Genomic DNA, 144,179 nt, shown 5'->3' with positions numbered 1-144,179 from the left:
GCCATTCCTCATCAGCATCCATCACAGCCTTAGCACACAGGTGCTGTGCTCCAGGACACATTCCTTGTCAGCAACCAAGACAAAGCCCAGGAAGTGTCAGGAGCCAATCAGGTAGCAGCGAGCATCGGCCAGCCTGATGTGCGGCGGTGAGAGGCGGGCTGTGATTGGTCGGTGTGGGCTCTCACCTGCACACAGTGATGAGGTTCTTCCTCTCCACCCCGGCATTCCTGGAGGAGTTCTTCTTCCTGGACAGGCTGAGCGCTGCCATCTCCGCCTTTGTCTCCGGATAGTGATGACTCCGGGCGGCCGATCTCCATCCACACCCTCCTCCCCTCCCCCCCACTATCCTCCTCCCCCTCCCCTCCTCCCGGCTGATCTCACTCCGGTCCCCGGCCCATCACCGGCTCTACACTGAGGGGGCGGGGCACCGATCACACCCGGGAGACACCGAGCCGCGGCTGGATGGAGGAGAGCGGACTGAGCTGAAGTCACAGCCTGCCGGCCTCCTCCTCCGCCACCGGAATCCGGCCTGTACTGGGGGCAGCAGGAGAGACACATGGAGGGTGTACAGGGAGAGGGACACATGGAGGGTGTACGGGGAGAGAGATACATGGAGAGTGTACGGGGAGAGAGATACATGGAGGGTGTACGGGGAGAGGGACACATGGAGGGTGTGCAGGGAGAGAGATACATGGAGGGTGTACAGGGAGAGGGACACATGGAGGGTGTACAGGGAGAGAGATACATGGAGGGTGTACAGGGAGAGACACATGGAGGGTGTACCGGGAGAGAGAGACACACACAAATGGAGGGTGTACATGGAGAGAGAGATACATGGAGGGTGTACAGGGAAAGAGATACATGGAGGGTGTACAGGGAGAGAGAGACACACACGGGGGTGTACAGGGAGAGAGATGCATGGAGGGTGTACAGGAAGAGACACACCGCACACACAAGGAGGATGTACAGGGAGAGAGAGAGACACACAGAGTGTACAGGGAGAGATACATGGAGGGTGTACAGAGAGAGAGACACTGAGACTGTACAGGGAGAGATACATGGAGGGTGTACAGGGAGAGGGATACATGGAGGATGTACAGAGAGAGAGATACATGGAGGGTGTACAGGGAGAGAGGCACACACGTGGAGGGTGTACAGGGAGAGAGATGCATGGAGGGTGTACCGGGAGAGAGAGACACATGCAGGGTGTACAGAGAGAGAGACATATGGAGGGTGTACAGAGAGAGAGAGAGAGAGACATGGAGGGTGTACAGGGAAGTAGAAACATGGAGTGTGTACAGGGAGAGAGACACGCTTGGATGATGTACTGGCAGAGAGACACGCTTGGATGATGTACTGGGAGAGAGACACATGGAGATTGTTCAGGCAGAGAGAGGCATGGAGGGTGTACAGGCAGAGAGACATACATGAGGGTGTGCACAGAGAGACATGGAGGGTGTACAGGGAGAGAGACGCATGGAGGGTGTAAAGGGAGAGAGACACATAGAGGGTGTACAGGGAGAGAAAGAGAGACACACACATATGGAGGGTGTACAGAAAGAGAGATGCATGGAGGGTGCACAGGGAGAGATGCATAGAGGGAGTACAGGGAGGGACAGGGAGAGACACTTGGATGGTGTACTGGGAGAGTGATGCGTGGAGGTTGTACAGGGAAAAATACATGGAGGGTGTACAGGGAGAGAGGGACATACACATGGAGGGTGTACAGGGAGAGAGGGACATGAAGGGTGTACAGGGAGAGGGAGATGTCCACATGGAGGGTGTACAGGGAGAGAGAGACATCCGCATGGAGGGTGTACAGGGAGAGAGACATCCGCATGGCGGGTGTACAGAGAACAGAGTGCACCATCATCTGCTGTGAAAAGGCTGCATGCTGTTCAGAAGATCAACTGTATACTGGGAGCTGTGCTGTCTCCATATCACTCCATCACCTGTCCAGGAGTATAAGGACCTAATATCATAAATGGTTAGCACTTCCACCTGGCAGTACTAGGGTTGTCAGTTCAAATCCCAACCACGGCACCACCTACCTGGAGTTTGCATGTTCTCCCTGTGCCTGCGTGGGTTTCCTCCGGGTACTCCGGTTTCCTCCCACACTTTAAAGATATGCTGGTAGGTTCATTGGCTCCTGTCTAAATTGGCCCTAGTATGTGTATGTATGAATGTGAGTTAGGGACCTTAGATTGTACACCCCTTGAGGGTTAGGGACTGATGTGAATGTACAATATATATGTAAAGTGCTGCGTAAATTGACAGCGCTATATAAGTACCTGAAATAAATAAATAAGATATATCTGGTTTGTAATGGGGGGGGGGGGGGGAGAGACTGACGCAGGATATGGAGGATCCCCTGTGGCTGAAGGTACATAGAGCTGCTGCTGAGGAGCTGTCCAGCATTTTGTGGCTGAACTACATAGATGGCTCTATCACACCTCACATTACATGGAAATGCTCTAATTTTTTTCGTAATCCCTGCACATTTCAGGCTACAGAAGAGTGTATTCTCTCGCAGCTGATGGAGCCGATGATGGAGGTGCCTCTACGGCTGCATTCACACCCGAGCGTTTTGTAGTGCGAAGCTCAAAGCTCCAAAACGATCGGGGAAAAAAAATCAATATTACTCTATGGAGATGGTTCACATCTCCACTCCAAGTCCTCTGAAGCAGAACGCTTGACGCTAAAAAAAAGTTTTGGAGCTACTTTCGTAGCTCAAATTGGGCAGGTTTGCACATTTTTTGGCGCGTTTTTATTCCCATAGAAAAAATAGAAATGCGCAATTGGCGAGGTTTTATGTGTTTTTTCTACTCCAATGAAAAATGTAAAAAAAAAGTAATATGAATAAATGTAAAATAAATCAAATATATAAATAAAATCATGATAAATCATAAATAAATGATAATTAACCAACCTTAAAAAAATTAAATTAGTATTATTAGTATTATTAATAACAATAATAAAAATACCAAAACAAAAAATACAATATTATAATAATAAAAATAAATTATTCTTTTATTACTTCTTTAGGTTTTAGGGGGTTAAAGTTATGGGTTAATTATTATTCATTTATTATTACAAGTATTTATGATTATTTTAATATTTGTATTTTTGTTTTACATTTATTCATGTATTAGTATTATTATTATTCTTCATATTATCACCCTAACCGTAACAAAATAAATATGAAAAAGAAAATAATAAGATACCATAAATAAAATACTATAAATAAATAATAGGAAATAATAAAATACAAAGCCCAACCCAAGCCTTAACCCCTAATCCTAAACCTAACCTAACCTTAACTTTAACCCCTTACCCTAACAGAAAAAGAAAATAATAATAATAATAGAAAAACTAAAATCTGATGGAAAAACTAAAAAAAACACAGAAAAACCTAGCAAAAAATGATGCAATAGATGATATTTTTCTGTACTGACTAATAAAAAACACCAAAGCTCAAAAACGGCTAAAAATGCTGTATAAAAAATGTGTAAAACCCACGGTAAAATTGCGGTTAAATATGCACGAAAAAATCACGCTGAAAACCGCTACGCTCAGATGTGAATGGAGCCTAAGCCTACATGCTTCTTGAAAAGATAGCTGCACTTTAATAAATTGCTTGTGTGCTAGATTGGTACTTCAACCCTTTGTTTTGAACCAGAGCAAAGGAAAAGATGGAGCCTGCTCACATTTTCTAACTGTCCCTGTGTGATTAAATACATTGCCTTTGTCACCAGAGCCACTTGACATTGCCTCCAGGTAGTTCAGAAGCAGCCAAGTGCAATCGATGGCCAAGGCAAGAGTATACATCCACCCTTACTGAGCTTATATCAACGGTCCCTAAAGTCCTTAGCCTCCTCGGCGGTATGATTCTTTCCGATTTTTTGTGCTGAAAGCGGTACCATTTTTTTGAATGGAAATATGTAATTTTTTATTGTACGCTGTAATTTTTAGGAATAACTCACTGAAATCTGTCTGAACAAGAGTCTAGTAAACATTCCAGATATGATAAAACTTGAAACACGAAATCATAAATTATAATTTAATAAATAATCATAAAAAATAATAATAAATTTAATTCAATAATATAATCAAACCAAAAACACTGAAATTTGAAATACAGAGGCAAATTCGCACATCGCTGAGCAAAGTTGCAAAATTGTTTTCAGTGTCTGATGACAAATTTCCCCACGAATCATTATCACTCAATTCTGCAAGTGGTTCTGATTTACTATCGCTGTTCTAAAACCGCTTTTGACGTAAAGGGACGCTTTTTGGACGCCATGGACTTTTCTAAGTTTCCAGGCAGAAAGAACATTCAAAATGCAGGCAGGGCACAGGACAGAGCACTCGGGACAAAATGTATGTGAAATGCATTGAAACAGCAATGACAGCAAAAATGACATTTTTAAAAAATTTCAAATTTCCCGTCACAGAGACCGGAACACAGAAGCCGGATGCCGGCATCGGCCGGAGGAGATGGCCGGGGACGCTGCAGGGGACACATCGCGGGAGCGCAGGACAAGGTAAGTGCTGCAGGGACCCCCTGAGCAACGCCGCATGGTAAGCCCGAGTGTAGCTTGGGGTTACCGCTCTTGGTACTCAAATTTTACCCCGAGCTACACTCGGGAACACCGCTAAGGAGGTTAAAGTGATATTAAATTCTGGTTTTAAAAAATGTTATTCAATTGTTCCTAGCAAATAAAAAAAGTAATTTCTATGGATTTCAGCCCCCTCCATATTTGCAAATTCCTTTTTTTTTTCCTGCTATGATCCAACTTTCTGTCAGAGGATGGCTATGTTCATTCTTCGTGGTCCCACTGTAAGTAGATTCATAGCCCCCCTCTCTTGCTCACTCTCAAGGCCAGTTCACACCAGAACATGGTGCATAAAAGGCGTGTTCAAAACACACTGCCTTTGCGATCTTCTGAGGTTGCCAATGCACTGTTCATGGCACCACAAATGTGGATCCCAAATGCAGTGTGTTTGCGAGCACCAAACTGCATGGTACCACAGTGCCTTTGGGTCCTGGCAGAGCCCGCTGACACATCTGTGCACTGGCAGGTGGTTTATGGCACAGACAGCAAAAGACTCCGGATACTCCAGTTTCCTTCCACCCTCCAAAGACATGCTGGTAGGTGAATTGGCTCCTGTCTAAATTGGCCCTAGTATGTGTATGTATGAATGTGAGTTAGGGACCTTAGATTGTACGCTCCTTGAGGGTTAGGGACTGATGTGAATGTACAATATATATATGTAAAGTGCTGCGTAAATTGACGGCTCTATATAAGTACCTGAAATAAATAAGATATATCTGGTTTGTAATCCGGGGGGGGGGGGGGGGAGAGACTGACACAGGATATGGAGGATCCCCTGTGGCTGAAGGTACATAGTGCTGCTGCTGAGGAGCTGTCCAGCATTGTGTGGCTGAACTACATAGATGGCTCTATCACACCTCACATTACATGGAAATGCTCTCTCATTTTTCTCGTAATCCCTTGTTATACTTTAAAACCCAAATCTGATGCCGGCCATAGACGGGTCGAAAATCAGCCGATTTTTCAGCTGAAAAAAGTCGGCCGATTTTCGCACTGTTAGTGGGTTATTTGGTCGGCCGTTTTTCGGGTTTTTTTGCACAGTTTTTTTATCGGTCATGTTGGAAAATTCACGGCCAATTTGGATGATTGGCCGATTTTCCCGGCACTGATGGGAGAAGAAGAAGATACAGGTGTCACTGAATGGCAGCTCCGTTCTTCTTCTGCTATTATATTTTATATGAAAAAGTCTTGCGGCTGCAACAAATGTATCCAAATAAAAACAAAATGTATTTGTATTGCTGTCACATTGTATGGTGTGCTCCCCTGTCTCTGTCAAACTGGTTTCTTGTCCCATTCTTTTGTGGGCATTGGTGGCAGCATCGACAACGGCATCGACCGATTTTCCCCCGTCTATGGCCTGTATTAGACCCAAGGCTTAATGTATCCTCCTTTCCCCCCATACTGTACCCTCCTAACCACAGTACTGTATCCTCCTTCCCCCGTACTGTACCCTCCTGCCCCATGTACTGTGTCCACTTACCCTCCCCCCGTACTGTACCCTCCTAACCGCTGTACTGTATCCTCCTTCCCCCCCCGTACTGTACCATCCTGCCCCATGTACTGTGTCCACTTACCCTCCCCCCCGTACTGTACCCTCCTAACCGCTATACTGTATCTTCCTTCCCCCCATGCTGTACCCTCCTAACCGCTGTACTGTATCCTCCACCCCCCCCCCCGTACTGTACCCTCCTTACCGCTGTACTGTATCCTTCTTCCCCCCCATACTGTACCCTCCTAACCACAGTACTGTATCCTCCTTCCCCCGTACTGTACCCTCCTGCCCCCTGTACTGTGTCCACTTACCCTCCCCCGTACTGTACCCTCCTAACTGCTGTAATGTATCCTCCTCCCCCCCCATACTGTACCTTCCTGCCCCATGTACTGTGTCCACTTACCCTCCCCCTGTACTGTACCCTCCTAACCGCTGTACTGTATCCTCCTTCACCCCGTACTGTACCCTCCTAACCGCTGTACTGTATCCTCCTTCCCCCCCATGTACTGTACCCTCCTAACCGCTGTACTGTACTGCTGTACTGTACTCTCCTAACCACTTTATTGTATCCTTCTCCCCCCCCCTCGTACTGTACCCTCCTAACCACTGTACTGTATCTTTCTCCCCCCTGATTGGTAAGATGCAGTATATAAAATTTTTGGTTGTGGGTTTAATACCATTTTAATAGTAAATCAACATTTTAAATCATCATACAAATATATATTTTAACTCAACTCTTCATAGTTTTTGTGCAAAAACATGCTGTGGTCTATTGGGGTGGGGGGGGGACACTCCAGCCTGTGCCTATTATTTGTAATTATTTGTATATGCTTAGAGATGGGGAGGTGAAGCCTCCATCAATCAACATGTATTATTCCACTCTCAGTGTAGAGCTGTTTAGTGGGCATGGAGGAGGAGAGAGAACGTGGACTGTCATTTACCTGCAGTGTACTGTATACACCCACATGTGTGACTCTATAGTCATGTGGGCTGCACAGAAAGGAAAAAAGAAGGAACAGCTTAGAAGGGAACTGTAGATGGAGCATGCTTAGCAGATGTGACAACGGCTGGTCTGCACAATCCCAGGCTGCAGGGGGGACACAGACAAGGAGGGAGCGAACAGCAGAATAGACCAGTTTTTTTTATTATTACAGAAAACAAATGCCATAGTGCCAGAGTTTGAACATCATGTAATAATACAGCACGTTCTGACAGGTTTTAATGATGTGGATTTAATGACACTTTACCTACTAGCTGCCCACTTGCAGTAGTTTTACTGCCAGTGGGTGGCAGCTGCAAGCTCAGTGACATACCCGTACGTCACTCAGCACATGTGCTCCGGCACGCCCCAGACGCAGCGGCGCAACCCTGTGACCACTGTGTTCAGTGGACACAGCGAGTAATGGCGCTCAGTACCCAGCCTCTGTGAGCAGGCGGGTTATCATGCGATTGCTATGACCAATCATAGCGATCACATAATAACATGTAAGCTAACTGGCGTGAATTGCTTTCATTCAAGACATTTTGCTAACACTTGAGATGCTGTGATTGGTCACAACAAGTGATCACTTGTGACCAATCACAGCACCACAATAGTAAACACTAAGTGATTGATTTACTAAAGGTACAGTATATGTACTGTGCACTGCAAGTGCAGTTGCCTCAGATCCGAGGGGAAGCTCTGAAATGAGGGGAAGCTCTGCTGATTTCTTTCATCCGAACATGTGCAAGCAAAAATGCTGTTTTTTTTTATTTTCCTTTCATTTTCCCCTCAGATCTAGGACAACTGCACTTTCAGTGCACCTCCAAGTGCACTTTCAGTGCAAGGCCTCTTAAATCAACCCTGTAGTCATGAATGAAACCCATTCATGACAGTTCAAATGATTGCTTATAACAGTGATCATCACTGTTATAAGCAATCACAGTGTAAAAAAAAAAAAAGATCACCTCCACAGAGTAGTACAGTGTCACTGTCGTGACACTGAACTACTCTGATGACAGTATGTAAAATAAATGGTAAACAAATGATAAAAAAAATAAGAAATTGTAAAAAAAAAATAAATGTTTAATCATTTAAAATTGAATAAAAAAAACAACTTAAAGTATTTTTCTTTTTAGGTACTGTCACTGGTCAGTATCCCTGATCACCACCACACCAGTCATAGTCACGGTTCCTCCATCACAATCCTCTGCAGCCTTGCTTTTCCTGAACGGTTTTTGCACATTTTTCTTAGAGCAAGTATCAGAGAATGCTACAAAACAGGTCTGCTTCAAACAAACTTTAGTGCAAATCCCATCCTGGAGCCCCCAATTATTTTGCTTGTATCTTCCTTCAGCCCACAGTTATTTTGCTTGTATCTTTTTGGTTACTTGTTGTAAAGCAAGGAAACAGAAAACCCTGAAGTATGTTAATGTGCTTTTACTAAACAACAATGCCATATATATATATGCCATACTACTTACAACTGTAGGAAAACAATACAAGACATAGTGGGGGAGATTTACTAAAACTGCAGCTCTGTATGGAAACGAATCAGCCTCCAGGTTTTGTGATCAAAGCCTAATTGAACAAGCTAATGTTTGAAGCTGATTGGCTTACCAATACTGGATACTGAGTACATCGGTTTTAGTAAATGTCCCCCACAGAGTACTACAAATATCCATATAACACACATGCACATTCTAGTTAACTTTCATAGCAAATGAGCATTGACAATGGACTGTATGATATAGGGATATACACTAAAAAAAATCACTTATCTTGGGTTATAATGGCTTCATGATCTCCATATGCAAACAGGACTCTAGTCTACTTAAGTGATTGAATGAAACTGGGTTTTCTCATAGTGTAGATTTAGTGTCATCTCCAGGAGAAAGCACCTCTGACAGAATCTTCTTTGGTCTTTATGGAGCCCTAACTTTCAGCTTATGCTGGTTGCCTTTTATTTAGGAAGTTTCGGTAGCCGTTCCCACATTCCCTTTGCCTCTTCTTTACTACATCAGTTTCTCTGAGAGATGTGTTTTCTAGATCACATTCTAGATGGCACATGCCTTAGGTCAAATATGTCAAAAGATCAAGCTATTGTTTACTTTTATTGGTGTAGCCTGGGTGCAGTGTTTGACCAGAGGTCCTCTAAAACATTGGGAGCAGCTGAAAATGTGTACATTGCCCGTCTAATCATTTACATTTGACCCAACATACAACAATAGTATCTATTTTCCCATTGTATTAGAGGATAGCATGTACAAACATTGTTCCAGAGGCATTTGTCTGAGAAATGTTTACGCAAGAAAACTGATGTTTATTCCTTAAAAACAGATTTTTATATGTAACCGAACCTATACTGTACTATACTATATATCTGATGTAACACAATCTTCCTCACCTTTACACTTAACCCCCACCCCCATAGTGCTTAACCACTTCCAGTTCGGCCCATGTACATAAATGGCTGGATGGGAGCAGTGCAGGAGCTGGTGGCCATTTATAAACATCCTCCCACATCCATTGCCTGTGCGTGCTCCCTGGGAGGACACAGCGGAACACTGTGTGAGGTCACGATCATGTGATCACTGATTGGCCAATCAATGATCACATAAATAGTAGTAAGCAAGATGTCACTCCTGACATCATTGCTTACTACGTGTGAAATCTGTGAATGATCACAGAGGTCACATGGTACAATGCTATTCACAACAGCCTTGTACCATGTGACAAGCTGTGACCAATCACAGCTCTCACAGTATTTATCAATGGCTGCAAGAATGCAGCCAGAGAGAAGGCGAAAGGAATGCTTTTACAGCCTTTATGGGTGTAAAAGCAATCAGTGTAAAAAACCCCCCCCCAAAAAAAATCTTCATCACCCCCCACAAGTAGTACAGTGTCACTATGGTGACACTGTACTGCTAGGGTGACAATATGTTAAAAAAAAAATAAAACATAAATAATATAAAAAGTAAAAAAAATATAAAAACTATTTTTGAAAAATTATAATTTTTGGTTATAAACTAATTTGGGTTTTTTTTATTTTTGCTAAAAAGATAGCTGAATACATTTTGGCCAAGATTTATGAAGAAACATTATTTATTTGCAAAATGTTATAAGAAAAACACTTTTTTTTCCAAAAAGGTTGGACTTTTTCATTTATATAGCAAAAAAATAAAAATCCCAGTGGTGAATAAATACCACCAAAATAAAGTTTTATCTGTCTCAAAAAAAATGCTAAAAAAATCATATGGGTATAGTGTTGCATGACCGCGCAATTGTCATTCAAAGTGTGATAGCACTGAAAGCTGAAAGTTGGCCTGGACAGGAAGGGGGTGAAAGTGTCCGGACTTGAAGTGGTTAGTTCCTCCCATATAACTCCCTGTAACCCTTTTACTAACCCTCCCTGTAACCTTAACACTAACCTACCCTGTAACCCCAATACTTAGAACTAACCATTGTACTAACCCTTCCTGTAACCTAACCCTTCCATTTTTTCCAGAGTATTTTCAAACAGTGCATGTTGTACAGTAATCTATAAAGATGTAGATTACTCCGGTGACAAAGAACAGTACAATATAACAACGTAATGTACAGTATCAGCTTGTTTGCACCTGCATTGGTCTGTAGAAAGCAATCCGCAGTAGATAGCTTTTCACAGAGCGGCTCAGATGTGACTGACAGGCTTTCAGGAGGGAATACTGTGGGCTGAAGGAAGGAAAATCATTTGATTCCCTTATCTATGCTAAACAGGTTAGATGGAGGAATCTCCAGTGCTGGCTCTTTAATTCAAGCAGCCACAGCTCCCATGGCTTCCTGAATACCCGAACAGTGACTGCATGTAATAGGATGCAGTCACTGCTCATCGGGTAATTTTTCATCTGGTTCAGGTAGCAAGACACAGGTTCTTTCAGAGCCACCACAGCTCGAATATCATCTGATTCAGCAGATATCATCTAAAGTCAAAGCCATCTATGGCCAGCATTAGTTGTTCATTTGTAACAAATACAGAATAAGATAGCAATAAAAGTGAGCGCTCTTGTGGGTAAGCAGCTGGACACTCAAGGAAACCAAATAAAGCCTTGTGGAAAACGCATAGAAATATGTGCAGCTCTAATCAATGAATTAAGGTGCAAAATGTTCCAAATAACTAAAAAATTTAATAGCAGTTACTAAATAAATATATATATAAATAGTACTAGGATCATGTAATAAAAAAGTCCCGTATTCTATCCAAACTTATTGACAGTCTATGTAGTGTTCCCCTTTAAATCAGCAGTGATGTTCCAAGCAATATAGAGAGATTGTGCACTCACCAGATGCACAATGTAAATGTGCATTAAGAAAAATCCACAGAAGCCTCCTTTACGTCACGGCGTGGAGGGGCCAGGACGCCATGACGTTAAGCCGCCGGAGCCACGTGGAGGCCTGGCAGCCATCTTTAATTCTGGACGGTCAGTCCGATGCACAACGCTTGACAGGCATCACTGATGGGCACTGAAAGGCAGCACTGATACATGGCACTGATATATGGCACTGATAGGCGGCACTGACTGGCACTAATAGGCGGCACTGACTGGCACTGATAGGCGGCACTGACAGGCACTGATAGGCGGCACTGATGTGCATTGATAGGCAGCACTGACTGGCACTGATAGGCGGCACTGACTGGCACTGATAGGTGGCACTGATTGGCATTGATAGGTGGCACTGACTGGCACTGATGGGTGACACTGAAAGGCATCTCAGATGGGCACTGATATGTGGCATTGATATGAACTGGTAGGCACTGATATGTGGCACTGATGTGGCACTGGCACGAGGCACTGATGAGCACTGACATAAGGCACTGATGGACACTGACAGGTAGCACTGCTGGGGCTACACTGATCATCAGGGCACACTGATCATCACTGACCGCCCTATAGCATAAATCACGGGTGCGCAAAACCACATATATATATATATATATATATATATATATATATATATATATATATATATATATATATATATACGTGATTCACACTCCTGTGGTTTTCACACCCCTCCCAGATGGCGTCAGATTGCCCGTCAGTACACCAGTCATCACATTTAACCCCTTGATTGCCAGGAACACGTTCATACACAATAAACCTCCATTGCTTGTATAGTGTCTGAATGGATCAATATCTTTGATCAGATCAGCACTATACCAGCGTTCATATTAGTATAGTGTCCCAGCGTTAGTGGGGTCAGCCCCAGCACCTGCGTTTAGCCCCTACGCTTACCCCCCCTTCTCCCCCAGCAAGTGCAGTGCCAGTAGGTCACTGTCACTTGATACATTGCACACAAAACCTCAGTGTTCGCAGAATCAGGCCTGATCTCTGTTAGCACTTGCCAGTATATTTTGATGACTCTCATATGCAGCAGAGTGCCAGTACTAGTGCCACACTACCTTTTAGTGAACCGGCGAGTACCAGTGGCCTAGTACATTCTGGTCTTTCACATACCAGCACTGCAGTATCACCTAGAGATGTGGTGAGTCCCATAAGTGCAGTCCACTAATTCTGTAGCACCTGTACTTCCCCCATTCACTGCCCAACCTGGAATTCAGGTGGAAACAGCAGTTTTAACTACTCCCCTTGATTTTTTGGAGCTGTTTTTCACGGAAGATCTGTATGCATTGATTGTGGATCAAAGCAATTTATAGAAGAAGAGCCGAGCTGCCGGCCTGGTATTCTAACATGGCGACGGGTAGGGTGGGAGGCATGGTCAATATTTGCTCCATAAGACGCACAGATCCCCCCAATACAGTATATACATTTTAGTTTTTTTCTTATTCTTTTCAAAATGTGTTTCAGATTTCTTTATCATTATAATGTTATTTCCTTCCCAAGAAAAGTGAGAGCAAATTATGAAGAAAAGTAATACTGACTTGAACCCGAATGAGTACAGATCACTACATGTACGCTACACTGGCGAGTGATTAAATATACAGAGGCCTTAATGGGAAAATGAAAGGACGCTTCTATCTGGTAAATGGAATTGACATCTCAGAAACTGCAAAATAATTTACTTGTAAGAATAAATAAACGAATGATAAATGATCATGTTTGGAATACCGAAAGCAATTTTATCAAATCAAACACTAACAAGGAAACTGATTACGCGACTGCATACAAGACTAATTTATCGGTTTTCGGAAGTGCAAAGCAGGGAACATTCTGCTCCATAGACTTCCTTGTCTTCTGCGAGCTTGAAAGATCTTTTGATTGTTTCCAAACTTTTCAAATCATGGCTTGGGATTTGGCCAGATGAAAAGTGGAGTCGTTGGTTCTATCTGAACCCATGTGTTTCTCAGAATATTCCTAGGTAGCATACACTAGACCAAGGTTTCTCAACCAGGATTCCATGGAACACTAGAGTTCCTCCAGAGGTTGCTAGAGGTTCCTTGAGCAATGTGAGATTCCTGCCTTTCAGATAAGTTCCCACTGACACCTTTGAACTTTCTAGCTATCACTAGGGGGGTTACTCTTCCCAATGACCATATGTGTAGGGACCCAGTGACCATCACACTAATGTATAAGTTGTAGATATAGTCATTTTTAGCAGGGGTTCCAAGAGACCAAAAAGTTATTTCAAAGGTTGCATATAGAAAAGGTTAAGAAAGTCTGCTGTAGAGGGTGGTTGCTCTTTAATGCATAATAATACAAATACATTTGAGATCCAATGAGAGCAAAGCTTGTAAACATTATTTAGTCTCTTTTCGTATGTTAAAGTAAGACTTTGGCTCCATTCACACTTGTACGAGTTGTCATGTGAATTTGGACATGACAAGTCACAGCCTATAGCACCCATTCAGATCAGCACTACTTAAAGTTGCAGCAGTTTTTTTTTCAAAGGTGCCTTCACTACTTTGATGTGATTTATGCTGCGACTTAGATCCAGAGAGTTTAAAGTTGGATCAAAGTCCCACTCCAAAGTTGCACACTTTCACCATTACACAAGTGTGAATGAAGCCTAAAGGCAAATCCTTTTTTTCATTTTAGAAAACCCCAGTAAATATTTATACTGTGTATTCCATTGGGCAGATTTCCCTTCACTTCCTGTCCCACAGTCAAAACAGGAAGCGAGAGGAAATATCTTCAAAGTATGGTAATACCTGGTTGTCACCAGAGTTCAGGAGTTTCCAGTAATGATTCCTGTCATTAGCATAATTAACCACTTCATTACTGGGCACTTTCACCCCCTTCCTGCCCAGGCCAATTTTCAGCTTTCAGAGCTGTCGCACTTTGAATGACAATTGCATGGTCATGCAAAACTGTATCCACATGAAATTTGTATAATTTTTTTGAGACAAATAGAGCTTTCTTTTGGTGGTATTTAACTATCACTGGGTTTTTAAATTTTTTTGCTAAACAAATCAAAAAAGACCAAGATATGAAAAAAAAAAAATGTTTCTTAGTTTCTGTTATTACATTTTGCAAATAAGTAATTTTTCTTCTTCACAGATGGGCAATGATGAGGCTACACTGATGGGCACTGAAGAGGCTAATGAATGTGTACTTATGAGGCTGCACTGATGAGGCGGTACTATTGGGCACTGATGAGACTGCACTGATGGGGACTGATGAGGCTGCACTGATGGGCACTGGTGAGACTGCGCTGATGTGCACTTATGAGGCGGCACTGATAGGCAGCACTGATGGGCACTAATAGGAAGCACCGATGGGCACCAATAGGTGGCACTGATGGGGCTGCACTGATTAGCAGTGTAAATGAGCCCTGTCAGCTTTGCCGGTTATCGGCTTTCCTTCCCCACACAATGAAAGCACATGAGGAAAGGAATGCCAATAACTGGCAAGTTTGTTTACATGTTATCAGCTGTGATTGGACACTTTACCTTGACCTGTGATCAGCTGTGTCTTCAGGGGGCGCGCGGGAGGTGTTTTCTGGGAGTAAGGCCATGGACACCCTCCCAGAACTAGAGAGCCGTGCTGTAGCTGGTTTTCAGCTATGGCACGGTATTGAGGTGGTTAAATGCTGTCTGTGATACTCCTTCATTTGCAAACCGTTACATTTTCAGGACAAGCTTTTAGAGCCTTCTGACTTCTTCTAAGGTCCAAGCAGTCCTGCCTGGCCCTAGGATTGCCCCCAGTTCTCCCTGGCCCTAGGGTTGCCCCCAGTCCTGCCTGGTCCTAGGGTTGCCCCCAGTCCTGCCTGGCCCTAGGGTTGCTACCTCATCCCTTTAAACCTGAACACATATTAATTATACAGGTTCTCTGGCTGATTAAGGCATTAAGTAAAATCACTTGGTGCCTTATCTGCATTAAGGCAAGGTTCACATATGTGCGGGTGGTGCCGTACCACCCACACAGAAGAATGCAGACCCGCGGGCGGGTGCCATTAATTCTAATGGCACACCGCCCGCACTGGAAATTGCAACCGCACTGGGAACCTCGGTTCCCATGCAGGATGCGTTTTCAGAAGAAGTGCAGGGACTTCTTCCCTGCATGTCCCGGGAGTCTGTTCAAATGAATGGGCTCTCGTGCCTGCGCAAAACGCAGCCTGCAGGAACGCGACTATGTGAACCAGGGGTAAGGCTATGTTCACACCTTTGCAGGTTGCGTTTGAGCCACTTCTGCACTGCATTTTGTGTTGCATTTTGCATCTGCGTTTTTGCCATGTTTTTGAGGTGTTTTTTCATTTGTTTAATTTTTCTTGTTGCTAGGCAGATTTAAAATGCAAAACACAGCAAAAACACAATACATACTTTCCTGCAGCATTTCCATTGAGGTATCTAAAACCAAAAACGCAACTTTTTGCGTTAAAAAAAAGTCCCTGACCCTTTCCAAAAAATGTATCGGGTGAAAACACGGAGGTGTGAACCTATCCCATAGGAAATCCTGTTAAATGGACTGTACTGTGTTTCTGCAAAACGCTGCAGAAAACACACAAAGACATGCTGGTCGGTTAAATGGATCCTGTCTAAATTGTCCCTAGTATGTGTATGTATGAATGTGAGTTAGGGACCTTAGATTGTACGCCTCTTGAGGGTTAGGGACTGATGTGAATGTACAATATATATGTAAAAGTGCTCCGTAAATTGACAGCACTATATAAGTACCTGAAATAAATAATAAGTAAATAAATAGGTTTGAACCTAGGGTTAATTAGCCTCAGAACCTGTGTAAATAATATGTGTTTGGGTTTAAAGGGATGAGGTGGCAACCCTACCTGGCCCCTAGAAGAAGGGAGTACCAGGTACAAATTTCCCCAGTCACACTCCAGAATCGATGGAAAGTAGAGACTGTTATAGCCGTAAAGGGAGGGCTAACCCCATTTCATTGCCCATGGTTTTGGAATGGGATTGTAGCCATGCTTGGTGTGTCCCTAGCCTGAATTTAAGGCAGGTTCACACTTCCCTGCTGTTCTTTGGGCAAAGCGCAGCTAATCTGCGGTTTTCATGCAGGTTAGCAGCACATTCCCCATAGACTTCTATTATGTTCTGCGATTTTGGTGTGCTTTCGGAAGATGCACTAAAACTCCTTCATGTAGATGTTCACATAGTTCATTGTTACCAGTTATTTACTGGCAGAACTATTTACTGTAGATGCAGACTTTCTGTTTCTGCAATCCTGTCATTATCTCCCAATCTCGTGTAATTTCTGTGTAGTGTTCACATTAATCAGAAAATATGTAAGCACTAGAAGTTTAAATGGTTTCATTATTGTAACCTTTAAAAAAGCACGTTCAAACCTTTTAGGCTTGATTTCCTCAATCAGTACAAGTTGTCTTAAACGCTACTCTAAATACAGCTGTTCAGAAAACATATTTTGTAAGATAGCATGATGCCAGACATACACGTTCATGTATTTTTTATGTCTTGTGTTGAAATGCAGACTAATATTGTGCACCAGTATGCTGACACCTTGTGGTGGTTTCTGACCACTACAACTTGTTAACAAATATGATTTTAGTATCCTCTGTCTCTCTCTCCTGTTTAGTGCTAGTTGGTGTAGACCTAGCTAGACCCTCCCCACTTCTTCCATGTTCCCTCAGTCAGTATTGGGTATTCACTGAGACAGTGTTAATGAAAGTCATTGTCTTTTTACACTTCAAACTAGAAAAACATCCTCTGTGTGGCAATTAGCTGAAGTAAAATTGTGTTGGATTCTACAGCTGTGTATTATTGAGTTAAGCTGCCTGTGGGTGGTGCTAGGTGCTAAATCAGCAGGTGACACTGTCTGGACAGATGGGTTTAAAGCGGTAGTAAACCTAAAAAAGAATAAAAGAAAGATGATTTTTTTTTTCCCCTGCAAGGCAATTTCATAATGTGCAAGTATGCATCTCATGAAAGAATTACCTGAGAACGAAGTCCTCCAGTGGAACGCTATCACTGCTACAGAGGCTTCCATTTTCACCCGGTCTTCTTTCCAAATTCCCGGGCTGTGGCCACTTGAATGGCAGTGATGTCACTCTCGCACATGCGCGTGGGAGTTACGGCACGGTATGCCATTCCTTCAGAGCACATGTGCTGGTGATGTCACCGGCCGCTGCTCACTTGAATATCCCCAAAACAGTGCACAATTAGGAGATATTCATTTTAGCTACAAGTAAGTTTTATTAAAAGCTTACCTGTACGCAAAAGTATAAAAATTGAGTTTACTACCACTTTAAGTGGGTATGCATTTGAAACAGAACACATATAAACTTCATAAAGCTGCCCATACACAGCTATAGTTTTTTTCATTCAGCAACAGCAGCTTTCCATTGATGTTGTTTCCGAGATGTGCCCAAGTGATACATTGGAAGGAGAACAGAGACGTGCTTAGGTTTTGTTAATTCCATAGATTATGTCAGGTTTTGCCCGGGGGCACGTGGTGTTTGTAACTAGAAAGATTTAATTTTATTTATAGAGCTAAATTTGATTTGTAAAATGATTTTTTACAAATGCGGCATTAGAGAATGACTCAACACACGTTTCCTGTGCAGCGTATGTGTACATTTCACAGCTTCTAAATATAACTCCATCTTAGAGTAAGTGTCTGCCGTAAAGTAACTCACACATATGCTCCGTGGGAACATCCCTCTAAAGCTGAACTCCAGACTCATGTAACAAAGCACCTATTCATTTAGCTATATATGGAGTAATACAAATCATTAAAGTGTTACTAAACCCACAACAGTAAAATCAGTCTGTATATGCAGTAAAGCATGATTGTTAGGGCCATCTTTAACGAGGCTGCCCTGGGCCCAGTCATTTCTGTGGGGCTCAAAGCAGCTCCACCCTCAACAGTGATCTCCTCCCCACCTTTCTACCCTCAACAACAACCTCCTCCCCGCCTCTCCACCCTCAACAATAACCCCCCTCCTTGCCTCTCCACCCTCAACAGTAACCACCCTCCTGGCCTCTCCACCCTCAACAATAACCCCCCTCCTTGCCTCTACACTCTCAACAATAACCCCCCTCCCTGCCGCTCCACCCTCAACAATAACCCGCCTCTCCACCTTCAATGATAACCCACCTCCCTGCCTCTCCACCCTCAACGATAACCCTCCTCCCCACCCTCAACAATAACCTCCCTCCCCACCTCTGTACCCTCATTGATAACCCTCCTCCCCGCCTCTCCACATTTAAGGATAACCCCCTCCCTGCCTTTCCACCCTCAACAATAACCCCATTCCCTACATTTCCACCCTCAACGTTAACCCGCCTCTCCACCCTCAACAACAACCCCATTCCCTGCCTCTCCACCTTCAACAATAACACCCCTCCCCACCTCTCCACCCTCAACAATAACCTGCCTCTACACCCTCAATGATAACCCCCCTCTCTGCCTCTCCACCCTCAACAATAACCCCCCTCCCCGGTTCTCCACCCTCAACAATAACCCCCTTCCCCACCCCCAACAATAGCCCCCCTGCCTTCCTCAGCACCCCTTCCCCGCCTCTCCACCCTTAAGGATAACCCCCTCCCTGCCTCTTCACCCTCAACGACAACCCCATTCCCTGCCTCTCTACCCTCAATAATAGCCCCATTCCCTGCCTTTCCACCCTCAACAATAACCCTCAGCAATAACCTGTACCTGTGTTTACACTTACACAGGTACAGGAAGTGATGAAATCTTCTCTCTTTGGGCACATTCCGTCCTAGAGAGAGAAGAATCAAGACACAGTGAGTACAAACACACTTAGTTGGAGCACTTGAGAACACATTTAACCCCTTGATTGCCCCCCCCCCAGTTAACCCCTTCACTGCCCTGTTACCAGTGTTATTAGTACAGCGTACAGATTTTTTGATGATCACTGTATTAGTGTGGCTGGCGACTTCAGGTAGTGTTAGCGTCAGCGCCCCTCTCAGATAGCGTCAGATTGCCCGTCAGTACACCAGTAATCACATTTAACCCCTTGATTGCCACATACACAATAAACCTCCATTGCTAGTATAGTGTCTGAACAGATCATTATCTTTGATCAGATCAGAACTATACCAGTGTTCACAATAGTATAGTGTCCCCAAAAATGCAGCATTAGTGGGATCAACCCCGTCATCTGCCAACACCTGCATTTAGCCCCTACGCTTACCCCCCCTCTCCCCCAGCAAGTGCAGTGTCAGTAGGTCACTATCACTTGATACATTGCACACAAAACCGCAGTGTTCGCAGAATCAGGCCTGATCTCTGTTAGCACTTGCCGGTAAAATTTTTTTGTAGCGGTTCAAGCAGTCCCTGACAGCCAGGTGCTCTTTTTCCCATAAGTCGCACTAGGTACCTGTAAGTTTAGTAGCCAAAATGTCAACGGATAGGTACTCTAGTGAAGAGGCCTACAGGATTCTGAGCATCTCAGGTGAGAGTGAAGGGGAAGACTCACTGAAACAATCAGCCTCAGAATACGAACCTGTAGACAACAGCGTCACCCTGACAGATAGCTCAGGCGAAAAGAGGTCCCTACTAAGATCAGGCATACCCGACCCCGTTCCCAGGTTGCTGAGATGTTACAATCGCATGATGACTCTCATATGCGGCAGAGTACCAGTACTAGTGCCGCTCTACCTTTTGGTGAACTGGCGAGCACCAGCGGCTTAGTACATCCTGGTCTTTCACATACCAGCACTGCAGTATCACTTGGTGACGTGGCGAGTCCCATAAGTGCAGTACAAGCTTGTGCAGTGGCGAGCACAAGTAGTATCCCACAGCCACCAAGAATTCTCACACAGGCCTGTAGAGCCCCAAGTATCCTTCCGGGTGTGCTTGCAAATCCCGATTGGCAACCCACAAATTCTGCAGCACCCATGCTTTCCCCATTCACTGCCCAACCCGGAATTCTGGTGGAAAGAGCAAATTTAACTACTCCTCTTGATTTTTTGGAGCTGTTTTTCACGGAAGATCTGTATGCATTGATTGTGGATCAAAGCAATTTATATGCACAGCAGTTTATAGCCGCCAACCCAGATTCAAACCTTGCCAGTCCATTCGCATGGAAACCCATTACGGTTTCCGACTTTACATTTTTTTTGGGCCTAACCCTCAACATGGGCATTACTAAAAAAATGAATTGCAGTTGTATTAGTCCACAGACCTGATTCATCATATGCCCGTGTTCTCTGCTGCCATGGCCAGGCATAGATATGAAAGCATTATGCATTTTATGCATTTCAACGACAACACACTCTGTCATCCTCGGGGTGACCCTGAATTTAACCGGCTCCACAAAATTCGGCCCCTCGTAAATCACCTTAACCAAAAATTTGCAGATGTCTATACTCCCCAGCAAAACATCTGCATTGATGAGTCCCTCATTAATTTTTCTGGCTGCCTTGCATTCAAACGATTTCTTCCCAGCAAGCGTGCTAGATATGGGGTCAAGATGTATAAGACCTGTGAGAGGGCAACAGGCTATACATATAATTTTCCTATTTACGAGGGAAAAGATAGTCATGTGGAGCCCCCTGGATGCCCAGACTACATGGGGAGCAGTGGCAAGATAGTTTGGGACTTGGTGTCATCCTTTTTCCATATGGCGTACCACTTATACATGGACAATTTTTATTGACGTGTGCCACTATTTAGACATTTGTACAATCTTGGAATTGGCGCGTGCGACCTAATTGCCAGGGCAATTGACAAATGGGATGTTTTCGTCCTGTCTTCCGTTCACACAGACACGACCATCCAAATTGCCACGGTAGCTGGTGTTATTGAGTAGCCCTTCTGTTTCCATGACTATAACCTTAACATGGGAGGGGTGGACTTCAACAACCAGATGATAAAGCTGTACTTAGTTTCACGAAAAGCCAGACGCTGGTACAAAAAAGTGTCTGTTTATTTATTTCAATTGGTTTTATATAATGCTTTTGTGCTTTACAAAGCAACTGGACGAAGTGGATCCTTCCTAAAATTCCAGGAAGAGATAATCATGGCCCTTTTGTATCCAGAAGGTGCTGTGGCCTTAACCCCCAACAACGATGCAGTTAGCCGGCTGCATGAGAGGCATTTTCCCAAAGCCATTCCTGGTACCCCAACCCAAAGGACACCCCAAAAAAGATGTGTCTGTAGCAAACATGGAATTAGTCGTGACACTCACTTTTTTTTGTCCCTTCTGCCCTGGTCAACCTGGTGCCTGCCTCAAGGACTGCTTCCATCGCTACCATACACTAGTGGAGTATTAGTATGAGGTACAGCACGGCACACTTCAGGGCACATATTTGCACAGGGTCTCGAAAGATTTTAGGTAGTCAGGAAATTGGCTATCGCATTTTGAGAGACCCTACAATCTGGTTTAAAAAGTTAAAGTTAAAAAAAAAGTTAAAAAACCCCATAAAAATAAAAATTTACAAATCAAAAAAAAAATTACAAATTTTACAAACCAAAAATAGTTGTAGTTTTTTTTGTTGTTGTCGTCATTGTTACTGTTCTACTGTTACGATTTTACTGTTTTATTGTTAACATTGCTGTTTTCTTTGCAGGAATGCCATTCAGCTGCAGCACCCACCAGTTTATTCTGACAGCAACAGGCACTTGCTCTCAGAATATACATAAGTCAGTGTGGGCAGCTCTGTTGGATGAGATTTTTCATCCGCAGTTAAAAAAGAGCATATATGCCAAAGCAAGCGGGCCTGGGGTGCCCAGTGGGTGGATGGCCCCTATGCTTCGGCATGTATATTTTATAAAATTTTTTGCACATATTTCAATAAAAAAGTTGTTTTATTGAGTTACTGTTTTATTGTTAACCATTGCTGTTTTCTTTGCAGGAATGCCATTCAGTTGCAGCACCAACGTGTGAATTCTGAGAGCAACAGGGTCTTGCTCTCAAAATATACATAAGTAGGTGTGTGCAGTGCTGTTGGATGAGATTTTTCATCCGCAGTTAAAAAAAGAGCATATATGCTGAAGAATGGGGGCCTGGGGTGTCCAGTGGGTGGATGGCCCCTATGCTTCAGTATATATTTAAAAAAAAAAATTTGGCAGAGATTTCTTCATCCACATCGACCGATGTGAACAGAGGAATCTGTTAGGTTCTTTTTTTTTTTGTTCAGCCCACGGGCTGAATGACAAAAAACAACATTTCATGTGTGCCCACCGTTAGAAGTGGGTGGATGCAGGGCAGTATATTCTAATGGTGGGCATACCACACACTTTTTCTGGCACCATTTCAACTGATAATTGTTGCAATGCAATTGCAATGCTGTACCCAAATGAAATTTATGAAATTTACGTCCTTTTTCACACAAATAGAGTTTTCTTACGGTGGTATTTAATCACCAGTGCGCTTTGTGTTTTTGGCGCTATAAAAAAAAGTTTTGAAAAAAAATTGTTTTTAAAAAAAAACAATATTTTCTGATTTCTGTCATAAAAAATATAAAAAAAACCCTAAAATTTCATCATAAATTTAGTCCAAAATTTATTCTGCTACGTGTCTTTGTTTAACAAAAAATCCCAATAAGTGTATATTGATAGCTTTGTGTGAAAGTTAAAGCATCTACAAATTATGGTATAGATCAGGGGTGGGCAACTGTGGCCCTCCAGCTGTTGGTGAACTGCAAGTCTCATCATGCCTCTGCCTTTGGGAGTCATGCTTGTAACTGTCAGTTTTGCAATGCCTCATGAGACTTGTAGTTCTACAACAGCTGGAGGGCTACAGTTGCCCACCCCTGGTATAGATAATGGAATTTACACAGCTTTTACTTTCTGACTGCCCATCTTGAGGTGCTAAAATACCAGGACAGTACAAACACCCCCAAATGACCCTTTTTTGGAAAGTAGACACCCTAAGCTATCTGCTGAGAGACATATTGGCCCTGATTCACTAAGATGTGAGTGTAATAGCAGAGACTGACCATTCAGGCAGACTCCGGTCAATCAATCAGTCGTCTGACCAGCGTCTAGCAAGCTCATTGACGAGCGTCTATTGACTACTTTGCTATCACTGGCACATTTTTAGGTGCAATACCGGATATGTTCGCTAGATGGCGCACAAGCGCGGGCTCTATTGACATTGGCGTTCTTATGATGGCAAAAGAATTCTTAGAATGTAATAAATAGTACACCTGTATTAGAATTTTCTATTTTCTTCTATTTCTTTTCTTGCTGTGTCTCCAAAATGATCAGGAAACTAATGCATTTACTAATGAATGTCATACATTCTGTACTCAAATGTTAAACATTTTCACACTTATATCTCAAATAATTTATATACTTCTAATTTCCCAATATAATTATATATCTTCATTCTCTTTAATCACGTAACTATTCTATGGTAAAGACAAGTGCAGCGCTATAAATGCATGTGATCAATAATGAACGCATGTAAAAACCAAAAAGTGCAAAGAATTGCAACAATGATGTAATATTGTAAATGGTGCTAAAATAAGTTCATAGAATCATTCCTGAATAATGGAATGTCCTTCATGTCAGAGTACCAACTCAGAGAGTGCTATGAATGGCACGTGTGGTCTCTCCGTGACGGACAGTAGTGCATGAACTTGTGAAAGGTAAACCACCCTTGGGACTGGTCTACACTCACCAGAACAAAAGTATTAATGTGCATGGGTTATACACATCACACATCTGGGGGTGCAGCGGTATGCTGGCAGTTATGGGTTAGTCATCCAGCTCCATCCATCCATCCATCCATCAGGGTGGGTGCCCAAATGGTCCTGGGGAGGAATTAGCTCAGCCACAGGAGCCAGAAAGGTGCTCAATAGTGTAGTACACTGTCACAGGGGTGGATGACCTTTCACGAGTTCATGCACTACTGTTCGTGGTTATATTTATCTTGTGTAATACCATTTTACTAGTCTATATCATTTGACCAGCGCTCGCTTTATCATTTTCAAACAATGGAACTATTCTACATTATAACTCAAACTGTGTCTCCCACAGTGGTTTAGTGGTTAGAGCTCAGAACTTACAGCACTTGGGTCATGGGTTCTAATCCCAGTCATGGCTACATCCTAAAAAATGGAGATCAATTTTCTGGGTTGTGTCAGTGCCAGGAATATTGATCAAACAATTATGATTTTGCCTAATGACTAGAAAGTGGATGAATGTACTCTTCTGCCAATTAGGAAATGTGCAAGTTTCATGCCGTGTATATTTCATTGTAACATTTTTCTCTTTTAAATCTGTCTCCTTATACAACTTGACCCCCTCCCCCACCCCGTCATCACCTGTCCCATATGCAAATCTATGGATCACCGCCCCACTCTTTAACTATCTATTTACTGATCAAGTGAATGTGTCTCATTTTCTATCAGCTACAGCTCAGATCTCACATTATTATACAATTGCTGATTGTATCTCACCACTAGTCTGATTGAATTCACAATTCCTGGTCAGTCCCGTTCCCTGACCTCTAATAAACTTTAGGGCCAGTTCACACTACATGTGTTTCAGTTGCTTTTTCGGCATCACAAACGCACAGAAAGAAGGTTATATGGTTGTCAATGTCATAGTTCACATCAGCGCTTGCATTTTCAGTGCATTGCAGGTGCTGTAAACAAAGTTGACCACGCTGCATTGTTTCTGCACAGAACTGTACTGGAACACATTGAAACATCCTTGAATGTACTAAAACGCACATGTCCCTAACTACATTGAATACAAAGAAAATAGAAAAAAATAAGTGGAAGGGATATAAAAATGCAATGTAAACATGTCCAAAACGCATTCAGAATGTACTGGAACACACTAAACATGCATGCCAAAAGGGCATGAAAAAAACCCATCAGGAACACATCTAGACTGTTTCTATAGTGTGAACCAGCCCTTAGGACTTGTTCACACCAGACGCATGCAAGAACACACATTTTCCAGCACAGCAAAGAAATGCAATGCCCTATGTAGATGTGCGCAGGTACCATGATGAAAACGTTGTTGCACCTACACACGTCTATTAAAAACAGCCCCATTCACAGCCACAAATACGCATGGCACCACACTACTGTGCGGTTAGGTGCGACACACTTGGAAAATAACATAAAAATAAGCCAACATGGCTAAAACATATCTTGAAAATATGGGGACTCTGATATCCGGAGACAGTCCGTTCACCAACGAGAAGCAATTCTGCACCCCTAAAACCAACATAGAGGAAAGGGATGGTCAAATTGCTGTGCTGCTTCCAAACCACCTCTGGCATGCCAGGGTCATTATGCAGGTCCTCGATGCCAGTTCTTGCCTGCGGCCACAAAATATCCACTGGCCACAAGTGAAGGTGAGTGGAGGACGTGAAGGTGGATTTCTACCAGCTTCAACCGCAAGCAGTACCACTCCTGAAAAATGAGAGCAAATAATCATTGACACGTCATCATGACAGTCAATTCTCAGTGCAGGCTATCTAGAGTGTCTTTCCTTTTTAACCATTTCAAGAGTTCAAGGAAACATTCTTGGAGCATCTACTGTGTTTGGAAAGGCCAAAGGTCCCCCCCTCCCCCAGGCACACTAATGCTTATGCAGGCCATAGACGGGGAGAAAAACGGCCGATTTTTCTTTTAAAAAATGAAAAATTGGTTGTTCAAGCGGCCGACGTTACCAGCAATGGTAAAAAAAAAAAAAATCGGCCGATTTTCATCCCGTCTACAGCCGGCAAAAAGTGTCTCTGCAGAGAGCTCCGCTATTTCTTTGACAGTTCCTTGACATTTACAGCGGTTGCAACAATGTATCTATTTGTATCCATTTAGGATACAGATGTTTTTATTCGGAAACAAATAGATACAATGTTGCAACCGCTGTAAATGTCAAGGAACTGTCAAAGAAATAGCGGAGCTCTCTGCAGGGACACTTTTTGCCATACTGGAATTCCTCTCATTTTTCATTTTTCATCCTTCTTCTTCATCATCCTCTTCTTCTTCTTCTTCATCATCCTCTTCTTCTTCATCATCATCATCCTCTTCTTCATCATCATCCTCTTCTTCTTCTTCTTCATCATCATCCTCTTCTTCATCATCATCCTCTTCTTCTTCTTCTTCTTCATCATCATCATCCTCTTCTTCATCATCATCCTCCTCTTCTTCATCATCATCCTCTTCTTCTTCTTCTTCTTCTTCATCATCATCATCCTCTTCATCATCATCATCCTCTTCTTCTTCATCATCCTCTTCTTCTTCTTCTTCTTCTTCATCATCATCCTCTTCTTCATCATCATCCTCTTCTTCATCATCATCATCCTCTTCTTCTTCATCATCATCATCATCATCATCATCCTCTTCTTCTTCTTCTTCATCCTCTTCTTCTTCTTCATCATCATCATCCTCTTCTTCTTCTTCTTCATCATCATCATCCTCTTCTTCTTCTTCTTCTTCTTCTTCTTCATCATCATCCTCTTCTTCTTCTTCATCATCCTCTTCTTCTTCTTCATCATCCTCATCCTCTTCTTCTTCTTCTTCATCCTCATCCTCTTCTTCTTCTTCTTCATCATCATCCTCTTCTTCTTCTTCATCATCATCCTCTTCTTCTTCTTCTTCATCATCATCCTCTTCTTCTTCTTCTTCTTCTTCTTCATCATCATCCTCTTCTTCTTCTTCTTCTTCATCATCCTCCTCTTCTTCTTCTTCTTCTTCTTCATCATCCTCCTCTTCTTCTTCTTCTTCATCATCATCCTCTTCTTCTTCATCATCATCCTCTTCTTCTTCATCATCATCCTCTTCTTCTTCTTCTTCATCATCCTCTTCTTCTTCTTCTTCATCTTCATCATCCTCTTCATCTTCATCATCCTCTTCATCTTCATCATCCTCTTCATCATCCTCTTCTTCTTCATCATCATCATCCTCTTCATCATCATCATCCTCTTCATCCTCTTCTTCTTCTTCTTCATCATCATCCTCTTCTTCTTCTTCTTCAGCAGCATCATCCTCTTCTTCTTCTTCATCATCATCCTCTTCTTCTTCTTCTTCATCATCATCCTCTTCTTCTTCTTCTTCATCATCATCCTCTTCTTCTTCTGCTTCTTCATCATCATCATCATCCTCTTCTTCTTCTTCATCATCATCCTCTTCTTCTTCTTCTTCATCATCCTCTTCTTCTTCTTCATCATCATCATCATCATCCTCTTCTTCTTCATCCTCTTCTTCATCATCTTCATCCTCTTCTTCATCATCATCATCCTCTTCTTCTTCATCCTCATCATCCTCTTCTTCATCCTCTTCTTCTTTTTCTTCTTTTTGTCTTCCTCTTGCAGGTCACTGCTCATGTGCAGATTTTTTATCAGTAAAAAATCGGCCAATTTGCCCATCATTGCCGCGAAAATCGGCCGATCGGCAAATTCGGCTGTTTTTTTTTCCAACTTTACCGAAAAAAAAATCTGCCAAAATACCGAAAAACGGCCGAACAAATAGCCCACTAACGATCCGAAAATCGGCCGATTTTATTTTCGGCCGAAAAATCGGACAATTTTCGACCCATCTATGGCCTGCATAAGATATGGTGTGGCCCTAGGGTCAATGTGTGTTTAGAATACTTCCAAAATGCACATACAAAAACACTCCATCCAAATGCATGTTGCATTTCTATAGCATGTTAAACAGAAAAAAAATGCACTTACATAATGTTAACATACGCAAGTAAAAGTAGACAAAATCCACATCCTTTTATTCTGGCTTCACATACATGCATTGTGGTCTAACACCGCACTCCTGGGCAAATCACATGCAATTTGTGTGCGTTGCAATTAGAGACAAACATTTTGCACACCTCAAATTGCACCGCATCCGGGCCAAAAATGTGCAGGACCCTTTTTCAGGGTATGCACATGTATTGTACTGTCCAAGGCATTGCACACTAACGCATTGCACACTAAAAATGTCAAATGCGTTAGTGTGTACAGTGCATGAGTGTAAAATGCTTTAGTGTGTACAGTGCATGAGTGTAAAATGCTTTAGTGCACACTGCAGTGTACAACGCATTGCACACTGTAATACACTGTAATACCGTGTACACCCACACATTGTAGACTGTAATGCACTGTACTCTGTCATGCAGGATGGAGCAACGCATTGCACACTGTGATACCGTGTACACCCACACATTGTAGACTGTGATGCACTGTACACTGTCATGCAGGATGGAGCTACGCATTGCACACTGTGATACGCTGTCCACTGTCATGCAGAATCCAGCAACGCATTGCACACTGTAATACCATGTACACCAACACATTGTAGAATGTAATGCATTATACGCAGTATACATGTCCAGATATTCAAAGATTAGCCATGAAGGCCTAGCTGGTTACCTATTTGGCGACCGCAGATAGCCGAATAATGCTACACTGCATCCAGGCAGCTCTGGGAGGGTGTCATATGACATCCTGGCAGAACGCGCTCTCCGTGATTGCTGTGTCCTAAGGACACAGCTGATCACGTGATGTGGTAAAGGCCAATCACAGCGGCTTTTTACCATGTGATCAGCCATGTCCAGTGACACGCTGATCACCGGGAAATGCATTTGCCGGGTCTTGGCTGCACTTTCATCACGCTATCAGAATGTGTGGAAAGTACTGCCGAGAACCAGCAGTTATCAAAGCAGGGGTCGGCCCCGATGATCAGTGCCCACCAGTGCCACCCAACAGTTACGCCCACCTGTGGCCAGCAGTGCCGCCCACCAGTGCTGCCTCATCAACGCACATCAGTGTTGCTAAATTACCAGTTTACCAAATGTTATAATATAAACAGACTTTTATTCATTATGAGCTATTTTGTGGTTTATCGAGCAAAAAGTAAAACACACAGCAGCAAGTCAATACCACCCAAAGAAAGCTCTATTTGTCTGAAAAAACTGATATAAATTTAAGATGGGTACAATGTGGCATGACCGCACAATTGTCATTCAAAGGGTAACAGTGCAGAAAGATGAAAATTGGCCAGGACAGGAAGGGGGTAGGAGTACCCAGTAGGCAAGTGGTTAATATCATTGACCCATCAATACCCAGGAGCTAATGTACAGATAAGTAGCATGTGCACCAAGTGAGATTCTGCTAGGCCCCACCCACAAAATTGCAATTACCTGTCCCTCACATGTTATAAACATATTTGCAATGGTCACAGTTACTGTACATATAAGGATCATCTCCTCAGTTGAGAGCTGTGCTCGCGCCATGTCCAAATGCCAATAAGGTTATCAAAATTTTCAACCAACACAAAACCTCCAACCACTTGTCATCCACTTACACTCCCCACAACCACTTCCGGGTGCGCACGCACGTGATGACGGACTTCCAGGATCGCCGTTCATGCGCCATGCGGACACCTGTTTGGTGCTTATTTGTTTGCAATCGCGCATTTTTATGGGCGGCTATGATAGCTTTCGCAAATGTGTGTTTCTTATTGATTTGTTTTTTTTAACCTTGGCTAATATTTGTTGCCAAAGGCCAAAAATCAACAAAGTGTGGACTATTTTATTACTGTAAATCGAATTGTAGAAAACCTGTAGCTGGCTGCACAGTGAATGTGACATTCATTAGTACATAACAATATTGTGGTGCAAGTGGGTTTTTTTTTTTGGTTTTGAAAAAGCCAGTTTGCACCCACTTGCATATTCACGCTCTTACAAGCTACATTTGAGCAGATTATACAAGTATACAAAGTAACTATTAAGGTTGTTCATATATTGAACATAAAATAAACACAAAAACATCGGTCAAATATTTATTGATCAAATATATCTTCATTTATTTGGTCAGCAGGAACAAGTAGGTACAGTCAATATCTTGGTGAGTCACAAAAATAGGATTGATGTGGCAAAAATAAAACACTCCTGCTCATAAGAGCTTACAATCTAAAGATACTTCTAGTGAACTGTGTGTGCTCAGGTTATAGCAGGAAACAAAGGGGAAGATGAATCAAGTAACATTTTCATGCACATAGGATTTACTTACACAATCACTTAGTATGAAGATCCATTCACAAAAAAAAGTCTTCAGATCAAAATATCAAGAAAACAAAGCATGTGAAAAAAAACCCTCCCACCTCTACAAATCCCCTCCCACCTCTACAAACCCCCTACACATACATTTGTCAGCAGGTTTGTCAGAAAAATGCATTGGAGTCTAAATAAGCAAGCAAAATTAAAACAAGAGCAGATTTTAAACAAAATGATTGACATGTGTGAGGCTTTCAATGCAAAGAGAAAAAACACAATCATTGTGCAATAACACACAAACACTTTACAAGGCCAAAAATATGCAAACATTTCCAGCCCACTTCCAAACACAGCCTGAGTGGTGTCTGGGGCAATTCAGCACAAAATCTCTTCCTCCCCCAAACCACTACAAGCAAGGACTTAGTCACAAACCTCCCGGCCTAGTAACAGGCCAAATCACTCCCTACTGCACATCTTTATATAAGCTAGGTTGTATTTGGAGCGTGCCAAACAAGGCCCCACACCCAATGAAGCCTCACCCACCACTGACCTTAATTTGGTCAGTGAAAGTGTTTTCACCTGATGAATCCGCTTCCTACCTGCATTAACCCTTGGTATACAGGCCCCACAAATCAGAAAGATATATACAGTGAAATGTACGTGTGCAGCATACAACAGAACATTGAGCAGGGATGTGAAAGGGAACCCCAATTGGAACCGTTATTGCTACTATGGTCACAATTCCCTCCAGATTCTCGCATGAGTTAAGACAGTCACATGACCACATCTTGTATGCAATACTGAAAATGACAAATCGATTTGACTAGTATGGTGAATTTCCCATCAATTGGCAAAAAACTCCAGAAATCAAACATCACCAAACATGACACTCTGGGCAAAGCTGATTTACAAATCCTGCGACTTACAGTAAAGTTGACCATTTTAATGCAATTTTGAAGACATCTGACACAGATCTCTATGCAAATTGCCACTAAAGTAGTACATGTACTACTATAGAAATCAGTGTTTGAAACGCACCCATGTTGTCGCTCTAATAGCAGACAATAGGGTGCAACTTTGCAGACGATTTACAACTTGCATGTTGTGCAAATCACATGCCAAGTCCCACTCAATGTGCACGCTATTGGAGCGTTCATATTGTTGTGGTTCAAACTTGGTTGGAGCCGCAAGTAATAATAGAGTAATGAATACACTACTTTTCATGCAATTTGCTGAGAGATCGGTGTCGATTGTCTTGCAAATTGCACTTGAAATCACCATGTACCCTAACTTTGAAATCATGCAACTTCTATGCAAGTCACATGATGTGACTGTGGTGTCAATAACACCACTTAGAAATCTGCTTTAATGTGACCGGGTAGCCCCCAGTAACATTGTTTGCGATTGCCATGCAATTGGCATTACAGGCGACTTGCAAATCGTAGACCAAGTCGCACCCTATTGGCCACTGTAGGCTCTGTTCACATCCAATTGGATTGTGAACTCGTGCAACTTCACTGTAAGTTGGGCAATTGCCGCATCGGATTAGATGTGACAGTGGTGTTGGCCCCCAGTAACATTGGGTGCAATTTGCCATGCAAAGAGCAAGCTGCTGGCCATGCCAATAACATGACAAGTCACATCCAGGGTGTGCAATTTCAGGTGCGATTTGTGAATTGACATGGTACCTGATATTGGATATAATGAATGTGAATGTGAGTGTATTAACGTACGCCATTTGTTGCAGTGAGAGTTCAAAGGTATTTGAAGATTTTGGCCATTTATTAGCAATTTAACATCTAGACTCAAATAGAAATCGCAATGCTACATACAATTGAAAACACAACTAGTTAGTAATTCTCTAGAAAACACAGTAAAATTGGCAACTTAAACAGTAATTTTCAATTGCATATAGTGTGAACGAAGCAGGAAAATTAACAAAGGAAATAAATCTTTGAAGGCGTGCGGTCTGCTTTGCATTTGGTGGAAAAATCCATACCAGTATTTGTGACAAGTTTGATGTGTGGATTCACCAACCAAGTCTTTTCTCTCTCGCTCACTCTTCTTTGTCTCACTGGCTCGCTCTTCTCTCTCGCTCACTCTTCTGTATGTCTCTCTTTATCACTCTTCAGTATGTTTTTCTCGCTCACTCTTCTTCATCTCACTGACTCGCTCTTCTCTCTCTCTGTCAGCTCTTTGCTTGCCAAATCCTTCACAAAAGTGGGTTGAGTGTAAACCATCATTATCAAATCTATTAGTGCTCCAGGCTCTTATCTTACCCCATTGTATGACATTCACATAAGGTGCAGCTTTGAAGGTGTTTCAACAGACAAGGCCTCATTCTAATTCACATTTTAGGGATCACTTAGACAGAAAGCAAAGATGTTGCCAGAACATCTATTTGAAGACAGCCACACACGGAGATCATACTACTTCCTTGCCGTGGTTGGGATTCAAACCGACAACCCTAGAGTTGTGAGGCAGTAGTGCTAACCACTAATCCACGGAGCTACATTGCTAATCCAGCCTGTATTTCTGTGCTGTGAATCAATCTTAGGTCCCTGGGCAAGTTCAGTGTAACTACCAGATATCTCCAATGTGACACAAATGTTGTGCTATGTTGCCAATTCACATGTATGATGGTTCTATGTATCCCAATACAAAGGATTGCAATACTAATACAGGCGTACCTCGGTTTACCAATGCCTCAGGGAACGTCATATTTGGGGTACAAATGCCAAACCATTTCAGTTAATTGGTCTGTTTACAAATGTTTGAATAATTTGGTATGGGCATGTGGCCTGGTATGGTTCAGGAGGGGGGGAGGCGCTCGCTTGTCCCCCCCCCCTTTCCTGACCTGCTGGGCTGCATGCTCAGATAAGTATCTGTTATGGATTTTGGGGGGTACCCCATGCTGTTTTTTTATTTAATTTCAGCGTGGAGTTACCCCTTAACATCCATACGAGACCCGAAGGGCTTAGTATGGATGGGAGGGGGGACCCCACGCCGGGTTTTTTACAAATTGTTTATAATTCCCTGCAATACTTTTACATCAACTGTCAGTGGGGAACTCCGCCGACAGCTGAAACATGAGCGCTGCATTGGTTTTCGCTACTAAAATGCTGCATGAGTTGATAACATAACTCATGCGGGATTGTAGCAGCAACAGCCATGTGTTAATGTTTCAACTGTCAGCGGGGTTCCCCACTGACAGCTGAATGTAAAAAAAAAAAAAAAAAGTGTTGGGTCCCCCCTCCCATCCATACCAAGCCCTTCGGATCTGGTATGGATATTAAGGGGGAACTCCACGCTGAAATAAAAAAAAACAGCTTGGGGATCCCCCCAAAATCCATACCAGACCCTTATCCGAGCATGCAGCCCGGCAGGTCAGGAAAGGGGGGGGGGACGAGCGAGCGCCCCCCCTCCTGAACTATACCAGGCCACCTGCCCTCAACATGGGGGGGTGCTTTGGGGAAGGGGGGCTCCCCCCCAAAGCACCTTGTCCCCATGTTAATGGGGACAAGGGCCTCTTCCGTTATTGGGATAATTGGTCAGCCATTTTTTGGGATTTCAGCATATTTTGTTTACCAGTAAAGTTGAAAATTTTTTGTTCCAAATTTACTGATAAAAAAAATGTGCCAAAATACCGAAAAACAGCTGACCAATTAACCCATTAACGGCCCGAAAATCGTTCGATTTTCTTTTCGGCAGAAAAATCGGCCGATTTTAGACCCATCTATGGCCTGCTTTACATGGGTCTAAAATCGTCCGCAAAAAAAATCAGCTGATTTTCAGCCCGTTAGTGGGTTAATTGGTCAGCCATTTTTGGTGATTTTGCAACTTTTTTTAATTGGTAAATTTGGATAAAAATTGGCCGATTTTGCAGATCGGCCAATTTTAGCTGCAATGATCGGCAAATTGGCTGATCTTTTAACAGATAAAAAATCTGCACATGAGCCATGACCTGCAAGAAAAAGAATTAAAAAAAAGAATAAGAAAAAGAAAAATGCAGGCCATAGATGGGGCGAAAACTGACCGTTTTAAAAAAAAAAAAATCGGTTGTTCAATGGGCCGACGTTACCACCAATGGTAAAAAAATTGTTCGATTTTCGCCCCATCTACAGCCTGCAAATATAATAGCGAAGTAATTACTTCTGTCCCTGCAGAGAGCTGCGCTATTATATTTGACATTAAAAAGTATAAAGGTTGCAACATTGTATCTATTTGTATCCGAATAAAAACATCTATATCTGGAATGGATACAAATGGATACAATGTTGCAGTCTCTATACTTTTTAATGTCAAATATAATAGCGGAGCTCTCTGCAGGGACAGAAGGAATGTTTCAGCTGTCATCAGGGTTTCCCACTGACAGCTGAATTTTAAATTATTTCCGTGAATTAAATAAATAATAAAAAAAACAGCGTGGGTCCCCCCTCTCATCCATACCAAGCCCTTCAGGTCTGGTATGGGTATTAAGGGGGAACTCCACGCTGAAATTTAAAAAAAAAACAGCGTGGGTCCCCCTCAATATCCATACCAGACCCTTATCCGAGCATGCAGCCCGGCAGGTCAGGAAAGGGGGGGGACGAGCGAGCGCCCCCCCCCCTCCTGAACCATACCAGGCCACATGCCCTCAACATGGGGGGGTGCTTTGAGGCAGGGGGGGCTCCCCCCCCAAAGCACCTTGTCCCCTTGTTGATGAGGACAAGGGCCTCTTCCCCACAACCCTGGCCGGTGGTTGTGGGGGTCTGCGGGCGGGGGGCTTATCAGAATCTGGAAGCCCCCTTTAACAAGGGGGCCCCCAGATCCCGGCCCCCCCCCTATGTGAACGAGTCTGCGGTACATGGTCCCGCAGACTTATTCACAAAAAAACTAAGTGTGGTGTAAAAAAAACACAGTACAGGGTCTTTGACAAGTCCTTTATTAAAACAATATCCCCCGAAGTAGATCCAACGTCAATCACGGCGGCGGCGGCAGGGACCCGAAAAAAGAAAAAAAAAAAAAGTTCCGCTCCCGTCGGAGGCTTCCAGCCTTGTGAAGAAGAGGCTAGCTGACAGTTCTTATATAGGTATGGGGCGGGGCCAGCCGGGCACATCATCCCCGCCCCTTACCTATTTGAGAAATGTCACCCTGTCTCTCCACTGAGGCTAACTAGCTGAATGCAGGAGACAGTCTGACATTTCTTATATAGCTATGGGGCGGGGCCAGCCGGGAACAGCAAGCATGTGACATGGGGCGGGTCACTCGGATGATGTCCCCGGCTGGCCCCGCCCCATAGCTGTATAAGAAATGTCAGACTGTCTCCTGCATTCAGCTAGTTAGCCTCAGCGGAGAGACAGGGTGACATTTCTCAAATAGGTAAGGGGCGGGGATGATGTGCCCGGCTGGCCCCGCCCCATACCTATATAAGAACTGTCAGCTAGCCTCTTCTTCACAAGGCTGGAAGCCTCCGACGGGAGCGGAACTTTTTTTTTTTTTTCTTTTTTCGGGTCCCTGCCGCCGCCGCCGTGATTGACGTTGGATCTACTTCGGGGGACATTGTTTTAATAAAGGACTTGTCAAAGACCCTGTACTGTGTTTTTTTTACACCACACTTTTTTTTTTTGTGAAGGAGTTTGCGGGAGCATCTACCGCAGACTCCTTCACGTAGGGGGGGGGGGGGCGGGATCTGGGGGCCCCCTTGTTAAAGGGGGCTTCCAGATTCTGATAAGCCCCCCGCCCGCAGACCCCCACAACCACCGGCCAGGGTTGTGGGGAAGAGGCCCTTGTCCTCATCAACATGGGGACAAGGTGCTTTGGGGGGGGGGAGCCCCCCCTGCCTCAAAGCACCCCCCCATGTTGAGGGCATGTGGCCTGGTATGGTTCAGGAGGGGGGGGGGGCGCTCGCTCGTCCCCCCCCTTTCCTGACCTGCCGGGCTGCATGCTCGGATAAGGGTCTGGTGTGGATATTGAGGGGGACCCCACGCTGTTTTTTTTTTTAAATTTCAGCGTGGAGTTCCCCCTTAATATCCATACCAGACCTGAAGGGCTTGGTAAGGATGAGAGGGGGGACCCACGCTGTTTTTTTTTTTTTTTTTTTATTGTGGACCTTTATTTTTACATTCAGCTGTCAAAATAAATATTATCTAGACCTTTGAAATAAGTAAAATCATTACAGAAATAATTATAAAGGATAAGAAACAAAAATAGAATCACTAGAACTAAGGAAATCTAGTTAGATTACATGAAGATATGCCGAGTGCTGTTTATTAAACACAGTAGTCGCGACCGAGTGCCGGCTCTCAGAGGAATCCACAATCAGATTCACTATTAGTCAGTGGCTAAAAAGCAAACGCCCATGGCAGAAGTCTAAAATGTGTTCTGCACATGCTCAGTTGTATCTGCCAAAGACACTGCACGGGCTTCTAGATTTTTACTGTGTCGATTTCCTTGAAAAAAACGATTTTTAACACATTCTTAATTTTTTTTGAAATAGCAGATATTGTTTAAAGTGAAGTCCTGATATTTGGCAAAGCAAATTTCTAAGTGAACATGTCTCTGCAGTGATTTTTCATGGTGTTAGACGTGCTTCTTAGCAAGTCTGTTTTGTGAGTCTGATTTCGGGCGTGTGTCTTTTTGTGAATTAGATTGGGCATCTGCTTATGGGCTCTGCTCAATAGTGAATTAGGTTGCAGGGTAAAAAATGATGGACGCCCATGAAAATTGGGCTTAAGCCCATAAATATGCGCCCACGCCCAATAGTGAATCAGGGCCATTGAGTCCTTGGAAGATTTTTTCTCTACAAGTTTTTTGAAAATTACAAAAACATTTTTTTTTTAAAAAAGTTGTCATTTAAATGATATATTTCTCACACAATCCATGGGTATATGTGGAATTACATCCCAAAATACATTCTGCTACTTCTACCGAGTATGGAGATACCACATGTGTAAGATTTGTTGGGAGCCTAGCCACATACAGGAGCCTGAAATCCAATAACCACTTTGAAAGCCTGAAGGTGCGTAACTTCCTCATATCACTTCCTCACTACCTATCACAGTTTTGGAGGCCCTGAAATGCCAGAATAGCACCAAACCCCCCAAATGACCCCGTTTTGGAAAGTAGACACCCCAAGCAATTTAAAAAGAGGCATGGTGAGTATTTTGCAGATCTCATTTTTTTCTCACAAGGTTTTGAAATATAAAAAAAAGAAAAGAAAAAAAAATATGTTTTTGTTTTTTCTTCATTTTCCAAATACATGTGGCAACAAATGAGATCTGTGATACAAAAATCGGTATCCAAAATTATATCTATAATAAACTGTGATACAATAAACACCCTGTATATTGACACTTAAAGGTCCCACTTTCACCCTTGAAAGTCCAAAATTGTAAATAATAAACCTTTCTAGTGTCAGTGAAAATATTTAAAAAAAAAACTCCAAAACTTATTCATTCAAGTTTTGATCCATAATCACATATATGGTGTTCTTGGAGTGTATCTCCAAGACTGCTGTATACCTCCAAAGGAAAAAAAACTGGATAGTGTATTATCCTCAATATAACAGTGATTAAATTATATTTAAGTATATTTTAATCAAAAAAAACTTTTTATTTAATAAAAACACTTTTTCTGTGCAAACACAAAACCACACAAAAAATTTGAAAAACATGTGAAATAATGAAGCACTCTGTGTACACTTCTATATACACACTACTCTGAACACTCTGTGAACACATCTATGTTGCTGAATTGCATACCCTTACCCTAAGTAAGTAATATAAGAGCCTCCAGAGATAATATTCCAGTGCATCCTCACTTCATCAGAAATTATCCCACAGGATTAACTTCAGATCCCAAGTTATCCATTCCTTCCACTCATGCTTTGATTTATCTCAATGCCATCCAGAGATAGAAAAAATATAGCCATATAGTGTAGTATATTCAGATATAAACAAGATCCAGGCTTTAATCTATGTGCTTACATTCAGAAAAGGTAAAAAACGCATATATTCCCACTTCCCATCCACGTGCAGCTTCCTGTAATGCCAAAATGTAGTGTAACCTCACTTAAGATGGCCACTCCGCCACTTCCGGTTATCGTGCAACGTCAAACGTCACGTCCCTTGATGCGTTTCGTCACTTCCTGACTTCCTCATAATGGGGAATGTAATTATACTGGTAAACAGTCTAATACACATAGGACGATATTCTTTCTATAAAGTATAGTAATAGGTATACACTGCTTATTTTAATGGTGCAAAAGGGAACTCACTACCTCTAAATTCTCATTATACTAACTCTACATTTCTAACATAAATATATATTCTAAAACAAATTATTTTATAAAGAGAAAAAGTTATTTGCAGAGGAAATTACACAAACATTATAAAACCGCCATCTAGTGGTGAAAAATAAATATACCTCTCATATATGATATTAATTAATTCACTCCAATCCCACCAAAATTAAAAACATTAAACCTAGATATTATTAGGTCTTATTAGGTCATAGACCTTATAATTTAAATATCTCAATAATATTTAAAATACACCTAAAATTATATTTAAATCCATACAATAAAATACTAATATATTCTATGTACTAAAATATAATTAAATAATTATTAAAATTATTTATAATTATTTTATATATCTCAAACCTAGATCTTTTTATCTCTAATTTTGAAAATCTCTAAAAAGATCTAAAATCTATATCCCTTCACACTACTCCTAGAGCAAGATTAACTACAATTAAATATTAGAGATAAAACAATTTAAATTTAAATCTACATTTAGACCTTTCGATTTGAGTGTCTCTTATTGAAAAATCCAAAAGGTGTAATTTTTGGAAATATTTTGAGTTTTATTGCCGCCTCTCCAATGTGCTTCAATTTTATCTATACCACAAAATTTAAGTAGCCTAGGATCACAATTATTGTAATCTCTAAAATGTCTAGATAAGCCTTGGTCCTTTTTACCTTTCTTAATATTGGCCATATGCTCGCTGAGTCTTTTATAAAGGGGTCTTGTAGTTCTCTCCACATATTGAAGCTGGCATGGACACTCTAGCAAATATGTCACATGTGTAGTAGAACATGTAATAAATTGATTAATGCTAAACACTTTTCCAGTAGTACAGGAAGTGAAATCTGGTATTATTCTCATATTGACACCAGTTATTCTACATATATTGCAGTTTTTACACGAATAACAACCTTTAAAATTGAACATCTATGGTTTTCTTTTTTTTGGGAGGAGAAATCACACTTTTCACTAATGTATTACGGAAACTCTTAGTTTTTTGATAGATGAATGATGGTTTATCCGGTATTAAGGACCCTAAAAATGTATCCTTTTTAACAATAGGCCAGTATTTTTAAAAAATTGACTCCATATCCTTATACTGAAAACTAAATCGAGAAATAAACGCATAATCAACCTTAATTTCTTTACTTAGTATTAAATCCTGATTTTTCTTAATCTTACCTTCCCTCAAATAGCCCTGACTAATTTTAAATCTGATTTTTTTCCAGTTTTTTCCAGGGTCATAACCTTTTTGTATAAATCTTTCCTTAATAATATGTGATTGCTCAATGTAATCACTTAATCTTGAGCAATTCCTCATAATCCGAGTAAACTGACTCTTGGGTGTACCTTGGATCTATTGGGGATGATGGCAGCTACAGGTCGGAATATACCCATTTCTGTCTGTTTCCCTAAAGTATATCTTAGGGTATAACTTATTCTTATATTTAAAAATATTTAGGTCCAAAAAATTTACCGATTCTGTATCTATATTATAGGTAAACCCCAAATCATATTGGATCTCCTCAATATGTTGTAAAAATATTTTTAAAGAATCTAAATGGCCTTCCCAAATTGTCATAATGTCATCAATTAACCTTCTCCAAAATGTTAAACGTATCCATTCTCTGCCAAAAATTTCTGTATAGTCCCATTTTGATAAGAAAATATTTGTGGTATAGATAAAATTGAAGCACATTGGAGAGGCGGCAATAAAACTCAAAATATTTTGAAAAATTAGACCTTTTAGATTTTTCAATTAGAGACATTCAAACTGAAAGGTCTAAATGTAGATTTAGATTTAAATTGCTTTATCTCTAATATTTAATTGTAGTAGATCTTGATCTAGGAGTAGTGTGAAGGGATATACATTTTAGATGTTTTTAGAGATATACGAAATTAGAGATAATAAGATCTAGGTTTGAGATATATAAATATATATGCTTTTTAAATAATATCGATATATTTAAATTATAAGGTCTATGACCTAATAAGACCTAATAATATCTAGGTTTAATGTTTTTAATTTTGGTGGGATTGGAGTGAATTATTTTTTTTATAATGTTTTATAATGTTTGTGTAATTTCCTCTGTAAATAACTTTTTCTCTTTATAAAATAATTTGTTTTAGAATATATATTTTTGTTTGAAATGTAGAGTTAGTATAATGAGAATTTAGAGGTAGTGAGTTCCCTTTTGCACCATTAAAATAAGCAGTGTATACTTATTACTATACTTTATAGAAAGAATATCGTCCTATGTGTATTAGACTGTTTACCAGTATAATTATGTTCCCTGTATAGTTTGTTAATTGAATTATATATTGAACCATAAGGTATTATGAGGTATATAAAGAATATTGGGAGAGAGAGAACAGGCTGGTTGATAATGGCAATGTGGGATCTGCTTGATCTGAATGGTGGCGGAGGACTCACTGGCAATTAGGCAGATGGAGATAAATATGGTCGCCGGTCCAACGAACACACCCCTTATGAGGAAGTCAGGAAGTGAAGAAACGCGTCAAGGGACGTGACGTTTGATGTTGCAGGATAAACAGAAGTGGAGGAGCGGCCATCTTAAATGAGGTTACACTACATTTTGGCATTCCAGGAAGCTGCTCGTGGATAGGAAGTGGGAATATATGCTTTTTTTACCTTTTATGAATGTAAGAACATAGATTAAAGTCTGGATATATTAACAAATGAGATCTACAAAATACTCACCATGCTTGTTATCAAATTCCTTGGGGTGTCTACATTCCAAAAAGGGGTCATTTGGGGGGGGTTTGGTGCTATCCTGGCATTTCAGGGCCTCTGAAACTGTGATAGGTAGTCAGGAGGTGTAATAAGGAAATAAAGCCCTTTAAAAACCTGAAGGTGCTTATTGGATTTTGGGGTCCTGTACTTGGCTAGACTGCCAAGAAGTCTTTCACATGTGATACCCCCATACTCGGGAGAAGTAGCAGAATGTATTTTGGGGAGTAATTCCACATATACCCATGGCATGTATGAGCAATAAATAAGTGACAATTTTGTGTAAAAAAAAAAACAAAACTTTTTTTTTGTCATTGTCCAAAAACTTGTGGTAAAAAAATTAATTCTTCCATTGATTCAATATGCCTCTCAGCAAATAGTTTGGGGTGTCTGCTTTCCAAAAAGGGGTAGTTTTGGGGGGTGGGGCATTATATAACCAGCATTAGAAGTTTATGCCACACATCACTCACTCTTCTAACCACCTGTAGACCAAGCTGTTATGCCACACATGGCATTGTGCTTTTTTTAGTTATTTTAATTCTTTAAATAATTTTTACACTGTCCCTTTCATTTTTTTTTGTCACGTTTAATGCTATCACAGGGAATGCACAAATACCCTATAACTTCAATGGGTATTGTCATATATTCTTTTTTTAAAAAATATATATTTTTAAAATATATTCTTCAGATTTTTTTTAACATATAAAAAAGTCATTTTAACATACAGTATATTTTTACATATATATGTAAATGCATTCCAAAAATGTAGATTTGTATTTTTAAAGACATACAGTATATTGGAAGTGTCTTTTTAAAAATATTTTTGATATACTTTGCAATAAAAATGCATTTCAACATGCAGTATATATATATATTTATTGAAATATATTTTGAAATATATTGAATATGGCAAAAATTGTAGCATTTCAAATATATGGCAATATATTTGGGAAGAATATTTTTAAAATATATTTCTTCCACAATCAATGCATACAGATCGTCCGTGAAAAAGAGCTCCAAAAAATCAAGGGGAGTAGTTAAATTTGCTCTTTCCACCTGAATTCCGGGTTGGGCAGTGAATGGGTGAAGTACGGGTGCTGCAGAATTTGTGGGTTGCCAATCGGGATTTGCAAGCACATCCGGAAGGATACTAGGGGCTCGACGGGCCTGTGTGCGAATGGGACTGTAGGCAGTATTCTTTATTCTATACAATAAAAGACCACAACTCTTATTGTTTTGGTTCTAACTTGACCGTGGCCGTTTTAATATTGGTTTAAATATCATTTTTTATAATAACACTTTATTTTTACATATTAGCTTACTAATAATTGTAAAACATTTGTACTTCAATTAATCTTACTCAAAAAACCCCTAGCTTAGTCACTACGACTCAAGCTGTACTTATGAACACAACACTTATCAACCATACTCATTAACCATACAACTTTTTTAAATTTACATACTTGCATATTTTACCATCATTAAATATGATACTTACAAATAATTATTGGCCGCGATGAAAAGGGTGGGTGGGGGGTAGCACCACAGAGATGCCTCCCAGGATTCTGTTTTTTCCATTAACGGACCCCCCTTTTATAGCCCTCTCCTCTCTTCAATTCTTCTCCCTATTGGTCACTTTTTTCTTCCAGGAATGTCCAGGTGTAGTGGGGAGCTAAAAAAAACTCCCAATTTCTAGAATTTTCCCCATTATATAATATACCCTGGGGGTGGCGTAAAATTGTCCAGGTGTAGTGGGGGGTTTAAAACTCTCAATTTCTAGAATCTTTCCCATTATATAATATACCCTGGGGGTTGGCTTAAAACTGTCCAGGTGTAGTGGGGGGCTTAAAACTCTTATTTTCTAGAAGCTTCCCCATTATATTAGTATATCATGGGGGAACTTGAAACTTTAATTTTTTTTTTCTCCTCCTTACGCCAGTTGGGGGGACTAAAAACCCTTCTGACCTTCTAGAATGTTCCCCCACTGTATCTATACAGTGGGGGTACTTGAAACCTTATTTCCCTTGCCACAGTCCCATAACAAAAGAGGGGGGCCCTATTAATTCCCCCTTTTCTTTTCCTATTCTGGGTGGCTGCACGACAATACTTGTGCTCGCCACCGCACCAGCTTGTATTGCATTTATGGGACTTGCCACGTCACCAAGTGATACTGCCGTGCTGGTATGTGAAAGACCAGGATGTACTAGGCTGCTGGTACTTGCCAGTTCACCAAAAGTTAGAGCGGCACTAGTACTGGTTATCTGCTGCATATGAGAGTCATCAAAATTTACCAGCAAGTGCTAACAGAGATCAGGCCTGATTCTGCCAACACTGCGGTATTGTGTGCAATGTATCAAGTGACAGTGACCTACTGACACTGCACTTGCTGGGAGAGAAGCTGTGGGGGGGGGGTAAGCGTAGGGGCTAAACACAGGTGCTGGCAGGTGCCGGGGCTGATCCCTCTAACGCTGCGTTTTTGGGGACACTATACTAATGTGAACGCTGGTATAGTGCTGATCTGATCAAAGATATTGATCCATTCAGACACTATACTAGCAATGGAGGTTTATTGTGTATGAGCGTCTTCCTGGCAATCAAGGGGTTAAATGTGATTACTGGTGTACTGGTGCAATCTTACGCTATCTGGGAGGGGCGTGAAAACCACAGGAGCACGAATCACGTATATATATGTGATTTTGCGCACCCGTGCCGCCCTGTAGCAGTATTTCTGCTATTGGGTGGTCAGGTAGCAGTTAAAGAAGCGGTTTGCATTATGGAGCTGCGTTTCTTTAACTGACAATCTGGGAGGGGCGTGAAAATCACAGGAGCGCGAATCACGTATATATATGTGATTTTGCGCACCCCTGCCGCCCTGTAGCAGTATTTCTGCTATTGGGCGGTCAGGTAGCAGTTAAAGAAGCGGTTTGCATTATGGCGCTGCGTTTCTTTAAATGACAATTGCGCGGTCATGCAACGCTGCACCCAAATTAAATTTATGTACTTTTTTCCCCACGAATTGAGCTTTCTTTCAGTGGTATTTGATCACCTGTGCATTTTTTATTTTTTGCGCTATAAAAAAAAAAGACCAACAATTTTGAGAAAAAAACAATATTGTGGACTTTTTGCTATTAAATATGTCCAATAAAAAAATGTAAAAATCAAATTTAGTCATAAATTTAGGCCAAAATGTATTCTGCGACATGTCTTTACTAAAACATATCCCAATACGTGTAAATTAATTGATTTATGTGAAAGTTTTAGTGTTTACAAATGGAGGTATAGATACTGGAATTTTTTTTTATACTAATATTTGCAGCGATCAGAGACTTATGGTGGAGATCCGCGATTCATAACAGGACTGCAGCGAGCATTCTGACAGTGGGGGGAACTGACTTGGGGTCACTGACATCCCTAGTGACACTAATACAGCGATCAGTGCTAAAAAAAAAAAAGAACTGACACTGTACTAATGGCACTGGGCAGGAATGGGGTAACATGTGGGGCAATCAAAAGGTTAACTGTGTACTGTTTTTACTGTGTTTTACTAGGGAACATTCTGGTTTCTAGCTCTCTGCTTTGCAGAGAGATAAAGCAGCATGTCTCTGCTGACAGGAGATAGATCTGTGTTGTTTACACTCAGATCTCTCCCCTGTCAGCTTCTCCGCTGATCACAGACTCCTGACCATGAATTGCTGGCCCGGGACCTGGTGATTGACATCTTCTGGAGCCAATGACACTGCGGGTAGGGTGGTGCGTGCACTCCCTACCTGGAAATGCAAGATCACATATATTTACATGCTTTTGCACAGTGCAGCTGCCCTGTAGCACTACATTTGCTATGAGGTTGTCTTAAAGTGGTTAATGGCACTGCAAACAATTGTAGCGGTTGTACGAAGCTCAATGCAAAAAAGAAAAAGAAAAATGTAGGAGCTACTTTGGCACGTTTGCCACACATAGGGCAGCACATTCAAGTAAATAGGCTGTCCTGTGCTGTCACGCAAAAACAACACCAGAACAAGCATTATCTAAAGCTGGTTCATAGAGTTTATAATTTATGAGGTTTTTATACACTTTTCACTTTTTTAGGTATACGTATCAGGCTGCATTCACACCTGAGAGACATGGAAATGCACGAGAAACACACCCACAGTACCAGTACAAGCAAAATTCCGGCCTTAGGAGAGAGATCGGTGCGGGAGCTGTGATGGGTAAGTGTTCACCAATGGAAGTTAATGTTCACTGCCAGTGAGCAGCAATGTCATGGGGAGTTAATAGTGCTGACAACAGTAGTGGGGGATAGGGAAAAGAACAGTGAGCGCTAGTCCTGAAAGCGGCTAAGCACTCTAAGCAACCGATATATAATTAAAACAGAATAACATAAAAATAGTGCAGCTCTAAGAGTAGTGATCATAAAACAGATATGAGTCCACTTTAAGTCCTGGTCATAAGAACGTGTCCAGTGACAAGTAGGGATTCAAAGTTGGTGATCCGTGTGGAAACGGCTGAAAAACACACTCACCAGAAAAAAGACACATAAACGCAGTGTGCATCCAGAGCTCATGGATCCTCAATCCAGAAGGAAATAAAGCTGGTCCGGTTACAGGAAAAATGGATCCCTTCTCTGTGGATGCAGCAACAGATCCTCCTCTTCCCAGTTAGGTGTAGGATTCCAAGATCAGGGTTCTGCAAGCAAAAAGCTCCTTTTTTGCCTAATTGATACACAGCTGGCACATGGTCCTGCTCTTTCCTAGCCTGTCTTCAGGGAAGTGATGGTAAGAGGGGCTTCTAGTCCTCTGCTATTGGTCACATGTACAAAATAAAAAACAGCCTTTGGGCTTATTCACAGGAGGCCCCTCTTACCATCACTTCCCTGAAGATAGGCTAGGAAAGAGCAGGACCATGTGCCAGCTGTGTATCAATTAGGCAAAAAAGGAGCTTTTTGCTTGCAGAACCCTGATCTTGGAATCCTACACCTAACTGGGAAGAGGAGGATCTGTTGCTGCATCCACAGAGGAGGGATCCATTTTTCCTGTAACCGGACCAGCTTTATTTCCTTCTGGATTGAGGATCCATGAGCTCTGGATGCACACTGCGTTTATGTGTCTTTTTTCTGGTGAGTGTGTTTTTCAGCCGTTTCCACACGGATCACCAACTTTGAATCCCTACTTGTCACTGGACACGTTCTTATAACCAGGACTTAAAGTGGACTCATATCTGTTTTATGATCACTACTCTTAGCGCTGCACTATTTTTATGTTATTGAGTAGTGGGGGATACTTTTGCACTCAGTGACACCCATATTGGAGGCTATTAATGCATCCACTGACAGCAATACTGGACGCTATTACTGTGTCCATTAACACTTCTCTTTTCTTGTACACCTTGTGTCGTTCTCAGTGTCTGTCCCACTGTGCTCCGGCGGGCACTGCACCCATGGATGATACATGTGTCAGGTGCTACAGCTGCTTCCAGGGCCACGGATGGGGGGACTTACCACCGGTCCCCCACAGGGGGGCCTGGACAGCAAGGAGGTGAGATGTGGGCAGGACAGGAAGGATGATCGGTACTGCAATTACAGGAATGATGCCCTATGTGTCTCTCCCTCCAGCAACTGAAAGCCGGTTTCTTTCTTTCTCCCTCCTGCGGGCTTTCAGCTTCTGGAGGAAGGGGCTTCATTCCTGTAATTGCCGTGCCGATCATGATGACAGCAGGCAGACCCAGCTCGAGCAGCGCTCCCACCACTGTGTGCGCAAAACCGATCTCCAACCTGTAATGTCCGGAGAATGGCACACAGCCGTAAGATTCAGGGCTAAATGATGATATTCCAGTGCCCCAACCATCAAAGGGAGGGAGGGATTTTTTTAATACAATCACCGATTAAGTAGGGTTGCTACATTCCCCGGATTCACCCAGACAGTCTATGTTTTGAATTATGAGTCAGTTTGTTTGTTTTTTTTCCAGCCCGCCTTAAAACCGGACACATTATTGAGACCAGACCTAAGATAGCTGGAGAGGATTAGGTGTTCTCCTCCCTCCAACCTGCAGGGGGCTCTGGACTAATAATTAAACCCCAGTCTCAGGGCTTGACTACAGAGGAGTGAAGACAATCTATCCTCCTTCCTCTCCTCCCTTGTCATGTGGCTTATCACATGACTGTAGAGAGGAAGGAACAGCTGCTTTCTTTGCAGAGAGTGATCTGTGAATACCTGGAAAAAGGGGGAGGGGACAACTCTGATGTAAGGAGGGACTCTAATGGGACACCTGATGTAATGAGGGCCTTACTGGGGATACAACATGTAAAGAGAAACTCTGATGGGGACACCAGATGTAAGAAGGCATTATGGTAAAGACACCAGATGTAAGAAGGCACTCTGATGGGGACACTTTATGTAAGGAGGAATTTACTAAGGAGAGACTGTAATGGGAACACCTGATGTAAGGAGGGCCTTACTGGGGATACAACATGTAAGGAGAAACTCTGATGGGGACACGTGATGTAACAAGGCATTATGGTAAAGACACCAGATGTAAGAAGGCACTCTGATGGGGACACTTTATGTAAGGAGGAATTTACTAAGGAGAGACTCTAATGGGAACACCTGATGTAAGGTGGCACCTACTGGCGATACCAGATGCAAAGGGGAACTCTGATGGGGACACCTGATGTAAGGAGAGACTCTGATGGGGTCTCCAGATGTAAGTGACTCTGATAGGTTCATCTGATGTAAGTAGGCACTCTAATGGAGACACCAGATGTAAAGAGCCACTTAGTGGGGATACAGCTAAGGAGAGACTCTGATGGGGATTCTGATGGGGACACCTGATATAAATAAAGTCCTTAAGTGTTTAAATAGTCCTAAAAACGATAAATGATGTGCTTGAATGAATTGTGCTCCACAATGTCAACTGACAGTGCTCCACCCAAATAAGAAATAAGTGCTCCTACACCTGAGAATAGGATGGCCGCTCACCTCAAATAATGAACCTATATGTCAACATAGGTCAAACAAGCATGGTCATTCAATGAACAGGCTCTGGATGGCAGCAAAGAGCTGGTTATATCATTACCAGGGATGATAATGCAGGATCATCCACAGAAACGTCTTCACACCTCCACCTCAACATGTAGGAAGAAAGAACAGCCTCTCATAGTGTAATACCATTTATTATTTTAAAAGCACGAAAAGAGTAACACTCATAATGTCTCAAAGTATAAAGATCGATATGACAGCATAATAATCACACTTCCAATCCGCTAGTCCGTAACTGTATCCCTGACGAAGCCATGTGGTTGGTGGCATAACGTGGGGCGGAGCTTAGTGACATCAGTTCTGGTTAATATTTGTGGTAGCGCACATTGTTTTTCTGTATCACCTTATGTAAGGTGGGACTCTTATGGGGTCACATGATGTAAGGAGGTACTTACTGGAGATTCCAGATGTAAGGAGGCACTCTGATGGAAACACTAGATGAAAGGAGGGATATATTGGGGATACCAGATGTAAGAAGGGACTCAGATGGGACACCAGATGTAAGGAGGCATTCTGATGGTGACACCTGATGTAAGTAGGGACTCTGTTAGGACTCCTGATGTAAGGAGGTACTCTGATAAGACACCTGATTTAAGGAGGCAGGTACTGGGTATACCAGATGTAAGACTCTAATGGAGACACTAGATGTATGGAGGCACTCTGATGGAACACCAGATGTAAGGAGAGACTCTGATGGGACACCAGATTTAAGGAGGGACTCTGATGTAAAGGATCTCAAGGATACCAGATGTAAGGAGAGACTCTGATGTAGACACCCAATCTAAGGAGGGACTCTGATGGGACACCAGATGTAAAGGATCTCAAGGATACCAGATGTAAGGAGAGACCCTGATGTAGACACCCAATGTAAGTAGGGACTCTGATGGGACACCAGATGTAAGGAGGCACATATTGGGGATACCAGATGTAAGGAAGCACTTACTGGGGATACCAGATGTAAGGGGGGACTCTGATAGGACACCAGATTTAAGGAGGGACTCTGATGGAGACACCAGATGTAAAGGATCTCAAGGATACCAGATGTAAGGAGAGACTCTGATGTAGACACCCAATGTAAGGAGGGACTCTGAAGGGACACCAGATGTAAGGAGGCACTTACTGGGGATACCAGATGTAATTGGGGACTCTGATGGGACACCAGATGTAAGGAGGCACCTATTGGGGATACCAGATGTAAGGAGGCACTTACTGGGGATACCAGATGTAAGTGGGGACTCTGAAGGGACACCAGATGTAAGGAGGCACTTACTGGGGATACCAGATGTAAGGGGGGACTCTGATGGGACACCAGATGTAAGGAGGCACCTATTGGGGATACCAGATGTCAGGAGGCACTTACTGGGGATACCAGATGTAAGGGGGGACTCTGAAGTGAGGCGGAGTGAATAGTGAGTGTTAATGTAACTTTGTGGTTAGATGGAGAAATGATGTGAAGATGTAGATGCTGGATTCATGGCCACAGGACACGATGATCATTTCATTTTGTTTGCCAATAGACAACAGCAAACATAGATTCCCACCAGTGAAAATCAATTCTCCAGCACACCCAGCACCCCTTTCCATTACATACATGCAGTGCTGAAGGTGCCAGAACTGCCTTCCCCCGCATTCCTGCTGATAAAAAGTTGAGTATGTTAATGTATTAAAAACTTTGACTCTCTCCAGTTGGGACACAGACAGCAATAAAAACACAGAGTTTCTCCTCATTGCTTACTCTATCCAAAACTGAAATAAAAGTGGCTTTAGGTATGTGGGTATCACAGTGTTTTAGTGGTTATTCGGGATAATCTCGGGTGCGTTCGGATCCTAGTCTGAAACTATGTGAGTGAGCACACCAGGACACTGTCATTGTACCAGGCCAATCATCTGCAGTTGGGGCATGCCCCTAATATACGCGCCGAGATGATCGGCCCAGTACAGATCCCTGCTTCCTGGCGGGCTCACTCATATGGGTTCAGAATTAAGATCATAACATGTCTAAGCTCATCCCTGGTGGTTAACACTTCTGCTTGCAGCACTAAGGTCACTGGTTTGAGTCCCAACCATGACACTACTTGGACACTACTACTGCATGGAATTAGCATTTTCTCCCTGTGCATGCATGGGTTTCCTCCCACATTCCAAAGACACGCTGGTGGTTTCACTTGCTTCTGTCTATATTGCGTCTAGTATGTGTATGTATGTGAAGTAGGGACCTTAGATTGTAAGCTCCTTGCAGGCTTAGACTAATGTGATTGTATGATATGTGTGTGAAGAAGAGCAAAGAAACAAGCCATAAAAAATAATGCTTGAGCTCTATTGAGGATTGATATAGTCAAAGAGTATCTAAACTCAACAGCAAAAGTTTTATATATCACAGTGGCTAAATGGTTAGCACTTCCACCTGGCAGTACTAGGGTTGTTGGTTCAAATCCCAACCATGCTTGGAATATGCATGTTCCCCCTGTGCCTGCGTGGGTTTACTCCAGATACTCTGGTTTCCTCCCACATTCCAAAGACATGCTGGTAGGTTAATTGCCTCCTGTCTAAATTGGCCCTAGTATGTGTATGTATGAATGTGAGTTAGGGATCTTAGATTGTACGCCCCTTGAGGGTTAGGGACTGATGTGAATGCACAATATATATGTTAAAGCGCTGCGTAAATTGATGGTGCTATATAAGTACCTGAAATAAAATATATTGCATCTTCACAATTCTCAAATGTGGTGCATGCATTTTATTTCTAGGCTTTTTTCTGACCTGGCAATCCCGCTAGTACTTCCTGTGCTAGGGTGACAACACTGACTCACTGTGCTTTATTTATAGAGAAACAGCGTTGTCATTAGAGATAAGCGAATTATTCAAAAATTCGGTTCGGCTGATTCGCCGAATTCGCCGATTAAATTCGCTTCGTGCCGAATATATTCGCTGCGAATTTAACTTATAAAAAGGGTGTTTCTAGGCTTCAGAGAGCCTTTATATTAGTGCAGAACACTGTACCTTTAATTTAAATGCCCTTGGAGTCTGCTGGGGAAGAGAAATAATACTGTCAGTCAGTATGACATGCAGATGAGTGCCGTCGATCTTAGAATCACACTTCACTCATTTGGGCAGTCACGGGGCCAAAACCAGAGTGTGGAGCCACAGTGTGGCGGTGGAGGCAGTAGCAATGGGAGGCCATACAGCACCCTATGACAAAATGGAACCCACCAGCAGTGTGAGGAAACCTGAAAGTGGCACATGGCAGAGTGTGGCGATGGAGACAGCAGCAATGGGAGGCCGTACAGGGACCCATGACACACTCTGGACCTGGCAGCAGCATGAGGAGCCGGTACAGGGGCCCATGACAGATTACGGGCCTGGCAGCAGCATGAGGAGTCAGTACGGGGGCCCATGGCAGATTACGGGCCTGGCAGCAGCATGAGGAGGCGGTACAGGGGCCCATGGCAGAGTGGCGGAGCGTAAGCAGCTAAAATTGAAGGCCATACAGAGGCCTATGTTAAAAAGTCCCCCCAGCAGCAGCGTGGGGAGACGACTATCAAGAGTCCAATGGCAGAGTGGCGGAGCAGAAGCAGCTTCAATTGAAGGCCATACACAGGCCTAGGTTAAAAAGCGGAAGCCGTCAGCAGCGTGAGCAGACGACAGAGGCACATGGCGCAGGGTGGCGGTGGAGGCAGCAGTATTCGGAAGCCATACACAGGCCTCGGTTAAAAAGCGGAAGCCGTCAGCAGCGTGAGCAGACGACAGAGGCACATGGCGCAGGGTGGCGGTGGAGGCAGCAGCAATGGAAGGCCATACAGCACCCTATCACAAAATGGAACCCACCAACAGTGTAAGGAGACCTGAAAGTGGCACATGGCGCAGGGTGGCGGTGGAGGCAGCAGTATTCGGAAGCCATACACAGGCCTAGGTTAAAAAGCGGAAGCCGGCAGCAGCGTGAGCAGACGACAGAGACACATGGCGCAGGGTGGCGGTGGATGCAGCAGTATTCGGAAGCCAAACACAGGCCTCGGTTAAAAAGCGGAAGCCGTCAGCAGCGTGAGCAGACGACAGAGGCACATGGCGCAGGGTGGAGGTGGAGGCAGCAGTATTCGGAAGCCATACACAGGCCTAGGTTTAAAACTGGAACCCAGCAGCGTGAGCAGACGACAAAGACACACATGGCAGAGGATGGATCTGGCAGCACTATGAGAAGGCGGTACAGGGGCCCGTGGCACAGTGTGGTGATGGGGGCTACAGCAACTGGATGCCAGAAAGTGGCCGATAGGGCTATATACTGCATGGAATTATAAAGTTGTAAAGACAGCGGCCTATAAGGCTATACACACTATAACAATCATGACTTGATTGACCATTGGCCTATAAGGCTATACACAGCATGAATATCATGACTTATTCTGAGAGTGGTTTGGAAGGCTAAATACAAAAAGTAATTCATGAGCTGTCCGGACAGCGGACAATAAGTACATATATACAAATCAATTCATCAGCTGTCCAGCCAGCGGCCTCAAAGGCGACACATATAGAAAGCAATTCATGAGCTGTTCAGACAGCGGCCTCTAAGGCGACAGATATACAAAGCAATTCCCGAGGTGTTCAGGGAGCGGCCTGAACGGCTAGGTTATTAGGTCAGTTGTGTCAGGAACTGGTGGTTTGAAATCCAGACTAATCCACGCCTGATTCATTTTTACAAACGTGAGTCTCTCCACACTTTGGGTGGACAGTCGTGTCCTCCGTGGAGTTACAATACCTCCTGCCGCACTAAACACGCGCTCCGATGCCACGCTACTGGCCGGGCATGACAGCCTTTCAAGGGCAAATTCAGCTAGTTGGGGCCAAAGGTCAAGTTTCGTTGCCCAGTAGTCAAGGGGATTGTCTACCTCGGTTGGCAGGGTGCTGTCCAAATAGGCCCAAGCCTGTTGTTTGAGGTCCTGCTCCAGGTCCACCTGATGCTGCTGCTGCTGCTGCGGCTGGTTAGTAGTTTCCTCACTGCACTGGTGAAGAAAGCTACTCATCATCGACTGCAGACTGAGGCAGCCGCTGCTGGTGGAGCTGCCACTGCTCCTACCACCCCACCCCTCCCCTGCTGCCATGGCAGCAGAACGCGAGCGCACAGGGCCCACAGTGTCTGAGGATGGACGTTGGCGCAGAAAGGCAGAGACCAACTGACTACATAGGTGGTTTTTATAGTACTTTATTTTGGCCTCCCTCTCAGCAGGTATGAAAAAGGCCACCATTTTTGAACGGTAGCGAGGGTCCAACAAGGTGGACAGCCAAAAGTCATCCCTCTGTCTGATGGTTATTATTCGGCTGTCGCTACGCAAGCAACCGAGCATGCTATGGGCCATTTGTGCCAAGGAATGCGAGGGACTCCCTGCCTCCATCTCCACAGCATACTGCCACGGTGCGTCTGGGTCCTCTGTCTCCTTCTCCTCCTCTACCAGATGCTCCTGCTCCTCCACTCCTGTCCGCTGAGTGGAAAAACCACCCATTTCACTCAATAATTCCTGAGCACCAATGTCCTCCTCTACCTCCTCCTCTTCTTCCTGTCCTGCCCCCACAGGGGTCATGTGGCGTTGAGATCTGTGCGCCACGTCTACCGCCCCCTGACCAGCCATTGTTAACAGCATTTGTTCCAGGACGTGCAACAGAGGAATGACGTCGTTCATCCCATAGTCCTGCCGACTCACGAATAGCGTGGCCTCCTCAAAGGGCCTGAGCAAGTGGCAGGTGTCACGCATGAGCTGCCAATGGCTGACATCTAAGTTACACAGGGGAGTACCTTTATCCGCTTGTAACATCAGGAAATCGGTGATGGCATTTCGCTGTTCGTAAAGGCGGTCTAACATATGTAGGGTTGAATTCCACCTTGTTGCAACGTCGCAGATCAGGCGATGCTGTGGAATTCCGTTCTGCCTCTGCAGCTCAAGGAGGGTGTGCTTTGCGGTGTAGGAATGGCTGAAATGCATGCAAAGTTTACGTGACATTTTAAGGATGTCTTGCAGTGGGATGGTGGATTTTAGGAACCGCTTGACAACCAGATTGAACACGTGAGCCATGCATGGCGCATGGCACAACCTTCCTTGACGCAGAGCAGACACCATGTTCTTTCCGTTGTCGGTCAACATGGTTCCGATTTTCAGTTTGCGCGGAGACAGCCATCTGTTGATTTCTCTGTTCATTACACTCAGAAGTTCCTCCCCTGTGTGACTACGTTCGCCAAGGCATACCAGGTGCAGCACAGCGTGACACCGTTGCGCCCTGCACATGTGATATGCCGGTCGGGTAATGGGACTTGGCACGGGGGTGGCGGCTGAGGACACGGCGGAAGAAGAGGTGGTAGAGGTGGACATCTTTGCTGGACCAAGGACGTGCAAACGTGGAGGCAAAAGCGGCGTGACCTGTCCAAGTTGCTGGTGCGGCTGTGCCGGCACCACGTTCACCCAGTGGGCCGTAAATGACATGTACTGTCCCTGACCGTAGTTACAGCTCCACACGTCGGCGCTGCCGTGCACTTTGGCAGAGACCGACATGCTCAAAGACTGGCCCACCATCTCTTCTACATGTGAATGCAGGGCTGGCACTGCCTTTTTGGCGAAGAAATGACGGCTTGGCACTCTCCACCGCGGCTCGGCACAAGCCATCATTTCTCGGAAAGGTGCTGAGTCCACCACTTGGAAAGGGAGGGACTGCAGCACCAGCAACTTGGACAGGAGGACGTTCAGCTTCTGCACCGTCGGGTGCGTGCTCGCAAACTGTTGTCTCTTGGAAACGGATTCCAAGAAAGACTGCTGACGGAATCCGTGAAGAGGAGTAGCAGGGGAAGGAGCATCTGAACGAGTGGAAGATGCCAACGAGCGACAACTCCCCTCAGCAGAAGTGTTGGAGCCTTGACTGGCTGATAGAGGGCGATTGACGTCGGGTGACGGAGCAAGTAACGGAGCGGGTGATGGAGCGGGGGCTGGGGCAGGCAAAACCGCCGTATCTTTATCACGGTTTTCCCAGGCCACCGAATGGCGACGCTGCATATGCTGACGCAATGCTGTAGTCCCAACATTGGCCCCCTGGCCACGCTTGACTTTCTGGCCACATAGTCGACATACGGCTACGTTTACTTCCTCGGGCGGCTTGACGAAAAATTGCCACACCGCCGAGTAGGAAACTTTGCCCCCGCTACTCCTCACTGGCTGACTGCTACTTCCTCCGTGCACACCGGCACCACTACTGGCCGTGGTGGTAGGCTGCAGTGGAGCTGGTGCTCTACTCCGTGGCCGTTTGGCTCCACTGACACTGCTGCGACCCTGCTGCCTCCTGGGCAACCCACCGACTGTTTTGCTCGCTGGCAAGCTGCCACCCTCTTCTCCTGATGATGCGGAAGCAATAGCCTGATGACGACGAGGCTGCCAAGTGCGATCAGCCTCATCATCATCAATTAGGGTATCCGCGTCACTACTAGCCCCCTCGGCTGCGTGTGGGTCAGGAGACAGACCTGTCTCTAGACCGGCTACCGAGCCACTCTCCTCGCCAGTACTTCTTCGCCTGGCTGCTGAAGAGGCGGATGTCTCCCCCCGTTCCTGACCGCCCTCTGTTAGCTCTTCCTCACTGTACAGTGGGGCTGAGCCCACAGCATGCGATACTTCGCTTGGTGAGGGAACACCAAAGGACAGGGGCAGGTCGAGGACACGTGATTTCAGTGGGCTTGCTCCCGGGCCATGCCAACTAACGGTTGTGTCTGACGTACCCACCGACCGTTGGCTGTAGGTGTCAGAGGTGACCTGGGAAGAGGAAGACGACCGAGTCAACCAATCGATGACGGCAGGGTTGTCGGTAGAGACACGACCGCTGGATGACACCGGGAGCACTGGCCTCTGGCCGCGACTAGTGCTGCCTCGACCCCTTCCTCTGCTGCCACGTCTGCTCGCTCCTGAAACATTGCCTCCTCTGCCACTCCTCTGCGTGTTGTCTGACATACTCTTTAATTCAATAAGCACCCCAAAAATAAAACCGGATTTAACTCTTTGAACGTACAATAGTGGTTGTGAAGCAGAAAGTCAGTTTATTTAGCACAATCGGTCAATTGCAGCTTGCCGTTGGCTGGAAACTGTACGTTTATGTCACTGGAATGCACTAATCACCCAAAAAATATTACCGCCACCCGGCGTGTAAATGGATCTAACTCTTTGAATGTACAATAGTGGTTGTGAAGCAGAAAGTCAGTTTATTGTACGCAATCGGTCAATTGCAGCTTGCCGTTGGCTGGAAACTGTACGTTTATGTCACTGGAATGCACTAATCACCCAAAAAATATTACCGCCACCCGGCGTGTATATGGATTTAACTCTTTGAACGTACAATAGTGGTTGTGAAGCAGAAAGTCAGTTTATTGTACACAATCGGTCAATTGCAGCTTGCCGTTGGCTGGAAACTGTACGTTTATGTCACTGGAATGCACTAATCACCCAAAAAATATTACCGCCACCCGGCGTGTATATGTATTTAACTCTTTGAACGTACAATAGTGGTTGTGAAGCAGAAAGTCCGTTTATTTAGCACAATCGGTCAATTGCAGCTTGCCGTTGGCTGGAAACTGTACGTTTATGTCACTGGAATGCACTAATCACCCAAAAAATATTACCGCCACCCGGCGTGTAAATGGATCTAACTCTTTGAACGTACAATAGTGGTTGTGAAGCAGAAAGTCAGTTTATTTAGCACAATCGGTCAATTGCAGCTTGCCGTTGGCTGGAAACTGTACGTTTATGTCACTGGAATGCACTAATCACCCAAAAAATATTACCGCCACCCGGCGTGTAAATGGATCTAACTCTTTGAACGTACAATAGTGGTTGTGAAGCAGAAAGTCAGTTTATTTAGCACAATCGGTCAATTGCAGCTTGCCGTTGGCTGGAAACTGTACGTTTATGTCACTGGAATGCACTAATCACCCAAAAAATATTACCGCCACCCGGCGTGTATATGGATTTAACTCTTTGAACGTACAATAGTGGTTGTGAAGCAGAAAGTCAGTTTATTTAGCACAATCGGTCAATTGCAGCTTGCCGTTGGCTGGAAACTGTACGTTTATGTCACTGGAATGCACTAATCACCCAAAAAATATTACCGCCACCCGGCGTGTATATGGATTTAACTCTTTGAACGTACAATAGTGGTTGTGAAGCAGAAAGTCAGTTTATTTAGCACAATCGGTCAATTGCAGCTTGCCGTTGGCTGGAAACTGTACGTTTATGTCACTGGAATGCACTAATCACCCAAAAAATATTACCGCCACCCGGCGTGTAAATGGATCTCTTTGAACGTACAATAGTGGTTGTGAAGCAGAAAGTCAGTTTATTGTACACAATCGGTCAATTGCAGCTTGCCGTTGGCTGGAAACTGTACGTTTATGTCACTGGAATGCACTAATCACCCAAAAAATATTACCGCCACCCGGCGTGTATATGGATTTAACTCTTTGAATGTACAATAGTGGTTGTGAAGCAGAAAGTCAGTTTATTTAGCACAATCGGTCAATTGCAGCTTGCCGTTGGCTGGAAACTGTACGTTTATGTCACTGGAATGCACTAATCACCCAAAAAATATTACCGCCACCCGGCGTGTAAATGGATCTCTTTGAACGTACAATAGTGGTTGTGAAGCAGAAAGTCAGTTTATTGTACACAATCGGTCAATTGCAGCTTGCCGTTGGCTGGAAACTGTACGTTTATGTCACTGGAATGCACTAATCACCCAAAAAATATTACCGCCACCCGGCGTGTATATGGATTTAACTCTTTGAACGTACAATAGTGGTTGTGAAGCAGAAAGTCAGTTTATTTAGCACAATCGGTCAATTGCAGCTTGCCGTTGGCTGGAAACTGTACTTTTATGTCACTGGAATGCACTAATCACCCAAAAAATATTACCGCCACCCGGCGTGTAAATGGATCTAACTCTTTGAACGTACAATAGTGGTTGTGAAGCAGAAAGTCAGTTTATTGTACACAATCGGTAAATTGCAGCTTGCCGTTGGCTGGAAACTGTACGTTTGTGTCACTGGAATGCACTAATCACCCAAAAAATATTACCGCCAGCCAGCGTGTAAATGGATTTAACTCTTTGAACGTACAATAGTGGTTGTGAAGCAGAAAGTCAGTTTATTTTGCACAATCGGCAAACTGCAGCACCAACTGTGCACGACAGCCACCAAAAAAAAAAATGGTGTATGTCACTTTAAATTTTCGATTCTTTGATAGCTGTGGCCCTAAGTAACGATTCTGTGTCCCTGAGTAACGATTCTGTGTCCCTGAGTAACGATTCTGTGTCTCTGAGTAACGATTCTGTGTCACTGAGTAACGATTCTGTGTCCCTGAGTAACAATTCTGTGTCCCTGAGTAAACGATTCTGTGTCCCTGAGTAACGATTCTGTGGCCCTAAAGTCTCTGTGGCCCTAACTCTGTCCCTCAATACACAGAGGTCTGTCTCTCTTGAATGACCGGAGGCTAATGGAGAATTCTAAGATGGCCGCGATTTATAGCTCCACCATTACACAGTGCTGGCTGGCTGGCTGCTGATTGGCTAATGCGATCACATGTCATGATTCATGACTCATGAATGCATTATGGGTCAGCGCGCCTTGTCTGCGCGCCTTCCCAGAGATCCCCGCCCCATCTTCTCTGTCCATTTTCTCCTGTCGCCACACATGTGGCCGCCATTTTTGGGAAAATTCGATTCGTGCATCCGAAGTTTGCTAATCTTCGGATTCGTCGCGAATAGAATTTTTCCAAATCTTCGGAACGAATTCCACTTCGTCATGTTCGATTCGCTCATCTCTAGTTGTCATCCTTGGACAGGAAGTGGACTACTGAACTCCTCTCCTCACCATAACATATCACAGCAGTGTTCTCTAGCCAGCAAACTTAAAGCAGAGTTCCACTCAAAAGTGGAAGCTCTGCTTATTTGCCTCCTCCCCCCCTTCACTGCCATATTTGGCACCTTTTTGAGGGGGAGGGGGGAGCGGATACCTGTTTTTGACGGGTACCTGATCTCACTTCCGGCCCAGTTCGCCGCGGTGAAGTGAGCCAGATGTTCGGCCCCCTCCTCCCTCTTGCAGTCTCCTGGGAACTTTCACATGTCCCAGAAGACTGCCGGACCAATTAGGAGGTGCAGCGCGACTCGTGCATGCACAGTGGGCACAAGACTGTGAAGCTGCAAGCTGTCCCAGCCTGGTGCCCACAGTTGAGATGCCGGTGCTGTGGAGGAGAGAAGGGACGGAGTGGGTGAGACCATCGCTGGACTCCGGGACAGGTAAGTGTGTGTTTATTATATGTCAGCAGCTACAGGTTTTTGTAGCTGCTGACTTTTAATAAACACAAAAACGGCTGGAACTCCGCTTTAATAACATTGATAACAGTGAGTGAGATTTCAGTGCAGCACAGGTAGTATGCACAGGAAGCTAGAAGCTCATTGGATTTGTCGCAGGATCAACAGGTCTTTTTCTGTATTTGAAGCTTCATATAACATGGGGGATGTGCATGTACTGCAGAAATGTACACAATATGTTGTTTTTTTTTTTAATTTTGTCCAGACATACACTTTAAATAATTACTACAACACAGTTGAAATACAGTAGTGCATACAGCTATTTTTGTGAATCAACACTTTTGTGTTCTGCTACATTTCAAAAAGTTAAAATAAATTGTGGTCTATTTATCTCAAAGTGCTTAACAGAAATTAGGCTTAGGCTGCATCTGCACTGATGTAACACTACTTTGTTATTATTGTCATTTGTTGCTATTTGCCACTACACTTTTTTAACTAGCAATTGCGTGGTCATGCAATACTGCAGGCAAATTAAACTTATATAATTTTCTGCACACAAATAGAGCTTTCTTTTGGTGGTATTTGGTCAATATGAGTTTTTTATTATATAAACAAAAAAATACCAACAATTTTGAAAAAGATATTTTATATTTTCTGTTATAAAACATATCCAATAAAAAAAAATCTAATTTCTTCATAAATATAGGCCAACATGTATTCTGCTACATGTCTTTAAAAAAAAAAAAAAAGAACTTAGTAAGTGTATATTATTTGGTTTGTGTGATATAGCATCTACAAACCATGGTATATATATATTTGAAAATTGGTTGTTCCTGATGTACTGGCGGCCTCATCTTATTTCTTGAGGCCTATAAATTATATTACCAGAACAGTACAAATACCCCCAAATTACCCCTTTTTGAGAAGTAGACAATCTGAGGTGTTTTGTAAGAGGCATGGCGAGTTGTCATTTTTTGTCACACTCTTTTTGGAAAATGAAGAATTAAATAAAATGTTTTTTTTTCACATATTTTTTTCTGCACACTGTCACCAGTGCAGTACAGCGTCGTCATATGACTGGTGTGGCGGTGATCAGGGATACTAACTGGTAACAGTATGTTAAAAAAATAAATAAAAATGTAATAATTTTTTATTAAATTTTTTAAAACTTTTTTTCATTTTTACATACTTTCATCAGTGTAGCTCAGTGTCACCAAAGTAGCTACTGCTTGTTTTGTGAGGCTCCTTTACTAACATTTGTCAGTGTTTGACTGCTCCTCATTTTTCTAGTTGACCTTCATCGGTATCTTCATTTTTTAAAACTGTATGAGTCCCAACAGTATCGTTTCCTTCTTTTGCTGATCCATGAGGTTGGCTGGCTTTGCCTCCACTCATGTTGGACCAAGTTGTATAGTAACTAGCGAATGATAGGCACCTTTAAGTTGCAGCAGTTGTTGATGTGTTCCCAGTTCTACAACCTTCCCATTCTGGATGACGGCTATTTTGTTTGCATTCTGAATGGTGGAGAGTCGGTGAGCGATCACTATACAGGTGCGACCCTCCCGCGCTTTATCCAGAGCTTCCTGTACAACCTGGAAGGAAACAACAAAAAAGTTCTAGACTGTACTAGAAACACAGGTGAGGGTATAACCCAGGAAAAGGAAAAGAACATCAGATAGAAAGAAGCACTTTGAAGATCTGAGATGATAGGACCTGTTCTCCAAAAATAATCCATACTCATCTACTATTTAATGGACTTGTAATATGTTTTTCATGAATACCGTATTTTTCGCCGTATAAGACGCACCTGACCATAAGACGCACCTAGGTTTTAGAGGCAGAAAACAGGAAAAAAAAATTCTGAACTAATGGACTGCAGACACCGTACAGGAGATGACCAGAGACTGCGGACAGCACAGGGATGACCAGAGACTGCGGACAGCACAGGGATGACCAGAGACTGCGGACAGCACAGGGATGACCAGAGACTGCGGACAGCACAGGGATGACCAGAGACTGCGGACAGCACAGGGATGACCAGAGACTGCGGACAGCACAGGGATGACCAGAGACTGCGGACAGCACAGGGATGGCCAGAGACTGCGGACAGCACAGGGATGGCCAGAGACTGCGGACAGTACAGATAACTGCTGACCTTTGGGGAGGTGGGGAGCGGGTACCTGAATTTGACAGGTACCCGCTCTTACTTCCGTGGAGTTGTTCTTTGATCTTACCTGTTCCTCGATCCAGCTGCGCGCTGTCTTCTCGGCTTCTGTAATGGCGCTCGGCATGACAGCCGGGTGCCCAGTGCGCATGAGCGAGAAGCACTTGCGCTTTGTGATTGGTCCGGCGGCTTCTGGGATCTGTCATGTGTCCCAGGTACCGCCTTACCATTCACAAAAAGCACCGCTTCTTGCGCATGCGCACTAGGCACCCGGCTGTCATGCCCAGTGCCCACACTACAGAAGCCGGGAAGACAGCACGCCGCTGGATAGAGGAACAGGTAAGGTCCCGCTGCAGAGCTGAGCGGCCGGCCCAGTATTCTGACACGGCCGCGGTGGAAATACCGGACCGGCCGCTCCATATTCGCCTTATAAGACGCACTGACATTTCCCCCCCAGTTTTGGGGAAGAAAAAGTGCGTCTTATACGGCGAAAAATACGGTAACTTCTTACTATGTCTTCCTGCCTCCTTGTAATATCCTCTGTGAATTCCCATCTAACCTATTCCTAGCTCTAATCCTAATAAATGACCCTAAACATAAAAAAGCCCTTATTAATGACCTTAGTAAGGACCTAAAGCTTAACCCTAACCCTTTCCTTTACCCCCCTAATCCTAACTTTAAAAACCTCTTAGACCCCTTTCACATGGGTTCCATTTTTTTCATCAGTTCACTCATGTTTTTTCCAAGAAAAAAATCAGTTTACATCAGTTTTCATTCGTTTACATCTGTTTTTTTGTCCGTTTACATCTGTCTTTTTGTCCGTTCTGGGTTTTTTTACGGAAGAAAACTAGGGTTTTTCTTCTGTTCAAAAAAACAGATGTTAACGGATAAGGACATTAACAGATGTAAATGGATGATCATCCATGTACATCCACTAGTCCATATAAATACATGGGTGTCCATTTTTCATCCGTAAATGGACAGATGAAAAACGGATATACAGAACGCCCTTGTGAAATGGGCCTTAATGTGCATCACAACACTAAACCTATCAATTAACATTAAAGGACTACCTAAGCTCTATCCCTTGACCCCTTAAACCACATGTGTCATACACAAAGCCCGCTGGCCAAATCTGGCCTGCCAGGCCATTTCTCATAGCCCTTGCACTTCTCCTTCAGCTGCGGCACCCCCTTTGTCTCCACCACCACCTTGTCTCAGCAATCAGCAGCACAGAGGAGAACAGAACTTCTACAGATCCTGCGCCTCTCTGTACAACTGCAGCACCCCCTCTTCTCTGCTTCCTCTAGTCCTCCTCCAAACCCTGCGCTTTCTGCTTTACAACTCCGCCCCCAGCTTCTTCCCAGCAGCAGCACAAGGTAAGGGAGGGTGGGGGACTCTGGATATCTAGTCTTTCTACAATTGGCACTTTGGGCCTTTGAGGGCAACCATAATGCTGATGCAGCCCTCAATGAAATTGAGTTTCACTCCCCTGCCCTAAAGCTTTATTATAACCTTAACATAAACTCTAAAGCCGGCCATAGACGGTTTGAATTCAGGCCATTTCACCAGGGACTGGTTGAGATTCAAACCATGAATGGGCAGGATGATTGTACCCAAGTTGATTGATCAATCAATGTGGGAACAACCTCTGTCAGATTTTAAATGTGATTATTGTTAACAGCAACGCCGTGACGTCACGCCGCCGGAGCATCGTGGAGCTCCGGCAGCCATCTTTAACACTGGACGGTTAGTCCACATTATCGCTTGTATATTTACTCTACACATCCTCGTTTTACCTTAATAAAGTTACTACTAAACTTACTACACTATGGAGATGTCTCTGCTTTGACTCCCTTGGGGAGTATCAATCCACATTCATTCACCTGACCACTGGAGAAGGAGTTCCCTCTACCACTGCAGAGCAGTCCATAGGCTATCACCTGGAGGGTACACTGGACCACCTTGATAAACATCCAGGACCACTGAAGGGAGGATATTAGAGTCCAGAAATCATCCTTGACCAGTAGATGACCACAGGAGGAACATATTCACAAACGCTCATTAAATTGTGCGTTCTGGTAAGTGTGCATTCTTTCTGCACCTTATCCCACAGCACCTTACTACCAGAAAGATACGAGTATATGAAGGCACCTGATGTCACTCAAAATCATCACATGAACTGTTTATATTTTAGTGTTTGTTTCCAGCGCTGCACTTTTTGATTTATATAGTTCTATAAATCTGTCCAAATTACTTTAACCAATTTAGTGGACAATGTGGGAAACTATGGAGTTTGGTCGGGGTGAGTACATTAGGTAAACAGCACTATATGACTTGTTTATACCTAGCCGATAAGTAGACTATGTGTGGGCAGTCATTTTGATTTCTTTTTACCTTTTCACTCTCTGTGTCCAGGGCGGATGTAGCTTCATCCAGCAGTAGAATTTTCGGTCGCCGGATAAGTGCTCGGGCTATGGCGATCCTTTGCTTCTGACCTCCAGACAGTTGGGTGCCCTTATCTCCAACACGGGTATTGTATTTCTGCCATGATGGAGAGATGTAGTTATTGTGGAGTTTTTTTTTATTTGATACATTGTGAGTGCCATGCATTTTACTTTCCCATTATGACAGTTGTAGAAACATGAATTACAGATAAGATTGTCACCTTTTCTGAATAAAAAAAAAAATACAAGCCAAGTGTATCTAAACCCAAGAACGATAATACACTTCCTGTCCTAGGGTGACAATGCTCACTCACCATTCTATATCTATGGAGAAGCAACGTTGTCAAAAGATGCACACAGATGGCGCATTATCTAAAGTTTAGTAAGTGCTCTGAGGAAGGGGACACATCCCCGAAACACGTCAGCAGGCCAACCTGATCACCAGTTGGACACTCTGCCATCATTTTGGGCCATCCTAGTGGTTACAGGCTCATTTTGTGAGTATGTTTTCTGTTTTTACATTTTTTAACCTTGGATAATGCTCTAGGTGTTTGCACAACCTGTGTGCTTCTTTTTCCAGTTTTGGTTTGATCTCCCAGTCAGAGGAGGACTGCATCACCAAAACTTTACTCCAAGGCTACTAGCACATCTGATTCCCTGATGTCTTCCTGGTATTGACCCCTTTGAGGTGCTGGAGAGGTAGTTCTTTCAGTCAAGCAACGTTGTCACCCTGGGACAGGAAGTGGTTGGAAACGCAGAATACCTTTCCCGCTCATCTCCTCCCTTACATAAGGAGAGGTGTTCTCTGGTCCAAATAGATAGCTGGGAACAATGCTAACTGATTACAGTCAGCAGAGGCAGAGAAGTTATCCGCTCAATCATTCTGACATGATGGAACAGGTCATTTTTGCAATTATTGAACAGATACAGCCAAACACTTTTATTGGTGTATTTAACAGATCAAATGGGATCAAACAGCAGAAGTTCATTATTAGAGGTTATGTGCACTACAAAGCAGCTTACCAATTTAAGCATTTTTAAAATTCAGCTCAGTACAAAAGAACTTGACTAATGCTTAGCTCTCCAGCAAGCGGTGACCCTGAAGTGAAAGCTCTGCTTGTTTGCCTCCTTCCCCCTTCCACTGCCGTATTTGGCACTTTTTGGAGGGGAGCGGAAACCTTGTTTTGACAGGTACCCGCTCCCACTTCCGGCTCAGTTCGCCGTGGTGCAGTGAGCCGGAAGTTTGGTCCCCTCACAGGTCCCAGAAGACTACCAGACCAATCAGGATGCGCAGCGCGAATCACCCATGTGCAGTGGGCACCCGGCTGTGAAGCCGCAAGCTGTCACAGCCTGCCGCCCATAGTTGAGATGCTGGCGTCAGGGAGAGAAGGGATGGAGTGGGTGAGCACATCGCTGGACGCTGGGACAGGTAAGAGTGTGTTTATTAAAAGTCAGCAGCTACAGTTTTTTTACTAAACTCAAAAATGACTGGAACTCCACTTAACCCTAGGTTCACACCAAAGCATTTTCTGCAGTGTTTTGCATTTTGCAGAAACGCAGTAGAGTCCATTTAACATGATTTCCTATGGGACAGTTTCACATTCCGCATTTTCACTTGGTGCGTTTTTTTGGAAAGGGTCACAGACTTTTTTAAATGCAAAATGTTGCATTTTTGATTCTATAGACTTCAATGGGAACGCTGCAGAAAAGTATGTAATGCGTTTTTGCCATGTGTGTGATGACTTTTGCGTTTAGAATCTGCCTAGCAACAAGAAAAATGAAAAAAAGAAATGAAGAAAAAACTGCAAAATGCATAAAAGAAACGCAAGTGCAAAAACGCTAAATGCAATGCAGAAACACCTCAAACGCAACCTGTATAGGTGTGAACCTAGCCTTAAGGCCCCTTTCACACGAGCGGACCGATCGGGTTCACCTGTCTGTTTTTCAGGCGGACCCGAACAGACCACCCATTGTTCGCTATGGGGAGGCGTATGTAAATGTACATGCATCTGTTTACACCTGACTGCATCCAATCCAGTCCACCAAAAACAGACAGATGAGGATCCTTTCCCAAACCACCTAGCGTATCAGATGACAGTCAGCTATAAACAGACAGGCAGCCATTTACATCTGACCCCCATAGAGGACAGCTGGCTGTGTCTGTGTCCGCTCTTCACAATTGGAGCAGACAGGGACCTGTCAAGTGCCTGCTCAGTGGAGATCAGCGGACAGATCCTCCGCTAAGCAGGCGGATCCCCCCCCATGTGAAAGGGGCCTAAAGGGTTTCAGTTGCCAAAGAGTCTTCAACAACCGACGCTCCCAGTGTGTCAGATGCCTGGTCCCCTGTCATGCTCTATACTTCCACCTGCTGCCTCTACATTATTTCTGTGTCCGGCAAGGATTTGACCAAGTGCTGCCTTAAAGTATGACTGAAGGCAAAACCTTTTTTTTTTCAAAACTTTCTATAGTTTGAGTGGAGAGGGATCAGAACTTCTGTCGGGTTGTTATTGATGTCTGTGTCCCTGTTAGGGAGATTTACTTTCTGTATTTGCCCTGTTTACCATCATCACTGAAAGTGAAATTAAAGCGCAAATTTTGAGTTGCCCCCAGAACAGGAATAGAGGAAAAATCTTCCAATGTGGACACTAGTTCTGGTGACAACCAGGGATTCCCTCACTTTGGAGGGATTTCCTCATGTCCTGTTTTCGCTTTGGGACAGGGAGTGAAGGGAAATCTCCCCAAAGGGACACCCAACAGGTTATAACCATCCCTTACTTCCAAAATGCAGATAAAAGAGTTTTGTCTTTCGTTCTACTTTAAAGTTTATGTAAACTCTTAGGATCCATGTACACTGGAACGTTTTTCTGCTGGCATTTAGCCACGTTTAGCGCTTAAACGTCTATTAATTCCATCGGCCAGAGTACTTGCCATTGAAATTAATAAAGGTCCAATCGCTAAATGTGGTTAGCAGCTATGCATGTTTACACACATTTGGTTCCTTGTTTTGCTTTTTTTGCCAAAACATGCCTCTCTCTAACACGATTTTTTTGCATTCAGGAGAGGGATGTTTAACAGGCCCTGAACTCTGCTGCTGTTAAACTCTGATAAAAGTCTATTTGTGCATGGACACATAGGCTTTTATTGAGTTGAGTTCAGCGGCTTTGGCAAAAACACCAAAAGATCTTGAACTCACGTTTATGAGCAGCAATGTGAATAATGCCTTACAATACATTTCTCTATTTTGCTCCCTTTTGGTCTGTTAAATATACCATTTTATTATATCTGTTTGACGTGCTGCACCTCTGTGAGAATTGTGCCGTCACACATTATTATTTATTATTATACAGGATTTATATGGTGGCAACAGTTTATGCAGCGCTTTAAGCAGACAGTCAGTACAATTAAAATATGATTCAATACAGGAGGAACCAGAGGGCTCTGCTCATTAGAGCTTACAATCTAAGAGAGAGGATCAAGAGATACAAAAGGTAATACCTGTGGGGGATGAGTTGATGGAGAAAATAAAAGTACAGTTGTTAGGTGGAGGCAGGATAGGCCTCTTTGAAGAGAAGGGTGTCAAGGATTGTCTAAAAGTGTACAGAGTAGGAGATAGTCAGATTGATTGGGGTAGGGAGTTCCGTAGGATGGGTAAGGCTCTGGAAAAGTCCTGGATGTGAGCATGGGAGGAGGTGATAAGGGAGCTAGAGAGCAGGAGGCTTTGGGAGAGACTGCAAAATAAAGGTAATGCAGCCACCACATAATAGGTTACATTACTATCAACTTTTTGTTTTTGGGTTTAAATTGCTTTAAATTGAATATGGTTGCACAATGTAGTATTGTAGACTTACATCAGGTAGGGACTCTATGAAGCTCTGGATATTGGCTTCCTTGGCCACCTGTTCAATCTCCTCTTGGATCACCTTTCGGGTGTTGTCACCATATGCAATGTTCTCTGCTATGCTGCAGTCAAACAGCATGGGCTCCTGGGATACAATACCCATTTGTCCCCGCAGCCACTGGATGTTCATATGCTTCACATCAGACCCATCTATGCACTGCAAGAGACACAATAATAACTATCAGGCAATAACCAACAAAGATGCACCAATACTAGAGGTGATATATTTGCCATATTAACATTTTTATTGGCACCACTGCCTCTCCAACTTCTATTTTATAGGCAATATGTTATGTGTGTTTATACAGAGTTTAAAGTTATTGATGGCAGCTTTGTTCAATTTTCCCCCATCTCTAATTCTTCAGTGGTTTAATCATTTATTTTCCATGCCCCAGCTGGCAGAATGGCTCAGGTAGGATGTCTACCTACACCCTTGGCTATAGAATGGAAGACCGTCCCTGCAAGATATCTTCTATTTACTAGCTGACCTCTGACAAACTGGCTGACTGGCAGTTAGTGCAAATAATTGGAAAATGCACTTGGAGCCAAAAACATACATGCAACATGCAATCCTGGGGGGAGTGAAAATAACTGAAATAACGAGGAAGAAGGATCTGGGTGCCCTTGGTGTTTTTCCAATCTTCAGCTTCTAAAGCTAGAAAGAGGCAAAGGCTTAGGAGAGAGACATAGTTTTGTCCCTTTAAAAAGAATTAGTAACATTTCATCTACAATATGAAGTTCACTTTTGGGGACCAGTTCACAAACAGGATGTCAAGGAACTGGGAAAAGACAATTACATGAGTGAGGGGCATGGAGGACCTCAGTTCTCAGAAAAAGTTAGTTAATTTAAATGTATTTTCAGAACACTTCAGAAGAGGCAATTAAAAGGGCGTTATGATCATTTATATAAATGGCCCATATGGAATGTTTAGTTGAAAGTTCTTCACTTTGAAATCAACTCAAATGAAATGACAGCATTCCCTTTTGACTTGAAAAGAAAAGGTGCAACTTTGCATATAGAAAAGATTCCATACCAGGGTTTCTCAACTAGGGTTCCATGGAACTCCAGGGTTCATCCAGAGGTTGCTAAAGCTTCCCTGAGCAAAGTCTGCCTCTCAGATAAGTTCCCACTGACACCAATGATCATTTCAGTTATCTGTAAGGGGTTACTTTTTCCAAATATCAGCAAGTTTAAGGTGCATTCTTCCCACTGACAATCCAACTAATATATCTTGAGTTGTAGATATGGTCATTTTTAGCAGGGGTATCCTGAGACTGGAAAATAATTTCAAAGGTTCCTCTGTCTTGAAAATGTCAAGAAAGGCTGTTATATACTGTGAGAGCTGTGAAAATTGTTGAATAGCAGCTACAGTAATAAGCACAAGTTGCTCTGGAAGGTCCTAGTCAGGACCAGCCTCATCTATTTGAACCTAGTTATGGCCCCTTCCAATCTGGACCTCATATCACCCTTGACTCTGCATGTGAAACACAAAGCTGAGTGTGCAGGAACAATGCACCAGCCATCCATGGTGGGAGTAAATGACCTACTCTTGAAATAGATATTATTTATCAATTTTCTGGGGGAGGGTAGACAGTGCATTTACTATTTTTTGACTTACTGATGTCAGAACCAGAATCATGGGTATTTTACACACAGTACATGTTACACATATAGTAATAAGGCTGCTTTAAAACCCATTGACACTGTATCAATGTGTGAAATGCCTTACCACTTCTCCACTCTGCGGCTCATAGAATCTTTCCAAGAGCTGAATGGATGTACTTTTTCCACATCCACTGCTACCTACTAATGCCAGAGTTTCACCTTTCTCCACAGTGATGTCCAAACCTTGCAGCACTGCAACATCCGGTCTGGCTGGATAGTTAAAGTGAATTCCCTTGAAGGCGATATTCCCGTTGCATTGTGACTGCAATACATAGACACGAGGAATAATAAGGCAACAATCCATAGGAAGTTGACACTTGATGATAGCACACACTGGTGGATCATGTTCTTCAAGAACAAACAGCCTGAAGATTGGATGAGTATTCTTTCACCCATCTTTTATTTAGCACGTCAGATCTCTGTACTTTCAGATCATTTCCACAGTGCTGCTTATGACGCATTAATCAGGCAGGCTGGGCTGTCACTGTTTAACTGTGACTTTTCTGAAACATTCTGAACTGACTGCTAATGGCACACATTTCCTATAGTTCAGCAAATATACTCATTTGTACTCTGTACACGAGGAGATTAAACTGCTTATATGAAAGCATCACAGAAACTCTTGTTTTTTTCAACCACTTGCCCTCCTGAGGATTTACCCCCCTTAATGACCAGGTCTCTTTTTGCTACTCGGCGCTGCACTAATTCAACTGATAATTGCGCGGTCATGCAATGCTGCACCCAAATTAAATTTACGTCCTTTTTTTCACACAAATAGAGTTTTTTTTGGTGGTATTTGATCACCTGTGCGCTTTTTATTTTTCACGCTATAAACAAAAAAAGACCAAAAATTTTGAAGAGAAACTATATTTTTTACTTTCAGCTATAAAAAAATATATAGTAAACTCAAAGTTGGTTATAAATTTAGGCCAAAATGTATTCTGCTACATGTTTTTGGTAAAAAAAATCTCAATAAGTGTATATTGATTGCTTTGTGTGAAAGTTATAGCGTCTACAAACTATGGTATAGATACTGCAATTTACGCCATTTTTTTGCTATACAGCACTGCACTAGTTTAACGGACAATTGCACGGTCATGCAATACGGTACATAAATGAAATTTACATCCTTTTTTCCCACAAATTGAGCTTTCTTTCGGTGGTATTTGATCGCCTGTGCATTTTTTATTTTTTGCGCTATAAAAAAAAGGCTGACAATTTTGAGGAAAAAAAACAACATTTTGGACTTTTTGCTATAAATCATATCCAGTAAAAAAAAATGTAAAAAACAAATTTAGTCATAAATTTCTGCCAAAATGTATTCTGCGACATGTCTTTGCTACGTGTAAATTAATTGGTTTATGTGAAAGTTATAGCGTTTACAAATGGCGGGAAAGATTTTTAATTTTTTTTTATACTAATAATGGCGGCGATCAGCGACTTATGGCGGCGATCAGTGACTTATTTATGGCGGCGATCAGCGATTTATGGCGGGACTGCGGCGGACATTCTGACACTGGGGGGGAACTGACTTGGGGTCACTGACATCCCCAGTGACACCAATACAGTGATCAGTGCAAAAAAAAAAAACACTGACACTGTACTAATGGCACTGGGGAGGAAGGGGTTAACTTTTTTATTTACTGAAAGGGTTGACTGTGTGAGGGGAGTGTTTTACTAGGGGGCGGGGGGGTGTACTGCACGGGAACACGCTGATCCAGAGAGAAAAACTCTTCTCTCCGGATCAGCATGTCAGGAGCTGATAGGGGACTGACAGAAAAGCACAGCTGCAATGTAAACACTGCAGCCGTCCTCTCTGTCAGTGATTTCTGCTAATCGCCGGTACACGGTAGGTAATGACCGGCCGTGACCCGGCGACTGACACGCGCGGCTGTGATCGGGGGGACAGGTAGGGCGGGCCTCCTACCTGTTTTGCAAACGCACGTTTTAAAATGTGGTTTTGCCCAGCCGTGCCGACCTGCCACCGTATTTCTACAGTGGCTGGTCGGCAAGAAGTTAATATAATCCCTACCTACAGTATGTAGACAGACTTAGGCTAGCCATACATGGCTCCATCTTTTGGCCAATGTGTGCTGAATCAGCTGAAATTTGAGTCATGGGTGGCCCTTTCAGCAACACATTGCTTGACAAAGGCATATTAAAGCAGCTCATAGATGACTCGATTTTCTTTTCTTACACCACAGGCAGAAGGAAAAACAATTGCTCCACTGTGTTGATGGGGGAATGCCTCCTGCTGTGCTACTGTGTTCTGCTGGTGAGGAGGCAGGGGGAGCCTTCCTGGCTAGCAGAACACAATGATTACTGCTAGCAGCTATAAGGGCTGTCGGTAATCAAATTGAAAAAAATCTGGCAGGATTGTTGTACCGAAGTTGATTGATGTATCAACTTGGGTACAATCCGACTGCCTATACATGGATCGGATTTCAGCCACATTAAAAATCAGTTTAGCTTCCCCCCTCTTAGCCCCCCTGTTTTTCTTTCTCCCCACTCTATTCATTTAATTCCCCTCTACAATTTTCCACCCTTTCACATTCTTTATTTTCTGTCCCTCCCTTTTTCTAATTGCTCCATCTCTAAAAATGTTTTTCTTGTTCTTAAAATATTTTGTTTTTGAGTCTATTGCAGTCCACTCTACATTTCCTACAATGGGATGCATGCCAGTTCAAGCTTCCATATGTCTTTACATTTGAATGGTTTCTCGGTGTTTTTTTCTTCTCATATGTGAAATACTCACATGTTAAAGTGGTTGTAAACCTCAGACATGAAATATGAACAAAGCATTCAGGGATGTTGAATCCCTATCGCCCGACACCGGGGACATGTAGTTCCGGGCGCTGGGCAGGTAGTTTTTTTTTTACCTTCAGACCTGCTGCGGGCAAGCAGTAGGGCTCACCTGTCAGGTGGAAGCATTCGGGCGGCAGCGCTGTCGCTGGAATGCCTCCACATAGTGCCAGCCTCTCGACCCCCCCTCCCGTGTCAAGCTCCCCCCACCCACTGTCTCCCAGGCTCCACTTGCCCATCTGCGGGCCTGGGACCGACTCACCACTGGCGGCTAGAGGGGAGGGAGGAGAGCGGACACATCCACTCCCTTCCCTTCTTGTTCTGACTTGGAAGTGACGTTATGATGTCACTTCTGGGTCCCCGTTAGAGATTCCCGGCAATTGAGGCTGGGAAAGAACGTAACGCGGTGCACTGCATTACATACAGGGGAGACATCCAGGGTCTTTTAGACCTTGAATGTCTCAATAAAGAGAACCTGTCATCAAAAAATAATCACATAGGGGACATAGTCCCCTATGTGTTAAAAAAAAGTAAAACAAAAAATTTTTTTTTTAAATTGTAAAAAATGAAAATTACTCCCAAGCACATAACATACCCCCCCCAAAAAAAATTGAGCCCCCCCCCACATATACGCACGCGCTGGGGCGCCTATGCATGAAAACACCAATTGCGATACACATTACATATCGCGTACGCCAGAATGAGCAATAATTCTAGTGCCAGACCTCCTCCGTAACACTATACTGATGACCTAGAAGGTTGCTTTAAAAGTGTCACCTATAGAAAATACAGGGTACTGAAGTTCTGCGCCATTTCACGAGTGCACGCAAAAGTAAGGTTTGATAAGTTGGATATCTATTTAGATCGCTGCAACCTCATCTTTTATATTTTACAAAAAAATAGGGTAATTTATTGCTTTTGTTGTGCCCTAAAATTAACTAGTATTTTTTACAGAAATTTTGCGGTAATATCATGTGACATAAAAAATTGAAACTAATATTTTATTCTCTAGGGTCTCTGATTTCAGGAAATATATCATGTTTGGGGGGTTTGTGTAATCTTCAGGCCTAAAATTATTTTTTTTTAATCTTGTGCAAAAACCACAAAAACGGCTCAGGCAGCGAAAGGGACAAAGAATAAGCCGGACACTCCCCTTTCCTGACAAGCACCCAATCAGTGCTCATTACACTGCAAGGTCTCTCTGCTTCCTGCTAGCCCCTGATTGCGATTCTGGAGACAGGGAGGGGAGGAGGAGATAAACAGCGCAATGATAAAAATATTAAACATTTAAGTCGCCATTAAGCACCTTCTGTTTTTAAAACATTTCTAATATCACCTCCGATTTAAATAAAGGTTTTGGTTAAAAACCATTTCTGGACAAGTAGATTGTCATGAGGGACAAGTAGATTGGGACACTGATTTAGTCCTTTGGACAAGTAGTTTTTTCAAAAATTTCCACACCCCTGCATATCCCTCTATACAGAAATGAATGTACTCACAGGTGTGTTTCCAGCAGTGCTGTAGCTGTCTATGAGAGGCTGTCTCTCCAGCAGGCTGAATATATAAGCTGCTGACACTTTAGCTTTAGCATAGTCTGGAGCAAAGGAACTGGTCTGACCCAAAGCCATGGCTCCAAACACAATCGCTGCAAATACCCTGAAAGAAACATCAACAGCTTATTATCATATCAACCATTCATTCAAGTTGTTTAATCAAACCATGGTTTAAAGTGCGTGATCCCTTTTAAAAGTGGCAACCTGTGAAGCTCTGGTGAACTCCATGCTCAAGAGGGTTAAGGAAGTGCTGGAAAATAGTGGTGGCCACACAAAATATTGACACTTTGGGCCCAGTTTGGACATTTTCACTTAGGGGTATACTCACTTTTGTTGCCAGTGATTTAGACATTAATGGCTGTGTGTTGAGTTATTTTGAGGGAACAGCAAATTTACACTGTTATACAAGCTGTACACTCACTACTTTACATTGTAGCAAAGTGTAATTTTTTCAATGTTGTCACATGAAAAGATAGAATAAATATTTACAAAAATGTAAGGGGTGTACTCACTTCTGTGAGATACTGTATAATAAAGCAATTTAAATCCAAATCTATGTTCAAACCTGTGGGGTGCATAGTGTTTAGCAAATATATCCATTTGGTTTCTTTTCTTGATATGGCTTGCTTCGGGTTAGACTCTCTCCTTTGTTGAATCCATTATACTCTTTATATAGAATATATACTCTATATTATGTTGTATATAATATACTCGATATTATGTTGTGCCTCTGCCTCACTTTCCTCCTGTACTATTTCTTGCACTGAAGTACAGTCTGCCACCTTATCATCCCAAACCTTCTAATTGCGGAAGCCCACTTGCAACTTGAAACTGAGGAATTGTTTTGGCAATGTAGTGATTTGGTTTAGGAAACTACTAACAAAGGGCAGCTTCACTTGTGTCAGCAACTAGAATTCTACCTTGACCTTAACTTGAATCTCATCCTTACTGTCTATCCAGTCCTGCAATGTATACAGCTCTGCCAGCCAGCACAGCCCTGTCGGGCAAGACAGGGGACTTGAACTATTATGGATGTATGGCAAATGACTGTTTCTATCTCTAAGCTGTTTTAGAGATCAACATTTTTCTGGATTGCTGTAGATACATTTATATTAAGGGAAATCAATCAAATACTTACAGAAACACATTTTCAAAGGTCATGTATCCTTCTGCCACTAAAAAGGCACCAAACCTAAAACTAGCAGCATACGCAAAGAACATGATAGCCTGGGATAGTCCATAGGAGAACCCTTGCATATGTGCATTCTTGATGGAATTCCTGTAACAGAAAGCCCATGTAAATACTTCACAACAATTTTATGTAAAGTGTTGTTAGTGGCTAGTCTGTATGGGTGTCTTAACAAGGGTGTCCCCAAATGTTTCTTGATGTTCTGGCACCAATGCCACTCAACAAAGCCAGCATTATAGCACAAGTGGAGCCTCTCCTTTCTTATGCAAGCAGAAGGGAGTCCTTCTCAAACAGACCACCAGTGTAAGGGGGCCTTCTGAAATGACCTCCAGTGTGAATGTATACAGCATTGTCAGCCCTCCATGTAAATTCCTTTAGTTGGCAGTTGGGCTGCCTCTGTGATAAACCTGATTGGCAACCCTATGGCCAGATGGAGTGCACACAGCAGGCTCACAATTCTAATTACAAGACAAAGACGTAGCACTATCAACCTGCAAAAGGAGAGCTAACACTGTCAGGATTTTCAGGTGAAAACAAAAATTTGCAATGGATTTACCAAAATATGATTGGCTTAAGAAAACTTTATATAGTGACACATAACACCAAACATACAAAAATATATTTGGGGTTCTCCTTAAATTTGTTGTTTTATTAACTAGAAAAAAAGTTCATACTTCCTTTATTACCTATAAGGGCCTTCCAGCTTTTCTTCAAACATGGCTTCAAATTTCTGCTCTCGGGTTAAAGATACAACAGTCCGAATGTTTTCAATAGCATCAAGGGCAATCTGAGATGCAAAGAAATGTGGTTTAAAGTTCAATTATTTGGTTTTCTCCATTAAAATATATTTATAGCCAAAACATTGGATAGAGAAAGGAAAGGTTATATCACCTGTCATTGCTGTTTATTTATTGGGAGGTTTTCCATCAGTTTGTCTTCTGGAGGAAATTTGTCCTAAGTTAGGAAATCCTGCCTTAGATATCCCCATTTAAAGGTTTACCATGTTCTGGTGACAACTCTAAACTTTTGACAATTTGCCATAATTTTCTGTACCAGAGATAATAGTCACAGGATGAAAAGAGTGGGAGAATCTTTCCAGTGGGGACACAGCAATAAAAATCTGATTTAAGGTAGCTTATCCGTTTCAATTGGCTGCCAGTGTACAGCAATGGACCAAAAACTGGCCCTGCTCCTTTTTATCGCAGCCACTGCAATGCACAGTACTGCATTGTGTCCCTGACACCTAGTGTACTTGTGGACTGGGGGCTCGTGCTAAATAAACGGCACCAAGACAAGACACACAGTATGTTACGGTACTGTTTAAGATATGCCTCTGACTTCAAGTAGAGAAATAAGGTTCAAGGCGGGCCAAACGGGATGAATTTATTAGGTATGATGACAACTGAACTAAAATAGAGGTAGATGATCATAAAACTATATGGACTTCTCCAGCCAAAGGTTTTCCACACACGTTTTTGATCCGTTTTTATCGCATTTTGCGTTTTATTCAGCGCTTTTTTTATTTTATTAAAGTGGAATTTTTTTTTGTTGCTGGGCAAAATAAAAATGCAAAACACGGCAAAAACGCACTACCATGCATTTCAGCAGCTTTTCCATTGAACTCTAGTGTAGCAAAAACATTGCTTTTTGCTTTTAAAAAAGTCCCTGACCCTTTCCAAAAATGCAGCAGCTCCAAAAAGCATAGATGTGAACGTGTTCCATAGGAAACCATGTTAAATGGACTGTAGTGCTTTTCTGCAAAAAGCACTTAAAAAACGCATTGGTGTGAACGGAACCTAATACTTATCTAAACTCAAGAATGTAAAAATTTAATATATTGCAGATTACTAGTTCTTGTGGTGGCAGCATTAGTTTTCTTTTTCCTGGCTTTTTTTTTTTTATTTAATTTGGTGTACATGCCAGAAATACAGTTCCTGTCGTAGGGTGACACCGCTGACTCTCCTTACTGTATCTCCAGAGGAGCAGCATTGTCCTTCTAAAACGGGAAATATTCTAAACAACCTTCACATGAAAGTTTGGATTCTTGCTGGCAGGTTTACATTGCCTGCGTACGTTGTGTGCAAACAGCTGCTTCTGTCATATGTATGCAAATCAACGGCAGGCGCCACTGTTTTTCGCATGTAATTGCTCATCCAATTACATGCATCCAGGTTCGGTGTTTATGGAAAGTTTCGGAAGACACAGAAAATGACTGCAGCTAATCGGCCAGTTTTTTTACAGTTATATCACAATCTGTTGCTGCATCCAGAGATCGCGTTTAGCCACCGCTGAACGCAGCAAGCTATCCACAACTAAATTGCTGTGTGAATGTAGCCTTAGGAATACAAATTACTCCCTCTCCTCTTCGTTATACCATAGGGGAGAGTTTTGTAGCCCACAGAGAGAGCACATGCAGAAAGCAAAGGAACTTAAAATGTCTTATAGAATCAACAGGTATTTTTTGCACCCATCAAACAAATATAACAAAGCTCTTCAAGGCTCCTTTCACACAAGGAGGAATCTGCTATGATCAGCAGGACAGACCCTGCTCTGCTCTTTGGGCAGGCTGTCCATTTACACCTGACTGCTCTCCGAACCGGCCAGATGGAGGGGAACGGATCCCCTTTTGTTTTGTTCTTTTAAGCAGATCGGATTGGAGGTAGGCGGATGTAAACAGACACAAGTCCGTTTACACACACCTCTCCATAGCAGTGAATGGAGGGTCGGATCAGGTCCACCTGAAAAACGGACAGGCGGACTTGATTGGACCACACGTGTGAAAGGAGCCTTACAGTCCAAAAGGAAGCAACCAAGAGAAGTGCATTAGTGTTTACATACAGACTACAATTAGGAAGATAACATTGTTGAATTAAAGAAACTGTGTTACACAAGTTTACATGGAGAATGTAGCTAGACACATCCATACTTCTCCTATTCTGTAGCAACAACATAGAACCACAATACATTTTACGTACTTTTCCTGCTATTTCTAAATCTGCTTTGTCTTTTTTGGCATGTCCAGTGAACATCTTCATCCTGATGATAGAAGAAATGGCCAGGATTGGTATAATAGCCAATAGGAGAAGAGTCAGCTGCCACCCATAGATGAACGATATGATCATGGCAGTGCCCATGTTTGCAATGTTTTGAGAGAGTGATGCCAGTCTGGGCCCTGTAGCCTGTAAGACATAAAGCAGATGATAGTATCCAATGAAATCCAAGTATATGTACATGTCACCAGTCATTATTTCCCCAGTGAATGAACCATGATTTTCCATTTGCTGATAGTGTATTATGGGGAAAGTAGTAACAGTAGAGAGAAGTATGGATTGCAGTGTACTTTGACCTGAATAAGGAGAGTAAATGGCATGCTACAGACAAAAAAACCCTAAGTTGCCTGCTTTTATTGTTACTACACCTCCCTACTGCTAGAGTCTCCCAAAATTCATATGTAAGTATCCACTTTCAAAAATGTGTCACTTGCACAGGACTAGACACTATCCCTATAGCCCTTGCCAATGCAGAATACTGGTGACGGTATGCTCAGGAACCAAGGTCTGAATTGTGGAAGGGGAGGGAGGAGTGTTGTTGTGTGTAAGGAGCTTATACCACTCATGGAAAAGATTTTTCTTTACTGGGACGACACCTTAAAGCGGTGCTCCACCCAAAAGGGGATGTTCCGCTTTAAGCCTTCGACCCCGCTCCCCATTAAGGAATGGCACCTTTGGGGAGCGGGGGTACCCGAATTTGACAGGTACCCGCTCACACTTAAGCTGCAATCACATAGGCCAGTGGTCGGCAAGCCGCGGCTCGCGAGCCACATGCGGCTCTTTACACGCTTTAATGCGGCTCTTGTGTGCCGGGCGCCCGCTCCCCTCCCTCCTCTCGGGCGGCAGGGACTCTGCAGCGTGATCCAAAAAAAAACAGCCAGGGCAGTGCGCTCAAATGCTGGCCAGTCTCGCTGCCACTCACATCCTGATAGCCAGTGATTGGCTGTCAGGATGTGTGTAGGCGGGGCAGCGTGACGAACGTGAGAGGAGCTAGGCCCCTCTCACAGTCCGCCCTGAAGACCGGAACGGCGCGGGAACTCGGCGAGAGGAACACGCGGAGAAAAGGTAAGTGAATTGACACAGGGGGGACTTGGCTTACTACTTGGGGGGGGGGAATAGTACTGTGGGGGATGAAATACTATATGAGGGATGAATTAATATGGGGGATGAATTAATATGGGGAATGAATTACTATAGGGGGGTGTGAATTACTATGGGGGATGAATTACTATATGGGGGATGAATTACTATATGGGGGATGAATTACTATAGGGGGGGGGGTGAATTACTATGGGGGATGAATTACTATATGGGGGATGAATTACTATATGGGGGATGAATTACTATGGGGGATGAATTAAAATGGGGGATGAATTACTATATGGGGGATGAATTACTATATGGGGGATGAATTACTATAGGGGGATGAATTACTATTGGGGATGAATTAATATGGGGGATGAATTACTATGGGGGATGAATTACTATATGGGGATGAATTACTATAGGGGGGGTGAATTACTATATGGGGGATGAATTACTATATGGGGGATGAATTACTATGGGGGGTGAATTACTATGGGGGATGAATTACTATGGGGGATGAATTACTATATGGGGGATGAATTACTATGGGGGGTGAATTACTATGGGGGATGAATTACTATATGGGGGATGAATTACTATATGGGGGATGAATTACTATGGGGGATGAATTACTATATTGGGGATGAATTACTATGGGGGATGAATTACTATATGGGGGGTGAATTACTATGGGGGATGAATTACTATATGGGGGATGAATTACTATGGGGGATGAATTACTATGGGGGATGAATTACTATATGGGGGATGAATTACTATGGGGGATGAATTACTATGGGGGATGAATTACTATATGGGGGATGTATTTTCAGTTTAAAAATGTGGCTCTCAAAATACATTTCAATCGTGGTTTTGGCGAGATTGGCTCAGTTGAAAAAAAAGGTTGCCCACCACTGACCTAGGCAATCGGAAGCGGAAGTCTTCCTCTCCCCCCTCCCTCCTCGTAGTCTTCCGGGACATGTGACAGCTCCCAGAAGATTACGGGGCCATTCACATAGCCAGGGGCGGACTGACAACTCATGGGGCCCCCGGGCAATAGGGGATCATGGGGCCCCTGTTTCCTTGCCCAAACTCAGAAAAGCCTATGAAAAAGGTACCAGGGGCATCTCATGGGGCCCCCTACTGACCCTGGGCCCTCGGGCAGTGCCCGAGTTTCCAAATGGTCAGTCCGCCCCTACACATAGCACAGCGCTTCTAGCGCGTGCAGAGTGGACAGCTTGCGGCTTCACACTGAAGATGCCAGTGCTAGGATATAGAGCTGATGGCCAGTAAAACCAGCCATGGTGAGGACACCAATATACCGAGGGACAGGTAAGTGGCTGTATTTTAAAAGTCAGCAGCTACAGTTTTTGTAGCTGCTGACTTTTATTTATTTTTTTTCAGGTGGAACTCCGCTTTAATAAACGTAAACGATACGAAACCGACACACAATGAATTTCTAAGGGTAGCTGAAGATTTTGGTAAGTTTATAGAAAAACCCTTAATATTCCCTATTGGTCTAGCGTTTCCAGAACTCTCCCCATAAGACACCCCATTTCAGTAGGCAGACAAATGTAAATACTTAGGGATTTTGTTCAGTACTCTTCTAACAATTACTTTGTCCTGAACCTAACCTCTATAATCCAACACATGACTGTCAAACTAGACGTGTTGCAATTTCTTCTATTGAACTTAGTGGGGCACATAAACATAGCAAAATTGATCTTCCATATAAAGGGTAAACAGTTCTCATCTCTATACTCCTTAATCTTTTTATTTATTTGGAATGAGATGATGCCACACATCAACAAACCTGTTCTGCAAAGACACGGGTGGTCTATCAGTGCCATACTTTTTGGAGGTCTATCAGTGCCATACTTTTTGGAGGTCCAACTGACATATGTTAATAAATGGATCAATCCCTCTGTGGAAAGCATGGTCACAATCAGGGGCTCTAATAAATGCTCATCAATTAACTGTTCAGACTGTCACTTCATAACTATAACTGTAAAATTCTCCACTTCAGATAAATGTTATACTTTGGCATAAAACAAAAACTCATCCCATTTTTTATGACTGTGCAGATGTGATCTGGTGGGCCAAAAGAAAAGGAACCAACATTTTTGCCATGCATTTGAAAATGGTAAGATTATTTATTGTATCTTAAAATAACATTGAGTTGACCATTCACAAATCCTAAAAGTTCCTTTCTGACAGGCTGTTCAAGCACAGTTCAGATCACAGACTCTTTCTATGCCGTCTTCTACTCTCAAAAATCTACTAAGATCATCAACTGTTCCAAAGCAGGTGAGGATCTCTTCAACAAGTTCTGGCCTCAGTGGTGTTGTGACATGCCAACCCTAACAAAAAAGGACTTTAAGGAAACGGAAGAAATCTTTTTTTTCGCAGTCGTTTGTGCAATTTTATTTTTTTCAAAGTTTATACTACATTCCTTATAGGATGTACAGTATACGTTAGGAATCTGTCCCTTGGCCCAATTTCATTTTGTTCTGAAACACATGCAGATGTGCTTTATGTCTTCTGGTCATCATTTTGGTGACAGATCCACTGATTACTGGTGATTTTTCTGGGAAATCCAACAGTTTTTTGATTGAAAGTTTCAAATTCACACCTGAACAGGATTGCACTGGACAGGACTGTGACTATGATGTGACCAGGCACCATAGGAAGCAATGTGATTTAACGTCGTGCGGATTGGATGCGGTTCAAATCGCATCCAATCTGCATATATATGAACTGGTTCTTACTCTTCTCCAGCAGCGTTAACTGTGTCAGAGTCTGGACAAAGTTTACCCTTCATGGGGGCCCTACAATCTCACATTTAGCTGACAATTGTATAACAACACCTATGTGTAAAATCAGATTCTTACAATTATCTATTCATGACTGATTAATGAAAATTATCTGACTTGTCCATAGAACAAAACAGGAACTATAACAAGAACGGTATTAGTTACTTACTCCTTGAACCTTTGAAGCATCAGAAGCTAGTCTTGTGGTCAAGGCACCAGTACTGTTTTTGGAGTCATCAAACCATCCAATTTCCTTTAATGAAAAAAAGCAAAAGACAGGAATTAGACTTCAATGAGCAAAAGCACAGATTTTGAATTTTGCTGTATCATCTGCCTCGTCTCTCATCCTAGTCCTATTATTAATTAAAGAAGAAATCCAGTGAAAATAATTACTTTCCCATGCAGTGGGGCTGTGCCTGCACTGCATGGGTTAAATACTAGTTTTTGGCTAGGAGCTCAGAAAGCAAAGATATATTCACCTAATCTGCCGATCCTCCAAGCACTAGACTGGTCCTTGCAACTCCTGCTCCCCCCCCCCGTAAGCTAGTTATCTTGTGAATGGACTGTTCCTGACGTCATCAAACCCCTAGACCAGCTCCAGACATAAGGACAGCAGGAAGAGTCCACCACTGGACATGGAGGAGCACGGTTTTCTGGAAGATCAGAGGAATGAGTAAGTACAGTTTTTCCCTGAGCCCCAGGACAAAAAGGGCACTTAACCCATGCAGTACAGGCACAGCCCCACTGCGTGGGAAAATAAAAGTGTTGACTGGAGTTCTGCTTTAAAGGATAAGTACAATTTCAAACAAATTGTAAATTACTGCACCTGAAAGACAGTACAAACTAACCCTTCACTTCAACCAGTGCCAGGACAAGATCATTTAGCACCCAAAGCAAAAAGGTCAAAGTGCTAATTTTCTGAAACACCCAAGAAGGCCATATTTTCTGCCTGCACTTTGGCCAAGCCTTGATCTTAACATACTCCCAAACCTATCACAACAACAGGAATATCTTGACCTGACAAACCAATGATCCATGGAATCAGACCTACTCAGCTACCTTTAGGCATGCCTATCCTACATGACTTTAGTCAGCCAACTGTATTCACACCCTAAAAATCATCTGCATCCAATGGGCTGCCAGCAGTCCTTTTTGATATTCCTTACTATGAGATTATTCTAATTTTTTTTTTTAAACCAAACTGAAAAAGATTTGAAGAGCAGGCAATGTAGAGAGCGCTCCTTAAGATGCTAGGGAGCAAGGCACAAAGAAGGTAGAACATGTTGTCATTGCGGGGCAGCACAGTGGCTAAATGGTTAGCACTTCCGACTGGCAGTATTAGGGTCGTTTATGCGAATCCCAGCCACAGCACCACCTGCCTGGAGTTTGCATGTTCTCCCTGTGCCTGCGTAGGTTTCCTCTGGGTACTCTGGTTTCCTCCCACACTCCAAAGACATGTTGGTAGGTGAATTGGTTCCTGTCTAAATTGTCCCTAGTATGTGTATGTATGAATGTGAGTTAGGGACCTTAGATTGTACACCCCTTGAGGGTTAGGGACTGATGTGAATGTACAATATATAAAAAGCGCTGCGTAAAATTGATGGCGCTATATAAGTACCCAAAATAAATAAATTGTGAGTTATGAGGGAGGACTCTTAGCAGGAAAGAGCTGCCAGTTCTGAGGTACGCCCATAGACATTATAGTTATCAGAAAACAGCTACCATGTTGGTCAGGGATTCTTGTGGAATGTCCCCAATGGTTGAAAGGGTAATTTCTGCAAGGCAGAAAGAACGAAGTTAAAGCGGAACTTCACTCCCTCATTCAACATGGACTACTTTGAATCCTTATGCTGCTATGATTAGTAAATGGATAGGAAAGTATATTATATTTACTTGTTTTAAACTTTTTTTTTTTTTACATTTCTTCAGTTACTTCCTGGTTTCCCTGCCTAGGCAAATGATGTCATACATCCCAGGAGCCTTCAGGAGGAGTTTTCTCACCTAAGTACATCCTCCTGCTTGCATGCCTGAGCAAAGATGGATTCCAGGAAGTAAATTTTGCATGATTAATCTGCCCTTACTCAACATGGCCACAGCCAAAAGTACTAGAGGGTGTTTTTCAAAATGAATACTCAGCAAAATAAAGCATGGAGACATGGATGGATGGGTCAGTTTGTTTAGACTATTAAAAATAAATAGCTCTTTTGATTTTTGTTGCAGATGCAGCGTAGTTCCTCGTTAAGGTCCAGGGTAGCACAGAGGGGCCTGATACAAGGAGTAAATTGAATAAAGGTTTTTGTAAAGAAAGGCAAAGCTAGAGGCTTTACGTGCTCGGTCATACAATCTCAGTGTCTTAACATTTGCGATTTTCTGCAGCACAGTTTCTAAAGTAGTTCTTTCATGACTATTGCACCAGAGATAGGCTCGTCCACTTCCCCATTACCACCATTACCGTTCCGCACCAACCCCCTTCCCCTTAACCAATTATACTAACAAAAGACATAACACCAATTTTGGAGTAAATGGCCAACATGGCCTTTTATTAACAACTCAAGTTACAATACACCAACCATTCCTTATAACAGAAACCCACATAATTGTTGTTGGTCTTCGAAGGCACCCCAAAACGATCCGAAATGCACCTGCGGACAACCATATACACTAGGCCTCCAGCCGCAACCAACCAGCTCGGAGACAACCATACCGTCCGCAGTGCAGCACCACCACCTTCCAGTTAAACCTTGGTTAACTGGGAATGTCCCCGGGCATCCCATACCACGGATTGGTCCCACACCATTGTTGTTTACCTTCCAAATAAGAACCGCCTCCAAAGACCAACAACCGCCACCAACCATTCCTTATAACAGAAACCCACAGAATTGTTGTTGGTCTTCGAAGGCACCCCAAAACGATCCGAAATGCACCTGCGGACAACCATATACACTAGGCCTCCAGCCGCAACCAACCAGCTCAGAGACAACCATACCGTCCGCAGTGCAGCACCACCACCTTCCAGTTAAACCATGGTTAACTGGGAATGTCCCCGGGCATCCCATACCACGGATGGGTCCCACACCATTGTTGTTTACCTTCCAAATAAGAACCGCCTCCAAAGACCAACAACCGCCCATGAACCAACATAATCCCCCCCTCTACCTGGAGGGACCCAAAACTCACCCAAACAGGGAGGGCGGGAGGGAAGCTCACACTCTTGCCGTCCAGCTAACTGACTCCCCCTCACAGAACCTCCCATCCTAAGGTGCAGCAAAACCCCACCTACACCAACCTCTACCAATCAGCTACCCCCCACTAACAATAACAAAATCCTCCTGGAGCTACCTTAACCCTTTCTGCTCTTCCTTCCCCCACTCTGGGCATAGTCATGTATGACCTGCGCTATTTCTTCTTTCTTTCGCTACGGGCATTTCTTGACTATTGCACCAGAGATAGGCTTGTCCACTTCCCCATTACCACCATTACCGTTCCGCACCAACCCCCTTCCCCTTAACCAATTATACTAACAAAAGACATAACACCAATTTTGGAGTAAATGGCCAACATGGCCTTTTATTAACAACTCAAGTTACAATACACCAACCATTCCTTATAACAGAAACCCACATAATTGTTGTTGGTCTTCGAAGGCACCCCAAAACGATCCGAAATGCACCTGCGGACAACCATATACACTAGGCCTCCAGCCGCAACCAACCAGCTCGGAGACAACCATACCGTCCGCAGTGCAGCACCACCACCTTCCAGTTAAACCTTGGTTAACTGGGAATGTCCCCGGGCATCCCATACCACGGATGGGTCCCACACCATTGTTGTTTACCTTCCAAATAAGAACCGCCTCCAAAGACCAACAACCGCCACAGCACGCTGGGTAAGCCCTTACCCATGCGTGCCACGCCACAAACGAACAGCCCGCTGCATGCCATCCTGCAGATCCAGGGACCATAAATCCGTCCCAACCGCATTCAAATGTACCCCATCGCACCTGAGATACCGCCAAGTATCCACCTCCAACTCCAAGCGCCAGACCACCAACCCCCCATGGTGACTAAAGAAACGCCCCACCTCTCTGTTAGCCTTAATCCGAGCCTTGTTGAGCCTCTCTACCGACCGCGCCCAACGCCAAGAGGCACGGGCGACAATGTCGGACCACACCACCACCATCCCCGGATAAGCCCGCCGCAACTGAAGAAAGTCCAGCTTGACATCTCACACCAGCTCCCGCTCAGCGTGCCTGAAAAAAAAAACACCCATGCCCCACTGGACGACGGGACAAAAATTCCCGAACCGCCCGCACTGGGCACACCAGCGAAGCCGGAAGAACGAAAAAACGCACCCGACCACCACGTCCCAATTGGTCCGTCTTAGACCGACGTACCAGCACCTCCACCCATTCACCGAAGCACCTGACTTCATCCACCAATAACCCCCCAAGAACCGATTTGGACGGGCTAACGAGCTCCCCAATACGCAACGCCCCAAAAAAGGCTACCGCAAAAGCCGCCCGAAATAAGCACACCTCAAAGTCCGAAGAACACACAGACCACCAATGCACAAACAAAGACCCCAACAACTCAAAAGACACCGGACGACGAGAATCCTTACATCGATGAGCGCTCTGGTAACCCCGGAGAGCCTGCCGAACCCAAAAAATCTTCAGTGAAATCCTGACACCCTTGCAACTTAAAGAAGAATGCCAAACCCGCCAGTCGGCGATCCACCGCAGCAGCCGACACCCCCCGCTCAAAATTCCGCGCCACAAAGTACAATACCGCCAAAAACACCTCCGGCCCCCAGGGATCAATCTCAACCCGCTGTAGCAGATCCAGCCACTCCCACCAGACCCTAGAGTATGCAGACCAAGTCGCCTCACTCACCGAACGCCGGATCCAGCCCGCAAGGACTCCAAGGCAATCTCCCACAGCCCGTCGGGACAAGGAACCCCGTGTTGCTCCGCCGCCGGCGCCACCTCTCGGAATTTGTCCCACTGAAAGCGAGACAAAGCGTCAGCCACGGTGTTATCAACCCCAGGGAGACGCACCGCATGGAGAAAAACATTCAGACGCAGACAACGCAACACTAAATGGCGAAGCAAGGCCACCACCGGTCGTGAAGAAGCTGAGACCCGATTGATGACCTGAACCACCCCCAAATTGTCACAGTGACAACGCACGTTTAGATTTCGAAAATCCTCTCCCCAAACCTCAACCGCCAACACCGGAAAAAGTTCCAACAACACCAAGTTGCGAAGAAAACCCGCCTCCCGCCAGGAAGCTGGCCACGAGGCCGTACTCCATCAACCCTGGAAAAAGCCCCATAGCCCGGCGACGCCGCCGCGTCCCTGAACCATTCCAAGTCAAAATTGCTAACAGGGCCAGACATCCAGAGAGCCCGCCCATTAAACGAATCCAAAAAGGTGTGCCACAAATGCAAGTCCTCCCGATGATCCCGAGTCAACCGAATAAAATGTAAAGGGGAGGTAATCCCTGCCGTCTCCGCCGCCAAACACCCGACCCATGGGCAGAATCCGACAAGCGAAGTGAAGTTTTGCCCAACAACGACTGTAAGGCCCGCAGCTGAATTTTTCGCTTGCCCCAGCACCCCACGTAGTTCCCCTGGTAGAGCCACCAGCTTAACCTCAGGCAAGCGGCACTCCATCGTGCCGGAATCCAAAACAATGCCCAAGAAAGTCATCTCCATAGCCGGGCCCACAGTCTTATCCACCGCCAGAGGAACCCCGAAACGTTCAGCAAAGTGTTGCAAAGTGGCCAGCAAAACTGCACATACTCCGGAATCTGGCGGACCCACGCAAAGAAAATCATCCAAATATTGGATGACCGAATTCACCCCTGAGACATCCCGCACCACCCACTCCACGAATTAACTGAACCTCTCGAACAAAGCGCAAGATATAGAACACCCCATAGGAAGGCACTTATCAACGTAAAAATAGCCCTGCCAATGACAACCCAAAAAACGAAAACTGTCCGGATGGACTGGCAACAGCCGAAAAGCCGACTCAACGTCCGATTTCGCCATGAGCGCACCGCGCCCATACCGACGGACCCAGAAAACAGCCACATCAAAAGACGTGTAAGACACCGAACATGACTCCGAATCAATAGCATCATTCACCGACCCCCCCTTAGGGAAGGACAGGTGGTGAATTAACCTAAACGCATTGGGCTCCTTCTTGGGCACAACCCCCAAGGGAGAAACAACCAAATCCGAAAACGGAGCGCAAGCAAACGGACCCCCCCATGCGTCCCAACCCCACTTCCTTACGCAACTTAGCCGAAACCCCCTCCTCATGCCGCAAGGCCGACCGCAAATTCCGAGCTAAGGGAGGAATCAAAGTCAAAGTACACGGGATGCGAAAACCCTCCGAAAAACCCGCCGTCAGCAACACTGCAGCTGCGCGATCAGGATACCTCTTTAAGAAAAGCCCCATCCTTTCCACTCGCACCGGAGTCGTCCCTCTTACCAGCATGCTCTCCGGAAAGGCCTCGACCCCGCTGGAAACAGCGCGACAAGGGATGGGAGCCCCCGCACCCGGAACATTTGTGCCTAAAACGGCAAGACCCACCAAATCAACACGTCCCCTCTTGGAACTGCCAGAAGAACCCCTGACGCCTGGAGGCCGATTGTCCCGGGAAGAACGAACCGCCGGCCCGCTCTGAAAAAACAAACCAGGGGCCCTCGCCGGTGTCATGAGTCGCATCCAGAGGCCAACGTCCTTATGATCCCAACGCAACGACTGGCGAACCGCCCTCCGCTGCCTAAACTGCTCAACGTACCGAAGCCACGCAGTACCCCCAGAAACCCTGTGAGCCTCACCAATGGCATCAAGGTAACAGAACAGTGCCGAGCAATGTTCAGGAGCCTCCTCCCTAATCACTAGCCATGATCGCGAACGCCTGCAACCAATTTGCAAAGGTACGCGGGATAAAACGAAAACGCCGCTGCTCCGCTTCCACCTGCCTACTCTCGTCAACCCGGGACCCTTCAAAAGGAAAACGCTCCAAAGGCAAGAGTGAGAATATATCAACGTACTCCCCACTCCAAAGCTACTCCCGTACCTCCGACTGTAAATGCGCACCCAAAGGGCCCTCAAAACACACGTACACTTCGCCCCTGGCCGAGTCCGCCAAGCCGACAGGCCCGGACACCCTCGAATCTGCACCCAACACCGCGGAGGGGGCCGCAGAACCCCGATCACCTGTCGTGGCCGGAACAACCCCTAGCCCAGACCCCGGAGGAGAAGAGACCCCCGGATGCCGCACGTCCCCGCTGTCCTGTACAAGAACCCCGAAACCTTCCCCACCATCCGGCGGGAGCCACGCAGAAGCCGGCCCAGGCGCCCCACTCAAGACGCCGCAACAGGTCCCGCAAACCGGAAATCACATCACCGAGACCCCCACCCATACCCGACGGGGGAACGCCGACAGTGCACGCCGCAGAGGCCGCGCCCACCGTAGCGGCCCTACCACCCCCCAGCAGGTCCCGTAACGCAGAAGAAAAAGAGATAGACCCCAGAACAGGTAACTCACCAGGCTGCCCAGGAGATGCCCCTTCAGCCGCGTGCTCACGATCCACCGTTGTAGAGCGGCCAGCCGTCGCCCCCGCATCGGGTTCCGACAGCTCGCCCTCCGACCTCTCGTCCTCCGCACGCTGTTCAGATGGCCTCCCGGTCCCAGGAGCCACGGGTCCTGCTGGTCTGTGCCGCTCACGACTCCGCCTCCCGGCACCAGACACGCTCACCGCCGTCCCTGGGCTCCGACCTGCAGCACTGCCAGCTGCCCTCCGCCCAGCTCCAGTCTTCCGCTGATGCTGCTGTGGAGCAAGAGCACCAGACCGTCCAGGGGGCCCGCCGGCCGCAGCAGTAGACAGCCCAGCAGCCGCAGAACTCCCTGCTGCACTCCGTCCAGTGCCGATCCCACGCTGCTGCCTCACCGGAGCCGGAGCCCCAGACTTCTCAGGGGGCCCGCCGGCCGCAACAGGAGACAGCCCGGTAGCCGCAGCTGTGCGCCTCCCACGCAGGGCTCCCTCCCTGACCGGCACCTTGTCAGTGGAGGAGCCGCAGATTCTGCTTCTGCCTCCATGCCGTGTGGGCGGGGGGGAGGGGCTTCCCCCGCACGAGGCCCCACCCACTGAGCTCCGCCGATGGCGGGGATTCCTCCCGGCTTCCCCGCTAGCAGAGGCAAGGGAGCGCCCTGCAAGCGGAGCCGGAGGGGCCCGAGCGGGGCTCCCATGGTGGTGCTGAGCTCTGGGAGGGGGGGGGGGAGCCCGGGCTAAAGCGTTCCGGAGGCCTAGACCTCCGAGCACGTGGGCCCTCCCGCCCCCCTGCTGCAGGAGATGAGCCCGGATCCTGCAAGAGATCCGAGACACGGCTCTGCAGCCAGTCCATCCCCCTGTCCTCTGCTGCCTCCTGCAGCTGAGCCAAAAGGCCGTCCATGGCAGGGCTAAAGGTGGCCTGAAGCAAGGTGTGCTAAACAGACACCAAGCTCACACTCTTGCCGTCCAGCTAACTGACTCCCCCTCACAGAACCTCCCATCCTAAGGTGCAGCAAAACCCCACCTACACCAACCTCTACCAATCAGCTACCCCCCACTAACAATAACAAAATCCTCCTGGAGCTACCTTAACCCTTTCTGCTCTTCCTTCCCCCACTCTGGGCCTAGTCATGTATGCCCTGCGCTATTTCTTCTTTCTTTCGCTACGGGCATTTCTTTACTTTTGCTGCAGTTTTGTTTCCACATACAATATTTGTTTTACATAGGATATAATGGAAATCGCACTGCAAATTGCAAGAAATCGTTGAAAATCTTCACAAGTGGCAATAAAGTCTTCAGAACTTGCACCTGAAATCGTTCTGAAATTGCACATAAAGCGGAGTGACCAGTGACTTAGAAGGGATGACTAAGAGCAGCAGAAAAGTGTAACAGGTATATTTTATATTCTGCTGCATTCATCCAGTTAAAATACACTGGAAAAACACTTTAATATTTTGTAGATTACCAGTCCTCAGATGTGGTGGCTGCATTATTTTTCAGGATATTTTCCTTTTATTTTTACCTGGGATCCTGCCAGCAGCAACCCATCGTCGGTCCTATGGTGACAACACAACACTTTGTTGTATCTAGGGATTAGCAGCATAGTCACCCAAGAACAGAAAGTATTTTAGAAGTAAAGAACACTCCACCCACTCTTCTCTTCTTCTCAATAACATAGGGTGAGGGTGTTTTCTAGTCCACAGAGAGAACTGAGAATAACACTGACAACAGTCAGCACAGGTAGAGTACACAGAAAGTTATTGGATCTGAAGATTTCTGGCAGGACTAATGGGTATATTTTTGCATTTATCAAACAAATAAAACAAAATATTTTCAATGGTATATTGAACAGAACAGACAGAAGCGGTTTCAAATACTTTAAGCATTTGCCAGGGCTCTATTCTAAAGCAGGCTCCAAGACTATCAATGACCCCCCCAGACCTTACCCTATGGGTTGTCCTCTATTGTTTGAGACCTTTGCGTATTGGTAGTATGTGTACCATGTATCAATAGAGAAAGGTTATAGTTCCATTCTCAGACTGTCACATCACAGAACAGAGCAGAGCTGTACATATATACCCTTCAGTGGCTGACCTGTCTCAGCATTGCTTTGAATGTCAGAAGTCTCAGCCTCTTCGTAAGGATCTCCCCTGCTTTCCCAAATGTAAATCCCTAAATAAAAAAAAAATGTCAGAGATTATATACATACAGTATAACAATTACGTTACATGAAATGTATAGAAGCATTTCATATATTTTTATGTGCTGGTCCTGTTGTGTCTGAATATGGCTGTGTAGGTCAAAAGCATCAAAGTAAAGCCAGCTATACACATATAGATGTTTCTACTTCGGCCCACGGGCCAAAAGACAGAAATTTCTTTAGAGTGGATGGCGGAATCTCCCATATGGATTATTGTATTCTGACAGCTGGCACCCATGGCTGTCACAATACCTGAACAGTGAGTGTATCTGATTGGACAATGTTCCACCCAGCTCCTTCAAAAAAAAAAGTCAATTGAATAACTGACTTTTGTTGAGTTAACAGGGTCACCCACAGATAATTGCAACTGATTAACCACTTTAAAAAAGGTAGTTCTACTTTAAGACTGTGCATTTATAAATGTAGGCGATCTGGTCAGATACACCCCTTCTGCAATACAAATCTGAGATGAGGGGTGTGGCTGTTACTCAGCTCTGTCAGCACAGGGTACTGCAATGTGATGGCAGGAAGAAAAAGGATTATTATTATTATACAGGATTTATATAGTGCCAACAGTTTGTGCAGCGCTTTACAATATAACGGGAGACAGTGCCATTACATCACAGTTCAATACAAGAGGGATAGGAGGGCCCTGCTCGTGAAGCTTACGATCTAAAAGCATTAAAGCATTTTCACACAAAAATCAGTCAGAAATCATAACACGCGGTAGTACAGGGCTGTGTGACTTCAGCTGGGCTTTAGGAGTTAATGCTATAAAGTTGTCTTCATGTGACTTCCTGTTTTGTATATAACCACTTCCCGACCACCCTACAGCAGAAATACTGCTACAGGGAGGCACAGGTGCTCAAAATCACGTATATACACGTGATTTTGCATTTCCGGGTAGGGGGCGCTCACGAAGCGCATGTGCGCCCTACCCACACCGCCATTCGTGGCTGCCAATCACCGGGTCCCAGCCGATGATTACTCTCCGGTGCCCGGTGATTGCAGAGGATCTCCTACAGGGAGTTTATAACAAAACAGTTCTCCTGCCTGTCGGCTCATTCACACTGCTTTGGATGGCTGTGCGTGGCACAGCCATGCAAAGCAGTGTGATTACAATGAAGCATGAAGATATAGGACATAGTGAAATAGCACACAGTTAACCCTTTGATCGCACTTTTTTTATCGCACCCTTTTTAGCACTGATCATAGTATTGGTGTCACTGGAGATGTCAGTGACACCGAGTCAGTTCCCTCCAGTTTCAGAATGCCCGCGGTCCCACTATAAAGCGCTGATCGCCGCCATTACTAGTAAAAAATTTTTTTTTTTTAAAGCCCAGTATATACAGTGGGCAAAAAAGTATTTAGTCAGCCACCAATTGTGCAAGTTCTCACACTTAAAAAGATGAGAGAGGCCTGTAATTGGCATCATAGGTAGACCTCAACTATGAGAGACAAAATGAGAAAACAAATCCAGACAATCACATTGGCTGATTTGGAAAGAATTTATTTGCAAATTATGGAGGAAAATAAGTATTTGGTCAATATCAAAAGTTCATCTCAATACTTTGTTATATATCCTTTGTTGGCAATGATAGAGGTCAAACGTTTCCTGTAAGTCTTCACAAGGTTGGCACACACTGTTGCTGGTATGTTGGCCCATTCCTCCATGCAGATCTCCTCTAGAGCAGTGATGTTTTGGGGCTTTCGCTGGGCAACACGGACTTTCAACTCCCTCCAAAGGTTTTCTATGGGGTTGAGATCTGGAGACTGGCTAGGCCACTCCAGGACCTTGAAATGCTTCTTACGAAGCCACTCCTTCGTTGCCCGGGCAGTATGTTTGGGATCATTGTCATGTTGGAAGACCCAGCCACGTTTCATCTTCAATGCCCTTGCTGATGGAAGGAGGTTTGCACTCAAAATCTCACGATACATGGCCCCATTCATTCTGTCCTGTACATGGATCAGTCGTCCTTGTCCCTTTGCGGAGAAACAGCCCCAAAGCATGATGTTGCCACCCGCATGCTTCACAGTAGGTATGGTGTTCTTTGGATGCAACTCAGCATTCTCTGTCCTTCAAACACGATGAGTTGTGTCTGTACCAAACAGTTCTATTTTGGTTTCATCTGACCATAGACATTCTCCCAATGCTCTTCTGGATCATCCAAATGCTCTCTAGCAAACTTCAGACGGGCCCAGAAATGTACTGGCTTAAGCAGGGGGACACGTCTGGCACTGCAGGATCTGAGTCCCTGGCGGAGTAGTGTGTTACTGATGGTAGCCTTTGTTACATTGGTCCCAGCTCTCTGCAGGTCATTCACTAGGTCCCCCGTGTGGTCCTGGGATTTTTGCTCACCGTTCTTGTGATCATTTTGACCCCACGGGGTGAGATCTTGCATGGAGCCTCAGATCGAGGGAGATTATCAGTGGTCTTGTATGTCTTCCATTTTCTAATTATTGCTCCCACAGTTGATTTATTCACACCAAGCTGCTTGCCTATTGCAGATTCAGTCTTCCCAGCCTGGTGCAGGTCTACAATTTTGTTTCTGGTGTCCTTCGACAGCTCTTTGATCTTCACCATAGTGGAGTTTGGAGTGTGACTGTTTGAGGTTGTGGACAGGTGTCTTTTATACTGATAACAAGTTCAAACAGGTGCCATTGATACAGGTAATGAGTGCAGGACAGAGGAGCCTCTTAAAGAAGAAGGTACAGGTCTGTGAGAGCCAGAAATCTTGTTTGTAGGTGACCAAATACTTATTTTCCACCATAATTTGCAAATAAATTCTTTCCAAATCAGCCAATGTGATTGTCTGGATTTTTTTCTCATTTTGTCTCTCATAGTTGAGGTCTACCTATGATGCCAATTACAGGCCTATCTCATCTTTTTAAGTGGGAGAACTTGCACAATTGGTGGCTGACTAAATACTTTTTTGCCCCACTGTATACCACCATTTGTAAACGCTATACTTTTCACATAAGCCAATTAATTTACAGGGGACATTTTTATTTAGCAAAGACATGGAGCAGAATACATTTTGGCTTAAATTTATGATGAAATTTGATTTTTAAAATTTTTTTACTGGATATGTTTATAGCAAAAAGTCAAAAATATAGTTTTTTTTCTTAAAATTGTCGGTCTTTGTTTTTTTTATAGCGCAGAAAATAAAACCCGCACAGGCAATCAAATACCACGAGAAAGCTCAATTCATGGGAAAAAAAGAACGTAATTTAATTTTAGGTGCAGCGTTGCATGACCGCACAATTGTCAGTTAAATTAACGCAGCACCGTAACGCAAAAAATGGCCTGGTCAGGAAGGGGGGTAAATCCTCAGGAGGGCAAGTGAATAACATTAGTGAGAAGACTGTCAGAAAAAGCAAATGGTACAAAGTAATAACAATGGGTGAATACCAACACCAAATACATGCCTGTAGGAAAAAGGTCACAAAAGAGACTCCTCCAAGGGCCACAAACATCAGTGAGAACAAGTTGCTTCTCGATCTAATCTCATCTGCCTGGCCTGCAAATACCTGAAACATAGATGATATTACATTACAGCAAAACTATTTTCCATTGTGACAAGAACAGGGAGAGGGTTAGGTCCTCTGTCAGGTTTTTCTTTTGACTGTGGCCAAAAGGTTTTACTTTCTTTAGTGTCATCAGGACAGAAGTGAGGGAAAGCTCTACTTTGGGAATACAAATAATAATGTCAAAGTAACAAAGCTTCCTACTTTTCTACACTCTAGCCAAACCTTAGAAATAAATTCCATTTTGTGGCTAAAATATAAAAAACTCAGCTGTGCAGATTGTTATAGAGTCAGTCCACCCAAAATTGGTGGAGTGTTGGGAACTTAAAAGATCTCTGCTCTCAGTTCCTGGACTGCACACCTGCCATGCCCATTGTAAGTCCCAGTCACACTGCTTCGACGTTGAAATCCAGTGAAGTTGCACGATTTCAAAGTTGGATGCCATTCCGACTCAAGGTGTGACTTACAAGACATGTGTGGCTTGCATGGCACAGATGTCTATGCATGTCGCACCTGAAGTAGTGCATGCACTACTTTCAGAAGCGGTGCGAATCCGACCAAGTCAGAATTGCGGACAATAGGGTGTGACTTGCCATGCAATTTGAAACTCGCATCACATGGCAAATCGCATTACAAATCTCACCGGTTATGACCAGGCATTTAGGGGTTTCCACCATCCCTGCTGGGTATACTGTATATTTATTTTTTATTTTGAAGGATTTAGGAGGCATAGCTGGAACACACAAATGTGTATGGGAACACCCAAAACTCCCAGGATCAGAGTCAAAATTGATGGCGGAGAGATCTCACTTTTGGTGTGTCCAAGCCAAAAAGGCCAGGGGGTTACTCAACCCACCAGTCTTCATATATAAGGAAAATATCACTTCTGAGTGGACTAGCTCTTTAAAAGGTAAAACAGCCCCCCCCCCATGTAGCTCTCCTCCCTCCATTAAATACACTCATCAGACCAGGCAGCTCAGAGTGAGGTCAGTTGGGGGAAAGCCTCCCTCAGCTCTGTCATGTGGCTGGAGCTGAGGAGGAGGAGCCTCCTTCTCTCTGAACTGCCACTGCCTGTCTGTGACTTGTGACAGGTGGCAAGAGCTGTGGCTGCAGTGCTTCAGGTGCCACCCAGTATCCATGCTATCTGCGGTGACAAAGACACTCGGGTATGGTTTGGACCCCCCTATCCCCCCCTTATCTATGCTCCTTTGTTGGATCTTTCTGTGTTTGACTCTGTAGTCCTGTTAGACTGTGTCTGTGTAGACCTAGTGAGGAGATCAGGACTGCATCAAAGTCAGATAAACAAATCTGTTTCTCCCCAGGCTTCTTTATACTTGCCCCTCAAATGTGGCATGATAACAACACTCACCGTCAGATGAAATGTAAAACTAGGCTTATTGCATGACACAACTCTTTGAATAACTAGTAACAGAAAAAGAAACTAAGACAGAGGAAAATAAAAATATTATACTTTATATCCACCATACCCCAATAATCCTAGAAAATATAATGGCGAATGCGGGCCGTGTACCACCATTGATTATCGCACAGATGACCCCCACCACAAAATATGGCCACTCTGGTTTATTTAGCTTTAGGATCTTGAAGAATGAGACTGGGGGAGGCTCATCACTCTGTGAAACACAAAAGACACGGTTATATTATGATTTTAATATATTATCATTGTGATTGATCCTAACCATCCTGTTCCTAGAGCAATAAGTAGCTAAAAAAGTAATTATTGCCTGTCAAGTAGAAAGCATGAATCTGGGATCCCAGCGTTTCACAGTAACATGACCAAATGCTGCATCATTCATTACATTAGATCAACGGAAAAGGAGCGAAGTTCATACGCTGGCCAATTGTCATCTCTGCCTTAGGCTTACTTCTCAATGGTCAGTCAATCCTATTTATTCCTTTAAAGCATAACTAAACTCAAAAACAAAAATGTAATTTATTGTGGTTTTCCAGACCTTAGAAGTGGTGGCTGCAATAGTTTTCTTTTTTTCACATTTTGATTTTTTTTTTATATGTTTAACTGAGCATTCTGCCAGTAACATACATCCTATCCTGGGGGACAACGTTTACTTCCTTTTCTGAATTTATGGAGGAGCAGTGTTGACACCTTAGGACAGGATGTGTGTTGGGATTACAAAAAACGCTTTCCCACTTTTCTCTTCTTCATAACATAGGGGGTGTCCTGCAGTCTGCATAGAGAGCAGGGAACAATGTTAACTGATACAGTGCATCCAGAAAGTATTCACAGCGTTTAACTTTTGCCCCATTTTGTTATGTTACAGCCTTATTCCAAAATGGATTAAATTAATTTTTTCCCTCAACATTCTACAAACAATACCCCATAGTGACAATGTGAAAGAAGTTCGTTTTGAAATCTTTGCAATTTGTTAAAAATAAAAAATGAAAAAAACCCACATGTACCTAAGTATTCACAGCCTTTGCCATGACACTCAAAATTGAGCTCTGGTGCATCCTGTTCCCACTGATCATCCTTGAGATGTTTCCACAACTTGATGGGAGTCCACCTGTGGGAAATTCAGTTGATTGGACATGATTAGGAAAGGCATAAACCTGTCTATATACGGTCCCATAGATAAGAGAGCATGTCAGAGCACAAACCAAGCCATGAAGTCCAAGGAATTGTCTGTAGATCTCAAGGACAGGATTGTATCAAGGCCCAGATCTGGGGAAGGGTAGAGAAAAATGTCTGTAGCATTGAAGGTCCAAATGCGCACAGTGACCTCCATCATCTGTAAATTGAAAAAAGTTTGGAATCACCAGGAATCTTCCTAGAGGGGGCCACCCAGCCAAAATGAGCGATCGAGGGAGAAGGGCCTTTGCCAGGGAGGTAACCAAACACCCGATTGTCACTCTGAAAGAGCTCCTGCATTTCTCTGTGGAGAGTGGAGAACCTTCCAGAAGAATAACCATCTCTGCAGCACTCCACCAATCAGGCCTGTATGGTAGAGTGGCCAGACAGAAGCCACTCCTCAGTAAAAGACAAAGGGCAGCCCGCCTGCAGTTTGCCAAAAGGCACCTGAGGGACTCTCAGACCATGAGAAACAAAACTCCCTGGTCTGATGAAACAAAGATTGAACTCTTTGGCCTGAATGCCAAGCGTCATGTCTGGAGGAAACCAGGCACCGCTCACCACCTGGTCAGTACCATCTCTACAGTGAAGCATGGTGGTGGCAGCATCATGCTGTGGGGATGTTTTTCAGCTGCAGGAACTGAGAGACTAGTCCAGATTGAAGGAAAGGTGAATGCAGCAATGTACAGAGACATCCTTGTTTAAAACCTGTTTCAGAGCGCTCTGGACCTTAGACTGGGGTGATGGTTCATCTTTCAACAGGACAACGACACTAAGCACACGGCCCACATAACAAAGGAGTGGCTATGGGCCAACTCTGTGAATGTCCTGGAGTGGCTCAGCCAGAGCCCAGACTTGAACCAAATTGAACATCTCTGGAGAGATCTGAAAATGGCTGTGCTCCGGCATTCCCCATCCAACCTGATGGAGCTTGAGAGGTACTGCAAAGAAGAATGGGAGAAATTGCCCAAAAATAGATGTGCCAAGCTTGTAGCATCATACTCAAAACGACTTGAGGCTGTAATTGGTGCTAAAGGGGCTTCAACAAAGTATTGAGCAAAGGATGTGAATATTTATATACATGTGTTGTTTTTTCGTTTTTTATTTTTAAATAATATTTCAAAACAAACTTCTTTCACATTGTCATTATGGGGTATTGTTTGTAGAATGCTGAGGAAAAAAATGTATTTAACCCATTTTGGAATAAGGCTGTAACATAACAAAACGTGGCAAAAGTTAAGCGCTGTGAATACTTTCTGGATGCACTGTAACAACACAGCAGAGGAAATTATCCTTTTACTATTTCTGGCAGGTTCAGTGGGAATTTTTTCCACTTATGAAACAATCGTTTCAAAAATATCCAAATATCAGGGTGTTATATAAAAGTAGATCAAGATCACTTAAGGCCAGTAACACATGGCATCTAGTGTATAGATTGATGAAAGATGAAGTCATCTGCCCTGGGCTCTGCACCTCTCAGCACTTTGCATGCTTTTAAAAAAGGCCCATCAAATTATTTTTCAAAGAAGTGCTCAAGGGGTCACTATGTCATTAACTTTAGGGTATCAGAGAAAAAAAGGCCACATATAATGCTACTTTTACACCTTTATCTTTTCTTTTATATCTTTACAACAATCCACACAATTGACCACAAATCCCAAACTATTAGCACATGTCCCAGACATGTGAACATTCTCGTTTATCCGGGTCATGTTATAGCTAGTAGTGAATAACTAATACTAGCTGTCCTAGACTTCTTGGTACTGTGGGAACTGAATGATGTAATTAGAATTAGGATTTTCTCACACCTCCTGTTCTGTGCTTAGACAATCAACATCTGTCTTGACACACTGCTTAACCTCTTTGCGCTGGCGCCTCCTGGCCCTTTAAGAGTTTCAGCTGGGAGGCGGGCGGGGTTTTAGGGTCATGTGACCACTGTGATTCGCCATCACGGTGGTCACATGATCGGAAAAGGTCCCGTTCAAAAGGGGCGATCGGGACCTTTACGTAAGTCACGGACATATGTGCTGCGAGCGCGCAGGGCACGCACTCTCAGCACATATGTATTTTCTAAATGCACGCAGATATGCGGCCACTTGGCGTCAAGGCCCATATATTTTCGTGCGCTCAGCGTCAACGGGTTAAAACTGTGGAATACATAAAAGACACAAATAATTTGGCTCAGTCATCATTATTACTTTTTTTTTTTTTCTTTTTATGCAAACAGTGTAAGTATCTATATTTGACTTAGACAGGCATCCCTGTATAACAGCTCTCACATTAGGGGAGGAAAAAGAAGCCCAGAGGAGGCAGGTAGTTGTGCTACAGTGCCCACAGGAGGAGAGAGCAGAGTGACAGAGAGGTGTGGTCATCAGTCTACTGCTTCTCTTTTTACTGTCCAGTCACAGGCTGGGGGAGGAACATGACCTGTAAGTGTTGCTGAATTGCAGCAGAGAAAAATCAGGTCTCCTGCCATGCCAGACAGGGCTGTGTGCTGTCCCAGACCTATGCAATTTTCAGAACTTGATGGTGATAAAAACCGTAAAACAACTGTCATATATGTATTTCATCTGTGTATGTAGAGGTTGGCCTGGCGTTCATCATTAGAGTTACCCATGTATCTATAAATGCTGGGCTATGTCCCTGACACTCACTGGAACTAAGGAAGATACTTGGAAATTGAATTAGACGTCTTCAACATTATTGAGCAAGTCTACTTGATTGTGACTAATTACTACTACCGTATTTTTCGCCGTATAAGACGCACTTTTTCTTCCCCAAAACTGGGGAGGAAATGTCAGTGCGTCTTATGGAGCGAACATGGAGCGGCTGGTCCGGTATTTCCACCGCGGCCGTGTCAGAATACCGGACCGGCCGCTCAGCTCTGCAGCGGGACCTTACCTGTTCCTCTATCCAGCGGCGTGCTGTCTTCCCAGCTTCTGTAGTGTGGGCACTGGGCATGACAGCCGGGTGCCAAGTGCGCATGCGCAAGAAGCGGTGCTTTTTGTGAATGGTAAGGCGGTACCTGGGACACATGACAGATCCCAGAAGCCGCCGGACCAATCACAAAGCGCAAGTGCTTCTCGCTCATGCGCACTGGGCACCCGGCTGTCATGCCGAGCGCCATTACAGAAGCTGGGAAGACAGCGCGCGGCTGGATTGAGGAACAGGTAAGATCAAACAAAAACTCTGCGGAAGTAAGAGCGGGTACCTGTCAAATTCAGGTACCCGCTCCCCACCTCCCCAAAGATCAGCAGTCATCTGTGCTGTCCGCAGTCTCTGGTCATCCCTGTGCTGTCCGCAGTCTCTGGTCATCCCTGTGCTGTCCGCAGTCTCTGGTCATCCCTGTGCTGTCCGCAGTCTCTGGTCATCCCTGTGCTGTCCGCAGTCTCTGGTCATCTCCTGTACTGTGTCTGCAGTCCATTAGTTCAGAATTTTTTTTTTCCTGTTTTCTGCCTCTAAAACCTAGGTGCGTCTTATGGGCAGGTGCGTCTTATACGGCGAAAAATACGGTAGCTATACCATGACCTGGATGAATGACATATACTGTATACTGTATAGTACACGATCACCCAGCTTTCGTTACTCACCATTTCATTATCCTTCTTTTCCTGTTGTGTGTCTTGTCTTTCTGAGATTCTCTTGATGCTTTTCCTGCTTGACAATCTCCTGATCAGTTTGTCCCCCGAGTGATTTAGGCCTGGGGTATCTTCGGGTACCTCATCATTTCCATTATCTTCATCCTCTGCTGCTTCTACAGCCTAAAAAACAAAGAGAGCTTTGGAAAACAGGATTATCATGTATACGCATTGAGTGTGCCTGTGCTTTACAACGTTCTGGAATGGGAACGAGAGACCCCTTTTAGATCCATCAAAATAAAAGTGTATGCAAACACTGATAATGAACTTTATTTTTTCCTTTTTGGACTGTTTAAAAAAAAAAAATTGGAACCATTTTGCTTTGTTTCCTGCAGTGGCATGAGTAGGCTGGAGTCCTGTTTTGCTATGGAAATCACAAGTTATAACCCAAGCTAAGTAACTTTTGGCCCCTTTCACAAGGACCTTCCGATCAGGTCTGCCTGCCCGTTTTTCAGGTGGACCCGATTGAAACCTACATTCTCCTGTAGGCTTCTGGAGCAGTGGGTGTAAATGGATGTGTCCGATCTGAAAAAAAGAATCAGATATGGATCCGTTCCCCTTCCATCCGTCGGATTGTTGTCCGGGTGAGCGTAATACACTGCTGAACCCTGCATTCTGAGCATAACACAACCCTTAACCCTGCATTCTGAGCGTAACGCAATCCTGAACCCTGCATTCTGAGCGTAACGCAATCCTGAACCCTGCATTCTGAGCGTAACGCAATCCTGAACCCTGCATTCTGAGTGTAACGCAATCCTGAACCCTGCATTCTGAGCATAACACAACCCTTAACCCTGCATTCTGAGCGTAACGCAATCCTGAACCCTGCATTCTGAGCGTAACGCAATCCTGAACCCTGCATTCTGAGCGTAACGCAATCCTGAACCCTGCATTCTGAGCGTAACGCAATCCTGAACCCTGCATTCTGAGCGTAACGCAATCCTGAACCTTGCATTCTTAGCGTAACGCAACCCTGAACTTTGCATTGTGAGCGTAACGCAATCCTGAACCTTGCATTCTTAGCGTAACGCAACCCTGAACTTTGCATTGTGAGCGTAACGCAATCCTGAACCTTGCATTCTGAGTGTAACGCAATCCTGAACCCTGCATTCTTAGCGTAACGCAATCCTGAACCCTGCATTCTTAGCGTAACGCAATCCCGAACCCTGCATTCTGAGCATAACGCAATCCCAAACCCTGCATTCTGAACGTAACGCAATCCTGAACCATGTATTCTGAGCATAACGCAATCCTGAACCATTTATTCTGAGTGCAACGCAACCCTGAACCCTGCATTCTTAGCGTAACGCAACCCTGAACCCTGCATTCTTAGCGTAACGCAATCCTGAACCTTGCATTCTGAGTGTAACGCAATCCTGAACCCTGCATTCTTAGCGTAACGCAATCCTGAACCCTGCATTCTGAGTGTAACGCAATCCTGAACCCTGCATTCTGAGTGTAACGCAATCCTGAACCCTGCATTCTGAGCGTAACGCAATCCTGAACCCTGCATTCTGAGCGTAACGCAATCCTGAACCCTGCATTCTGAGTGTAACGCAATCCTGAACCCTGCATTCTGAGCATAACGCAATCCCAAACCCTGCATTCTGAGCATAACGCAATCCTGAACCATTTATTCTGAGCGCAACGCAATCCTGAACCCTGCATTCTGAGCGTAACGCAATCCTGAACCCTGCATTCTGAGCGTAACGCAATCCTGAACCCTGCATTCTGAGCGTACCGCAATCCCGAACCCTGCATTCTGAGCGTACCGCAATCCTAAACCCTGCATTCTGAGCGTACCGCAATCCCGAACCCTGCATTCTGAGCATAACGCAATCCTAAACCCTGCATTCTGAGCGTACCGCAATCCCGAACCCTGCATTCTGAGCATAACGCAATCCCAAACCCTGCATTCTGAGCGTAAAGCAATCCTGAACCCTGCATTCTGAGCGTAACGCAATCCTGAACCCTGCATTCTGAGCGTAAAGCAATCCTGAACCATGCATTCTAAGCGTACCGCAATCCTAAACCTTGCATTCTGAGCGTACCGCAATCCTAAACCCTGCATTCTAAGCGTAACGCAATCCTGAACCATGTATTCTGAGCGTAACGCAATCCTGAACCATGCATTCTGAGCGCAACGCAATCCTGAACCCTGCATTCTAAGCGCAACGCACTCCTGAACCCTGCACTCTGTACATAGCACACTGCTAAATTCTGCATTTTGAGCATAAACTGAACTCTGCACTTGTGTGTTATGCACTCCTGGCTTTATTTAACAATTTCCCTTTAAGATCTTCCCATTGGTGCAATTTGGCCACACACCCCACCCTATGACACATGTCCGCAGGGGGCGTGGTGGAGGTGAAGGGGCAGTTCCTGCATCTATTCTCTGAGTACAGAAGCCCTGGATACAAGCAAAGCATTTGTAGACCTCAGGGTGGGAGTGGTTGAATAGCTTTCCAAAACACACAGGACAAGGTTGACACCACTCTTCAGTCTACAAAATGCTTGTGTGTTGTCAGCCCACAACGAGATTCAGGAGCTGACTGCATATTTGTCAGATCAATGGGTATTTTTCTGTGCTTGCAGGGTATTTACAGGGAGAATACACAGGGAAAAGAGTGTTTATTGCAGAGATGCTTTGCATGTTTTTTTCTATTATGTCCTGACATACACTTTAAATTATAAGGAAACGTACTTACAATAAAAGCTTAGAAACACTAAGCATTTTCAGTTAGAAAAAAAGGAGTCTTACCTAAATATATACAGTATGTATAATGTACCCAAGACTGGTATAAAAATTAAAGTGTTACTAAACCCACATCAGTACAATCAGTCTGTATATGCAGGCAAGCTTACTTGTTATACTCACTGTGGAACCTAAGGGGGTTAATCCTCTGCATTGTGTTTTGGTTCCCATCTTCTCTGATCTTCTCCTTCTACTGTCCCCAATCCATCTGCTTATAGCACAGAACTCTAGGAGTCACTCTGTACATGCTTACTTTAGTGTGTATTGTTAGAATGATTTTTTTTTTCTTTGCGAGGGTGCATGTGATCAGCACAGGGCCAATCAACACTGTCCTACAAGCTTTAACTAGTGCTCTGCTGGACACTGATAGAAGTCACAAGACTACTATATACTGCTGATGAGAAAATGTATTCAGCAGTTTATATTTACTAAAATAATTGCATTTACATGTTGTGTGTACTGTGGGAGACTGGATATAATGAATGCAGGGTCCTGGGAGACCAGATATAGTGAATGCGGGGTCCGGGGAGACCAGATATAGTTAATGCAGGGTCCTGGAAGACCAGATATAGTGAATGCAGGGTCCGAAGAGGCCAGATATAGTGAATGCAGGGTGCTGGGAGACCAGATATAATGAATTCAGGATCCTGGGAGACCAGATATAGTAAATGCAGGGTCCAGGGAGACCAGATATAGTGAATACAGGGTCCTGGGAGACCAGATATAGTGAATGCAGGGTCCTGGGAGACCAGATATAGTAAATGCAGGGTCCGGGGAGACCAGATATAGTGAATACAGGGTCCTGGGAGACCAGATATAATGAATGCAGGGTCCGGGGAGACCAGATATAGTGAATGCAGGGTCCTGGGAGACCAGATATAGTGAATGCAGGGTCCTGGGAGACATGATATAGTGAATCCGGGGTCCTGGGAGACCAGATATAATGAATGCGGGGTCCGGGGAGACCAGATATAGTGAATGCAGGGTCCGGGGAGACCAGATATAGTGAATGCAGGGTCCTGGGAGACCAGATATAATGAATGCTGGGTCCGGGGAGACCAGATATAATGAATGCAGGGTCCGGGGAGACCAGATATAATGAATGCAGGGTCCTGGGAGACCAGATATAGTGAATCCGGGGTCCTGGGAGACCAGATATAATGAATGCGGGGTCCGGGGAGACCAGATATAGTGAATGCAGGGTCCGGGGAGACCAGATATAGTGAATGCAGGGTCCTGGGAGACCAGATATAATGAATGCTGGGTCCGGGGAGACCAGATATAATGAATGCAGGGTCCGGGGAGACCAGATATAATGAATGCAGGGTCCGGGGAGACCAGATATAATGAATGCAGGGACCGGGGTTTAGTAACACTTTAAGCAAACAAAAGAGTGACTATAGACACATTTTGGACCTAGCAGAAAAGGATTGGAGTCTGCTGGGTCCAGATTGCTTTCTGTGCCTTCCCTTGTGATTTTTCGGCTCCATTCACACTTCATGATTCACTGCGATTTTGCCCACGATTCCAAGTCACTTGGCAATTGCTGCAAAACGTGCATCCCCCTAATGGCACCTCAAATGAGATGAGATTCTGTGGGATCACTCTGCAATCGCGGAAAATCACAGCTTTTAAAATCTGTAAATTTAGGACATGATCCAACAGAACGGTGAATATACATTATCTTGTTTAACAGGCTGCTACATTTGCTGACGAGCTCTCTTCATACTCACCGGTTCAAGCTCCTACCAGATCCGTGATGCACGGCCCGCAGGGAGCAGGTCTACTGCCATTGAACACTCTTCCAGCCAGTCCAGGGTGAAGGGTCTATTCTGCACATGCACAGACTAAATTCTCTTCCCCTTTGGAGAGACTGTTCGTTGGAACTTTAATCTACAGACTGCAGACATTTGCTGGTGAATTTAAGCACGCCCACCCAATGCAAGAATGAAATAGATGTTTACCTGCATGCTGACAAGTTTATGGTAGATTCCTTCTCTTTTCATGAGCTCGCTGTGGCTTCCCTGCTCTGTGATGATGCCATTGTGGAATCCGGCAATACTGTCCACATTTCTGATGGTGGATAAGCGATGCGCGATGATAATAGTAGTCCGGCCTGTTCTGGCCTGCATAGAGAAATATAGAAATGTTACAATGTGATCTACATAGGTGTGGGATGAACACTATCTCCTCTTGTAGCCATCGCGCTTCCAGTGTCACCTACCTGCTCATTGGAATTTGTGCAAACATCATCAGAATGCTGAGTTCCTCCCTATGCAAAAATGGAGTCTGCGACTAGAGATCAGAACTGGGAAGATTATTGCATAAGGCACATAACTGAACAAAATGCCTTAATGCGTTCCGTGCTTCGGGGCTTCATGGGTAGGTGCTGCCCAAAACTCGACAAGGCAGTTCGATCACTGTCATGTTCCTTATTCAGAAAACCTCCCAGTTCCTATGTCTAATCAGTGAGACCATTTTAAATACATCTCAGTATATTTAGCTCAGCAATACTGCTGGAGTCAGAGGATAGAGAAGAGTTTGGTGGCAGGTTGGTTCCCTTAGTTTACAGGTATAGGTGGCCAGTGTATAAAGGTTGGGTTCCTATTAGGGTTGCCAACTTATCTTCAAGCCAAACCTAAATACCCTAGCGGTGCACGGAAATTTTCGTTTTTGTAGTATACACAATGGAATTGTAAAAGACCTGGGACACCTCTGGGTGCACCAAGTAGATTAGTGAAGTATCGCACTACACGTGCCACGGCGAACAGTGGGTGTGATCAAATTGCACTAACAGTGGGAGGGGCTTAAAGGGGCATGAATAAATAAAACCGTGGATGGTGTCAGTAGAGCAGTGGACAGTGTCAGTAGGGCAGTGGACAGTGTCAGTGAGAGCAGTGGACATGTCAGTAGGGCAGAGGCTGGTGTCCGTAGGGAATTGGACGGTGTCAGTCAGTAGAAGAGTGGATGGTGTCAATAGGGCAGTGGACTTTGTCAGTAGAACAGTGGATGGTGTCAGCAGAGCAGAGGTTGATGTTGCTAGTGCAGTGATGATGTCAATAGTTTTTAGCTTTTATTATTTTTTTTTTATTATTTTTTACAATTTTTTTTAACAACCCTGTTGAGGGGAAATATCATGAGTCCGAACAGACCCTGGATTTCTCACTTTTGAGACAGAGAAAGGGACAGAGATTGTTCAGTCCGTTTGCTAGTGTCGTTTGCTAACCTCAGTTACACTGGTCAGTGAATGAATGAGAAAGGACCTGTGCTGAGTAAATTCCCGTTCATTCACAAACCAAAGCATAGTAAACAACACTGTTTACTATGCTTCAGTGATGAATGAACACAGTGAACGATCAGTACAAATTACTTTTTGTATTCATTCAGAAAAGGAAGGGGCTGCTAAATTACTTATTTACTGGCTCCTTTCCCCACTCTCCATCCTGAAACATGCCTCGCAGCAGCCGATGCGGGGTAGCCAGAGCTGTGCTGTGGGGGGGGCCAAGGAAGCAGAAGGGGGCCTGGGGCCAGCAGAAGGAAGAGAGATCTGGACAGGAGTGGCGAAGGGGCAGCATTTACTAGAACCAATCCCCTATATTTACCTCTACATGCAGCAGCTGAATGCTGGTGGCAGGGAAAGCAAAAGAATATGACATTCAGCTACTGCAAGTAGAGGAAAATACGGGGGATTGGTTCTAGTAAATGCTTCCCCCCCTGTCCAGGTGAAGCTACGCCCATGGTCCAGGCTGAATAATGTGTCCAGGATTCAGGTGGACTGAAACTGACACATGATTCAAAACCTGGACTGTCTGGGTGAATTACAAACTAGTGGCAACTCAAGTTCCAATTAGTGAGGAATGCCCTCGTGTATCATGACATAACCCCTGCTGCTTTTCTATACTATCTTGACAATGAGAAGATTTTTAAATGTTCTAGATAATTTAAAGCAGAACTAAACCCATTCAGTTTCCCAAAACAGTTACATTCAAAGACGTAATGAATGACAACTGTCACAGTTGCTTGTGCTCTCAACTGGATGATAAAGTCATCAAGCCATCAAATGGCTATATATATATATTTATTTTTTTTTTATTTTTTTTTTTATTTATGTCAGTGGCAATGAAAGTTGACATGGACAACTGACATGTTGTGTAATTCCATATTCATATGATATAAGGACATATAGATACCTTATCCAAGGCTGCCTGGACAATGGCTTCACTCTCTGTGTCCAGAGCGGAGGTGGCTTCATCCAGGAGGAGAATTTTAGGATTGCGGACCAGAGCCCGTGCAATGGCGATCCTCTGCTTCTGACCTCCGCTCAGCTGTGTTCCTCTCTCTCCCACAAGAGTCTTGAATTTCTATAAAGAAACACAGTGGGTGATCAGGTGGTCCACTGAGTGACCCTGTAATATTAGGCAAAGATATACCATTAGTCCAAACAAAGACCCTCTGGCAGTTAGGGGTCCATTTAACCTCCACGTGAGTTCTAGGTTCTGCATGGTGTTCACTGTCTGATCATAGCTGTTCATTACACAGTCTATCAAAAAGATTACTACTACTACAGGTATACAGAAGACCACTGCTATATAGAATGAAAAAGGAATTTCACACAGACTTAACCAATGTACCCAAGAATTGAGATACACTTTTATTTTGACTTCAGAACTTGAACCCTGTATACAGCCTTGTCCTAGGATCCAAGGTCTTCCTCAGGCCGAGAGGAACTGACTTGAAAAATACAGGTACACTTTATTATTCATGTATACATTTTGGTGGGTATGTCTGCTTTACTTGTAATTAACATTTTTAAATGGTTTCTCTTTCAATAGCCTTCCAGTTTTAATTTGGTAGATAAATAATATAGCAAATTTTACATACATCTGGCAATTCCATGATGAAGTTGTAGGCATTGGCTTCTTTGGTGGCCTGTTCAATTTCCATCATTGTGACATCATCTCGGCCATATCGTATATTCTCTGCAATTGTAGTGTCAAAGAGAACCGGTTCCTGGCTCACTACACCAATTAGTTCCCGTAGGTACCTAGTGTTGAGGTTGCGAATATCATGTCCATCAATTGAGATCTACAAAAATATTATATTTATAAAGATGTATAATTATAAGCAATATCACTGTCGCCTTACAGACTTATGGATCATATTCATTTTTTAAGTACATTCACTTGACTGTACATTGCATTTAGGGCACACTGTGGGTCACTGGGAGCTGAGAGTTCGGTCTGATTGCACCATGCCTGTGCAATGTTTGTTGGCACAGCCACATGCAGTTTCCACCAGTGGAGCATTGGTGGGTGACAGTAAAGGACAACAAATGGGAGACAATTGTCACCCTATTACAGGAAGTGACTAACAATGATCCTTATAGCAGGATCACCAAGTTTTCTTTATGTGAAATGTAAACATTTAGAATAAAACAACTGTGGAAATTACATTAACATGTTAACCACTTCAAGTCTGGACACTTTTACCCCCTTCCTGTCCAGGTCAATTTTCAGCTATCAGTGGTATCACACTTTGAATGACAATTGCGTGGTCATGCAACACTGTACCCTGAATTTTTTAGCATTTTTTTGAGACAGATAAAACTTTATTTTGGTGGTATTTATTCACCACTGGGATTTTAATTTTTTTTGCTATATAAATTAAAAAGTCCAAAAAATTTGAAAAAAAGTGTTTTTCTTATAAAATTTTGCAAATAAATAATCTTTCTTCATAAATCTTGGCCAAAATTTATTCAGTTATCTTTTTAGTTTAAAAAAACAAAAAACAAATTAGTTTATAACCAAAAATTATAATTTTTCAAACATTTTTTTTACGTTTTTACTTTATTTTTTTATATTATTATTTGTTTTTTTTTAACATACTGTCACCCTAGCAGTACAGTGTCACCATAGTGACACTGTCCTACTTATGGGGGGTGAAGAAGATTTTTTTTTTTTTTACACTGATTACTTTTACACCCATAAAGGCTGTAAAAACAATAATTTCTCCTTCTCTCTGGCTGTATTCTTGCAGCCATTGAGAAATACTGTGTGAGCTGTGATTGGTCACAGCTTGTCACATGGTACAAGGCTGTTGTGAATAGCCTTGTACCATGTGACCTCTGTGATCATTCACAGATTTCACTAGTAGTAAGCAATGATGTTAGTAAGTGACATCTTATTTACTACTGTTCATATGATCACTGATTGGCCAATCAGTGGTCACATGATCGGGACCTCACACAGAGGTATCGCACAGCAGGCATCAGATCACGGTGCCGCGCGCTTCCAGGGAGTGTGCACACGCTGTAAATGCAGGCACCGTTTATGAATGGCAACCCGCTTGTCAGGGAACAAGAAGATCGCTGCAGCACATGAATCTGCGCATGTGCAGGATCCCGACAAGGCATACAGGCAAGCGGCACTAGGACCCAGAGGCGCCTGTCACCAATGATGGCACTGGCAGGCACTAGGACCCAGGCGCGCCTGTCGGTGCTGGGCAGGCTATTTAAAGAGCACCTCAGTGCTCATTCAGTGCTGACTGGTCTTCAGCTCTCCTCGTGTCCTGCTTGTTTCCGGTGCGATTTCCTTTGGTTCTGACCCAGCTTGTTCCTGACCCGACTCTGAGTACTCTCCTGCCCCTTCGGTTCCTGACTTCCGCTCTGTTCCTGACTCTGGCATTTCCTCCTGATCCTGTACCGCACTGCCCGACTGTTATGACCCTCGCTATCCTACGACTCCGTTCCAGTCCTGTGTCCTGGCTACATACCTGGCTCTGCATCTGGCAATCCACTGTACCTGCCTGGTCTACCTCCGCAGTACCCAAATCAGAGGATATCATGCTTATCAAGGTCATCATCTGCAAGAGCCGCAAGCAAAACCCTGGCGCTCTTGTCCCCCTGGTCCTTAGATGCCCTCTGTTCCAACCTCAGCGGGCTCAGGATTAGTGACACAAGTGAGGCCGACCTCGTCAAATCAGTCTCCCATCAGGTACGTGACACCGCTCCTGCACTGCTACCGTCTGGCCGTTTATGTACATAGGCCGGACGGGAAGTAGTTAAAGCATATATGAGATTTTAGAAATTGAATTTATATCTTCTTTACTTGACTTTATTGTATGGTTTTGTATGTGTTATATAAAAAATGTGCTGGCTTTTAAGGAAGGTCTCCCACCACTGCTCTTCAAAAGAGCATAAAATGCATTAGTGGTAAGAAAATACACCCAGATATTTTTTTTTCTTTTAAACAGGTTGCACATACACTCACCGGCCACTTTATTAGGTCCACCTTGCTACTACCAGGTTGGACCCCCTTTTGCCTTCAGAACTGCCTTAATTTTTCATGGCATAGATTCAACAAGGTGTTGGAAACATTCCTCAGATATTTTGATCCATATTGACATGAGTTACTGTTGCCTTTCTATCTTCTTGCACTAGTCTGCCCATTTTCTTCTGACATCAAAAAGCATTTTCCTCCACACAACTGCCACTCATTGGATAGTTTCTCTTTTTTTAGACCATTCTCTGTAAACCCTAGGGATGGTTGTGTATACAAATCCCAGTAAATCGGCATTTTTTTAAATACTCAGACCAGCCCGTCTTGCACCAACAACTGTGCCATGCTCACAGTCAAATCCCCCTTCTTCCCCATTCTGATGCTCGGTTTGAACTTCAGCAAGCTGTCTTCACCACGTCTACATGCCTAAATGTATTGAATTGCTGCCATGTGATTAGCTGATTAGCAATTTGTGTTGCCAGCAATTGGACAGGTGTACCTAATAAAGTGGCCAGTGAGTGTATATAAACAGTGCACATAGGCCAACATGGATATCGCTTTAGATGTGATTGAGCCTAAAAGATTATGATAACTTCAAGCTGCACCTACCGAGCCTTCCTCAGGATCATAGAACCTCTGAATGAGCTGGACAGTTGTACTTTTACCGCAACCACTACTCCCAACTAAGGCCACAGACTGGCCACTTTGGATCTCCAAGTTCAATCCTTTCAAAACCTGCCAGGAACAGAGGTGAAGTTAGCACTAAATGAATTATTTATTCCATCTGACCACTTGTGAAGTGATTACAGTTGCTGACCTGAACATCGGGTCTGGACGGGTAAGTAAATATCACATTTCTAAACTCAATATCTCCTTTTATCCTGTCAGGTTTATGTCCCACTGTAGAAAAACTGTCAATCTTTGGTTCCTGAAAGATATAATATTTTGGATAAGACTGAAAGTTGATGCAAATTATTCCCATATAGGGAACCTATGGTGTATGCAGAGTTCTGCATAGCCTGCGACATGGGCTATGGTACAGGGCCACAGTTCTGCCAGGCATGATACAACTAACTGATAGCATGTAGACCCTGTTCAGTTGATATTTTTCCACCAGGCACCTTTGATTTTTTTCTTGCAAAGTTTGTTGAGCAGGGCAGTGCCAACAGGGTCATCCATATCTCAGCCAATTCAGCAAGAAGGGGAAATTTGAGCTGTGGGTGGTGATCTCTAAAAACAGTGTTTTTGAATTACGAATGTACACTGCTAAAATGATTTGTTATTTATTATAATTGTTGATTAGTGTATATATTTATTTCAGGTACTTGTATAGTGCCGTCAATTTATGCAGCGCTTTACATATATATTGTACATTCACATCAGTCCCTAACCCTCAAGGGGTGTACAATCTAAGGTCCCTAACTCACATTTATACATACACATACAAGGGCCAATTTAGACAGGAGCCAATTCACCTACCAGCATGTCTTTGGAGTGTGGGAGGAAACCGAGGTACCCGAAGGAAACCCACGCAGGCACAGGGAGAACATGCAAACTCCAGGCAGGTGACGCCATGGTTGGGATTCGAACCAGCAACCCTAGTACTGCCAGGCGGGAGTGCTAACCATTTAGCCACTGTGCTGCCTTGTGTATATATATACAGGTTATATATAGTTTTCTAGTTTAGCAACATTAATATTCACTTTTATCAGTGCGTGCTAATTATACTATTTATAATTAGATTGTTTCTATTACTAATATTATATACAGTATTACAGTACATACACATTTATTATACGGGTACAGAATTATGCACCCACTGTACAAGTAACCCATGCTTGAACCGGCTTTCACTTGCCAATATCTATATAGTCGCTTTGGATATACACTCACTGACATATCAGCATGGATGTCATACCACTTTCTCAAGCTCAGTCTATCAGAAAAAAATAATTTCTAACCATTGGCTTCTGATCACCCAATGAATTGCAATCACATCTCCGCCCTAAAATACATCATCAACCTCATCACATAATATCACCTACAACGTCTTCTCCGCTCCTCCCAAGACTTCTTGCTCTATAGCCCGCTTGTCACCTCCTTCCATGTTCATACCCAGAACTTTTCCAGAGTCTCTTCCATCCTTTGGAACTCCCTACCCCAATCTCCATCTATCTCCTATGCTGTCCATCTTTAGGCGATCTCTGAAAACTCTTCTCTTCAGTCAGGCCTATCCCATTCAGTGAAACATTTTCATCCCTCATAATTAATTGCTATTACTTGCCCCTCTCCTTAGATTGTAAGCTTTCAGCCAGGCCCTCCTAACTCAGCTGTGTTAAATTCTATTGTGACAGTAAAGTCTCTCTGTATATTGTGAAGCTGCACAAACTGTTGGCACAATATAAATCCTGTATAATAATAATAATAATAATAATAGCTATAAAATAATAGTTTTTTTTTATTACAAACTGTCAGAAACCTTACTTACATTATCAATAATCTTGAATACGCTGTAAGCTGCTCCTCTCGCTGTAGCAAAAGCTTCTATATTGGGGGCGGCGTGACCAAAGCTAAAGGCAGCAAATGTTACTGAAAAAAACACCTGAAATCAGAAAATATAAAAATTAAGGTGTTTGTTAAGGCATAACTACAAAAAAACATGCAGTACATCTCTGGAATACATATACAGTTCCCAATGTGTTTTCCCTTTACACACACTGCAAATACAGAAAATAACTGTTGATGTGCCAGAAATATAGTGTGCTGCTACCTTCTTTGACATGACAACACAGTACATTTTTAAGGCTAAGTTCACTTTTTTTTTTCTAAAATCCAGCTCCCCTCTGCACCAATATACCATTAATGTACCTGTAAGGGATTTCCAGAAAGAAGAATCGCGATCAGAAATGCACAACCGGCAATGCTTCTGCAGGAATTCCTATGCACATGCGTGTTTCCGATCGGGATTCTTCTTGCCGGAAATCCCTTACAGTACCTTAGTTGCAAAAAAATGCAAGCTCATTTTGATGTTGAGAACAAGGCCTTATCTTAGCCGCTTTGCTACTCAGGCCTCAGAATATTTATGGGCTCTTCCCCACTTTCTGGGCATATCTTTCCAGGGGATGTACTGAAGTTCCATAAGTATTCAGGCTGCAGATTCTGCCCTTCCTCTTACTATGTTCCAGAACACTCTGGAAAACGGGTGAAAGTAGCAGAGCAGCCACCTGTGAAACCCTGAGCAGCCCAAATAATCAACCCCTGCTCCTCTGATTTCCTCCAAACGAAATATTCCTAGCAGCCTACTCTAAACTAGGAGGGTGCTACATGAAACTAACAATCACAAACTATCTATATAATCACAACAATCTAGTTTAAGATCTCTTGAATGACTCTTCCCATCCCACAAAAGTCTCACTCCTAATGCAGTAGCATGTCCTGTGGATTTTATGTAATCTAAAATAAAAGCAACTCCATCATACAGAGATAATTTTTCAAGAGTTCCAGGAGAGATACAATAACCTAGTGAGTAATTCTTTGGGCCCAATCTTTGTCTTTGCAACTGAGATCCATCCACTCATTGATCTCCTATCCAATGGGAGGACCTCACTGACCTACATAAAGGTACTCTAAATAGATAGGGGAATTGCCAAAGGATGGGTCTTAGTTTCTTTGGGTCTGGGCCTATTCCAAAGTTGGGAAGCTTGTCTCAGTAACAACATGCAACCAAGAGACTGTCAAAGGACAGAGAACTTTTCTGGTAGCAGCATGCAATTTGTAGTATTAGATTTAACATTAACCAAAGATGCGTGATAAAACTTTTGTTGTACCGTTAATATATCCCCAATGCTGAAGGCTCCATGGATAACCAGGGTGGTCCCATACCAAAATGCCAGCCCATAGGCTGAATATATGGTTAAGTATGCAAAGCCGATTGACACATTACTTGTGATCGCCTTTTTAATTCCTATGTTCTTGGCATCTTCCAAATTCTTTTCATACCTGCAAAGATGGAAAATGATTTAATCAGACAGGCTAACAAGATCGTCCCACAGTAGCAGATTTTCTTTTAATGTTCATTATGAGAAATCCAATGAAGAGAGTAATCTCACAGCCATTAGGTGAAGCTAAGAACTCAAGTTTGGGGATTTTACTATCAGAGTCAGCAAGAGACATAAGCAGTTTGCTGATTCAACCCCTCAGCATTTCTTCAAAACTGAAAAATAAATTTGGGTGAAGTCACCCAAATATAAAATATATTAGAAAAAAAATAGATTTGACCCTTCGCTTAGCATACAGGCAGTCCGAAACAAAGTGACGCAGTCGATGATACATGCTAAAATAGAGGTCACCGACACAATTTCCAAATTTTTATTGACCTGGTCTCCCTGGGTTGACCACTTCCTTCCTCAGGGATTTGATGAGTCTCTACTCCCTCCTTAACGCATCCCTTCCTCGATAAAAGATTTGGAGCTCTGGTCTGGTCCTGCTCCCCCCCATCCTGGTAGTCACACGCCCACCCCCCCCTTCTCTCCCCCCCCCCTTTTTTTCTACTTTTCTCTACTCCTCACGCTTCCTTCTTCATTTCTTCCTTTTCTCGTTTTTTTTGGATTACTTTACTCAGTGCACACAGTTGTAGTAACCATACAGTTGTTAACGGCCCTGAGCCTCATATTTACTTATTTGAAATATATGGTACTACTTGTAGTACTTCACTGTATGTAACTAATCTCTGTTACCCAATAAAAAGTTTGAACAAGAAAAAAAAAAGATTTGTATTGAGGGTTTTTGGTACATTTTCTGGGTATAACCTTGTATACTGCAAAATAGAAAGCAAGAGGCTTTATCTTCACCTGTCAATTTCCTTATTTTGTCCACCAAAGGCTATGACTGTCCGGATGGCTGCCAAGACTTCCTCTGCCACCGCTCCGGCTTTGGCGTAGGCTTCTAGCTCTTGACTGGTAAATGCTGCCAGGATCTGAATATATACATTTTCACATAAACAAACTGTGATCACCATTTCTTCTACAACAGGAAGTAATATTTACCAAAGAGTAGGAAAGGAGATATGTCTGGGTTGCTAAGGGGAATCTGTTACTTTGTCCATATAGGGCATGGTGACCCATTCTCTTGGTAGTCCACTTCTCCTCCACCTATACTTTCTTCATGCTTCCTCTTGGTTGCATTTCTTAGTTATCAAATTGCCAGGCTGTCGGCCCTCGGCCAATTGTCAGGTCTGAACACTTTAATGTGGGGTATGGGATCAGTAATGACACTGCTCAACATGGAGCTTACACTGGGTTTAGAACCAGAGCTTTAGTGGAGGTTTGGAGTATGGTGAAGGTAAGAATGAGTGGATGAGATAGCAAGAGAACCTGTCAAGGGAATCTGCCTTGATTCTCCTAAGCTGGTCTGGTTTAGTGGATCAATGTGCTGAAAAGCCTGTACTTCCTAAAGTGTTACTAAACCCAGGACCCTGCATTCACTATATCTGGTCTCCCACACTACACACAACATGGAAATGCATTTAGTGATATAAACTGCCAAATACCTTTTCTCATCAGCAGTTACAGCAGTCTGGTGACTTCTGTCAGCTGAGCACTGGTTAAAGCTTGTTGGAGGAGTTTTCATTCTGCTCTGCCTGTCCTATGAGGCTGCATAACTGCTGACCCTCTGTCTGGACAGTGCTGATTTGCCCTGTGCTGATTACACTCTCCCAAAGAAAAAAAACCTCTCTAGCCATACACACTAAACTGAGCATGTGCAGAGAGACTCATAGAGCTTTGTGCTATCAGCAGATGGATTACGGACAGTAGAAGAAAGGGAGGATCAGAGAAGACAGGATCAAACAACCTTTTTACACAATGTGGAGGATTAACCCCTTAGGGTCCACAGTGAGTATAACAAGCATGTTTTGCTGCATATACAGACTGATTTTTCTGTTGTGGGTTTATTAACACTTTAAGCCAGGCGCGCCCAACCTGTGCCCTGCGGGCCACATGTAGCCCTCGGAGCTCTCTGATGTGGCCCTTGACCTCAAACCAGGAAAGCGTACTTCTATTATATCCTGCAGGTTTGGTGCACTTTCTGAAAGTGCACCAAAACTGAATGCAGCAGCTTTGGTACTTTTTCTGAAGGTACACCACACCTTCAAGATATAATGGAAGTCTATTGCAAAGTGCATCTAACCCGCAAGAAAGCCACAGGTGCACTGCCACATTGTGGGTAAACCGCAGCACATCAGTGGGAAATCAGCTTTAAAGGGGGCTCAGGACAGTAAGGGGTCATTTACATTTGCGTTTTAGAGGGCGGTAAAACCCCATGGTTGAGACTTTTTTTATCACACACCACCAACCACTGGTGTAGTGTCAGGGGTCGCAATGGTGAGCCCGCCCCAAGCTCCAGGGGGCCCATGCAGCCTCCCTTCTCCTCCTCTCCCACCCACCAGTTTTCAGCGGCTGCAGAAGGAAAATGCTCATTATGCTATTCAAAATAAAAAATTTGAAATTCTGAACCATTTCATTTCATTGTGGCCAATGACCAGTTACCAAATCACTTAAGTGGCCCTCGCTTTTCAAGAAGGTTGAGCACCCCTGCTTTAAGCAATGAAATATCATTTTTACAGCCCCTTTTCTGACATGTACTTGTTCTCCTCTGTTTTTGGGGACCCACAGCAGCCACATAGGCTTCTATGGCTGCATTTATTTCAGATCTCAGCGGGGACACAGATACCAGACAGTGAGCTGTGTGTTTACTGGAGGTCAGATCTCATAGAGACTATTATGTGAGCTGGATGTGGGATCTCCAATGGTGGACTTACACTGTAACTTACATTGCTTGAGAATCTCACATCACTTTAACTGTAAGGGCTAGCTACAAATGCTGGACGAAAATGAGCATCCAGCATCATGTTGTACATGCTCCACTCCATCTGCCCTGTGAACACTGGATTGGCTGGGAGCCCACTGCAAACCATCTGGCCCAGCGCATTTTTCTGGTCCTAGTGGTTTGGAAGGGGGACTTAGCATATGCAGAAAATGCTCCTGTTTGACATTTTGATATCTCTCATGTTATACTGACAGATATGTCTTACCTTTGACCACAAAGCCGCTGATAGCCCCATAAGTGGACTGACTGCCAAAACCACCAGTGTTAGCTTCCAGCCCTTCACAAATCCAATAACAAAACCTGTCAGGAAGGTGGAGGCATATTGAAACAGCATAGCCAGCTGCTCACCAATACCTTCATTTATTTTTGAGACATCACTGTAAAGTAAATACAGAGATTTAATAGTCAAACATTTAACAATGTAAACTTATTTCTAGTTGTTTTAAAAGCTTGATGTAAATAGTCTAATTAAAGTATTCTAAAGTGAACCTTGCATCAGATACAGTATTTACCTAAATGGATGCAGTAGTGGCATTGGCAATCCAAGGGATTTGGTAATTTTTGGCATCCTGTGTAGTCTCTCTGAGATGAGCAACCAATAAAGAGATGTCCCCAAGATCTATTCAGGAGAGACAGGTCGGTTGGACTGCAATTGAGTCTAGTTAACAGGCCATGAAGTCAACTCATGGTCATTCTAGTTTTTGCAGGAAGGATGGGAGATCAGAGATATTTCTAAAGGTCACTGTTTTGCAATTGTGATGTACATGCTTCATCAATAAGGAATCTCTCTCATTCTGAGCACTTCAAGATGGGGGTCTAACTGCTCTACAGAGGCCATTGTTTGTCTGGATACGTCTGGTGGTAATTGTAAGCGCCTTCAAAATCAAGCTGTGGCCAGTGTCTCTTCTTCAAAATATAAGTAATGGATGTGAAAGATGACATCCCTAGCTAGGTGTGGCCAGACTTGGATTCTTAGGGCCCAGGGTCCTATATACTCTATTGATCATTAAGGTGGATCCCTGAGGGTGTCCTAAGATCATCCCTGAGGGTGTCCTAAGATCATCCCTGAGGGTGTCTAGATCGTTGATTTAAAAGAAGTCCTAATTTAATTTTTTAACTAAGGTCCATACTATATTTAGTTTATGGGAATTGAATGTACAGCTCAATGTCATCTATTGGATGACATATATAGTATACCTGCAGCTCCTGGAGCTCTTTTACAGTATGAACCAATTATCCCCAGTGCCTTTTGTAGGTGGAGAAGTGGGGATTCTGAGGGTTGCCTGCCTTAGATTCTGTATTTGGGTCTGTTATATTGGCTCTGAATATGAGAAGTCCTGAATCCCTGTACAAACATAGGTTTGAAACAAGCAACAGGAGGTCCCCTGTTCCTAGTGGAGTTGCATTGTGATGTTTTAGCCAACATAATGTGAATAAATGACATGCAATATTATATCCCATATGGAACTGTGAAGGCACATGTCGGCCATGCAAAAGCCAAAACCCTAGGACTGCTTTTTAATATTACAAGTTATTTTTTGTTCCTGTATACCAGGCATGTCCAAAGTCCGGCCCGCGGGCCATTTACGGCCCGGGGGTCGGTTTAATACGGCCCTCCAACAGCCCTCCCTGCTCTGTGTAATGTGGCCCTCCCACGGCCCTCCCTTCTATGGCAGACAGTCTTCTGCTTGAGAGCAGAGGGCAGTGCGCATGCCTGACTGCGGCATGTTCTCCCTGGTCTGTGTAAATGCGGCTGTCGCACGGCCCTCCCTTCTGTGGCAGACAGTCTTCTGCTTGAGAGCAGTGTGCATGTGTGACTGCGCCGCGCTGGGAGCGACAGAGGGCGATGGCGTTAGGGCCGGGCTTCCAGCGTGAAGTGCGTTTCTCTTCCCCTCCCGGCTGCCGAGCAGAGACTTCAGCTCCAGCTACCTTTTTCACCCTTCACATTAGTGCAGGTAAGTTTTTTTTTAATTTATTTTCAATACATTGTGAAAACTCAGCTGTCAGTTGATCTTAATGTTATGAAATGAAAAGTATGTCGTTTGCAATTAACTTGGCATAAAATAATTTATTTGCATTTAATTGTAATGGTTCAAAGAATGTTCGGAAAAATGTTCGGCCCTCCACCATGTTCACTTCATCCAATCTGGCCCTCTTTGAAAAAGGTTTGGACACCCCTGCTGTATACTGTGACATTGTACATTTTTTCATGAATACTTGTAAAAGGGCCCATTTACACATGTTAAGGTGCGCATAATGCATGCCTGCGCTGGTGTGTGTTGTGCTCGCATGCTGAGATGCGTTGTTTCAATACACTGCAGTGCTTGCCTATTTTTTTTTTTTTATTAAAACAACTCTGTGTTTAAGAGCATGTTGCATTGTGTTAACATGCATGGCAAAATGCTGCATAAAGATAAAATACTACTGCAACGCACACCAGCACAGCATATTGATGTGGCCAAGCCCTATAGAAAGCAAGGCTTTTTGCTTTGTCTTTGCATTGGCACCACACTGGACACATTGTAAGATGCTGCCATTGGATGTACTGTATGTCTGCTTCATTTTATAAAATATACAGCAATGCAGAGCCTTGGAGTGAACAGGCCCTATACATAGCAAGGCTCTTTGCTTCATTCTTGCTTTGAGACTGTGTTGGGAAATGCTGCCTAACAGGGCTGATGTGAACAAGTCCTAAAAAGTCCATCTTAGTGTTTTATAAACCCTGTTTCTATGTATAGTTTGTAGTTATATATGTACTGTACATAGGGGCAGTTACATTTGCATACATATGAAGACACTGCGTTCTTATTTGCATGCCTACATGATGGCTCTGCTTTACTACTTCTTCTTACAATTCAAATCTAAGAGTCAACTGATTGAAAAAAAATATATACTTTTGCTTTATCTTGGCCCCAAATAATCTATTTCAATTGATAGTATTCCAGGAGTTAGGCTTTAAACAGGATACATCCTTCAGTCAAATAAGTTGTGTTCTCACTCGCTTAGCCTGGAGTTTAGTTGTCCGGCATCACTGACATCGAACCAGCTGATATCCTGCCGCAGCACAGCGTGGAAAAAGTTCTGTCTGATCTTCCTACTCTGTCGTCCAGCAGCCAGTGCCCAGCATGAGATCTGAAAGTAGGCAGCGATTAAAGCCCCTCCTCCCAGACCAGTGTAGTAATAGGAAAACCTGACAATAGAACATAAATAATAATTTATGACTTTATACAGAGCCAACATATTTGTAGCATTCAATCCAATCACACCTGGCCCCACCCTCGAGGAGAGAGTATGAACTGGTTATCTTTCCCCCCCAGGCCCTTTTACAGATGGAGAAGTGGGGATCCTGAGGGTTGCCTGCCTTAGATGATAACCAAAAAGTGCGATGTTGCATCCGGGTCCATTACATTGACTCTGAACATGGGAAGATGTCCTGAATCATAGTACAAGCAGAGTCCATAGGTTTGGAACAGGCAACAGGAGGTCCCCTATTCTTAGTGGAGTTCCATTTTGGTGGTTTAGGCACCATAATGTGAATAAATGACATGCAATGTTATATCCCATATGGAACTGTGAAGGCACATGTCAGCCATACACAAGCCAAACCCATAGGTCTGCTTTTTACAAACACTGCAGAATACAGTAGGTCACATAGGAGTTTCCACCTTCTACCTCTGCAATAGTAGAGATGAGACAGTCTAGTCAGGTATACCCTGCAGTGCTTGAAGTACAACTAAACCCAAGAACAAAAATGTAATACATTGCTGTACTCCAGTCCTTAGATGTGGTATCTACTTTAGTAAATGTTTTGCAAGCACAGGAAATACCTGTTATTCTGGCCAGAAATGTGGCGTCCTTGTCAGTTGAAATGGAGGAAAACTCTATTTTCATTTCAATTCCTGTGAGCTGAAATGAAAAAAGATCTCCAAACCCATCAATCCACCATGTAATTAAAATGAGCAAAAGCAGACGTGTTCGAAATACCCCTGGTTTAGCCACTTGGAGCATCTTGATGCATGTGGGGAGTATCTTGGTGCGAGGTGGAAGCAGTGGGTGGTAATGGGGGGGGGGCCCAGGTCAGCTTTTGCATTGGGGCCTACAAACTTCAAGCTATGCCTCTACCTCTTTGTATAGGGGCAGCTATAGGGCAGGAAATGTCTTGGCCACATCTGTTTTTCCCATCAATAACAGCCTACTTCAGTGTTCAGAACAAGCCTCATCTCATTACTAGTGGCAGCCATGACTCCTTCCATAGATACACTGGAGGAATACACATAGCCATCCAGGGACAGGAAATTGGTTATTCTCTGGATCACCAAGTGAAAATAAAGGGAACAAATCCTAAAAAGAGAAAACAAATGCAGCTACCGCATCTAAAGATTACATTTCTGTGTTTTTTTGTTTTGATACACTATAAGTAGTTCTTAGTGGCCTGTCCATGTAGACTGGTAGAACAGATCTAATGATTTTCATGAGGTATTAAACTTGTGCATAATGCAATGTGCAAATATCACTTACATGGTCATTTGTGTCTGTAGTGATTCTGTCATATTTCCTTCAACTTCTGTTGATATATTTTCTAAAGATGAATGAAAGAATTGTTATATTTTCAGTAAAGACTACATAGGCAGAAAAATGCTGCTGTTAGAGACATATGTCATTTATTGTAAATCCCTCTAGGTTATCTAGTGTGCATTTGCACATTGTATTGCTTACAAGCATATTTTAGAGCAACTTTCAGGGGCATAAAATAAAAAACTGCCCCTAACCTGCGTTCAGGGTGGAGCCCAGCGTAATTTACACCTGTACCTGTGTAAACACAAGTAAACAAGCATAAATGCACCTAAATGCGGGTATATGCGCACACATTTATTCTAATGGCTAGAATAAATTAATAGAATTAGTTGACGCTCATACACATCTAAACTCAGTACTTTTTTTACACTTACACACACATATGTTCAAATATGCACGTGGGCTATACAGCCCATCCTTGTGTTTCCTCTGCCAGGAATATACACTGCTCAAAAAAAGTAAAGGAACACTTTTTAATCAGAGAATAGCATCAAGTCAATTAAACTCCTGGGATGTTGATCTGGTCAGGTAAGTAGCAGAGGGGGTTGTTAATTAGTTTCAGCTGCTTTGGTGTTAATGAAATTAACAACAGGCACACTAGATGGGCAACAGTGAAATGACCCCCAAAACAGGAATGGTTTTACAGGTGGAGGCCACTGACATTTTTTCCCCTACTTATCTTTTCTGACTGTTTTTCACTATTTTTGCATTTGGCTAGGGTCATTGTCACTACTGGTAGCATGAGGCGATACCTGGAACCTACAGAGGTTGCACAGGCAGTCCAACCCTTCCAGGATAGCACATCAATATGTGCCATTGCCAGAAGGTTTGCTGTGTCTCCCAGCACAGTCTCAAGAGCATGGAAGAGATTCCAGGAGACAGGCAGTTACTCTAGGAGATCTGGACAGGGCCGTAGAAGGTCCTGAACCCATCAGTAGGACCGGTATCTACTCCTTTGTGCAAGGAGGAACAGGATGAGCCCTGCCAGAGCCCTACAAAATGACCTCCAGCAGGCCACTGGTGCAGGGGAGGACTGACTATTGGAAATGCGGGCACTGCCTGAGTCAGTAGGGGGCCCCATGAGATTCCCCTGGTACCTTTTTCATAGGCTTTTTTGTTTGGGAAAGGACACAGGGGCCCCATGATCCCCGGGGGCCCCATGAGTTGTCAGTCCGCCCCTGCACTGGTGTGAATGACCAAACAATCAGAAACAGACTTCATGAGGGTGGCTGAGGGCCCGACGTCCTCTAGTGGGCCCTGTGCTCACTGCCTGGCAACATAGAGCTCGATTGGCATTTGCCATTGAACACCAGAATTGGCAGGTCCACCACTGGCCCCCTGTGCTTTTCACAGATGACAGCAGGTTCACCCTGAGCACATGTGACAGACGTGAAAGGGTCTGGAGAAGCCGTGGAGAACATTATTCTACCTGTAACATCATTCAGCATGACCGGTTTGGTGGTGGGTCAGTGATGGTCTGGGGAGGCATATCCATGGAGGGACACACAGACCTCTACAGGCTAGACCAGAGTTTCTCAACCTTTTTACGTTGGAGGAACCCTTGGCAAAAAGTTTGAGATCTCGAGGAACCCCCCGTAAAAATTCATATCTACAGCTCACAGAACATTGGATCTGATCAGGGAGCTGTAGATATAACAACAATTAACAAACAAATGCAGATCAGTGCAGGGAAGCTGTTGTAGCATGTCTTTTCTCCTTTATCCCCAGTAGCCCTCCTCTCGTCCATCCCAGGTGATATTACATTTAACATCCTGAGACAGACAGAAGAGGAGGACCTGTGGGGAACAGGGCAGTAAATAACAGTATGCTTCCCTGCACAGCTCTGCAAATCCATAACACAGGGTTTTTCACATGGGGTTCCACCGCAGATCTATATTGTGTCAGATGTATAGCCACCCAATGTTGTCTTTAATACGCACTGACAGTGTACATTGATACCTGATGCCTCCTCTGTAGTTGTGGTTCCTGTGAACTCAGAGGGTGGCATCGAGTGGAGTGCAGAGAGTGAGAACACGTGGCTTGATCAGGAGGTGACATCTTGTGTATGGCACCAGTGAATGCAGACTGTGGAAGGGGGAAGCAGAGAGTGGGAACACATGGAATAAAGTGTCAGTGGGTGACATCCAGTGTATGGCAGTGCTGAATGAAGACTGCAGGGGCATATGGCTGGATGAGACTGAGCCTTGGTTCATACTTGTGCGGTGCAGCATATCGCATGTGATTCGCACAGGAACCGCACCAAATTCCCGTGCAAATCACATGCAAATTCTGTACGGTGTGATTTGAGCCATACATTTTGTATGGCTCAAATGGCACCGCATCCGCACCAAAAAGGTGCAGGACCCTTTTTTAGGTCTGCACTAGAATCGGATTGCGTGGGTATTCACACCCAGGGGCGGACTGACCATTTGGAAACTCGGTCACTGCCCGAGGGCCCGAGGTCAGTAGGGGGCCCCATGAGATGCCCCTGGTACCTTTTTCATAGGCTTTTTTGAGTTTGGACAACAGGGGCCCCATGATGCCCTATTGCCCGGGGGCCCCATGAGTTGTCAGTCCGCCCCTGTTCACACCTATGTGATCTGATACTACTCATTGCACTGCGTTTTACGGACAGATTTTGGGGTGTTGTTAACTTAACATACACACCCGCAGTAGTTCACATGAATGGGGTGCGATTGCAATGCGGTGCGGAATTCACACAGAAACCACTGTGAATTCTGCACCGCATCAGTGTGACCCCAGGCTTAATGTAGCTGGAGGTGAGATCATCGTAGCTTTATGTACAGTTGTGGTATAACATAGAGCTAATATGATCTCACCTCCTGCTACATTCAGTCTCTTCCAAATGTGCGCTCCTCCTCTCTGCAGTCTGCATCACAGCTGCCAAACGCTGGATGTCACCTCCTGCTTTAGCCATGTGCTCCTTCTCTTCGCTCAACCTCCAGTTTGTATTGACTGCTGCCCTACACACACAGTGCTCTGTCCCTCTGCACCCCCTTCCCTGCACTCTACTGGCACCGTGACACAGTCATCAAGAGATCTCACCTAGTGTTCGTGCCTTGTGCTCCCTCCCACTGTCTTGTGATCCGCGCTGTCTTAGGGCTCATGTACACTGCAGCTGATAAACTCACGTTCAGGAGCTGTTCTGTGGTTTTTTCAGCAGCCCTTGAACTCTCCCTAATGTTTTCCTATGTGTCCATGTACATATAGTCGTTTACAGGCAGTTGACTTTACAGTAATTTTTTTTTAACGCAGAAAACTTGCGTTCAGGAGTAGATTTTATCAGCGTTTCAAACGCCAAGCACTTATAAACGCAGCTAATTGCATTTATAAGCAATTGAAATTTTTTTTTAACTCTTCCATTTCCAGATGCTGTCCAGAGCCTTTTCTCATCATGAAAAATGCATGCAAAGCGTTTTCTCGGTACTCAAATACTTTAAGGTTTTGCATGAAAGAAAATATGTCAGACACCGCTGCAGTAATTTCTGCACAGAAATGAGCTGGAACACATCCAAACACCACAAAAAAAAAAACAGCTAATCTTAACAAATACTGCTCTCTCTGCTTCTGCTCTCTCTGTTTCTCTCAAAATGTCTGAAATAGTTCATATTACTGTTTTACTGTTTTTTGGAAGGTCTCCTGAGGTTATGTTTAAAAAACGCTTCTAAACGCAAACACTCATAAACGCGGTATGCAAACGCGGCTAAACAGACATTTTTTAACCTACGTTTTCCAGCAGTCAGTTTCCATCATTCAGAAGTGTCCCGTGTACATGGAGCCTTAGAAAGGAACACCTCCCCCTTCAGTTCCTAATTTGTGCAGTACTCCCGGTGCCTCCGTCTGAGATCACAGGAGCCGGAACTAAGAAGGAGGCATCGGGTATCAATGCGCTCTGATAGTACTGACTGTCAGCGCACATTAAGAACACTACTGAAAACAACATTGGGTGGTATACATCCGCCACAATGCTGAATTGCGGTGAAACCCCTGGGGACCTCCCGCGAAACCCTACGGTTCCACGGAACTCTGGTTGAGAAACACTGGGATAGACAATGGCACCCTGACTGCCATTAGGTATTGGGATGAAATCCTTGGACCCATTGTCAGACCCTACGCTGGTGTCGTCGGTCCTGGGCTCCTCTTGGTGCACAGTAATGCCTGGCCTCGTGACGAGAGTATGCAGGCAGTTCCTGGAGGATGAAGGAATTGATTCAATTGAATGGCCCCCACGCTCGCCTGACCTAAATCCAATAGAACACCTCTGGGATATTATGTTTAGGTCCATCCGACGCCACCAGGTTGTACCTCAGACTGTCCAGGAGCTCAGTGATGCCCAGATGGTCCAGATCTGGGAGGAAATACCCCAGGACACCATCTGTTGTCTCATTAGGAGCATGCCCCGACGTTGTCAGACATGTATACAAGCACATGGGGGCCATACAAACTACTGAAGACCATTCTGAGTTGCTGCAATGAAAGTTCAGCAAAGTGGACTAGACTCCTGCATCATTTTTTCACTTTGATTTTCAGGGTGTCTTTGAATTCAGTCCTCTGTAGGTTGATCTTCATTTCCATCAAACGATGGGGCATCCTTAATTCCTAACACATTACCCAGTCCATATCAGTATAGATATCCAGCAGGAGATTTTTCCCCATTGAGATCTGATGTGTTTTCAAAGTGTTCCTTTCATTTTTGGAGCAGTGCATGATGTTCATACATCAGTACTGTGTGCAAATACCCTAATAAATGTTTAATATAACTCCATATTATTTATAACATTGGAGATCAGAATGCAGACATTTACCCCTGACTCCATACTGGATTGAGATCAGTGAATCCTTTTAGAATTGATGAGTTATTCAGCGAATTTGACATTTTTCACGGGGATATTAGTGAACTGGTGGGCCACCTATTCTCTACTAATTCTACAAAGTGGCAGTATTCTCCTCCCCTCAACAAGGAATCCATACACCAAGGGAGCAGCGACCCCATCCCCTGTGTGACATCACTGCTCTAATAAAGGGATATTATACTTTTTTATTAGGTCAATGACATCACAGAGGGTGAGGGTTTTTTCTCCTGTTGTCTGCAAAGGCTCCCCATTGGTGTTTACCTGGTGACTGGAGGCCACCCCTGGAGAAAAGAAGCAATATTTGAGGAAGGTCCACTGTCAATGAATTGTCCAGTGTACTTTCTTTCTGAAGCTTGTCGCTACCTGTTCGCTTCAGGGTAGTTTCTTTTTTTGTGCATACTTTATGACACTGAATTTAAAGTGAATCTAAAGGCTCAAGGCTTTTTACTTTCTATGCATGAAGGTAACAAACCTGTGTACAGCTCTCCCTCAGCCCCCTCTAATACTCACCTGAGCCCCACTGCAATTCAGCGATGTGCATGAGAGCCTTGGCTCTCCAGGGACTCTCCCTCCTCATTTGCTGAGGCAGCAGTGGGAGCCATTGGCTTCTGTTGCTGTCAATCACAGCCCGTGACCCAGTGAGGAGAGAGAAGGGGCAGGGCCAAGCAGCGACTCTCTAGGGCAGTGGTTCTTAACCTGGGTTCGATCGAACCCCAGGGGTTCAGTGAGTCAGTCTCGCGGGTTCGGCAGAGGTGAAGACCCACACCCGACTCATATGATTCGTGCAGTAAATATTCATTATTATGTTTTTGTTTTTGTGTGAAAATCATGTTTTAATGGTTTTGTTCTTTGTTCTTAACGGTTTTGTTCATTTTGTGCACCTATGTATAAATATATACCTATGTTTTGAATTTTAAAAATCATATTTTATTTTTCCAATTAAGAAGGGTTCGGTGAATGCGCATATGAAACTGGTGGGGTTCAGTACCTCCAACAAGGTTAAGAACCTCTGCTCTAGGGACTCTCCCTCGTTTGCTTAGGCAGCAGCAGGAGCAATTGGCTTCTGTTGCTGTCAATCACAGCCTGTGACCCAATGAGGAGAGAGAAGGGGCAGGGCCAAGCACCGGCTCTGTGTGTGAATGGACAAAGAGAGCAGCAGTTCAGGAGCGAACCTGCTTGGATGACGTCATAGTAAGCTGGCAAGAGAGCCAGTAGGGGACTCAAGAAGAGGAGGATTGGGGCTGCTCTGTGCAAAAGCACTACACAAACCAGGTAAGTATAGACATGTTTGTTATTTAAAAAAAAATGCCTTTAATATCACTTTATGTAATGTACTGTATAGAAATCATCATTTTTGGGCCCTTTTAGCAGTGCAATAGAAGAACCAAGTGTGACTTGCAAGACTGCATTTTATTTTGTCACAAGTGTTTCATAGATTTTTGTTCTCATACGTCAAAGTTGAACTCCAGGCCAGCAGCTGAAGGGACAGATGAAATGTATATAAGAAATCTGTTTTACCTGCCAATGGATATGTATTTTTGTTCAATAATTTCTGAGATTTACACAGCTCTGCTCTCTCTGTCAGGGTAAGAGATGTGATTTTTACTGCTGCAGTTCAGTAACACTTACAGGTCTTGTCCCTTCCCCAACCCAGTCACTGAAAGGAGAAATAACAGACTGAGTTCCTTTCTCTGGCACTCTGCTATCTCCTCCTATCAGCATGCCCCTTGTTTGAACCTGAGCACTGCAGCCCAATTTACTGATTCCTTGTGCTGCCTCTCCTTCTCCCAGTCTGCTGTACAGGAACTGCAAGAAGTTAAGACCAAGTCATATTTAGATACTTACACTGCTTGCAGTTAAAAGAATAAATCGAGCCTGTATTAATGAATGCAGACCTGGGTTATGTGTCTTTTATATTAAACTGGAGTTAATCTTTAAATGCATTTCTTGCATATCTCAGCTGACAAAGGAACTTACTTGTATCTTTGCCCTCAGAAACAAAACTGTTTGTCATATCCCCAAATATAATTGTCATGAGAGGAAGGGCAGCTCCATGTGCAACTGCTGCGATCGTCCCAACTAGCATCAACAGCCATTCCAGGGGCCCGGAGTACCGGAACTGAGAAATACAGCAAATAAAGCAACTTATTTAATAGGGAAGATAAAACAACATTTAACAGCAGACAGAATCACTTTGCATCAGACAAGAGGATACTAAACAAAATTTGTTTTTACCACTTCACCTCCCATACCTGTTCACCCCCTATGGACCAGAGCAATTTCTGGTTTGGACATGTTTATGCAATAACTTTGCCATTACTAAAGATAACAAGGTATTACATATATTGGGGTTTTTTTAAGGACAAAATAGACTTTCATGATATTGTCTTGCAACAAATATTTTTTTTTCACATTCCTTTGAAAATAAAACGCAAAAAAAAAAGCTTTTTTTTTTGTTTGTTTTTTAAGCAATGATAGTTTAATTCTGTGTCCTTTCCAAAATACCACTAAAATTATGATGCTGATGCATAACATTGAAGTTATTTACAAATTAAAGTGTGTTTTTTTTCAATATCGTGTGAAATATAAGTGGGAAATGTGTAAATATATGTTAAACGTGTAAAATATGAATGAACAAAACAAAAAATTTAAATATTGATAGTTAATAAAATAGTAAAAAAAATCATCAGGAAAATAATAGTTAGAGAGAGAATGAGACTTTCACACTGATCCGCCAAAAAAACACAAAAAAAAACGCATATAAGTTTTTACCACGCTTTTGCCGTGCTTTCTGAGCATTTTTAAAAAACACGTGACTTAAAAAATGCACCAAAAACGCTTCTCAGAAGAAGAGGGAAGAGGTGTTTTTGGGGTGTTTTTATTTTTTTAACTCACCAAACATGCCCCAAAGATGCTGCAAGGAGGAGTTTTTACACCGCACTGCAAGCGCAAAGCCTCATTGTGAAAACATACATAGATATACATTCACATACTGTACATAGGGAAGCATTTTTGTTGAGCTTTTCAGGTGCTTTTTTTAATGCAAAAACACTTCAAAAACAGTGTGAAAGTAGCCTAAGGCGTTAATTAGGGCTGTTTAGCATAAACTAAGTGTTAATAAGGGGTTAAACAGCAGAACAAAACTTTTTACTTGTCAGGTTGCTTTAAAGTATTACTAAACCCAGGACCCTGCATTCACTATATCTGGTCTTCCACAATACACATAACATGAAAATGCAATTTTTGTAAATATAAAATGTTAAATACCTTTTTTACATCAGCAGTTAGAGCAGTCTTGAGACTTCTATCAGTGTCCAGCTGAGCACTAGTTAAAGCTTTCAGGAGGAGTTTTCATTCTCCTCTGTCTGTTCTATGAGGCTGCAGACCCTCTGTCTGGACAGTGCTGATTGACCCTGTGCTGACCACATGCACCCTCCCAAAGAAAAAAAACCTCTTTAGCCATACACACTAAACTGAGCATGTGCAGGGTGACTCCCAGAGCTCTGTACTATCAGCATATGGATTGGGGACAGTAGAAGTAGGGGAGGATCAGAGAAGATAGAATCAAACAGCCTTTTTACACAATGTAGAGGATTAAACCCTTAGGTTCCACAGTGAGCATAACACGCATGTTTTACTGCATATACAGACTGATTTTACTGTTATGGGTTTAGTAATACACCATTTGCAGATCTAAGTTCATCCCAATAATCTGCAGGTGAATTAATAAAATGATACAAAAGAAACAATATGTCACTTTGTATATTTGCATAATTGTAGTTTAGAGTGATGTTTATAAACACTGATTCAAGAATGCTTTTTGACAGCTCCCGACTTCTTCACTGAGTATACAGTAAACAGCTTTGATTAAACACAGCCGACAATTACTGTATACTGGGAGAGGGGTCCCAGAAGCAGGGCAAAGAGACTGGACATGCTACACATGTCCTGAGTACAATGATGAATCCCATAGCAACCAATCACAACCCTTCATTTTCAACTCAACACTGCAAAATGGACAGTTGAAAGCTGATCAGTCACTATAAGCATCAAAAGTGTTCTTTTTTTTATTATTTCCTATTTCTCAGCCCATAATGATACCTTTGATCCTTACCATTGTGAGCGGTCCCACCATTTTGGCTTTTTCTTTTTTCTTGAACTTGGTGGAAAAGCTTTTCTTTTCTCTACAAAGAAAAAAAGTTGTTTTTTAACCAAATGTAAAAAGCTACCTTTTTCTGGTTAATTATATATTAAAGTGGAACTAAACTCTACAAAAACATTGCTTGGACTAGACTAGAAGCATTGGAGTGTAAATACCTAATGCATTCCTAATATCTACATATATAACATGCTGAAAATGGAGCTGGGATGATGTAAGTCCAGCAATAGTTACATCATCAGTGGACCACTACTGGCCAAGGGTGAAGGCACCACACTGGGAGGAAGAAGAGAAAATGGCTATGCAGCTATCAGCGTCAAAGAAGGAAAACCTAGAGGTAAGTCCGCCATAATGTGCATTATTCAAAATGAAAGAAGAAAGATGGCACTGGATTTGAAGGCTCACTAAATTTTTTACTGGTTTGGCAGCACTCCACAAAATGGGGATCACCCTTAGGAAACAGGGGAAAGGACCTAGAGTTGAGAATTCAAATACATACAATCCAATGAGAGATCCAAACAAACGTCTAAGAGTCCAAGATAATTTATTGATATAATGAGCAGAACAGAACCAATGCTTTCCAGGGGCCAGACACACTCCCCCTTCATCAGAACCTAAAACTTTTGACTGTACTTAAATGGACTCTGATAAGGTGTTACATAAAACTGTGCTGTGATTTACTGCTTGGAAAGTTTCAGGAGGGAAGGTTACACCACTGTTGGCGAATGCAATAAAGGGAATTCCTCCTTACCATCAGTAAATCACAGCTCCGTTTTATTTGGTTTCTGATCCAAGGTAATTTAATGATGAAAGTGGTTCAATGCAATTTTTGTAAATATAAAATGTTAAATACCTTTTTTACATCAGCAGTTAGAGCAGTCTTGAGACTTCTATCAGTGTCCAGCTGAGCACTAGTTAAAGCTTTCAGGAGGAGTTTTCATTCTCCTCTGTCTGTTCTATGAGGCTGCAGACCCTCTGTCTGGACAGTGCTAATTGACCCTGTGCTGACCACATGCACCCTCCCAAAGAAAAAAAACCTCTTTAGCCATAGTAGAAGAGAGCCAACGCATTTCAGGGGCTAAACACATTCTCCCTTCATCAGGGCTTAAGAATTCTGACTCAGGTGATCAAATACCAAATAAAACTGTGCTGTGATTTACTGCTTGGTAATTAGGGCAGGTTAGGCCAGAGTTGGTGAAAAGTATGTCCTTTGTTGCATTCTCCAACAGTGGCATAACCTGCCCTCCTGAAACTTTCCAAGCAGTAAATCACAGCTCAGTTTTACTTGGTACATTATCAAAGTCTATTTAAGTACAATCAGAATTCTTAGTGTTACTAAACCCCTGCCCCTGCATTGACTGTATCTGGTCACCCACAGTACGCACAGCATGGAAATGCAATTATTTTAGTAAGTTAAACTGCTAAATACATTTTCCCATCAGCAGTTAGAGCAGTCTTGTGGCTTCTATCAGTGTCCAGCAGAGCACTGGTTAATGCTTGTAGGAGGAGTTTTCATTCTGCTCTAGGAGGATGCTAAACTCCTGACCCTCTGTATGGATAATGCTGATTGGCCCTGTATTGATCACATGCACTCTCCCAAGAAAAAAAAAACTAGCAATACACACCAAACTGAGCATGTGTAGAATGACTATGGTTCAGTCTGTCTTATCAGGAGAAAAGATGGACATTTGAGCAAGAAGAGGAGCAGAGAAGTCAGGATCAAACGGCCTTTTTGCACAATGCAGAGGATTAACCCCTTAGGTTCCACAGTGAGTATAACACGTATACTGCATATACAGACTGATTTTACTGTTGTGGGTTTAGTAACACTTTAAGCCCTGATAAAAGGAGAAAGGATTCGAAACGCGTTGGCTCTGTTCTGCTATGAACCAGTATTATCATTAAATTACCTTGGACTCTTGGACGATTTTTTGGCGCTCTCATTAGATTGTGCTATAATGTGCTTTATGGCATAATAGCAAGAGCTGCCACGCTACAGTTCAGTCTTAACTGAAAATGTTTAGTTTGCCTTTTTTCTTCATATAAAGGTATATGAGGAAAGGAGCGTAAAGCAAAACTATGCTTCATCCACTGAGAGTGAACTAACAGTTCTTCTTTAGCCCCCTCCTCAGTATATACATAATTCACTCCCATGTACTCCATTCAGTGCTGGAAGCCAAGCGGAATACCAGTAGCTCCAGGTAAGGAGGCGCATGGGGCGTACTCCATGTGCCTATGCTGGACAAATTAGGGCTTTCACAGAGTCCTTTGTATGAGCCATAGACATGTAGCTTACACAGGGCTTTCTTCCACTCCCACCGGCTAAATGAAGCAGCAGAGCAGCAAAACTAAAGTGAGTATCCCTCAACTGGGCTCAATTGAAGCAAACTTTTTCCTGCATGAGCAAGGCATAGGTTTACTTTATAGTATATGGATAGAGTAGGGAAGAGTTAGAATCTCCATCAGGTTTTTATTGCTCTCTGTGCTTCTGCTGCGGAGTTTCTCCCTCCAGTCCAATATTATCCTTTATATTACATTTTTTAAAAGATACTTTCAAAGAATCCACAGACAAAAGAGATGCTTTTTACAACACTGAGATTGCTCAGATGGTGTTAAAGAAGGAAAAACCTTCAAGTTACAGTCCATGTAAGAAAGGTCATGTAGCCAGGTGGAAAAAAGAGGGGGGGTAGCCACCTAACATGACATGTAAATATGTGTCATATAAATATCTCCGTCTCACTAATAATAAGTGTGGATTTATAAACCCAAATGCTTAACATAAAACATAGCAGTATGACAAGTGCAATACTGCTCACACAAAGTGGTTATTAGAAAATCCAAGCGGAGTAATATAATTAGTATTAGCAAACAAGTTTTATTCAATCACATGGATCATACTGAGGTTAGACAGAGACATGGTAAACATATTTTTATAAAATCACTGAATTAAAAGTGTTCGGCATCTCCAGATCTAATGGTATTCGGCAATCAGGAATCCACATAAGGCAATGAAGTTCCTAACTACTAGATCAAAAGATTTCCATATTTTCCATATAGTGTCTGCATAAGGGGAACATTCTTCAAAAAATGTATTAGTGACCACCACAATGAATAGAATGACCTCCGTCTCATAAACTTGATCATCATGAAAAGATGGATATATGGCCTTCCTGGATAGCCAACCCAAATGGAAATGTATCCACAGTAGTAAGTGATTCATACAAAAGATCAAGGGGACTCCTCCTCACTTGAAGTAAGATCAGGTCTGGATGAACCAGTGAGTATGGGGGTGGGCAGCCAGGTAGCTGGTATATAAAGTCCAGACTGATTGATACAGTCTATGTATATATGAATATATAGACCCAGGTGATTGGCTAAGAATGGAGAGTGAGAGAAACAATGACTGCATCTGCTCTTTGTAGCTGCTGCCTTGCAGTGCCAAGGTGGTTAACAGCTATATTAGCAAGAGGAAGGAGCTGCTGAGCAGGAAGAGTTCAATAGACTGAGTCAGGCAGCACTACTACTGTAAGAACTGCAGTCCAGACGAGAGACTGACAACCACTGCTGCATTATGACAGCCTGAGCAGGATCTGGAGTGCTGAGCTCGGGGGTGTCGACAGACAGAGTCACCTGGGTGCAGAGCAGGGAGTGGACTAGTTGCTGTGTGTGACCAAATGGTGAGCTGCAATATTGCTGGGACTAGTGAACAGATGCTGTGGGGATATATTATCTGCTGCTAAAGAGAGAGCCCTTTTGGAATTGACCATACAACCATCTATTAGCCTTACTGCTGCCTGCAGGCTTAACTGGGACTATTCTCCAGTGCACCAACAGTACAACTGGGTCTCAACGCTATCTGGCTGAAGAGTTAGGACTATAGACTAAAGACTGTCCTTTTACAGCTGCTACACAGAGATCTTTACCTATTGCTTATGCTAAGAGGTACCTCTCAGGAAACATTGCACAATATCCTAGCAATTCTCCTACAGTGCACGCTAGATTAGTTATATTATTATTCATAGTATTATTATTCACATTGCAGTTAAAGTGATTCTAAAAGCTTTTTTTTTTAACATGTCTGTGTGCATTAGTGTTGCACAGATTAGCCCAAATTCTCCTCTTCTTGGGTCCTCCGCTGGCGCTCCTGGCCCCTTCCTCCTTTTGTGTGCCCCCACTGAAAGCAGCTTTCTATGGGGGCACCCACTGCTCTGTGTGTCCATTCACACACGGAGTCACGCAGCTCGGCCCTTCCATGCCCCCTCTCTCTTCTCATTGGCTTACTGGCTGTGATTGACAGCAGTTGGAACCAATAGCTCCTGCATCTATCTCAGTCAATGAGGAGAGGAAGTCCAGGGATATTTGAGACTTCAGTGCACATCGTTTGATTGAGAGGGGGCTTAGGTGAGTCATAGGGGGGCTGGGGGAGCTGCTGCAGAGAGAAGGATTTTTTTACCTTCATGCATAGAAACCATGAGCCTTTAGAACCATTTTAATACTTATATCGACTGTTTATTGCTGACTTTGCTGATTCATTAATCCCAGTCCAGTGGTACAGAACTCAATTCTAAGTCACCTTGGCATAGTGATTATACTGTTTAGTGAACTCTGCCGGAACCTATCTTCTGTGTGCTCAAACCACAATTTATTCTAACCCATCTCAATACATTGAGTTCACTTACCACGAAACGGTCATGTGTCTATTTCCTGTTATTCATTTACAGATGAGTTAAAGGTATCGATGTTTATGTCCTTATAAGTGCTTGCAGTAACTTTCATTCAACCAGGTGTGTCAGAGGGGCTGAGGGTGTTCTTGGAGTCAAGGCGCAGAACTGAGAACCCAGATTACCAAGAAGCTCCTGGGGGGGTAGCACTACTAATATGGTAGAGTAAACATGAAATTCAGAAAAGGGCAAAAACCTTAAATCCTTAGGGTTCATGGAAAACTGGTTACAGGGGTGCATCCAAAGGGTGATGATCAATAACATGTACTCAGACTGGTCTGGGACCAATTCTGTTTAATTTATTCATAAATGAGACAGAAGCTGAGGGAAATAGATCAATCTCAGTGTTTGCTGACAAAACAAAGCTAAGCAGGGCAATAACACCACAGCAGGATATAGAAACTTTACAAGAAGATCTCAGTAAAATAAAGGGGAGAGCAAATACATGGAAAATGAGCTTTAATGTTGAAAAATGTAAAGTAATGCACTTCAAGGCTAAAAATATGAAGTTACTCGCTGGGGGGGGGGGGATCCAGGACAAGAAAAAATCTGGGGTCCTAGTAGATCACAGGCTTAGCAATGGCATGCAATATGAATCTGTTGCAAGCAAAGCCAGCAGAATATTAGCATGCATAAAAGAGGGAATTTACACAAGAGAGAAAACTATAGTCCTGCCACTGTATAAAATTCTGGTTTGGTCACATCTGGAGTATGCTATCCAGTTCTGGTCACCAGTCCCCAGGAAGGATGTACTGGAACTGGAGAAAGTCCAGAGAATGGCAACAAAGCTAATAAGGGTATTGGAGGACCTCAGTTACAAGAAATAACTACAAACATTAAACTTCTCCCTGGAGAAGAGATGTTCGAGAGGAGATATGATAGCGATATACAAATATTTTCATGATGATTCTTGTATAGTGAATAAAATATTCAGTCTCAGGGAGTATAAGAAGAAATGGGGCCACTCAAAGAAATGGGCCCACTCAATGAAATTGGAGGCTCTATTTACCTTAAACTACGTAGGAGGGCTTTCACTGTCAGAGCAGTAAGGATGTAGAACTCACTTCCATAATCGGTGGTGTCAGTGAAAAGTATTGACATCTTCAAAAAACTCTTGGATGGGCATCTTAGTAAACACAGTATACAGGGATATGGAAAATAATTTTTGACATGAACACACACACACCCACACAGGTTGTACTGGATGGACTGGTGTCTCTATTCAACTTTACCTTTTTTTAATTAAAAACTCAGTGTTTTCCCGTTCGGGGAGCCACAGGTGGGGCATGTTGCCTGTCTTAGAAGTGAATAGCTGTACGCCCCTGTACTTGTATAATTGCCGATGTTTTGTTGCATCAGCATTGACCCATGCATTCATGTTCAGGAAATAATGGCTGAGTTGCTGTGCATATATTTAGCCTAGCAACTAATCAGATTCTAACTTGGCTGACATTTCTTAGTTCAGTACAGATCTTATTTAGCAGTAATGCAAATATCACTCTGTGTCACAGGTTATGCATTAGGCCACGTGGCCTTTTCCTCTCTCTGAAACAGACGATAAAATTAAATAATAATAACAAATGTATATTATTGTAAATGTATCCCTTACTATCCATATACACTTGGCAATGTTAAGTATTAATGCAACTGCTAACAGAAAACTGATAATGACCAAATAAATCACCTGTTTGGTTTGGGATCTTCAATGGTCACAGCTTCTTCTTCTTCTGACCCACTGACTTGACTTTTCCCATTTACGCCATTCACTTCAGTGCTTTGTTTTCCTGCCATCCCTTCAGCAGCTGCAAAGTAAATATATCTTATTCACGTAAACCTAAGGAAACAAAGAAAACCTCCATTAGTCATACAGTACTTCTTTCTGAGATGACAAAGAGGGGCACCTAAAGTAAGGAAACATCCCTAGCACACCCCATATCATGGACTAGGAAATTGTTGGTTATACCCACAAGTGCCTGTCCAACCCTTTTCCTATAGTGGCTTTTTAAACTAACAAATGCAGTTATTTAGAGGTTGGACAAAAGGTTTAGAGCTGTAAAACAATTTTGAAGCATATTTTTTTTGTTCCCCTAGATATGAATAAACAAATAACCCTTGCATCAGCAAAATAAATGTCCTCTGCTCCTCCCCACAGCTAGACCAGTCACCGTAGCCTCTTCTCCAGCATGCTCTAGCAGCCTAACATCCTGACATCATCAAGGTCCATAACCCTGCATTGGACATGCTGATGCTGAAGAACAGTCCACCGCAGGAGCGTGGGGGCATGCCATCTGTTGGGGAAGCGGACGATCCAGTAAGTACATTTTTTAACTTTTTTTTCCCCTGATGAAGCCACGTGACCCAGTGGCACAACGCGTAGGGAAGGGGCTCTGACGTCATAACGCTCAAGGAGACAGGCAATACACAGCAAGTACACAAAATTGGATATTAATACACACTGTGGATTCATTTTAAAACAATTTTAACAGCAGTTACATGTGAGTGCACTACTATTTGTTTGATAAATGTTTTAAAAGAATATAAGGCACTATGTTTTTATTACTTTTCCTATGGAGGAAGAGTCTTAAGGAAGTGAGGGGATCCTTGACTTTGAAGAGTGACATTCCCATCCAGTTTTAAGTCCAATTTAAAGAGACCAAGCTATATATGACCTCACTTAACGGTTTGGTCATATTTACCAGGTGAGAGCACAGCCAGAGAAGGTGCACATATGGGTGTTATAACTACGTAAGAGTGGTGAATTAAACACAAATTGTTTTGTCTACATCACCAGAAAGAGTGTGCAGTCACGGATTGGATGTGGACACTTACTTTTGGAATAGTGACACTTTATTTGGATACCAAATAGTATGGGTATGTGCAGGGGCGGACTGACAACTCATGGGGCCCCCGGGCAATAAGGGATCATGGGGCCCCTGTGTCCTTGCCCAAACTCAAAAAAACCTATGAAAAATGTACCAGGGGCATCTCATGGGGCCCCCTACTGACCCAAGGCCCTCGGGCAGTGCCCGAGTTTCCAAATGGTCAGTCCGCCCCTGTGTATGTGTGATGTGTAGGTGATCTACTGTTAAAATTTAATTGTTGTATTATCTCACAGCTCTTTATTGGTTTGGTAATATAATATTTTTTGGCACCATAGTAGCTTGCAAACCCCACATATTATTTTTCAAATTTTTACTTACTGTTTCTCCTCTCCCCTGAACAAAACAAGCTATTAACCCTTGCAGACCCACTGCAAGGGATGATTTTAAATTTCTGAAGTAAAAGATGTGTCAACATATTATACCTCTTCTGCAGTAAAGAATTCTCACCTACCTGTTTGTGTGCCGTCTTCTTCACAATGTATACTGAACTGCTACTGGAATCCGGTGAATGCACCTAAATGTCCAGCCATGTAAGAGAGGTCTTAAATAAAGGGGTTTACCCGTGGGGAGGAGAGGAGGATCGGGCATGTACATTTATTTTTGTTCCCCTAGACCTGAACGAACAATTAATCCTTGCAGTGCAGGCACTGCCCCAATGCAAGGAATCATTTTTTAGTTGCCTGGAGTTGGCTTGAAGTTCCATTTAAGCCCCGGTTTACTTATTATTATTATACAGGACTTATCTAGGTGAACAGTTTGCATATCACTTTACATAAATGCATACATACATATATGCGATGTGGGTGCATTTTGACGTGAAAACCAGCCTGGCTTTCTAGGAGCCCTTTCACTTATGTGCGATCCAGCCTCTTTAAAAAGAGTCAGGTACAGTTTTCAGTTCAGTTCAGGTGTGATTTCCAGTGTCATACACTTTAAAAACCTGCACCTGAATCGCACCTGAGCCGCTGAACAAAATCGCACCGGGCTCTTTACAAATTGCACACAAATTACTGAAACCAGCCTCCTACATAGCATAAAAGGGACAGTTGGAATCTGGTAGCTGCGCGTAGTAGAAGTCATAAAGTCAGACACAATAAGGGCTTTTGTAGATAGTCATTCATGTCAACCCTGCATAAACTCAAATACAAAATGCAGCATGTGACAATAAAAGGCTGTGATGTACTTTCTTGCCTGCAACCCAAATGTGCCTCAGTAGAACTGGCTGCATTCAGAGAAACGCAAAGCAGTTCTAACCCCACCTCTGACCTGTCATTCACACTACTCCATTGAAGTCAATAGGAAGTGGCTGGCATGCATAAAAAATGATTTTTCAGTGTTTCTTGCAATGTCAGGTTTTAAATATTTTCTGATAACTATGAAACTTGCATTTCTAATCCATGCATAACTTTAAAGCCAATTTCACAGCAAACTGTAAGAAGTAATGTACCTGGGTGTATGGCCCTTTAAAATTGTTTCTGTATTACACTTTTTTTTGCCTTCTTGGGTACCGTTACACATACAGTATCTCCCAATTGTCCCTTATTTAAAGGAACTGTCCCTCCTTTGGAACCAAACACTCTGGGTACCATTACACATACGGTACCTCCCAACTGTCCGTCCTTTGGAACCAAACGCTCTGGGTACCATTACACATATGGTACCTCCCAACTGTCCCTTATTTGAAGGAATTGTCTGTCCAACCAAACGCTCTCGGTACCATTACACATACGGTACCTCACAACTGTCCCTTATTTGAAGGAACTGTCTGTCCTTTGGAACCAAACGCTCTGGGTACCATCACACATACGGTACCTCCCAACTGTCCCTTATTTGAATGAACTCTCCGTCCTTTGGAACCAAACGTTCTGGGTACCATTACACATACGGTACCTCCCAACTGTCCCTTATTTAAAGGAACTGTCCGTCCTTTGGAACCAAATGCTCTGGGTACCATTACACATATGGTACCTCCCAACTGTCCCTTATTTGAAGGAACTGTCTGTCCTTTGGAACCATACACTCTGTCCCTCTTTCTTCCTTGGTTGTCCCTATTTTTGACCTGAAGTAAGGATCGATATAAAAGATTTAAAAAAAAAAGGGTAGTTGACATATCAAAAATATTCCATTGCACTAAACTTTTAATCTAACCTTAAGATGTTATTTGTTATTTTGAAAAGCCAAAAAAAATTGAAAAGTAGTGATAAAAATAGGGTTAAATCAATCATTTTTTGTACATGGTACGGTTTACTGGAGGCATGGCAGGGGCATGACATTCATCTGTATTCTTTGTTCTATAATGTGTCCTTCTTTCCCATGTCACAAAGTTGGGAGGTATGCCGTTACACACACAGCTTCTGCTGCTACACAGAAAGCTAGAACTAGAATAAACAGTTACACAAAAGCATTACACAGGACACAGAATGTTATGCAATCCTACCTAAACTGCTCTTCAACAAAGGCTTGATTCCAATCCCTCTCGTACTACAATGAATTGACTCATGGTTTATATACTCCAGATTTGGCTATGAAGTCATGAATCCAGCTCCTCCCTTTCTAAGGACGGGTTAATATTAATACTATATAAAAGGAGCCAACTCCGCCTTACTCCCAGCGAACATTAACCGGGGATTACATCATGATGTCCTCTGTATTGTGTCCTGTTTATGGCTCCAAAATACTGACCACATGTGTGAAAATTACTGTATATCATAAAGACAGACGGTGAGGTTATCAAAGGACGAATGGGACCAAAAAAATTTCAATCTGATCTTTCAGCATCCCAGCAATGAATTTCTTTCTTTGAGAGATTTATTCAGATTTATTCAGGGGTCCCCAAATTCTTTAAACAAAGGGTCAATTTACTGTCCACCGTTCAGTTTAGTGAGGCAGATTGTGACCCCAGCATCAATGGTCAGTTGTAGAAAGAATGCCTGGCATCAGTAAAAGTTAAAACAACTGCCCCGGAATTGGTGGCCAGCAGGACTAAAAATAATGTTGCAATGCCTATGCTCACTGGAAGTACAAAATGCCCCAGTAGTCAGTGTGGGGAATAAGGCCTTATCATTGGTGTCAGTGGGATTAGGTAACCTCTAGAAATGGTATTCAGTGTTACCTGTGCATTTGTTCCAAGTGCCATGTTGGTACATTAGTGGCTGGGTGACCTCACAGCCAGAACCATGCAGGCACCATCAGGTAGGAGATCCCTTTGCACAACAATGGTGGCTAAGAAACATTTCCGACAGACCTGGCCTGGGACCACAGAACGGGGGCTTCCGACCACTTTGTAAATATTTGTGTAGTTCTGGCTGTGGAGTGAGAGTCAGACCTTAGGGAATGTTCCAGGAACCCCCCTTCCTGAAAGTATTTACGTGGGCCCCCAATGTGGGAACTGGCTGATCAACTGCCACTAGGCCATGTTACACTTACTAGATAAAAAGTTTGTATATCTATTATTACAGTTCATATGGGCAGCACAGTGGCTAAATGGTTAGCATTTCAACCTGGCAGTACCAGGGTCATTGGTTCAAATCCCAACCATGGCATCACATGCCTGGAGTTTGCATGTTCTCCCTGTGCCTGCGAGAGTTTCCTCTGGGTACTCCGGTTTCCTTCCACCCTCCAAAGACATGCCGGTAGGTGAATTGGCTCCTGTCTAAATTGGCCCTAGTATGTGTATGTATGAATGTGAGTTAGGGAGCTTAGATTGTACGCCCCTTGAGGGTTAGGGACTGATGTGAATGTACAATATCTGTAAAGCGCTGCGTAAAATTGACAGCGCTATATAAGTACCTTAAATAAATAAATAATATGTTTTTATGTTTAAAGTAGATCTTAAACAAGCCACTAAAATCTAATTTCTCAGCTTTATCATGTTTATGTATATCAAAATTTTTAATCTTCCTAAATCTACAGTAGAGCTTTTATTAAAAGAATACCCGTTGATCCTTCCATAAAGGTCCATGTTCATGCACTCTTTGTTATAGGGTGACAATGCTCTTTCTCTGTCTCCCATCTGTTC

The 144,179-nt window shown here is 43.5% G+C and overlaps 2 protein-coding genes across 3 annotated transcripts in view; both read right to left on the bottom strand.

Annotated features, from left to right (window-relative positions):
* RUNDC3B (RUN domain containing 3B) overlaps positions 1 to 311 on the bottom strand; it is a 346,416-nt gene extending 346,105 nt beyond the window's left edge. For both annotated transcript variants that reach the window (XM_089666259.1, XM_089666263.1), the window contains exon 1: positions 186 to 311. In XM_089666259.1, coding sequence (XP_089522385.1) covers positions 186 to 268 — 83 coding nt within the window. In that variant the 5' untranslated portion in view covers positions 269 to 311. The remainder of the gene's footprint in view (positions 1 to 185) is intronic.
* A 59,748-nt stretch (positions 312 to 60,059) lies between these two features.
* On the bottom strand, positions 60,060 to 139,071 carry LOC149470179 (ATP-dependent translocase ABCB1-like). Its single transcript, XM_089666258.1, has 27 exons — positions 138,964 to 139,071; positions 132,514 to 132,583; positions 130,377 to 130,518; positions 123,469 to 123,529; positions 121,949 to 122,140; positions 119,156 to 119,327; positions 116,916 to 117,040; positions 115,893 to 116,064; positions 114,554 to 114,667; positions 112,883 to 112,993; positions 112,675 to 112,800; positions 109,670 to 109,873; positions 108,979 to 109,149; positions 106,753 to 106,914; positions 101,986 to 102,156; positions 97,275 to 97,421; positions 95,689 to 95,790; positions 92,154 to 92,231; positions 82,660 to 82,743; positions 78,517 to 78,720; positions 76,228 to 76,328; positions 75,491 to 75,631; positions 74,299 to 74,455; positions 70,062 to 70,259; positions 68,282 to 68,488; positions 64,384 to 64,530; positions 60,060 to 61,414 (listed from the first exon to the last, which is right to left on the bottom strand). Exons 1-27 carry the CDS (start codon positions 139,068 to 139,070, stop codon positions 61,214 to 61,216), a joined length of 3,867 nt encoding a protein of 1,288 aa, XP_089522384.1. The 5' UTR covers position 139,071; the 3' UTR covers positions 60,060 to 61,213.
* Between the last annotated feature and the right edge of the window lie 5,108 nt (positions 139,072 to 144,179).

The sequence above is a fragment of the Staurois parvus genome, unplaced genomic scaffold, assembly GCF_062004578.1.
Source record: "Staurois parvus isolate SC_StPar_1 unplaced genomic scaffold, SC_StPar_1.0 ptg000051l, whole genome shotgun sequence".
NCBI classification, from domain to species: domain Eukaryota; kingdom Metazoa; phylum Chordata; class Amphibia; order Anura; family Ranidae; genus Staurois; species Staurois parvus.
Note: the sequence above shows the minus strand (reverse complement) of the source record. Positions and strands in the feature narration are given on the sequence as shown.

Coding starts and splice junctions, on each gene's coding strand:
- LOC149470179 (XM_089666258.1), bottom strand. CDS start 139,070: ATGGCAGGAAAACAAAGCACTGAAGTGAATGGCGTAAATGGGAAAAGT. Junction 117,041..119,155: donor CAGCGGCTTTGTGGTCAAAG/GTAAGACATATC, acceptor GTATATATTCAG/ATCCTGGCAGCATTTACCAG. Junction 102,157..106,752: donor ATAAACTTGTCAGCATGCAG/GTAAACATCTAT, acceptor TTTGTTTTTTAG/GCTGTAGAAGCAGCAGAGGA.